Source organism: Crotalus tigris, unplaced genomic scaffold, assembly GCF_016545835.1.
Source record: "Crotalus tigris isolate CLP2741 ecotype Arizona unplaced genomic scaffold, ASM1654583v1 scf7180000018058.1502924, whole genome shotgun sequence".
Lineage (NCBI taxonomy): Eukaryota > Metazoa > Chordata > Lepidosauria > Squamata > Viperidae > Crotalus > Crotalus tigris.
The window spans coordinates 758,155-880,778 of record NW_024096801.1 but is presented as its reverse complement, the minus strand read 5'-3'; the positions used below and the strand labels follow the sequence as shown (position 1 = coordinate 880,778).

General features: G+C 41.9%; 2 protein-coding genes and 1 long non-coding RNA gene across 5 annotated transcripts; 1 reads left to right on the top strand and 2 right to left on the bottom strand.

Annotated features, from left to right (window-relative positions):
* Positions 1-28,653: 28,653 nt before the first annotated feature.
* LOC120309774 (olfactory receptor 10A7-like) lies at positions 28,654-32,957 on the top strand. Its single transcript, XM_039347320.1, has 2 exons — positions 28,654-28,934; positions 30,690-32,957. The coding sequence occupies exon 2, from the start codon at positions 30,690-30,692 to the stop codon at positions 31,623-31,625; it is 936 nt and encodes a 311-aa protein (XP_039203254.1). The 5' UTR covers positions 28,654-28,934; the 3' UTR covers positions 31,626-32,957.
* Positions 32,958-49,920: 16,963 nt separating this feature from the next.
* On the bottom strand, positions 49,921-86,118 carry LOC120309772 (serine protease 27-like). Of its 3 annotated transcripts, none has more exons than XM_039347318.1 (6): positions 86,065-86,118; positions 59,062-59,088; positions 54,428-54,593; positions 52,947-53,224; positions 52,160-52,350; positions 49,921-50,412 (listed from the first exon to the last, which is right to left on the bottom strand). In XM_039347318.1, the coding sequence occupies exons 1-6, from the start codon at positions 86,072-86,074 to the stop codon at positions 50,149-50,151; spliced, it is 936 nt and encodes a 311-aa protein (XP_039203252.1). In that variant the 5' UTR covers positions 86,075-86,118; the 3' UTR covers positions 49,921-50,148. The 3 variants fall into 3 exon arrangements, with proteins under 3 accessions (XP_039203252.1, XP_039203250.1, XP_039203251.1); XM_039347316.1 differs by lacking the exon at positions 86,065-86,118 and adding an exon at positions 68,782-68,928; XM_039347317.1 differs by lacking the exon at positions 86,065-86,118 and adding an exon at positions 60,797-61,986.
* A 7,017-nt stretch (positions 86,119-93,135) lies between these two features.
* Positions 93,136-122,134, bottom strand: LOC120309773. Its single transcript, XR_005557176.1, has 3 exons — positions 122,098-122,134; positions 95,860-95,981; positions 93,136-95,383 (listed from the first exon to the last, which is right to left on the bottom strand). It is a non-coding gene; the product is annotated as an uncharacterized LOC120309773 (long non-coding RNA).
* Between the last annotated feature and the right edge of the window lie 490 nt (positions 122,135-122,624).

Genomic DNA, 122,624 nt, shown 5'->3' with positions numbered 1-122,624 from the left:
TGTTATACAATAACTAGTATATACTCCTGAACCAAGAGGGGAGGAGTGTTATGTACTGAGCTTAATTGAGAGCAGGTGCATGGAGCTGCACCAGAACAATCAGCAGACCACGTGGTCTGTCCGGGGAGACTTGCTGTCTGGAGGGAATAATTAAAGCAGGCAATTTGAGCAGGAAAAGCGGTTGCAATGATTGGCTGGCGATGCCCCAGGGAAATTGTATAAAAGGGGGTAGAGCCATTTTGTTGTTGTTCTGTTTTACTCAAATAAAGACTTATCTGTTAATACCCTCTTACTATTCAATGCCTACCATGCAAAGAACAGAACACCATCCATTGCTTCTTGTCCTGCCTTCAGGTGCTTTGGAGAATAGTTTGATTCCCTTTTCTTTGTGGCATCCCCTGAGATATTGGAACACTGCTATCATGTCACCCCTCGTATTTCTCTTTATTAGACTAGACATACCCAATTCCAGCAACCGTTCCTTATATGTTTTAGCCTCCAGTCCCCTAATCATCTTTGATGCTCTTCTCTGTACTCTTTCTAGAGTCTCAACATCTTTTTTACATCATGGTGACCAAAACTGGATGCAGTATTCCAAGTGTGGCCTTACCAAGGCATTGTAAAGTGATATTAACACTTTACGTTATCTTGATTCTATCCCTCTATTAATAAATCCTAGCACTGTGTTGGCTTTTTATGGCAGATGCAGCACACTGCTGGTACATAGTTATGACTCCAAGATCTCTCTCACAGTTGCTACTATTGAGCAAGATACCACATATATTGTACCTGTGCATTTGTTTTTTCTTGCCTAAATATAGAACCTTATTTTTTTTCACCATTGAATTTCATTTTGTTAGATAGCGCCCAATGTTCAAGTCTGTCAAGATCCTTCCTGGAGTGTTGGCTATTCCTGGCAGCTTGGTGTCGTCTGAAAATTTGATGTGTTCCCCACCTTTCCCCTCATCCAAATCATTGATGAAAATGTTGAAGAGCACTGGGCCCAGAACAGAGCCCTGGGGCATCCCACTACATACTTCCCTCCATGTAGATGCAGTTCCATTGAGGACCACATGCTGAGTACAGCTGGTCAGCCAGCTACGAATCCATTTGATGGTGATGCTGTCTAACCCAAGTTTTTCTAACGTATCAAGTAGTAGGTTGTGGTCTACTTTATCAAATGCCTTACTGAAGTCCAAGTAAATTATATCCATAGCATTCCTCTGGTCCACTGATTTTGTCACCTGGTCAAAGAATGCAATAAGATTTGTCTGGCATGATTTGTTTTTGACAAACCCATGTTAGCTTTTGGTAATGACTTTGTTTCCCTCTAGGTGTTCGCTGATTCGTTGTTTGATTATCTTTTCCAAGATCTTTCCAGGTATTGAGGTCAGGCTGATAGGTCTGTAGTTTCCTGGATCCATTTTTTTTTTCCTTTTTTGAAGATGGGAACTACTTCAGCTCTTTTCCAGTCCTCTGGTAATTCCCCAGCGCTCGAGGAACTTTGAAAAATATAGTTCAGTGGTTCTGAGATCACATCTGCCAGTTCCTTCAGAACCTTGGGGTGTAGTCCACCTGGTCCTGATGATTTGAAGTCATCTAGAGTAGACTGGTGCTCACTTACCATTTTCTTGCCTATCTTAACTTGTGTTTCTAATCTGTTTTTTACGGTAGTGTTTTTGATAGGTTGGACTGTTTTTTCCTTTTGTGTAAATATGGTTGCAAAATAATGAGTTGAGGAGTTCTCTTTCTCCCTGTTGCTTGTCACCTTCTTGCCACTTTCTCCCACTAATGGACCAATCATTTCCTTAACTTTTTTCTTGTTTTTTACATATTGAAAGAAGCTTTTTTGTTATTTTTGACTTTTGTTGCAAGCTTTAGTTCATTTTGAGCCTTAGTTTTCCTCATTTTGTCTTTGCAGACTCAGGCTATTTGTTGATATTCTGCCTTAGTTACGTGCCCCTCTTTCCACTTTTTATACTTGTCCTTTTTGTTGGTTTCTTTTTGCTGGTTTCTTTTGAGAGCTGTTATTTTTCTTCTTCATTGGTATTGTGCTAGACTAGGCTTTTATAATCTCACTTTTTAAAATTTCCCAAGCTTCTTGAGTTGTTTTTCCCTTGAAGATTCTCATCCATAGAATCCTTCCCAAGGTCTCTCTAAGTTTGTTGAAATTATCTCTCTTAAAGTCCAAGACTCTAGTTTAACTGTATTCTATTGCTTGTACTTCCATAATGTTGAATTCCAATACTGCACTGGTTGGCGCCGGCTTCATTTGCATGCGTGAGGCGCGGAGCGCACCTAATTGTTGCCATTCTGCCCGGGGATGTTGTTAAAAGGAGTCTGAGAGGCCTGCGAGCCTCAGAGCTGTGACAGAGTGGAAAAGACTTCAGATAAACAGCTGTTGGAACTACAAGATGTTCTGTGTTCATTCGCCATTAATCCGAGGACGCAACACTGGCGACAAAGGTGGGATAGCTTACAACAAATAAGAGAAGAATTGTAAGCTTACCCAGGAGTCCTGAAGAGAGGAATATGGCATTAAACTCAGCACCTGACCTGCCAGTACAGCGTCGCTGGAGGTAAGCTGGCTGATAGACCCATTCCTTACAAAGAAGACAAAAATGGCAAAGATAGGGAGACTGTCTGAATTCGATGTCACGCACCCAGAAAGATGGGAGTCTTATGTTGCCAAGGTAGAAAATTATTTTAGAGTAAATCAGGTAAGAGAAGATGGCTTAAAGGCCACTACTTTGCTGTATGTCTGTGGTCAGGATGCATTTGAAATTGCTGAAAATTTAGCAGCCCCTTCTCCTCTTGACTCTGTCACTTACACAGATTTAAAAAAATTATTGAAGGAACATTTTCAGCCCAAGTTGTCTGTTATTGCGTGGAGACACACTTTTGAACAGAGGGATCAGAGCTGGTGAATCAGCTAAAGAATACGTTGCAGCCTTGAGAAGAGCAGCTAAGCCTTGTGATTTTAAAGATCTAGAAGAAAGGTTGAGAGACCGATTTGTATGTGGGCTTAGGAACAGAGACTTGCAACAGAGACTCTTTGCAAAGGAGGATATTTCATTCCAAGATGCCTTGAGAGAGGTCACTGCAGAAGAGGCAGCAAGTGGGGCAGTCAAGAATATGAGGCCTATCAGGAACAACCCAGAAGCCGTCTCCGTGCACCATGAGGGAGTCCAGGAGAGCTCGGAAGAAGATCCTGAAGATGAGGTGGATCATCTCTACCCAGCCAAAGAAAGGAAGTAGAAGGAAGGCAAAGAAAAGTCTTCAGCAGTACCCAAGAGCTTCGGGTGTGGAGGTCGCCACAAGATGACCGACTGCAGGTTCCGTTCTGCAATCTGTAGAGCATGTGGAAAGCAAGGCCACATAGCAGCTGTGCATCTGGGCCGTCAGAAGGTACAACCCAAAAAGAATTGCGTCTGAAAGGTACCAGGGTCCCCAGCCAAAATAGGGTGGGTTTCTGTGCATCACGTAGGAGCATTTATAGGATATGCACACACAGGCCACTTAAAAAGAAACTGTCACTTAAGGTGAAGTTGCAAGGAGTTCCATTGGTTATGGAACTGGACACTGGGTCTGCCCTTTCAATCATTTCTATTCACACTTTCAGAAAAATTTGCTCTAGCAGTGGGTTCCAGGCCAAGCTTAGGCCATCCAATATAGTCTTAACAGACTTCCAAAATTCCAAGGTGTGTGTTAAGGGGGAGGCCACCCTTAAAGTACAATACAAGGATTTTGAAGGTCCATTAGATGTATTGGTAGTTGGGGGGTGAACGAATGAGTCTCATTGGACTCGATTGGTTTGAGGCCTTGGGAATACAAGTTACAGGGCTACATAATTTGCAAACATTAGGTCTACAAGAAGTCTGCAAAGAATTTGCAGATGTCTTCAGCCCCCAGCTGGGAGCATACAAAGGCCCCCCAGTTTCCTTGAAACTGGACCCCACTGTCACTCCCATTAGGATGAAAACAAGGAGAGTACCCTTTGCTTTGAAAGGAAAAATTGATGCTGAATTGGACAAATTGATTCAGCAAGGTGTTTTAGAACCTGTTGACTCAAGTCCATGGGAAACTCCCATAGTCATGCCTCTCAAGGTTAATGGGGACATTCGCATCTGTGCAGATTACAAATGCACACTAAATAAGGCATTGCAACAGCATGCATATCCTGTACCTGTAGTCAGTCATATTTTGGCCTCCCTCAAGGGGGGGCGGGTTTTTGCAAAGTTGGATTTAGCACAGGCTTATCAACAGTTACCTGTTGATGAAGCTGCTGCTGAAGCACAAACTATTGTAACTCATAGGGGGGCATTCAAAGTCAAAAGACTACAATTTGGAGTAAATGTGGCTCCTAGAATTTTCCAAAGCGTAATGGAAAACACCTATTTTGATGATGTCTTAATAGCAGGAGAATCCACTCAAAATTTAGCTGAGAGGTTGAGGGCTGTTCTGCTGCATTTCAGGAAAACAGGCCTCAAGCTTTAAAAAGACAAATGTAAAATTGGAGTGTCTTCTACAGATTTCCTGGGATTCAGAATAGATGCCAAGGGCATTCATCCTGCTGAGTCTAAATTAAAGGCTATTCTGCAAGCCCCTAGGCCTAAGTCTAAAGCTGAATTACAAGCTTTTCTGGGCCGCTTGAACTTCTACAATGCATTCATACCTAACAAAGTTAATGTAGCTGAGCCACTTCATCAGCTCTTGGACAAACAGGCAGTGTGGCAGTGGTCACAAGCACATGAAGCAAGCTTCAATGAGTTAAGGCCTTATTTACATCCAATGATGTGCTTGCACATTTTAATGAAACTCTTCCTGTGTGCATCGCTTGTGATGCTTCCCCTTATGGGATGGGAGCAGTACTTAGCCATCTAAGACCTGATGGAACTCAGGTTCCTGTTGCATATTACTCCAGAACCTTGTCTTCTGCTGAGAGAAACTACGCTCAGATAGACAGAGAAGCCTTGGCCATTGTTGCTGGAATTAAAAAAATTCCATGATTTTCTATATGGCAGACATTTCATGGTCTACACTGACCATAAGCCTCTGTTGGGGTTGTTTACTACAAACAAACAAACCCCCCCCCCATATCATCTCCCCCAGAATGCTGAGATGGTCCATCTTTCTGTCAGCCTATGACTTTTCTTTGGTTCACAAACCTGGCAAGGAAATGGGCCATGTTGATGGCCTTAGCAAATTACCTTTATAAATGGTAGAGGCTGATCCTGCCCCTTCTATCAACATCCTTTCCATTCAGGCATTGCCTGAGTCGCCTTTAAAAGCCAGGGATGTGGCTGCTGAATCAGCCACGGACCTCACACTCACTCGTGTATTGTCCTGGGTTTTATCTGGATGGCCCGAGAGTTGTCCAGGTACTGAGTTTCAGAGTTTCTGGCCTAAGAAACATGAGTTATCCACTTTTCAGGCTTGTCTGCTGTGGGACAGCAGAGTTGTTATTCCTACCTCAATGAGGCCTAGGGTCTTGGCTTCCCTTCATGAGGGCCATCCTGGCATTGTCAGAATGAAGGTGCTTGCGCGCAGCCATTTGTGGTGGCCAGGGTTAGACAGGGAAATAGAGGCTCAGATGCACGGATGCCACTTGTGTCAGCGCTCACGCACAGAAATGCCCCAGGCTCCTGTACATAGATGGGAGGAAACACAGTCACCTTGGTCTAGGGTGCACATTGATTACGCTGGGCCCTTTCAGGGTCAATTCTTCTTGGTCCTTGTTGACAGCAATTCAAAGTGGCTTGAGGTTGTACCTGTCTGTTCAACCACTGCTGCCAAGACCATTCAAGTACTGAGGGAGATTTTTGCTGCACATGGGCTTCCTGATGTTCTGGTATCTGACAATGGCCCTCAATTCACTTCTTTTGAGTTTCAAGCTTTCTTACAGGTCAACATGATTCGTCATGCCACCTCTCCACCCTTCCACCAATGGTATGGCTGAATGGATGGTCCGCATCACCAAGGATGCTTTAAAGAAACTGACCTACGGGGACTGGCACCACAGGTTGGCAGACTTTCTTCTTGCTTACCGCACTACACCTTCAACTTCCACTGGGATGAACTCCGTTGGGGGCGCAATCTGATCACCAAACTTGACAGGTTGCACCTGGACAGACTGCCTCCTAAGGTCATTCAACCCAGGGCATTGCGGTATCTGCAAGTGGGTGCTCCGTTATGGACCCAGAACTACGGGCCTGGTCACTTGTGGGTTCCTGCTGTAGTATGCAAGGTTACTGGCCCTTTGTCATACGAGGTCTCTTTAGATGACGGTCGTGTCCTTCGGCAGCATATCGATCAGCTGCATACGAGACTGGACTTACCCCCTGGAACTCCTGGGCTTTCTCCAGGGGGGTAGGGGGACCATTATGGGCGAAGGGAAGGGTGTTGGCAGCAGCCAGGGCCAAACGGAGAGGCCACAGACAGCCTGTTCCAAGGTTCCGCAAGTGTTCCAAACAGGAATTCAAGGGAACAAGAAATCACACAGGCACCAGTGCCTACTCCAGCCAGGGAGTCACCCAGGGGGCATACTCATCATTCACAACTACCTATATAGTTAATAAGTCTCATCTGAGGGGGAAGGGGTGTTGTGTCCTGAGCCTGCAAAGGCAGGCTCGGGACATTGTAATGGTCCTGGGCAGTTGCAAGCTGCCCGGGACCAGACTGGCTGACGCCAGCTTCTCACGCATGCGCGAGGTGCGGAGCGCGCCTAATTGTTGCCATTCTGCCTGGGGACGTTATTAAAAGGAGTCTGAGAGGCCTGCGAGCCTCAGAGCTGTGATGGAGTGGAAAAGACTTCAAATAAAGAGCTGTTGGAACCACAAGATGTTCTGTGTTCATTCACCATTAATCCGAGGACTCAACACCTCTAGCTGTGTGTTCCATTTGTGGGTTTCAGCCCACAAATTTGTAATACAATCCACCCCAACAAATGTTCTCCCAACAAATATAAAGTGTGATCCTCAGCTATCAAAAGATTGTCCTCCATTATGACCAACTTAAAAAAAAATACCTTTTGTTTAATGCACTATGTGAGCTTTTCAGGGCTTAAGACTAGTTATCTTTCCCAGTTTGAGTTGAGGCCCTCAAACATAAAGGGTGTTGTTGTTTTTTCCCATATTTGGAGCATTTTGCTAAGAATTTTAAAAATAAATAAATTCAAATACTCACTTGGGATTCCAGGAACAGAGTTTTATTGAGATTTAAAACTTTTGCAAAAGTTAGTGGTCTTAGTCTCTCGCAGGAGATCAAGCCACATCAATAATTGTTAAAATCACATATTTATACTATTTTCGCAACGCTGATTTCCCCCCACCCCTATCGCATTCAAGCCCACCTGCTTCCCCTCCAATAAGCTAATCCGAAATGCCTAAACGTAATAAATTTTGTTCATACCCTCTCAGGAAAAAGGCCCCTTGCACCTGTTGTACCTGCATTGTTTAACCGTTTAACCATGACCTTTAGTTTAGCATAAGCTCTATCTTTATTTTTGTGTTTCCTCTGCTTGCGGTTATGTTCTATTAACCTACTTATATAAACCACAACAGCTTATCTTGCATGTGCCAAAGCCCCTAAAGTTAAAAGCCTAAATTACCCCATTTTATAAACTCACTCCTTAAATTTTAGTTAAGATTATTAAGATTAAATGTCATTAAGCAATTTCTAATTTATATATTTGTATATATATTTTTACCTCTTACACCAGAAATCTTAGCTCTTGGTTAAGTTGGATGGGATCTAACTTCAGCCATATCTTTTATTAGGTGGGTAGAGACCCCTTCACCAATTCCAAAAGAAAAATGCCTAATGGGAATAATAAAAAAGAAATACTTATTTTAGCCCACATAATAACGGTGTGAAATATATCTTCTACTGATCTTCATGAACTATTATCATGGTTATTATACATCAAAATCTGAAAAACCAGTATTTCCAATATCTAAGGGGCTGCCATAAAGAAAAGGGGATCAACCTGTTCTCCAAAACACCTGAAGGCAGGACAAGAAATAATGGATGGAAACTAATCAAGGAGAAGAGCAACCTTGAACTAAGGAGAAATTTCCTGAGTGTTAGAACAACTTGCCTCTAGAAGTTGTGGGAGCTCCAACACTGGAGGTTTTTATGAAGAGACTGGAGAATCATTTGTCTGAAATACAATAGGGTTTCCTGCTTGAGCAGTGGGTTGGACTAGAAGATATCCAATGTCTTTTCCAGCTCTGTTATTCTGTTATTCAGTCAATTCTAAATTTAGCTTAGACCTACCCTTATATATCCTGCTTTCACTGAGAGGAGGGTGAGAATGACTCAGGATCTCAGGATTCAGGGACAATATGATATACTCACAAAAAAGACAAAGGGAGTGGACACCTCCGTGAATTAATATTTTACACCTTCTTGCAAATGAACTCTGGGGAAGTGAGATGCTGGTGATGTCACAGCATCTCATTTGAATCAACAGCGGCACCCACAAGGGTGGTGCAGCTGCACTTCTTCCTTCCCCCCTCCTCCCCCCATTCTCTGGGAGTCTTTTCTGCTTGGGGCATCTGGCTTCTCTGCTTTCCTGAACAACACTTCAAGCCTAATGCAACATGACACAAAACGTGAAAAAACAGAAGTTGGATATAAAAGGCGTTTGAGGCTGGATGGGGAAAAGAGACAGAACAGACAAAGAGCCCCATTAAAGTTCTGCTCCTTGCAAAAGAATAGATTTCAGGGGGGGAAATGAGCTAGCAATTGAAAGGATTTCGTTTTTAAAAAATCCCTCCTTTATCCGGTCATTAAGAAAAGCTCTTGGCTGGGAGCAAGATATTGCTGTAGTAAGAACACACATACTCCAATCCTTTTTTGTATGCCCCCCCTCAAAATCACAAGAATAAAACTCAGGAAAAGATATACAGAAGCAATGTTTCACTCATGAAATCCCTAGCTATTGCAAAAAGCAGAAACATTGTAATCAGACCTATTGATTCATGAAGAGAGCTTAACGGAGGTAATAGATAGACTAAAAATAAGGGGATAAAATTAATTACATTTGTTTGACAGGATTAGGACCAAGGAAGTAAGAATTTGCAAATCTAATAACAAAAAGTATACAAAGCAATTTATGAAATGCTGTAAAACTGTATTAAAATCCTTGTACTCATCAAATCAATGGTCAGCTGTCCCAGAACCACATACTGCTGTTGGTTCTATTTTTCAATAAACTGAACTTTTTTCCTAAGCAGTCTCCATTTTTTATTCCCAGCTTGGAACAGGACCAGATTTTTCCTTTTAACACTGCTAATATACCAGGAGTATGTCTGACAAAGGCTGAATTGCACTCTAACAAATTGCAAATAATAATATATGTAGTCATTTAATTTGTAAACCATGGTCCAAAAATCTCGAGACTGAGTTCACCCCACAACAAACAAACTCGCTATATTATGATTCAGCATGGTGAACTAATGTAAACTGTATATCTCCAGAACTATTTAGGCACAAATATTGCCTTTTGAAGAAGGAAAAAATGTATAATTTTTCTCTCACTACAGTAGTCTTATACTATTTCAGTAAACTATATAGAACCATGGTGGCGAATCTATGGCACATGTGCCATAGGCAGCATGCAGAGCCCTCTCTGTGGGCACATGTGCCATCTCCCCAGTCCTAGGCCTTCAGTCCCGCCCATGATCAACCTGCATCAAAATCTCCCCAGGCAAGTGGCTTTTTAAGCTGGGTTTTATAAAACCATTTTGCTTTAGGCCTCTGTCATCGTGTGCAAAAAAAAAAAAAAGTTCAATCAATCAATCAATTTCAACTTCTCATGGGGGAAAAAAGATCTCGCAAAGTTGGAATTGATTGATTGAACTTTACTTTTATTCCCACACAGTGGCGGAGGAAGTGACACATTGGAGCTGGAAAGAATGTGCTGCATGGGGGTGGGGGAACAGCGGTAGCAGGGCGATCTATGCAAGGGGTGAGTCAGGGCCTTTGCATAGGGTGGAGAAGCAACGTGGCGGCACTAGCATGGTGGTAGGCCAGTTGCTTCCCTCCCCCTGCCAGACATCTGCCAAAGTTGCGCAGGATAAGATTGCCATGCCCGCCTCCGCCCAGATGCCCTCGCCTCCCCCAAGCATTTTTTTACTAACCTGCCTTCCAGCTGCATTCTGTTTCTCTGTTTGCTTTTCAGTCTTCACCGCATGTTTGTGGGACTATTGGTAGAAAAAAAAGTTTCATCAGACTTTCTAATTTCTCACAAGATCTCAAGAAGTTAGAAAATCTGATGGATTCAAGTAAGGAAAGAAAGGCAATTTTGGGGGGGCATGGATTTCTTTCCTTACCTGCCCCATTTGTTCTGAGGCCACTTTCTGCTCAACCACATTGCTCAATGGCCCGACCACCTACTTCAGCACCCTCCCTTTCCAAGCCTCCAGCATTCCACCTGCTGTTTTGATGACTCTGTAGAGAAGAGAACTTTGCAACTCTGCCTACAGAGCCACCAAATCTGTAGCTGAATGGGCAGGTGAGGGGGGAACCTGCCCCACTTGTTCCATGGCCGCTTTCAGCCGAACCTCATTGCAGCAGTATTGGGTGCAATATGCGAGGTGGCAAACAGCCGCATCACACCAAAACTGGCCGTTTGCTGCCTCCTGCCCAATGCCACTGCCATGAGGCTGTAGAACAATCAGGGCTGTGGTAAGAAACAGCCTCATGGCAGTGACACTGGGTGTGATGCGTGAGGTGGCAAATGGCCATGTTGTACCAAAACCATCCATTTGCCACCTCGTGCATTGTGCCCAATGCCACTGCCATGAGGCCATGGAACAAGCTGGCAGAGGTAAAAAATAGTATACCGGATTCCCCCCTCCCCTACTTCGCCTGCTGCTGGGAGACTGGCCCAATATTTGCAGCAGGCTGTGGAGTCCCAGACTGTGCTGGTCAAGGGCTCAGATCCAGTTGGCTCCCATGCGCTCGTTGTGTGCAGGGGGCCAATGGTGTCAGGTAGCAGCTGCCCTGGCCCTGCCTCGCCTTGCCTCGCCCCACAGGACGAGCCTCCTGCTCACTATCCCACCTGCCAGAGACCCCCTGGATCTCCCCCAACCCTGCCTGAGCCCCACAGATGTCCCTCCCCCAAGGAACATCAATGCCCACACCAGCCATGTTCACCCAGTCTGCCATGACCATTGCAGACATGCCTACCCAGTGGCCATGCCCACCCACTGGGCCATGCCTACCTGGCACCCAACAATAAATAAGTGGGGTTTGGGTTGCAGTTTGAGCATTCAATCTCTAAAAAGTTCACCATCACTGATATAGAACAACAGAATACCAGAATACTTAGAGGTCTTCTAGTCCAGAGATCTCCAACCTTTCCAGAGGGAAGGAGAACAGCTTCCAAATTGGTGCATGTGCACACACACACAAATGGAACCATGCTCATCAGTGCAACACTAGCTCATGTGCAAATGGGCTGCGCATACCCACCTGGTGCTAGGGGCCCTGTTCACACATGCACAAATGGGCCACTAGCACACCCACCCAGTGCTAACAGCTCCATTCACACACATACGCATGTGCAAACAGGGCCACAGGGGTGCATGCACATGCACGTGCGCTTTGGCCAGCCATTTCCATGGCCTGCTGGCCAAGAGGCCAAGAGGCCATGGCCATGGCCTGGTAGTGGCCCATAGGTTGGGAACCCCTGTTCTAGTCCAACCCCCTGCTGGTATCTGTCTTACAGTGTTTGCAACCAAATAAAACATTCAAAGCTATGTTCTGCTTCTCTTGATCAAACTTATTTCTGAATGATATAGATAGGTAAAAAGAGGAATAAATAAAGTGGGTTTTTTATTTGTTGAAGAAGACAACTGTTTCCTAAAAGATATTTTATACAATCACAAAGACAGTGGAAGTTCAAAGTAGAAACATCCGAACTATAATTCTGCAATCAAGACAGAGCAGTTAATCAGTAGTGTAAGAGAAGAACAAAACAAAATAAAACTGATTTTTAAAAGATGTTAACATAGCTGAATTTATAAGGATTTTTACATTTAACAAATAAAATTTAGGTTGATTCTCTGGTATTTGAGTTTTTTCCCAGTTTTCTTACTGAATGAATATTTTTCCTGGTTCATAACTTTTTCATCAGTCTAACAACATTAGCCATCTGAAAATGAGTGTATTCTTTCTATAGCAAATGTGCTATCATAAATATAGTTTTCATTTGTATGATAAATTTATTCATTTCCTGTCTACAGTTGTTCATGAAAATTCACATCTCTTTCTGAAACATCTTTTAATTGTCAGGAAAATACATGTCATTTTATTACTCAGCTGAATATAGAACAAAGCTAAGTAATCACATTTATGTAGAATTTGCAAATTGCCTATAGATTAAATTCAATAGGAAAACTTCAGATTTCCATCTAAAGAATCATTTTTAGCAGGTTTCCTTCACTGAAAAAATAAGATTACACAAATAGAAAATTCTAGAAAGGAAATTAACAAGTACAGGTAGTTCTTTCTTTACAACCATTCATTTAGAGACCATTTGAAATTACACTGGCACTGAAAAAAGTGACTAATGACTGGTCCACATACAAGCATCACAATCTCCCCACAGTCACATGACCAAAAATTGGGCACTTGGCAACTGGCATCAGCAGTGTCCCAAGATCATGGGATAACCATTTGGGATCTTCCCAGCCAGCTTCCAACAAGCAAAGTCAATGGGGGAAGCTGGATTTACTTAATACAATTTGATTTACTCAACAACTACAGCAATTCACTTAACAACCAAGACAAAAAGATAGTAAAATCAGGCATGATTCACTCAATAACCACCTTGTTTAGCAACAGAAATTCTGATCTCAGTTGTGGTTGTAAGCTAAGTAGTACCAATATCACAATGTATTTTTCTATCATTTTTATCATTCTGCAGAGCTTCAAACCAGGTTGCTTCATTCTATACCAGTAGATTCAAAAAGGAGTAAAAGAACCAGTGGTGGGATTCAGCCAGTTCACACCACTTCGGCAGAACCGGTAGCTAATTTTTTTGTTCCCCAGGCCCAGAATGGACTTCTAGAAACAGCATCCACACAGAGAAAGGGGCGTTGTCTTACCTGAACGCCTTTTCTCAGCATGATGATGGAGAATCCACTGATGGGTTGTCTTAATCTATCTGCTCCAATTAGACTAAGTCTGAAATTTAGTACCGCCCCCTCTGTGCCAACTGCACCCCAGTTTTAGGCTAAGGCGATACCCAGACTTTAGTCCGACGCGTCTGAACAAATGGGGACCAGGCCAACTGACCTAATGGGAGGGAGTGGATTCTCCATCATCATGCTGAGAAAAGGCGTTCAGGTAAGACAACGCCCCTTTCTCCAGCATGATTGGATGGAGAACCCACGGATGGGACATACCAAAGCCCTGTGTCCCTAGGGTGGGGAATTAGATTGGGCCTGGTTCCCACCCAATATTAATGCGTGTTCTAGGACCTTGCGGCCAAATGAAGCCGTAGAAGATGCATATATATCCATCTTGTAGTGACGGACAAAGGAGGAGGGCAATGCCCATGTTGCTGCCCTACAAACTTCCTCTATGGATGCCTGGGTAGACCAGGCTGCTGTAGTGGCTGCGCCCCTGGTAGAATGGGCCGTGATATGGCTGGGAGCTTGTAGTGACTGAGTCTGGTATGCTAGAGAAATACAAGCTCTAATCCTCCTGCCTATAGTGGGTGAGGAAAACTTCTGTCCTAACGACGAAGGGTGAAATGACACAAACAGAGCCTCAGTCTTGCGGAAGGATGAGGTTCTCTGTATATAGCAATATAAGGCCCTGCGAACATCCAATCTGTTCCACTGAGCCTCTATGTCATTAGATGGGTTCGGACAGAAATCCAGCAAAACTATGTCCTGTGATCTATGATACAAGGAGTTGACCTTGGGCACGAAAGAGGGATCTAACCTGAGAGTAACCCTGTCCCTATGGAAGATACACAGGTCCTTTCTCACTGACAGGGCAGCCAGCTCAGAGATTCTTCTGGCTGAAGTTACAGCAACCAAAAATGCCACCTTCATTGATAATAGTTTGAGCAAACAAGTGTCAATTGGCTCAAAGGGTGGTGAGACAAGAGCCTGTAAAACCTGATGAAGGTTCCAGGAGGGATATCTATGTACTGCTGGTGGTCTGGCATTGTTAGCTCCTTTTAGGAAGGAGCATATCATAGGGTGCTGTGTTAAGGGTTCCTTGCCACAGGAAATAACCGTGGTGAGTGCTGCTACCTGCCTACGGATGGTGCTTGTGGAAAGCCCTTTGTCCAAACCGTCCATCAGGAACTCCAAGATAACTGGCACTGCAGCCTGTAAGGGTTCAATTTTGTGAGCTAAACACCAATTACAGAAGCTCTTCCACGTGGCATCGTATATTCTATTCGTCGAGGGTCGCCTGGATTGCTGGATCATGGCTATGACCCTTGACGAATATGAGTCTAGGCCTAAGGCCTGCCTCTCAAGTGCCAGATGGTTAACTGGAGCCATTGAGGGTCCGGATGATGTAACTCCCCCTGAATGAGGGAGATCCGATTGGCTGGAATCCTCCATGGAGGGGATGCGGAGAGCTCCATCAGGTCGGCGAACCAAGATCGTCTCGGCCAATGCGGGGCGACCAGGAGGACCTCTGCTTGTTCGCGAAGGATCTTCCTGATCGTGGCAGGTAGAAGGGGCAGGGGAGGAAAGGCATAGAGCAGTTCCCTGGGCCAGGGGCTGCGGAGTGCATCTGTTCCTTCTGCTGATGGAGACGGGAACCTGGAAAGGAATCTGGGAAGCTGTGAGTTGGCTGGGGAGGCAAACAGATCTAGGGTTGGGGAACCAAACCTGTCCACGATCTCTCTGAAGATCTTCGGATCCAGCTGCCATTCGGAATGGTCCACGGTGGCTCTGCTCAATGAGTCCGCCTGCTGGTTGGCCACTCCTGATATGTGCTCCGCCCTGATGGAGGCAAGATTCAGTTCCGCCCAAGACCCCAGCAATCTGGCCTCTCGCATGAGAGGCTTGGACCTTGTTCCCCCCTGTCTGTTGATATGGGCCTTGGCTGTGATGTTGTCGGTTAAGACCAGGACGTGCTGGCCCTGTACTAAGCTGCTGAATCTCTTTAGGGACATGTGTATGGCTCTTAGTTCCAGCCAGTTTATATTGTTCTTTAGATCTTGCCTGGACCACTGACCTTGGGCCCAGTGTGTGTGGAGGTGTGCCCCCCACCCAAATAGGCTTGCGTCTGTGGTGATGGTGATCCTGTCTGGCTCTTTGAATTCTGCTCCCCGTGACAGTGCAGGAGAGTCCCACCAACGAAGGGAGTTCAACACCGACCGTGGAATTCGGACCTTCTGGTAGGATGTGCTGGTATAAAGTCTCTGAAATGGAAGGAGAAGCCACTGTAATTCTCTGGCATGGAGATGTGCCCATGGCACAATTTGCACGCAGGACACCATCTTCCCTAGTAGTTGTGAAAGGGATGCCAATGTGACTACTCTGTCGCTTCGGATTCGACGTACAAGAGTCTGGATAGAGTTCCGTCGGTCCTGAGATAGGTAGACCGTGCAGTTGCCTGTGTCTATAACTGCGCCCAAATGGAGGAGCCGAGTTGTTGGTACAGTATGACTTTTCTGGAAATTCACAGAAAAACCGTGCTCCTGCAAAACCTTGATGGCTAGGGCGAGGTCTGCTTGGGCACCTTGCCATGATGATGACTGAATTAGAATGTCATCTAGATAGCATTGAACTCTGATGGGAATTTGTCTAAGGTGGGCTGCAATCACTGCCAGTACCTTTGTAAATACTCTCGGTGCAGATGAGAGGCCAAATGGAAGGGCTCTGTACTGGTAGTAGCGTCGGGCATAACTGAATCTGAGGAATTTGCGGTGTCCAGGAAAAATTGGGATGTGCAAATATGCCTCAGTCAGGTCTATGGAGGTAAGAAAGCCACCTTGCCTGACGCCAGCCAGGATTGATTGAAGTGATTGCATCTTAAATTTTTTATATCTCAAGTAGAGGTTTAGACCTTTTAAGTCCAAGATCGTCCTCCAGCCCCCTGAAGTCTTGGAAATGACGAAAAGGTTTGATTAAAACCTTCGTCCTTCTTGGTCTTGTGGTGCTGGTTCAATTGCTTGTATTTGCAATAAATGAGCTATTGCTTCTGACCTGAGTTCAGCTCTGGTCCTGTTCGTTGAAATAGGACAAGAGCGGAATCTGTCAGGTGAATGGGAACAAAATTCTAGTCTCAGACCTTGGGAGACGGTGTCTAACACCCATGCGTCCGTAGTAGTGGCCGTCCAAATGCTGGAATAGAGGGCCAGCTGGCCTCCTATGGGAGGTGAGGCTGCAGGTTCACTTGCCTCGCTTAAAGGAGCGGCTCCCTGCGCCTCGAAAGGACTGCTTGGTCTGTAACTGTGATCTGCCTCTGTATGCTGAACGATCTTGTTGTCGTTCCTGTCTCTGAAAGGAGGGGTGAGGAGCCTGGGCCCAGTCCCAGGCTGGCGCTGGCTGAAAGGGCTGCCTTCTGTAGTTACTCTGCGACAAGTTCCCCCAGCGTCTATCTCCCCTCCTTGATGTATTAACCAAGGTCTTGCGTTTATCCTTACCTTCGGTTAGGTATGGCTCTAGCGCCTTACCAAAGAGTTGTCCACCTGTATAAGGTTTAGAGGCCAGACGCCACTTGGCCTTGGTGTCTGCTCGCCAGTTTCTGAGCCAAAGGAGCCTTCGTGCTGAAATGTCTGCCGCGATGGTCCGGGCAGTGTATCTGATCGTGTGTAAGGAGGCATCGGCTAGATACTGGGACGTGGCCACCAACTTACCCAGATTCTGGTGGGCTCTGAGCTGGTCCGGAGGGATCATGTCCTGGAGCTCCCGTAGCCACAGGACCGAAGCCCTGGCAAAGAAGGCCATGGAGGTTGCCGCCCTCGTTGCCCAGGCTGATGCCTGGTGAGACCTGCGTAGGGCGGACTCAATCTTCTTGTCCTCTGCCCTTAGTGCCTCATTTATGTCCCCAGGGATGTTGGACTTGGGAAACAATGAGTTCAAGGGCTCATCAATCTCAGGAATCTCCAAAAGGGAGGTCAGGGAAGGAGCAACATTGAACAATGTTCTCTCTACCGCACCAGGGCTTAAGGGGGATCCTAGTTTTTCCCATTGTTTCTGGACTATATTTAGAAAAAGGGGAGGGCAGGGAATATGATTCTGTGAGACAGAGGGCTCAGTGTATATGGCATGGGGACCCTGGGATGTTGGTGGGTTCTCCTGTTCTTGGGCGAGGTTTGCAGTGGTGCAGGCCTTGAGAAGCAGGGAATTGAAGAAGGAATGGTCAAAGAGACCGACAGGAGGGGTGGGTTCAGATGGGGCGATGCCCTCGTCCTTGTTCAGCTCCTGTAGATTCCAAATCCGATGCGGGATCATCCATCCAATCCGGAGATTGTGAATGATGTGTGGCCTGTGGGGGTGGCTGTGGGGTGTTGGAGGCCATAAATTGAGCCACAGCCTGGGCTATCATGGACTGGAGGAGGTTCGGGTTCAGGGCCTGGTTCTCAGGAGGGCGAAGTCCTGCTGCAGTGGGAGTGAATGTGGCCTGGGGCCCTGAGGTGTCCTGACCGGTTATACCCCTCCCTGAAGCCACTGTTAGGTTTGAATCTGACTCAGGAATTCCCCTGGGGGGAGACCAGGCCCCTGGGGCTGAGGCACTGTGCGAAGAAAGGGGCTCAAATATAGACCTTCCCATCGTGCCTGTCAGATCTGGGGAGGCCGCTCTCAGTCTTTGGCACCCATCCTCCCTCCGTGGCTCCCTGCTTGGCCGGGCTCGCTTGGTGGTGCTCTTACCACTTGCCTCTGATTGGCGACTCCTCTTGGCCGGCTCGCTGCCTTTCTCTGCCATGATGAGTTGCTCTGGTCTCAACCTTGGCAAAACGCCCCCCCTCGGCGCTGTACTTCACCAAGGGAGTCTACAGAGATACTTCAGCCCAAAAGGGGGTGGGCGGGGAGTTAATGGGCACCCCGATCACTTAGGATCGATCAGGCCCTCCCCGGTTGAACCTGCTCTCTCGACGATCCTGCCACCGATGATGTACTACTGCCTTCAGAAGAAAGTTCCAGGCAATCTGGGCCTCAGCCACACACAAAATGGCCACCAAGGGCTTTTGCCACGCACAAAAGGGCCTCCGAGGGCTTCAGTCACACATAAAATGGCCGCCGATGACTTCAGGCACACTCAAAATGGCCACCGAGGCTTCAGCCCCACACAAAATGGCCACCGGTGACTTCAGCCACCCACAAAATGGCCGCCAGTGACTTCAGGCACACTCAAAAGGCCGCCAAGGCTTCAGCCCCACACAAAATGGCCGCTGGTGACTTCAGCCACCCACAAAATGGCCGCCAGTGACTTCCGCCACTCACAAAATGGCCACCGAGGGCCTCAACCACATACAAAATGGCCTCCGGGGGCTTTAGCCACACCCAAAATGGCCACCGGGAGGCAATTCAAAATGGCGGCCGCCAATTTCGCACCCTAAAAAACGGCCGTTGGAAGAAGGCCTTGAGGCCTAGGGTCTAAGCTGCAACGAGCCCTCGTTCGGGTGAATCGCCTGGGCTCCTAAAGCAGCTGGTGGCATGTGATTAGGCTGGCTGGAAAAGCTGTCGTCCAAGACCTGACAGGCCCTCCCGGCTCCGAAAATTGGGCCGCGCCCAAATTCTCACCTGCTGCTCTCTGCTGGGGCCGAGGGACCTGGGAAGGCTCCCTCCAGGCTTGATGAGGCTCTGAAAACGACCTAAATCAAAGGTTTGATCTTGCTGTCCCTAACTGAGGGAAAACAAAGAAGGGAAAAGTTTCCCCCCCCCCCCCAGAGGGAGAGGATTGTGAGTCTGTCAGCCTGAATAGGCTTCAGACTGGGATAATTGATCTTTCTTCTAGATATAATCGATTCTGAATCAATAATAAAATAACAAATAATAATAATAGCCTGAGCTAAGTAATTAAATAGAATTAAACAGTCTTCTGCTCCAGGAGCGAAGACAAAACGCGTCTTGGGGCAAAGAGACTAAGTCTAAAACTGGGGTGCAGTTGGCACAGAGGGGGCGGTACTAAATTTCAGACTTAGTCTAATTGGAGCAGATAGATTAAGACAACCCATCCGTGGGTTCTTCATCCAATCATGCTAGAGAAGCAGTTGTTCACATATTTGAATCCCACCACTGAAAAGAACTACTACTTTCTTTAAAGCAGATGACACCATTTCATCATGGAAGGACACACTCACTACTCTCTTGATCTTAGCACTTAGACTTATATACCACTTCACTGTGCTTTACAGCCCTCTCTAAGCAGTTTACAGAGTCAGCATATTGCCCTCAATAATCTGGGTCCTCATTTTATCAACCTCAGATGGAAGGCTGTCAACCTTGAGCCAGTGTGAATCGAACTGCCGAACTACTGGCAATCAGCAGTCAGCAGAATTAGATTGCAATACTGTATTCTAACCCGTATGCCACCATGGCTGTACTTGGTCAACCACTATTATAAATAAGCTAAACCAGACTATGATCAAAAAAGCTTATATAAAAGCTTATATAAAAATCTTATATACTTCCTCAGGCTTCAGAAAATTAAAGTGTGGCACTTTGTATGATATGTACAGATTCTTGTGATAGGATGTGCTTCTTTTGTTTTACATAGGTTAAAAATCATGCATTTTATTTGTTGCAGTCAGAGATCAATTTATTATACATGATAGACCTCAATTTTGACATGTTTCTGTCACAACAAATGATTATTTCTCTACATATTTCTTGCTCCAAAATTAGGAGAGAGAAAGGATCTTCCTAACACAATCACCCAGATGTTCAGAGACCATTAATGCTGTCCTTTGCATTACATAAAGGACCTTTAAATGCCTCTTGAACTGGCCAGCTGCACAGAAAAGCCACAGTCATGTGTTGGGTGACAACTTCTTTCCATCAATATTCAGTCAGTTAATATGACTTTTAAAAATAATGAAAATAATTGTCTATAAGCATGTAGAAAGTTGGCAGAGAAAACAGATAAAGTGAGTTTTTACTCATGGCTGTATAATATGTATTTTCCATAAGAGAACCATCCTTGCATGAAGAGGGAGAGAAGATGGGGTGGGAACAGATAACAAAAATTAGGCTGGGGGGGAGCATTAAATTATTGTGGAAAGGGAAAACTCTTACATATAGTTGTGTTTTATGAGTCTTGTTTATTAATATCAAATAATGCATGTTGCTTTAGGACATTATCTGCATTTAAAGAAACGAAATATCCAATGCCCTCATCCTATCAGAGGCTAAGAGAATCAAAAGAAAAAATGCTAAGTCAAAAAATGTTAATTATATATTTATTATTGTATATTGAAACGGCAACTCAGAACTCTTTCCTAACTTAACGAATGGCCTTTGTTGTGACCTTGTTTACCTGAATGTTACTCTCACCATTTAATGCCAGGTCCCAAAGTGGCTTCTCCCGATAGCACATTCCAAGCCAAGATCCTGCAATTAGCTATAATTGAGAGGCGGATGCAACCAGGTACTCAATTATGTCTTGAATCAGACTTACAAAGTAAGTTTGGATTGAACTTTGACAAGGAGTTGATTAGTAGCCCAGAGACCAATTCTCAAATCCCTTGTCCACAGCTGTTCCATCTCTTGCTTTGCTGTTTAATGAAAGTAATAAGTAAATGTCACAGCTGCTGTCAAACAAGACACAGAAGTGTTGTTCTGCACAGAATTATTATGTACAAAGGTAAAGCATAGTTCACTTTAACTTATACGCACACACACACCTGCCAACACAATGCAGCCAGTGTGATCAGTTCTGCATTGCACACTTATGTGTTCTGATCAATCTAGGCATAAGGCAAACATCAGATTTTAGTGGAACTTAATTTTATGAAAAAGTGTATTTTTTAATCAGTAATGTTCCTTGACAATACCCATAAAGCAGAGGAATTTTCCTCTCAGAATACATTTCTTTAGATGTCAAAGACCTCAAAAGCTTTTTTCTAGTGTTGGTCAACTTCTGTTTCTTTTGTATTATGTCTACATATAAAGACACAGTACTATACACTGCATACACTGTACTATAATGAATACTAAGCAAGAACCCATTTTCTTAGGGATGTTTCTCAACATTATCTTAACATTTATTCTTCCAGTTCCTGATTTTAAGCTACACTGCCCCACTGGTTAGGCCCTATTCTGCCTCAGTGATGACACCACCTTTACAGTTTTAATATGGGAGAACTCAAGGGCAGCAATTAGTGAATTCTTCCACTGCAATTCCCCTTCAGCCCAATGATACTTGCTAGCAGAAAAAAACCAACTAGTTTAAAAAGTATAGTGGGCCATATTGAGTGGTTATGTGTGGGACAGGTACCTAGGAGAGAGGTTTAGCTATCTTAAGTAATAGTTCATCCTATATATGTACATAATATACTCATATGAACAAGTGCATTCTGGAAATGCATTAAATTTGTGCCAAAAAATATTAGCCTAGCTGATAGGTTGCATACCCAGCAGAAAGGATGCAGACTGAAGAATGAGGGAGTTCTCTCTCAGGTTCTTTCCCATTTCATTGAGTACCCTTTCATTTATGGACATGTCCTAGCTGTTTTTTGTTAACACAATTTTAGCACTCTTCCAGACAAGCACTATATATGTGTCAGAAGTAGCTCAACTAATAGATTACAGGGGAAATATTTGCTGCATACAATGCAGGAAGTGTGGGCCTAAACAGAAAAGAACAATTAGCAAATATTGCCAAGGAATAGATGTGCTGGCAATAAGTGGCCTTGGCCAAAGCACCCAATTCATCTCATGACCTTTGGCTGCACCTGTCATTTGTCACTTGGATTACAAAGAGGAAAGTGCATTGCTTTGTCCTTCCACTTTCCATCTATCCCAAACTGATAGGTACTGAAGGAAAACGGCAATGAGTGGTCACAACTGGCAGCATCTGGCAGCAACCCATAGAGAATTCAAAATTATATTGAAGCAAGCAAAATGGCATACATATACGTCCTCCAAAATAATAGAATCCTCCCCCCAAAAAAATACTACCATGTGAAACTTTTGCTGGCAAAAGCAGTAGAAAATCTGTATATAAAACACTGCATATAACACAAGACAGAACTAAACAATTCTTAACTAAAGCATCCAATCCAGTCCTCTTTTTTAAAAAAGAAAAGTCTAATGCTCCCTTAAATAAATGCTAAATATATATTTAAAAATAGCTTTTTAAAATTTTCTTTTGTTTATTAAATTTATATGCTACCCATCTCGCAGTTTAAGGTAACTCCAGATGGTACACTGTCAGAATACATATCAGCTCCATTTACATAAGGATCTTATGTAATGCCTGTCAGGCATTTCATGGACAAATGCATCCACTAGAGCCAGTTTGGTTTCTTCAGTTACCTATGCCAAAATGGTCATGGAGCACAATGAACAAGGAGCATGCCTGCAGCATCTAAAATGGGCAATATCATTTGGGCATATCCAATCCCTGAACACATAATCCATGCTGGCTGAAGAATTCTGGGACATGAAATCCACATATCTTAGAGTTGCCACTGACATAAGCATTAATATTGCCAGGGAGATGTTATGAAACAGTTTGCAGAGCAAGGCTTGGTATCAGAAGAAAGGGAAAATTGGAATAGTTAGGAAATTTAACTGGAACAACTAAATACAGCCCTAGGTTCCCTCTGTGGTAGGTTCAGGATGAATTGAAGATAAGATAAGCACAACATATACCCACTCTGGTTAGCAATATACAAGTTGAACCCAAGGAGACTTCAACTTTTTCTTGTTAGCCTGGAGTCTTCCTATCCTACCAATTTTAAATTTTAGATTTCTGGCAGACCATTTCTCTACATGATTCCTATATCTGCAGATTTTTGACCATGTGCTTCCTTTTTTTTCTGCTTCTTGCAAAATTTTCTCATTCCTCCCCTTTCATGTTGTAAAATTTTGATATTGCATTTTAAGCTGTAACCACTCAACAGTCATGATGATTTGTGAATATCTGTTATTTTGACACTTCCTAGCATTTGTCCTACATCATTTCAAGGTCTTCTTTTTGCACTACTCATAGTGTGAAGGATGAAACTTTGGCAGTTTCAACTTGCCTTTAGATTAAGGGGAGGAGGTGTTATTTTTCAAGTGGGTTAGATGGAGATATAAAATGTCTACAATTCAGCTGAAGACCATGACAGCCTGAAACCTTTTCAAGGACATCAGACCATGTGTGGATTTGAAGCAGATGGCTCCCTTAACAAAGTGAACTTCTTTATATGGGCTATATAAGACGTTGGGGATTTGGCTGGGAAAATTATTGTTTAAGTCCATGAATTGGAGTTGGAACCTCAGAGCTAGCTTTGCTTCAACATACCCATGCAGTGTATTCAATAAACAGTAAGATTTTCGGAGACAGAATAAACCTGGAGTTTTATTTGGTTTCTCAAGCTGGATGTTGACACATAGTCACTCATGTCTTAGGTACCTCCAAATTGGACTGTTGCAATGCACTTTACATGAGGCTGTTCTTATAGAGTATCCAGAAACTTCAACTGATTCAGGATGCAGTGATGCGGACAGTTATATATGCTCTCTGAAGAGCACATATTACACCTCTACTTTGTGAGTAGAATAGAGTAGAGTAGAGTAGAGTAGAGTAGAGTAGAGTAGAGTAGAGTAGAGTAGAGTAGAGTAGAACAGAACCTTGGAAGTCTTCTAGTCCAGCCCCCTGCTCAAGCAGGAGAACCTATACCATTTCAGACAAGTGACTGTCTAGTTTCTTCTTGCTGCTGCCAACTTGCTTCTGGATTCAATTCAAGGTGCTGATTTTACTCTTTAAAGCCCTTCATGACATCCATTAGCTTCCCAATTACATTTGCCCATCCCATTAGATCTGGCTGGGAACCCATATTGCTGGTACTCTCTTCCAGGAGCATATATTTGGTGGGTCCCATAAGACAGGAATTATTTGCGATGGATTATTTCCCCTCCCCAAAATAAGCTTAGCCCCAGCCCTGCAATCATGCTGGAAATTCCTCAAGAATTTGCTATAGCAAGCGGCCTGGGAGTCCCAGGGAACCGGAGACATTCTTCAGTGGGGGTTTTATATTTTAAATTTGTTAGTTTTTTTTGTTTTGTTTTTAATGACTTTTATAATTTTACATTCATTTGTTTTAAATTTGTTTTATTTATTTATTGTTTTATTGATCGTTATACACTACCCAGAATCACCTCTTGTGAGATGGCTGGCTATATAAATTTGATATATTACTATATTATATTATATTATATTATATTATATTATATTATATTATATTAATATTAGTACATGATGCATTAGAATTAGTAGCATTATTTGATGCACCATTTCTGTATATTATGAGCAATTTGCAGTATTAATCTAATAAGATTCACAATAATCAGTTAATGGAGTTATTGTATAATCAATCAATCTGATGTGTCATATTTAAGAATAGCATGCTCCTCCCACTCATCCCCAAACAGGGATGTAGGAGAGGGAGGGAGGGAGGGAGGGAGGGAGGGAGAGAAGGAAGGAAGGAAGGAAGGAAGGAAGGAAGGAAGGAAGGAAGGAAGGAAGGAAGGAAGGAAGGAAGGAAGAGTTGTAGCTGATTTCTTTGCAGGAAACATATATTATCAAGAATCAAAAATAGACAGTTATTGTAATTATTCCAAATAAAACCTACTCTGAAAGCCTTTTCTAAAAAAAATACACTTTAAAAAAATAGGCCTTTACATTATGCTTAAAAAACCAAAATAAGTATTACCATTGAAGGTCCCCAGGTTATGGTTAAAAGGCTTCATTTCCCCTAAAGCAATCTAATTTATTTTCCTCTGGGATTCTTTTCATTGTTTGTACTAAAATCAGATTGTGTGTACCTGCACCGGGAAGGAAGCTCCAGACAAAACTACTTCTCAATTTACTAGATTACAATTATCACAAATCTCCTTTATTCTTGTCCTATTTCCTCTACTACTGACAAAATGCTGAGCAGCCCAGCTCAGCCACTGTCACAAAAGATGTTTCAATCAACTGCTTCCAGGTATTTGAATATAGTTTTCAAAACACTGGAGTACAGCTTTAGTCTTTCTTCTCTAATATTAATCTCATGTAAGTTTACAATGACCTTATAAAGATTAAAAATATATATGTATTCTAAATCAAATGGTGTATTTTCCCTTCTCTTGTGTAGTGTAGAATCAATAGTACAGTGGTTCTCAACCTTTTTAATGCCGCAACCCCCAACCGGTCATAAGTCAAGGACTACCCAACCGGTCATAAGTCAAGGACTACCCAACCGGTCGTAAGTTGAGGACTACCCAACCAGTCGTAAGTTGAGGACTTTCCCTGCCCGGGAGTGCCGCGGATGCGTGGTGCCGCCCCCTGCGCCGGCCGAGGCATAGCTGGCAAGCGGCAGAGACGGCACAGGCTGACCACTGGCTGGGCCACCAGCTGGCCTAGCCCAAGGGAGGTAAGGCACCCACCAGGCCCCACGCGCTCCAGCAACCCTCCCTGCTCCCGCTGGCCTCCCATCCCTGGCCCTCTTTTACTTACTTTTAGTAGTTGCTCAGCAGGGAGGGGTGGAAACTTCCAGACAGCTCGCCTTTGCTGCAGACAACTTGCAGCACTGTTTGCAGAATGGGACTTTTGGCAGGCTCAGCAGGGCAGAGACAGCCTGGACAATTCCTGTTGGCTTTTGAAAGCCAATAGAATTAGACTCTATTCAAGAGAGTCTATTCTATTGGCTTTCGAAAGCCAATAGAATAAAAAGGAGTAGCACAGCTAAGGAAAAGGGGGAAAAAAAGGCGGACTGTGTTGTTTGGCGACCCCCGTGAAATGGTCGTTCGACCCCAAATGGGGTCCCGACCCACAGGTTGAGAACCACTGCAATAGTAGGACAATGTGCTCTATATTACAAAAATCCGAATGACTAGAAGGTATAGGAAACTCTCTTTGCTACAATTCAGTGATTATCACATTTTTTGAAGCATAATTCTGGTAGCCCCAATAAATAGGTGGTTTAAGTTAAGAAGATGTTTTAAACAAAGTTTACTTGTACACTAACTGAAAAAAAGTGGTTTACATCTTTATTATCTTATATTTTTAATAATCCTTCCAGGTTCAATATAGCAAGTTTTTGAGAACAGTTGGCTTTGTCATGCTATGTTTTATTTATTCATTATATATAAGGGAGGGGACCTGGTCCAGGCATGGCAATACAAGTGTTAATACCTTTTTTCATCCACAGTTGCCATTCCAATTGTTTCCTGAAAACACATATCCAGAAATCTAAAAGGGATCTGCCTGTTGCTCCATTCAACCCGCCTTTCATCTCTTGCACTGTGAAAAGCAGATAATCTAACTAGAGATCCAGTTTTGTCTAGTAGTTGGCACTAGGCAAGAAATCAGGAGACTGTGAGTTCTAGGTTCACTTGAGGAATGAAAACCTGGCTGGGAGGAAGAAGGAGTATAAAGTAGGTCCATTGTCTTGAGTTATTTATAAAAATAATAAAGCCGGGATAAAAAGGCAGGCATTCACATTCAAAAGTATGATTTTCACAGTGCAAGAAATGAAAGGTACTTAGAATAAAGTAACAGGCAGAACCTAATCTAAATTAGGCTAGATAAATTTAGATTGTAGATTTAAATTGCCTATAATCTAAATTATATTAGTTACATAGAGTTAGATTAAATTAAATTAGGCTAGATAAAACAGATGAATATTCTTCTAATGTACTAGCCACCCTGGTATCCATTTAGCTGCGTCTCCAGATATCTTGATCTGAACTCCAGGTGATATTGGAATTTTCTCACCATATGGGGTATTAAGCTTCCCATAATTTTTCTCGGAGAAAATAATGACATTCCTGTACAGTAATAACTCAGTCTAATTCAATTAAACCTGTCATGTGAAACATCTGCCATTTATTAAAGCAAATGAAAGCGCTTCTCCTAAACTTTGGGTGTAGTTCCAGAGAATTTTCCAAAATTCTCACTGAATTGCAATTTCTATTTAATAGAAAGGAGAAAAGGAAAATATTAAATGCATAGGAATAACATTATGCCTATATTTAACTAAATTTTATTTAAAATTACAGTTAATTTTGTTCTGATTACTTGTTGAACAGCACCGAGATATTGGGAAAATAGAGCACCTCTATCTCTATTGAGATAGGCAAGAAAACATTGGGACACTAAGATCTCCTCTGAGCTATTCATATTCTTGATCACATTTGAGAAGATTAACTACTTATTCAGCTACATTCAAAAAGGCTGATAAACCAGAATTCCTCAGAAATCTGGATTATTGTGATCAAACCTCAATATCTTGTTAGCAATTTGTTTATTTAAGCTAGGTTTATTTAAGTTTATTAACTTAAATCTATTTTATTCATATAGCAGTAACCACTGTAAACTTAAACCATTCACACACACACACACACACACACACACACACACACACACACACACATACAAAGATCCCCCCGGAACAGGGTCTAGGACAACTTGCTGCAGGCAACTCACCGTGGCCAATTCACTGTGGGACAACTCGCTGCAGGACAAAAGTTACACTAATATTGAAGAAATGGTGGAATAGAATCATTAAAGAAAGGATGCAAAACAAGAGACAAAATGAAATGTGAACAACAAAATTTAAAAAAAATAATTTAAATAATTAAATTGAACTGTTGAATTGTCTCATGGCAAGTTGGCCGTGGCAAGTTGTCCCATTCCACCCAGAACATGGGCTGGGAGCTGTGGCAGCCAAAAAGAACTGGTGCATTTATTCCTCCTGCTGCTCATATGAACAACCTTGTTTCTTACACAGAATTATCCTTCCCCCCCGCCCCATATATAAGCTTTAGTAGTATCTTAACACAAATATTGTACATAGATGAAACTTTAAATGGCTAAAGATTTTGAAGCTTTTTCTCTCTGTATTATGAACATGGCTGGTATTTGGCTACTATGGGGATAAGTCATACCTTTATACAAGGGGGGGGGACATGGGGGGACATGATAGCAGTATTCCAATATCTCAGGGGCTGCCATAAAGAAGAGGGAATCAAACTATTTTCCAAAACACCTGAAGGCAGGACAAGAAGCAACAGGTGGAAACTAATCAAGGAGAGAAGCAACCTAGAACTAAGGAGAAACTTCCTGACAGTGAGAACAATTAATCAGTGGAACAGCCTGCCTCCAGAAGCAGTAAATGCTCCAACACTGGAAGTTTTTAAGAAGAGACTGGACAGCCATTTGTCCGAAATGGTGTAGGGTTTCCTGCCTGAGCAGGGAGTTGTACTAGATGACCTCCAAGGTCCCTTCCAACTTTACTACTATTACTATTACAAACATGCTCTCAAATGGAAAAAGCTGAGAACTTTTAAAGGTGTTTTTTCATCTCTTATCTTAGTCTCTTGTTCCCAAGGGCTATCAATTCCTATGGAACATCGTTAGACAGTTTTTCTATGATGAACACCTATACAGACTTTAGATATCTACTGATCTCTGTAAAGAGGTGAATTTGCTAATGAGGACCATCAGGACAAAATGCACCTAGAGCAGAAAATAGAAAAATGTCAGCTATAAAAATAATAAATATTCCTCATTCTCTTTGGTACTTTAGTAAGAATTTTTAAGAGAAATGACTCCAAGTCTATTTTTCCCATACAATTTATTCATCCATTACTTTGATTTCCTTTGTTTATATGAATGCCAATCAAAGCAATCAGTCTCTCATTTCTTCCTTTTGAATGTAGCATAATTCAAAGTACAGAAAAACAGAGATATACAGAAAAATCACAGTCAAGTTTGTTTAGCCCTTAAGGGTGGCAACATCAGAGGTAAGTGATTTCATTCTACTTTCTTGGCTGGTATTTGAATATCCAATAAAAAGAACTGGACTTTTTCTTTTTTTAAGGATATGTAACGATAGAATGATATCATTTAAAATAAATAGACAGAAGATAGTGATTTGTAACAATTTGTGGCACTTTCCTCTATGGCATATGATTTCATTCAATCTTACATAATTCTAGATACTAGAGGCTCCAAGTTCTGAGACAAAATGTGATTCCAATTCCTAGCATTGTGCATACAGGCTAATTACCTTTCTTCAAAGTGTTTTAAGAGTAGGAAAGAAAAGAGAGAGAGAAAACACAAAATAATTGCAATTGGAAAGTGAAGCTGATTGTAAAAACCTTAAAGTCCCTGAACAAGGAAGGTAAATAAGTTAAATAATTAAAGATTTGTTTGGACATACTTGAGAAGTTAACCCTACTACCCACTCCTGAAAATCAGGGTACACTTTCATAGCTCATCAATAAGAAGGGAAATGAATTTTGTCCACTTCCAGAGACTAATTTACTGCCATGATTTACAGCATAGTATAATTCTAAAAGTAACACTGATGATACTAGTGGGGAAGAAATGAAATATATGTGGACTTTAGATGTTGTGCACACTAGATGTGCTAGAAATGATTAATTCTGCTATATAAACTTGATAACTCTGTAAAAATGCACAGCTAAAATACATAGAGTACAATATTATTATTAAATGATTAATGTACCAGACTAGAAAGTGGGAGACCATGAGTTCAAGTGCCGCCTTAGCCATGAAAGACAGCTGAGTGAGTTTGGGCCAGTCACTCTCTCTCAGCCCAGCCCAGCCCACCTCACAGGGTTGTTGTGGGGAAAATAGGAGGATGAAGATGTGTTTGTAAAAATAATAAAGGTAGGATACAAATAACATAACATAACATAACATAACAATAAATAAATACTGAATTTTTCCTATATTATAAGATGGATATATATTTTTTCAATTTAAAAAGGATACTCTAAAGTTAAAGGCACAGGAAAGACTTCCCTGCTCAAATTAATGTTATCCCGTTTTCTTAACATCCTGTGGTGAAAATTTCAGAAAATGCTAAGAGGGGATTCAGGAAACATAAACGTATTGCCCTGATCACACTTACATGAACACATTACTGAAATTAACAAGAGTTATTATCAATATTATTGATAATTTAAGAAACAATGAAGTTTATTAAAAGATCCAATGATCTTTACACCAAAAGATGCACAGCATTTTATTTGATCCTAGATACAATTATCTATAACAAAATTGTATAATATTACACATTTTTCAGTATCAAAGTGAGGTGGGCACAAAAGCTGATGATTAGGAACTTGAAATTATTGAAATGACTTCTGCATTTTGTTATTTTCTGACCCAAGTTTGCTTCTTGCTTTTCTTCCTGAGGATTTATTCAGGCTAGATTTTATTTGATTTACCCTATAAAAGTGATTTGGAATTAGATGTGCTGATGAATAAATTTTGTAGGCAACTTCAGTTTCCTATGAAAATATCTTGGAGAAGTAAAGGATCAAGAACAATATTTCACAACTTGCTGGACTAAAACTCCAAGAATGTCTTAATTCCACAGTGGTGAGATAAATGTTGAGAGTTTCAGTCTGACACATCTGAAAATACTAGGTTTTGGAAGAGTAGTTTAAGAGTTTTGATTTTGTAATTAGATAAGTATTCACACATTCTGAAGTCCTTCTTTTTCACTTCTCTTTGGTCTTTTTTAGATGAATGTTGAACTGGCCAGACAATGGGAGAACAAAAGTGTTGTGAATGAGTTTGTCTTACTGGGATTTCGTAAGCACCCCATGCTCTTCTTCGCTGCCTTTCTTGCTATCTATCTGACTGCTATTCTAGGCAATGGCCTTGTTGTGATTGTGACAACAAGAGATCCTGCCCTCCATACCCCTATGTACTTTTTTCTAAGAAGTTTATCAGGACTTGAGGTATGTTACACTTCAGTCACTCTTCCCAAAATGATAGTCAGCCTGGCCACAGGAGACCATTCCATTTCTTTGGAAGCCTGTGCCTCCCAAATGTTCTTCATGCTTTTCCTGGGTGGTACTGAGTGTTTCTTACTAACTGCCATGGCCTACGATCGCTATCTTGCTATTTGTCTGCCTCTGCACTATATGACCATAATGAATCAAAGGATGCTCATAGGACTGGTGTCTGGTTCTTTCGTTCTCAGTTTTCCAATGCAGTTGGTACAAATTGGACTCATCTTCTCCCTCCCCTTCTGTGGCCCCAATGAAATGGACCACTTCTTCTGTGACATGCCGGCAGTCCTCAGTCTGGCGTGTGCTGATGTCTCCACCAATGAGTTGATGGTATATATGGAGAATGTTATATTTGCTCTAGTTCCTCTAGTTATCATCTTAACCTCCTACTTCTATATCACCAGGACAATATTGCACATGCCATCAACCATGGGGCGCCAGAAGGCTTTTTCCACTTGTTCATCTCATGTGATTGTGGTCAGTCTTTTCTATGGCTCAGGAATGTTGGTATACCTACATCCCCAAACAACAGATTCTGTTAAGATTGACAAGCTACTTTCCCTGCTCTATACAGTCATCATTCCCCTTTGCAACCCCCTTATCTACACTTTGAGGAATAAGGACGTAAAGGCTGCCCTGAAAAGGCTCTTTAGTAATAAATAGTCTTTTGATGTAGGCAAGGATAGTGTTGAAGACATCACCTGAACACTTCTCTTGCTTTTAGAATCTTCAAAGCCAGCAAGATACTGTACATCTTCTGAAAAAAGAAGGCAGATTCCAGAGTGTGCTTATTTGGCCATAGATCCTATTTCAGTTCTAAAAATTTAATCAACCCCGTAATTCTACATTACTACTAAATTCAATTTGCCCTATAGCTTTAGTGTCAACCAAACATTCTTGTGAAATTAGTTCAGGCTACAGCTGATAGGGTTAGCACTGAAAATGTGCAATTACATGGAATGATAGAAGCACAGAAAACTCACTTGTAGAACCATCAGATTGGCCCAGTAATTTTAGTGGCATTTTAACATCTGGAATTCTTCTCCTGCTCACTAGTGATTTTTAGGCCAGGATTTAAAATAAAATCTGTTCCATTCAGGCTTCACATATTAGTTGATGTCATTAGAGTTAATTAACTGGAGTTTTATCTGTTTTGTTTTTAAATGTTTTCTTGATCAAGGGTAATAAGAAGCAATTGTTTTAAATATGACTGGGTTCATATGACATATTAAGCCAACCCAAATACACTTCATCGTGGCTTAAAGTGATGGGTGAAATCAGATCACAGGAACCCAAGGACAAGTTTCCATCATCTGAACTGGTATGGCAGAAAATATTGAATGGCCTGATTTCAGTATAAGATTCCTTTCAAAGGATAAAAGTGGTCAGGTCATCAATCATCTGCTTTTGGGGTTTTTTTTTAACAAAGCAATTTGTTATATTGTAATAGCATTTATGACTTTTGTGGATGTTCCCTGAGATTCTTCATTCAGTATTTTCTCTGGGTAGGCTCTCCAAGTGGGTTGCTATAACAATGTGTCTAAGATATTTCAAGAATGTTAACATCTGGTAATACTGAGATGGTGTGTTCCAAAGGATATAGACTAGGATTTCTCAGCCTTGGCAACTTGAAGATGGATGGACTTCAACTCCCACAATTCCCCAGTCAGCAGCTGGGAATTCTGGATGTTGAGGTACACACATATTCAAGTTGCCAAGTTTGAGAAACACTGGCATAAATGATGAGCAGGGACGGATGAATTTTATCTCCCCCTCCAGTTCAGGAGGTAGCAAGGCAGTTCTGTGTGGAAGTCAGAAATCAAAGATCAACCTAGTAAGAATGAGAAGACATTGGCTGAGTTCATATCTCTTCTTTTCAACCAATCCTGATAATGCTCTGTTGTATATCTATGAACCCCATTCCAATTTGTTAATAATGTATTTTCTTCTGGAGTTTTTTGCTTTTAAGTCACAACTAAAATGGCATTTAGTCAACTGAAAGCTTTACTATTCTATAGATTTCTTTATCATCCTGGACACTGAACAACAAACTTGAAACAAGGGGGCAGTAATGGGAATAGCAAAATTAATGTTGGGATTTTTTTCCCTCAAAGTCTGTAATTAATAACAAGGGTTAGGGTTTCACATCCTTCTTTAATCTTCCATTTATGTCAGGACAAGATTGTCTTGACAACCTCGGGGTCCCTTGATCACATGAAAGTGGCCTGATTCTTTTTCTCCTACTCTATATATCAAGTCTCATTCCTTTTCTTCTTCCTAAAAATAATGCTTTTTCACACCTAAGCTGATTCTACTAAATTAATAATGTGCAAAAAATATTTAGTGCTGTTCCATCACATTTCAGGGTGGTCAATTGACATGATACAAACTGTAACCCTGTGTCTTGACCAAGTGGGGGATCATCTTACCTTCTTTTGGGTCACTTAGTTCTGGATATACAAGTCATGCTGCTGAATAGACATCAACTAATCAGTAAACTGGAAATATTGGCATATAAGCAATAAAGGAATGAAAATGAAAAGAACTCTTTGGATCTTGCTCGAGCGATCCTTTGGTTTTAACTCAGCAGTGTAAACGTACAGAAATGAGCAAGAATGCAGTTGTGATTTTCCAAATATTGAATGAACTTGAGTGTATATCTCTGTTTAGAGATATTTGTTTATTTGGGGTTTCCTTCATTTCCTATTTTCTGAAGAGGTTGGTACAGAAAGCCCTGAGTTGGCGGTCCTCCTTTTTGGTATATGCTGAATCACTTATAGTTAAACCAGAACCTCTTTGCAATTTTTCCCATTGTGGATTTTTTTTTTTTTTTTTTTTTTTTTTTTTTTTTCTGAGTAAATATTAAAGCTTGTCAGCAGAGGGCACTATAGAACATTTTAAAAAGTACTGTATTACAATTAACATCAGTAAAGGAAAGTTATTGCTCAAATAAAGTAGCAGTTATCTGTCAGTTAAAGTGCTCGGTTTTTTGTGTTGTTTTTTTGTTTGTTTGTTTGTTTGTTTTGTTTTTTGCTCCTGAACCATGACTGTAATTTTTATATCTCTGACTAAGTATACTGACAAAAGCCTCTTTCCAGCTCATTGAACTATTGTCAATCATCTTACAGGTAAGTTTATTTTAAAGAAAAAAAATAAATATATTGGTATTTTACATTTGTACCTCCCTCTTTCCCCCCCCTCAGAAGCTCAGAATAGTATCCCAAAAAAGTTCCCAGAGTCAAGCTGGGATCTTGCTAAATGAAACATTAACACTTTAACACAAATACCCCCTATATATTGAGTCCATGTTATTTAATGCCAAAATTACAACGAATTAGGATCAATCTCAGGAAATGCGTAGCCTAGTCATGCTTCAAGAAGATTCAAAGTACAGCTATAAGGTAAGTGTTTCCTAAAGCTGAACTTTACTAAACATCCCTTTTCCAGTGTCCCTGCGAAGCATCTCTTTTTTAATAAATATTTTTATTAAAAGAAGATTTTATGTAAGATTAAAAACTATTGATACATAAAAGGAAAAGTAGAAAAAAGGAGCTATAAAAGAAAAAAGAGAGAAAAAATTATCCGAATGACTTCCAGGCTTCTTTTCAATAGTTACAGACACAGTAACTTCCACCTCCATCCTCTTAATATATATTGTAATTCTCTTCTTTCCATAACAAACCTTTTTAATCAATAAATTCCAACATCACCTATTCTTTTTTATCCATTTATCCATTTACAATAAAAAGTCTATAAAGGGTTTCCATTCTTTTATATTGTTGTTCTGTCTTTAATCAAAAAAAGGTTAATTTAGCCATTTCTGCAAGCTCTACCATCTTCGCAATCCATTCTTACATTAGGGGTATACTTAGTGCCAGAGGATGTGGATCTCCAAAAATGGCAGCATGCAATCTTAAAATTAATTATAATATTTTATTTGAATTAAAGCATCATTCATCTTCCATAGAGCCAGTTGTGCAATCTGTAGTTGAAGGCAAACTCTTTTTCTCAACCTTTTTTTAATTATTAGTGCTGTATCCAAGATGTAAGTTCTATGTCCTTTCACCAGTCATTGAGAAATTAAAAATGCATGGTGGTTCTCTCTAAGAATCAAAATTTCCTGTATACTGACTTAAAGCCTAAATATTTGTGATTTATAGCCTTTACTCGAGGTGTATAGCTCATTCCACCAGGACAATGTCAATTCAGCAGCTCTTTTAACAAAGCACCATTTTCAGAAATTTGTACAGCGATGACCTGGTTGTCCTTTTTCCACATTTGTCAATAATTATATAATTGATGCATATGCATCTATCCTAACTCCTTTTGCAAAATGAGTTTTACAACATATGGTTTCACCTTATTAAAATAGGTTTGCCTCAAAAAGGAAGTATAATTAAAAAATTACCTTAGCAATCATTGACTCTGGTTCTAACATGTGTGTGGTTGTCTCTCTTAAAACAAACAGAGAAAAGAACATTAAATACTTAGATTAAAATTTATTTCCAGTTTGCTGTGAAGGAAACATATGCCTCCATCTTGGAAGTGTCTGGTGAGGGAAACTCCCCTTGTTCTATTGTTATTTTATTATGGGGATTTTTGTTCATTTATCTTCTTGTTTTGTCATCTCAATTGCAAATATCTTCATAGTTGTGTTTGCCACAGAAGGGGCTGGAAAGAATGAGGAAACAGACTAAAAATATAAGCCGAGTACCCTGCTTTCCTGAGCAATAAGAGATTAACTAATTCCATTCACGCTTCCTATATCAAACAGGAAGTAGCCTTCATCATAAATATCCAATGTTCCATCTGTAGCTGTGTTAAATATATTTACCAGTCTATTGATCTGCACTTAGGACTTTACATAACTTTGTAAATAAATTGCTGTTCTTTAGAAGAACAGTAAAGGGAGGAGAAAAGTACACAGGTCCATGAAATCAAATAGGAATTTCTGATGATTACCTAAAAGTTATTCTCATGTAATGATAGCTTTTTTGGTGACCTTTCAAACTTATTACTGATCCTCAAAATTCCAATCATTGCAGCATCCTTGTGGTCACATCACAGTATTCCAAGGGCAAGTGGTATGGCGGAATCTCCAGGTAGACTAGGGGAATGAGTGAACAGGCTGGTGAGCTTGTAGAGAACAAACTGACAAAGGCCAGCCCCCTTCTACCACTCCCTCCCAAATTCCTGAAGCCGTTATCTGACTGTTCCCAAGAGAATGTAGTCAGTCTAGTGAGATTCTTGTAAATAGGTAAGCAACAATAAAAAACAACTCTGATCAGCTTGCAGTGTTGTTCTGATTTCTTGTTCCTGTCACTATTTACAAGCTTCTTTACAGTCCCAACTGCCATCTTCTACCTAGGGATGAAAATTGTGAGGACCATTATAGATCCTGCTCAAGAGTTTCTCTCTCTTTAACTCTGTGGTGAGATTACAAAAATGAGAAAGAGGCCAGTTGCAACTTTCCTTGTATTTTATACACATGGAGAGATCTATATTTAGTTCCACAACATTATTAGGGAAGGCGCGTTGGTTTATCTGAACGCCTCTTCTCAGCATGATGATGAAGAATCCACCAATGGGTTATTTCAGTCCTCCTGCCCAATCAGACTAAGTTGTCAAAGTTGTCATGCCCGTCCTTGCCTGGTACTTCCCAGTTTCAACAACGGCGGAGCCAATGACAATAGTCCGATGTGATGACTCCCAAGAGAAGGAAAAAGAAGCAACCCTCTGACACGTGGCCTAACTGACCTCTAGAGGGGTGGGCGTGGATTCTTCATCATCATGCTGAGAAGAGGCATTCAGGTAAGCCAACGCTCCTTCTCCAGCATGATGGATGAAGAATCCACCAATGGGACTTACCAAAGCCCCCACTGTCCCTATGGGAGGGAGCCAGTTGGGACCTGTGTCCCTGGTCCTGGCACTACCTGTTGCAGTATTCGCCAACCGAAGGAAGCCTCAGCAGATGCAAATTTGTCCAGTCGGTAATGCCTAATAAAAGGGGAAGGTGAAGACCATGTCGCCGCCCTACAAATATCCTCTATAGATGCTTGTGTTGTCCATGCCACAGATGTGGCAGCACTTCGAGTGGAATGTGCCATCACATGACTTGGAACTGGCAGGGAAAGCGACACATACACCCCTGCTATGCACACCCTGATCCACCTGCCTATGGTAGAGGCATATACCTTCTGCCCCATGGAAGAAGGTTGAAAGGAGACAAAAAATCAGGGCTTCTGATTTATGAAAGGCTGCCGTGCGCTTGATGTAACAGCACAAGGCCCTGCGTATGTCCAATGTGTGCCATTGCCGTTCCAGGTCATGTGACAGACGGGGGCAAAAGTTTGGGAGAATAACCTCCTGTGCCCTATGAAACACTGTGTTTATCTTAGGGATAAAGGAAGGATCCAACCAGAGAACCACCCTGTCCTTGTGAAACGTGCACAGGTCTTTCCTGATAGACAAAGCGGCCAGCTCCGAGATGCATCTGGCGGAGGTAATGGCAATCAGGAAAGTGACCTTGAGTGACAAGGATCGCAAAGAACAGATTCTAATGGGTTCAAAGGGTGAGGCAGTTAGGGCCTGCAGAACCCGGGATAGCTCCCAGGAGGGATACCTATGGACCACGGGCAGTCTGCTATTCGTAACTCCTTTGAGAAAGGAGCAGACCATGGGGTGCTGAGACAAGGATTCTGATCTGTCCCAGGAGAGCACCATGAAAAGAGTCGCTACCTGAGCGCAAGCTAGTAGATATGACCCCAAATTTAACTGATCTATTGGAGGTGCCTAAAGTGGATGAATCCCTAGCCCCACTATTCTCAACCGCCAAGCTACCAGCAGATGTCTCTGATGCCCTTAGGGTGGAGGATGTATGTGACTGTCAGGAACCTGCCATGGAGAAGTTGTGGAAAGGCTCACTAGATCTGCGAACCATGATCGTCTCAGCCAGTGAGGTGTAATCAATATTAGCTCTGCCTGTTCCTCTAGGATCTTCCTGACAACTGCTGGAAGCAAAGGGAGAGGAGGAAAGGCATACAATAGGCCCTGTAGCCATGGGCTGCGTAGTATGCCCATTCCCTCCAACCCCCGAGAGGGGAAGGAGAAAAGAATCTGAGAAGTTGAGCATTCTCCAGCGAGGCAAACACGTCTACAATCAGATGGCCAAACCTGTCTGTGATCTCCATGAAGAGATCCGGGTGTAGCTGCCATTCCGAATGGTCCACTATTGGCCTGCTGAGGAAGTCCACCTGCCGGTTCGCCTCTCCCGAAATGTGTTCAGCCCTGATGGAAAGCAGGTTGTTTCTGCCCAGGAGCCCAACGCCCGAGCCTCCATCATGAGGGACCTGGAATGAGTGCCCCCTTGCCAGTTCACGTGAGCCTTTGCAGCTACATTGTCCGTGAGGACCAACACATGTTGCCCCCCAATCTCAATGCAGAAGTGTTGGAGAGCCAGATGGATCGCCCTGAGCTCTAACCAACTGATGTTGTGCTTCAGGTCCAACCGCGACCATTGATCCTGAGCCATCTGAGATTGGAGGTGCGCACCCCAGCCAAAGAGACTTGTGTCCATGGTCAGAAGAATTCAGTGAGGCTCTTTGAAGAGAGTCCCCTTGCGCATGGCTGAGAATGTCCACCAGTCAAGGGAGTGAAGGACCTGATGGGGAACCCTTACCAGTTGGTGGGATGAATGGGAGCAGGAACCATTGGAGGGCTTGGGCATGTAATCTGGCCCAAGGCACTATCGCTATGCAAGATATTAATTTCCCCAATAGCTGGGAAAGCAGAGCTAGTGTCACTACCTGTTCCCTGCAGACCCTGCGGACCCTGAGGACCAGATCTCAGATGCTGTTTCGATGTTCTTCTGACAAGAACACGTGACAAGAGTCTGTGTCTATTACCACGCCCAGGTGTAAGAGGTGTGTTGAGGGAACCGTCTGGCTTTTCTGAAAATTTATCGAGAACCCATGGTTCTGAAGAGTTCTGATTGTAAGGATCCGACTGGGTGGTCAGGATGGAGGTTGATTGGATCAGGATGTCATCCATGTAACACTGGATGCGTACTGGGGCCAATCTTAAGTGTGCTGCCAGAACTGCCAGGATCTTGGTGAAGACCCTGGGGGCAGAGGAGAGACCGAATGGTAGGGCCCTGTATTGGAAGTGGCGGTTGAGATGATAGAACCGCAGAAATTGGCGATGATCTGGGAGGATGGGGATGTGTAGATAGGCCTCTGTGAGATTGATTGAGGTCATGAAATCCCGCTGCCTGACACTGCCCAAGATGGAATGGAGCGTCTGCATCTTGAACTTCCGATACTGGAGATGGTAGTTCAAGCCCTTGAGGTCGAGGATTGCCCTCCATCCCCCTGAGGATTTTGGGATTACAAACAGGATAGAGTAATATCCCTTTCCTACCTGGTCCACTGGGACCTCCTCTATGGCCCTGATGCTTAATAAATGTCGAATGGCATCTGTCATGAGACCCCTTTTTATTGGGTTTCTCAAGGTTGGACAAGAGATGAAATGATCTATGGGTCTGGTTATGAACTCCAGGGACAGACCCTCCTTTATGGTCTGTAGTACCCAGGAGTTGGTGGTTGTGTTTTCACATTGGCAGATGAAGAGGGCGAGTCTGCTGCCAATGGGAGGGGTCCCCCCTAAGTCACTTCGAGCAACAGAAGGGATGACCCCCTCTGCCTTGAAAGGAATATTTGTTTTGGGTCTGGTGTCAGGGCCGGTCCCTATAGTTTGTCCTGTCAAATGGACAGTCTGCCATGAGAGTAGAGGGATGGTATGTTTGTACAGCCTCTGCTGTTGCACCGGTCCGAAAGGACTGACGGCAGCCCTAGGGAAAGAACTGCCTGTTTGCTCTCTTAGCCAAATGAGAGATAACCTTCTGTTTCTGTTTGTTCTCCACCAGATAGGGTGTTAATGCCTCCCCAAATAGCTGGCCTCCCTTAAATGGAGCCGTGGCCACATGCCATTTGTGTTTACTCTCAGCCCTCCAGTTCTTAAGCCAAAGCAGTCTTCATGCGATGACGCTGGAAGCCATTGCTCAGGCCGAGTGCCTGGCAACGTATAAGGACACATCTGCCATGTACTCAGAAGTCGCTATCAGTTTGGTCAGGTCCTGGTGGACTCTAATCTCCTCTAGGGGGTTCCTCTCCTGAAGCTGTCTAAGCCAAATGAGGGAAATTCTGGCAGAAAATGAAGTGGAGGTTGCCGCCTTTGCTGCCCACGTAGACGCCTGGTGAGCTTTGCGAAATGCTAGCTCGGATTTCTTATCCTCCGCCCTAAGGGCATCAGAGACATCTACTGGTAGCCTGGCGGTTGAGAATAGTGGGGCTAGGGATTCATCCACTTTAGGCACCTCCAATAGATCAGTTAAATTTGGGGTCATATCTACTAGCTTGCGCTCATCTCCCTCCTGGGAAGGTTGCATGGCCGGGGATTTCCATTGTCTCTGAACATTTTTAAGGAATAAAGGGGGACAGAGAATTTGCTGACACTGAATTACCGGTTCTGAGAATAGTGGACGTTAAGCCATTCTGCTTGAGCTCCAATGAAAGCCAAAAACCAGGAACATTAAACAACCAACAGCTTTATTTGCTATATGGAAACAAAGTTAGCACTGGGAGTGGCTTGCTCCCAGTGCCTTATATACAACAAGCACTCCCTGCCCACACCAGACCCCACCCTTACCTGGCCCAGTCCTGACTCAACAAGCCATAATTAGGGTGGTGTTATAAGGAAGTGCCCATCGAGTCCCCAGCCCCTCCCCTGCCGACCACCGCACCCTTGTGCCTCCTCCCCCTCTGCTGATACGCCCTCAGCCGTGCAAGTCTGTGTGCCAGTAGCTCAGGTAATAACAGTCCTTTCCCCTTGCCGCCTGGCCTCGCAGTCCGCCAAAATGCTGTTGGACCCAGCGAAGCTAGGATGCCCACAGTCCAAGAGGAGCAAAGCCTGAAGAGCAGCAAATGCAGCTGGGCACCCCAATGACATCAGCAGCGTCTCCCGATGATGTCAGTGCCACAGGATGGCAGTCAGCCACAATGGCGCTGGGAGACATAGGACGGCAGCATGGACAATGGGGCTTCACCAGAGCAGTAAGCAGGCAGCGACTCCACCCATCTGGTTGGCGAGGCCTCGCAGGGTCTGACTTTAGGCTCCCCCTACCATAGGTCCCCCTGGAAGGAAGCACAACGAGGTTAGCAGTCACGTACCCGTGTGGCAGGGTCAGCTGACACCCTCCCTGACTTGTGGGGAAACTTCCTATGGTATCTATTGATCAGTTTGGGGGTGAACACATCCCTGTCCCGTATCCAGGATGCTTCGGATAGGGGATACCCCTTCCAGAGGATCAAGTAATGGAGTTCATACCTCCTCAGCCGTGAATCTAGGATTTCCTGGACTTCGTACTGGTCTGGGACAACAGGACCTGGAGGCTGCCCCGGGGACACTTCCCCCACTGGTTTCAATAGGCTGACGTGAAACACCGGGTGCACCTTACCAAGGAATTTTGGCAAGTGTAACCACATCGCTACTAGGTTGATGATCTGGGCTATCCAAAAAGGTCTGATGTACTTTGGGGCCAGCTTTTTACATGGGACTTGGATTTTATATATTTAGTTGACAAATAAACTAAATCACCCACCTGGAATGGGTTCTGTAGTCTACGTTTTTTGTTTGCTGGTGTTTGGCTACCTGCCCTGCTTTTATCAGGGCCTTCTTCACCGTACCCCATACCCCATCCACCCGAGAGAACCACTCATTGGCCCGACAGGGTTGGGATCCTTGAGGCCCACACTCCGGTATAGGAATGAAATCTTGACCATATACCACCTGAAAGGGGGTGAGTCCAGTGCTACTATGCACGGCGTTATTGTATGCCACCTCTGCAAATGTTACTAGCTCCAACCAGTCCATCTGTTGGTAAGATACATAGCTCCTTAGGTATCTCTCCATTGTGGTGTTGGCCCATTCCGCCGCCCCATTAGTGCTGAGATAGTATGCTGAACTGAGGCCTTGGGCAGAACCAAGGAACCGGACAAATTGACGCCAAAACTGGGCTGTAAACTACACCCCTTGGTCCAAGATAATCTGACGTGATGCTTCATGCAATCGATAAATATGTGCCAGAAACATTTTAGCTAGCCTTTTCACCGATGGCAACCCCTTGCAGGTATAAAATGGGCCTGTTTAGAGAACAGGTTGACTACTGTCCATATCACAGTATAACCCCGAACCTCCGGTAATTCCACAATAAAGTCCATTGCAATGTCTTGCCATGGCTGATCTGGGTCAGCCACGGACTGGAGCAACCCCATCGGTTTCCTGGGGTAGGGTTTTGATTGTGCGCAGATATGACAGTTTTTCACATGTGTTTCAATATCAAGTCTCATCCGGGGCCACCAAAACTGATGCCTGGCCAGATGCAATGTCTTTAGGAATCCAAAATGACTGGCCTGTTTGGAATCGTGGCATCGGTGACACACTTAGCTCCACATCTTCTGGGGGACATACAGTTTGTTGCCATACCAAGCTAATCCATCCCGTTGTGTCAGTAACCCAGGATTGTTCAATAACTACGCGTCCTGCATAAGGGCTGCTCTTATATCATCCTCAAACGATACTGTCCTTGAACATGAATCCAGTTTTGCGTCTTCTTTGCTATAAGGGGGCATGATTGCCTGCACTACCTTCTCCCTTTTGCTATCATATTGTGGTAACCTGGATAGAGCATCCACAAGGAAATTCCTCCCTGGGACATATTTAAGCTGAAATTGGAAGTGCTGGAAGTATTGTGCCCAGCGTACATGCTTAGGGGATAAGCGTCTGAGCATTTGTAGGACTGCCAAGTTCTTACGATCTGTCCATACCCTGAACGGGTGTTTCGCCCCCTCCAGTATATGACACCAGGTGGACAGGGCCCACCTTACTACAAAGGCCTCTTTTTCCCAAATGGCCCACCTTCTCTCAGTGTCCGTTAATTTCCTAGAGGTGTAAGCACACGGTTGCAATTTTCCCTGGGCATTTTGTTGGAGCAACACTGCCCTCACAGAAACATCACCGTTGTACGATGAATGGACGTTCTGGATCAGAATGCAGTAACACAGGCTCCCGTGCAAACAAAGCCTTCAATGACTCAAATGCCCACTGACAATCAGCTGTCCAAGCCAAGGATTGTCCGGGCCGGGGCTTTGTTGTAGAGGACTGGGTTCGTAACAGGTGTGTTAGGGGGCAATGCCACAGTCGCAAAAGAGGGGATAAATTGTCTGTAAAAATTGGCGAAGCCCAAGAAACGTTGTAACTGGCGACGGGTTCTCAGTGCCTGCCATTCCAAAACACTTCTCACCTTGTTCGGGTCCATTTCTACACCTGCTACTGAGATCTGGTAACCCAAGTAATCAAGGCGGGCTTGGTGAAATTCACACTTAAACAACTTAACAAATATTGGGCTTGCAGCAGCTTAGCCAACACATCACGTACCAATTGGATGTGCCCTTCCAAAGTTTGAAAGTAAATGAGAATGTCATCTAGATACACTAGCACCTCACGGTACAAATGCTCATGCAAAACCCCGTTAATGAGTTGCATGAAAACTGCGGGGGCTCCTTGTAGACCAAAGGGCATCACCCTAAACTGATAACTGCCCAATGGACAGTTGAAAGCTGTCTTGCACTCATCACCTTGCTTTATTCTGACCCTATAATAAGTCTTACGGAGATCTAATTTTGTGAAAATCCTCTCTTTAGCCAAATGAGCAAGAAGGTCTTTCATACAATCATACAATGGTTAATTGTATTTAATTGTATTTTGTATGAATAAATGGAAAATAAAAACTTTTTTAATAAAAAAAAGGTCTTTCATAGGCGGTAGGGGGTACAAATGCTCCATGCACAATGCGTTAATTCCGAGGAAGTCTATGCAGAGCCGAAGGTCCCCATCCTTCTTCTCCTGGAACAGAACTGGTGCTGCTATCCGGGAGCGAGCCAGCTGTATAAAATCCCGTGCTAAATTTTTATCGATGTACAACCTCAACTCTTGTAGCTCTAGCAGCATCATAGGATACATTCTGGGTTTTGGTAACTTAGCCCCCGAAAGTATCTCAATCGCACAATCAGTTGGGCGATGGGGTGACAGGCTATCACACTCCCATTCACTGAATACAGCAGCTGGAAAGCCAGGACCACCCTCCTCCTATGCTGCCTTGAATCCTTCTGTTTCCTTCTCCACACCATCCGCCCCTGGTTGGGGTGGTTGCGGACCCACTCCAATCCGTAAATGATGACACTCTTCAGCCCGCCACATAGTCAGAGTCCATTTGTCCAACCAAGCCAAGCCCAGGATCACTGCCTCAGTCATAGATGGGACTACTATGAACCGGAGGGTCTCCCAATGTTTACCCATTTCCATCGTCACCAGTTCCATCACGAGCATGGTGGGGGGGCCCCCAAAAGGAACCCATCCACCTGCTCGAACTGGATGGGAGATGCCAGCCGGGTTACTCTAATGCCAACCTTCTATACCACCTCTTTACTGACTAAACAGCGAGTGCATCCTGTATCAATTTGGGCACGGTACTCACCAGAATGCCCCGTGATTGGAATGGCAAAAGGAGCTATGGGTTGACTCACCATGGGGTCCTCTGCTGGATCTCCATTGTCACACTCCTCCAGAACAGGTGTGTCTGTTCACCTGGGGACTGTTGGGGGATCCACCCTCCGCTTGGCAGGCAGCCCTTGACCTTTCCATGGCCTTCCTCAGTGTAGACCCTGGCTTACCGGTGGCAGTTGGAGTGCTGGGCATTGCTGGAACCGGACATTCAGCTACTTGATGACCCAGCCGGTTACACCAGAAACATCAGAACACAGCCCTGGGGGTAGAACTAGGAGTCGGGGTTTGTCTGCTGATGTCCTTTGGCTGCTCAACAGCCCGACGGGGGTTTGGCTGTTTGTCAGGTGTTCGCTAGAACCCCCACAAGCCCACATCCAACTCCATCACTACTTGGAACCATCTGGGAGCTGGCCTGGGATTCCCCTCACCATGCGTGTGTGGCGCAGTTCTTTATCTAAGCCAGCCCGGAAGTGGTGGACCAAAAGGCACTCCGGCCAGGAGTGAAGCCTCCCGTTGGAATTCACATACATATTCCCTTGCCAGCTTGACTTGTTGCCGTAACTCCAGCACCTCCGCCTCTGCTCATTGCACCCGAGAGGGATCTTCAAACCCTTTTTAGGGCATCCAGAAACAGGCCGATATCCGCCAGCTCCCGGGCATGGTCGCTATATAAATCTTCAGCCCAGGCCGCTGCCTCCCCCTGTAAGCTTGCTGTCACAGCCACCACCATCGCCCAATTGGATGGGTACAGAGCCATGAAGCGGTCCAGATGGCTAAAGACACGGCTCATGAAAATAGCCAGGCAGCCTGGGTCACCATCAAATGATACCGTGATAGGAGGTGGGTTCCACAGCACTGCCTGAGGCCAAGGGGCTATTGCTTGTGCTCCATACTGAGCGCCATCCGGGGCTACAGAGTGATGGCCATCGGGTCCTGTTCCCCATTGCCCTGAAGAATCTGGCAACCTCCCCCCCCCGTCTGGAGGGAACTACAACCGGGGCCCCAACCTGTCGGCCCTCCCAGTGGTACTGAGACTGCTTAGTCGAATCATGTCCTACTGGAGGGCCCATCAGGGAAGGATGGCTTCTTGGTGTCAGTCTAAGCTTTGGGCTAGCCAGGTGGAACCTAGAAGACTCAGATGGCAACTCCAGCCCTGAAGCAACTCGGGGCCATGATGGTGGCAGTGCAAGGTAGCCCGTTTCCCCGAACTGGTCCCTGAGAATGTCCAAAATATATTGTCCTGGAGCGGTTAAATAGCTCCATTCCTTGTCCTCGTCTCCTGTCACTTGTCTCTCTTGCCAACCACTCAGGGTGGGCCCTGCACCCGCCACTTGCTGTCTGCCTCCCTCAGGGTGGTGCAAAGCAGGGTTTAGCCACCACTCCCCAGACAAAGTTGTAGATCCCGGTTGCTGGGCCCCAGTTCCTGCTTCCACGGGCTGCTGTGCCTTTTCCTTTGGGCACACCACTGGCTGGGCCTTCCTTGCCTCCACCACAGCTGGGGCCTCCAACTGACCTGTTGGTTCCAGTGGCTCTTCCACTGGTGCAGCTCCTTGCTTCCCCTCCTCCATTCCTTCTCACTATCCGGAACCAAGGATGGCCTAATACAATTGATGAAGATTAGGTTTTGAGTGCTAACTTACTGTTAAGCCATCCTGCTTGAGCTCCAATGAAAGCCAAAAACCAGGAACATTAAACAACCAACAGCTTTATTTGCTATATGGAAACAAAGTTAGCACTGGGAGTGGCTTGCTCCCAGTGCCTTATATACAACAAGCATACCAGACCCCACCCTTACCTGGCCCACACCAGACCCCACCCACACCCACACCAGACCCCACCCTTACCTGGCCCAGCCCTGACTCAACAAGCCATGATTAGGGTGGTGTTATAAGGAAGCGCCCGTCGAGTGCCTAGCCCCTCCCCTGCCTACCACCGTACCCTTGTGCCTCCTCCCCCTCTGCCGATATGCCCTTGGCCATGCAAGACCGTGTGCCAGTAGCTCAGGTAATAACAGTCCTTTCCCCTTGCCGCCTGGCCTTGCAGTCCACCGAAATGCTGTTGACCCGGCAAGGCTAGGATGCCCACACTCCAAGAGGAGCAAAGCCCAAAGAGCAGCAAATGGAGCTGGGCATCCCCTGACGACATCAGCGGCGCCTCCTGATGACATCAGCACTACAGGGCGGCAGTTGACCACAATGGCGCTGGGAGATGTAGGGCGGCAGCACGGACAATGGGGCTTCACCGGAGCAGTAAGCAGGCAGTGACTTCACCTGTCCGGTTGGCGAGGCCTCGCAGGGTCTGACAGTGGATTTGTGTCCTGGGTAGCTGAAGTTTCTGGGTGGGAATAGGGTCAGAAGTGATCTTACCCGCTGCACATGCCCTGCGAAGTAAAGATGGAAAAAGCGAAGCATTAAAGAGCTCTGCCGTGGGATGAGAATCTTGTGGAGACTCCTCACAATCTGACCACTGGTCTGTACTGCAATCATAATCAGAGGAGCTGGAAGAGTCAGATCCTGGTGAATGGTGGGGCAAGATAGCACTAGGGTGGTCGAGCAGTGTGGGTTGTGTTGAGACGGTTGGCACTGATGAAGATCTTGGCAGGGATGAAGGTTGTTGATGACCCGATGAGGCCATCATTTTAAGGACTGCCTGTGATATCATGGCCTGCAGCTGATCAGCAAAGGAGGGATCCTGTGAAGAACTGCAGTCGGGGTGAAGGTCACTGTAGGTTCTGTAGAGGGATCCAGTGGCTCGAGTCCCTCCCCAAAGAGGGGTGAGCCTCCCTGACCAAAGGTCTGTACTGAGACCTGCTGAAGCTCTCGCTCTGGAGACCATGCCCGTGTTGAAGTAAGTGATCGCGAGTCCATTGCGGGAGCTGTAAGTGGGGGAAGTGGTGACTTGCGCCCTTCCCCACTGACAATCGTTGAGCCTGAGAGAATTGCTTCTCCAGAGCCCGTTGTGAGCGATCAGCCTGCATGTCAGCTGACTTGCTTGAGCTCTTGCCAGATTTAGACTTAGCTTTGGCCTTTACCTTAGCCGCATCTTCCTGACCAGGAGATTTGCAACTGGGTTGCTTGATAGCAGCAGAAGCCTGTGGCTCAGTGTTGTCTGCCATGGTTAATCGAGAAGGGTTTCTGATGCGGCACTGGAACGATCTCGCTCTGCAAGAGACGTCAGTTACCCACTGTGATGGGACTGACTTGCACGTGGATCAGCGTGGTCCGGCCCACTGGCCAAGCAGGACTCACGCTGGGAGCGTCAAGGCGCTTGCCACCAGGGGAAGAGGCAAAGTTAATGTGTCCGTAATGTATAGTCCTGTGGCCCATGTGCTGACGAGATCTCATGTGTCTTACTTTAGTGGTGATGGTTAGGTCCTAGTGAGCAACCACTAGATGCAGACTGGCAGAAGGCTAAGGTGAAGGAGTGCTAAGTGGCAAAGGCCTACGCAAAATTGTCTGTGCAGTGGAGAATTGGTGCTGAGATAGTTGCCAAATATAGTTCAAGCAGGGAGTAGAAAAAGATCCTCTCAATTTAGGTTGAAATAAATTCTGAGTGAAATTGGAAGCTATCAACTATACATTGGTCTTATTTGTAAAGAGTGAGGCCCAGCTGCTGTGTGAGGTGAGCCACCACGAGCGGGAAGGGAGCAGTTGGTGAGGGAATCCAAAATAGAGCTTGCTGCTGCAAAGTGAGGAGAACTAGCTCTGACTGACCAATATGGCTAGTGACCGTTTGATGTGCTCTACAAGTCACGGACTAATCCTCCTCCAAGGTTCAAGCCTCAGGGGTAAGGATTGTCAATACAAGCAAAAGGGTCACCTCACGGTGCACCAAAATGGTGGCCACATAGCCAAGAATGGGAAAGGGGCAAACCTTGAAGCATTGGGGCTTGAGATGGCCAATCGCTGCTCCAAAAACTCTAGGAGACGCGCAGAGAACAGTCTCGCTCTCCTCCTAATTTAAATAGGTTGTACAGGAGAATTTAGCAATCCGCGCCAAACAGCTGAGGCGCAGCGGCCGCTATGCCTCCCGGCAGCTGCAGCAAGTCCGGAACCAAAAGTCACTGAAAACATCAATTCAGGTGAATGCTGGGGAGATTTTAACCCTTACGCTGAAACTAGGTTGTCTAGCTGTGGCCAAATGCTGTTAATGGTCCCTGAAGCAACTGATAGATTAACGGCCACCAAAATGACGGCCGCATCTCAAACCTACGGAGCTGACAGCTAAGGGAGGCTTCAGGGAACAGAAGCACCTGGAGGAGAGCCGAAGCTAAATAGCTTCTGGCTGTCCTGTCAAAAAGCAATCCCTAATGGATTCCTAAGACCCTGAAAAGTGTGGCAGAAGAACGTTCCCAGAATGGAAGCTGCAGCCCACTGTGGAGCTGACCATTAAAGGGGGGGGCTCAGGTAGCAGAAACTTAAGGATTTTAAGAGGAAAGTTGAACAGAAGCTGTGTGGCTTCTGTTTCTTTCCCCTAAAAGAAGAATCCACTAATGGGTTAGAACAGTGGTTCTCAACCTTTTTAATGCCGCAACCCCCAACTGGTCGTAAGTCAAGGACTACTCAACTGGTGCAGCACCGTTTGCAGAATGGGACTTTTGGCGGGCTCAGCAGGGCAGAGACAGCCTGGACAATTCCTACTGGCTTTTGAAAGCCAATAGAATTAGACTCTATTCAAGAGAGTCTATTCTATTGGCTTTCAAAAGCCAATAGAATAAAAGGGAGTAGCACAGCTAAAGAAAAAGGAAAAAATGGCGGACTGCATTGTTTGGAGACCTCCGTGAAATGGTCGTTTTACCTCAAATGGGGTCCCAACCCACGGGTTGAGAACCACTGGGTTAGAAGATAAAATATTTCCCTTGAATTAAACCTGTCAGAAGTCAGAATTTTTGGGAGTCAAACTTGTCACATCCTCATGGGCGAATAGACTAAGTTGAAACTGGGAGATACCAGACAAGGACAGGCATGACAACTTTGACAACTTAGTCTGATTGGGCAGGAGGACTGAAATAACCCATTGGTGGATTCTTCATCCATCATGCTGGAGAATATCTTATTTTTCTCTTTTCTGAAACTGTTCCACACAAATAGAAATCAATGGTGGATGAGAGAACTGTAAAAGAAATCAACCTAATCCATAATCACACATTCACAGCAAACCAAGGTAGAGGTTACTATGTTGTTTCCATGTTGTCTAAACATGTCCATTATTGGGTAGATGGCAGAAGAGACTCTAAGAATGAGATTTGTGGGAAAAGAACATTTTACTCAGAAAGTCTTTATCTCATGGCACACAGTACTTCTTTTTTGCCCGTTATGATTCAAAGAAACCATCTGAGTTTTTTTTATAATTTATTTATTATCAAATGTATACCTAAGTCATAATTCTGAGAATGATTAATAAGAAGAAGGTAACAAGAGGTTAATGTAGTCAGATCTCCAGGAAATTTTCCATTCTGCACAATGGGGGTTATATTTTTCCCTTTGAAACTAGGTATTTTTACATTGTAGTTGAAAGGTAATATTATATTAAGTGATACTTGTGTTACAATTACATTTCCAACAGATTATAAGTGAACAGCACTTACATGGAAAGTGCTCAGGAGAAAGATTAATAATGAGAAGACAACAGAAGTCTCACTGGGATGAGGGACACCACCACTGGAAGCTGAGTTCTTTTCTATAGTGTGTTGAATCCAGTCCATATAAGAAGTTACTCTGGTATAGATTCCGGGTCGGTTGGGTTCAGAACAACCTACTCCAAAGCTCACAATCCCAGCTAGAAACCACGTACCATTCACCTTGCAAGCCAGGGGTCCCCCAGAATCACCCTAAAAAAGAAAGAAAGGGATTAAATAGGAGCACTCTTCCAGTAAGTAATCTAAGGAAATAATGTGCATTTTGAGTTTAAATTTAAGCAGATGAGATGAATGCAGCCATTCACCAGTTCCTCTTAATGTTATTTAGCCAAGCCCTTTCCATTACTAAAAAGCGGGAAATAATAATGGTGATTTAAAAGTAAATGTGGAAACAATCTTGTGGGGAATCAATGTTATATCTTAAATGTCTTTGATATGGGTTTGAAGGCTAGCTAAGGATTTTGTCAACATGCTTAGAAGCCTTTGCCGCTCTGCTTTCAATAATTTATGACATCACTGGAGACATACTGGAGAAAATTTCCTTGCTGCTTTGTGGCACCATCTGCCTCAGAAGGACTATGCAAAACCAAAACTTTGGATAAATTTTTTTATGGGAGGAAATATGCTGCCATTAAGAATGTACTGCAAGAACAGTACATTCTTTAGACTAAGAAGCTATAGTTTGAAGTTAAGCTTCATCACATAACTTATCAAATTACTTTAGGGTATCATTATTCTAAGACATGTTATAAATATCAACAGGAAACAAAATGAAACAATTCTGCCATTATCTACTTAGAGGAAGAATGAAGTAAGGAAAAATGTTTTAAGGTGATAGTTTATTGTTAAAAAAAACTTTTGGAGGAAGAACTAGATTAGTCTCATTTTAAATGGGTAGCTACAAGAATATATGTGCAAAAATGTGTTATTGTCATTAAAATCCCCATAGTTTAGGAACTGAATAAATAAACAAAATTATTAAAAAAATATTGGGGGGAGGAGCAAGTAAAGACTTAATGACCTGCAAGCATGCTCACTGATCACACAACAATATAGACAAGAGAAAAAATGGACTGGTGGAATAGATCTAAACAAAAGCACATCTACAGCAATTTACTGCACTAATGTAGTGTTTCTTGTAAATACAGAAAATCTTTTGCTTCTTAATTATAATAAATTGCTATTTTCATGCTAACTTTTAACCAACTAAGGATCAACAATTAGCCAGTGTAAGCAGCCATTTTTTGATCAGAGGCTGTATTCAAGAAATAGCTCATTTCTGGGGCCTCACTGTAAGAAATAGGAGGCTTGGCAAAAAAAAAAATGGACAGTTCAGACTGAAATCAGTACCAGTTTTTTGGTTGTATTAAGTTGCTTGTTTCTATTTTCATGCCCAGCATTGCTGTTACTTAACAATCATTGCCAATTTTCAATCATAGTTACTCATATTACTGGTAAACCCTGACTTACAAACTGAAGACCTGTTTTCATTATGATCGCTATGATTTACGGTCAATATTAAGATTCCAGTGTTTTCTTTTTCCATCGTATATACATTGCTTGGAGAACTAGTTTGGTATAATGATCAAGCCAGAAATTGGGAGACCATGAGTTCTAGTTCTGCCTTGCGCAAAAAGCCAGGTGGGTAACCATGGGCCAGTCACTTAGCCCTAGGAAGGAGGTAATCGCAAGCCACTTTTGAAGAACCTTGCCAAGTAAACTTCAGGGACTAATAGGCAGTCTCCAAGAATTGGGCATTATTGAATGGAAGAAAATTAAAATTTGCTGGATTCAAACATTTCGGTCAGCATGGTTATATAATAAATTACAATGGCCTAGTTCCCAGAAAAAGCTATAACTCATGATAAACAAGCAAATTCTATATGTAATATCTGCTACAAGTCATAATTGGTCCATGGCTCTTATCCCCTATTTTTACCTGGCAAGAATCTTTCTTTCCTTCTGGATATCCAGCACAGATCATGTCATCATAGATTAGTCTATAGTCTTTTGGCAGAACTTCAGTATCTGTGTCAGAGCTGCTGGAGTCATTATGGTACATTTCATCACACTTATCAACATCTAGGATTGGCATTTCCAATTTCTGCAAAATCCGAGTGATGAAAGAGGCTGGTGCAAAAAAAAAAGGGGGGGGAGAGATTCTGACACTGAACATTGGCTCCTAAACGCTTAAGGGTGGAGTCTTCCTCCATGTATTTTTAAAGATCAAAGGGGTAAGTGGAAGTATCTGTGTGTTTTAATCTATGAGCCTCATTTTAAATCTCTCCCAACTCCTCCAGTCCATCTACCAAATGTTTGGGCTCCACACCCTTTGCAATAATGTCTTTGCACCAACAACTACATTCTTGATGCCAAGTGGCTGATTAAAAAACAAACAAATATTGCAACTGCAAAAACTATGGGTGTAATTAGCTCTGTTATGAGGACTGTAAGTCATGGGTTACATGTGCCACACAACTCATTTATTTCAGAGCCAGCCAAATCATGGCACCACAATTCACTGTCAAATCACTACTGCAAAAATAATATTTTACAGCAATAAGCAATAATATAAATTTGTTAACTCTCCATAAAGTTTCACGCAGCTTAATGCCTTCAAAACATTGGGGGGGGGAAATCCTCCACCCCCAATGGAGATCACATTCCTTATGCCTTGCAGAAGTCTAACATGAACTTGATTTAAGAAGACCCCACCTCTTTCTTACCATCTGGATAAAGGTCCCCCCAGCCAGTGACCCAGCATTTCATCCCTGCAGGGAAAGGTTCAGGATCTGCAACAGTGGATAAGCAGACAGGCAAGATGGTTCGGGAGAAATGGACAGGCTCCTCTAGTTTCACCAACGCAATATCAGCACTCAGCCCAACTCCAGCATAATATGGATGTACTACAATCAGGCTTATAGCAGATGAGACCATGGTGGGTGCTGGTTTGGGGAGTTCGTACTCCCCCAGATTCACTCGATACTTAGATGGAACTAGTGGCCTATGGGAACCAAGGGGGGGAAAAATCAGTCTTCTATAATCCTTGCTCAGCTTTGAAACTCAACAGGAAATCTGGGGCTCTCAAATGAAGGTGCTTCAGGCAATGTGTTTACCATGTAGTTGCTCTCTCTCGTTCATGGAGCATTATGGAGGGCATCATTTATATATTTATGCCATCAAATCAAATCTTTATTATGATTAATGAACATAAGGAGAGAGGGTTACAGTCTAAGTCAAAATTCAGATTTCTAAGATTGGCTCTTCAAGTCTCAAAATGTATCTCTAATGCCATCCTGAGACTAGAGATAGGCCTCATGAAAGTGGAGACTAGATGTGAGCAAATCTCATCCCTGGGCTTCTCCTCAGTCTTCTACTCAGTGTGGGATATAATCAGGCCAAAGCGCTCATTAAACAATGTGTGACAGAAACAGAGCAACAACTGGATTTAGCCCGGTCTCCAACCTTTTATAGTCAATGAATCCAACAGGCCTTCCCTATCGCATATTCAACTACCTCAAAGAGCCTAACTACCAGAGGCCATTACTTTGTCATGCGCTTCTCTCAGCTGTCTTTTGAGGCCGATATAGGAAGATTCCCTACTCAGAGAGACAATGCCCCTGTGACTCTGGACACACAGAAACAACAGAACATATATTTTAATATAGAGAGGAGAGAGGGAGGGAGGGAGGGAGGGAGGGAGGGAGGGAGGGAGGGAGAGAGAGATATATTTATACTGGCCTCATCTTACTGTTACAGGTAGTTCTTGATTTATCACTATAATGGAGCTTGCCCAGTCACATGACTGATCCAATTTTACAATCTTGTTGTGGTGTCATTAAGCAAATCACCATGATCCTTAAATGAATCTGCATTCATCAAACAAACGCCACAGTCATTAAGTCAATTTTTATGCTTTTTAATTGGCTATATGCCTCTCTCCTGGTTTTTGATCCTAATAAGTATTTGATTATATTCTTTTTATCTTCATATAGCTGCCCAATCCGCTACATAGCAGGGGAGGATCTAATGCTAATGCTGTCTTCATAAGGGCAAGATAAAGTTGGTCCACTGCCAAATTTTTGAACTTAATTGAATTGCTATTGTTCCCTAGTGCTATACAGTAACTCCGTCTTCAATTACTGATTCCCTTAAAGAAGAGAAACTGGCTGAGATACAATCTCTTTAATGCAAATCTGCTATTTACCCGTCAAAGCAATGAGCAGCTGTCACCACCCATTGGGAGGAAATGAGACTTCCACCACAGATGTGAAGTCTGTTTTCTCGTATGCTGGCCTGCCATGGCCATTCTCCATCTTCAGCATTCTTCCCACCAACAATTCGAGGGGAATGTATTTTGGGGCGCCCACAGACTATAAAAGAAAAAAGAGAGAAATGTGAGAAATAGATGAGAGCTGTAGGAAACTTTTGAGATCATATTATGCGTGATTCTACTGCTTTTCTATAACCAATACAGCCAACCTTGTGATAATTCAGCAAACATGTTGTTGTTGTTGTTGTTGTTGTTAATCATCGCACAGTCAGCCAGATGTTTAGACTAGATTTGGCATTTTTGTTTATTTATCAAGTCCTTACCAAAGACCTGGGATAGGCAGATCTGGATGGTGTTACAGATATCGCAGCAGGATGGAAGCTGTTCCTAGTAAGGTCACCTTTTGCAATTGACTGATAGCGAATTTTTCAAGGCCAAGGTATTCAAGTGGTGCTCCAGTTGTTTTGGGATTGCACCCAAGATGCCTATTACTATTGGTACTACCCTTGCTTGTCTTTGCCACAGTCATTCTATTTCTGTTTGTAGGTCTTTGCATTCTGATATCTTCTCCATTTCTTTCTCTTCTCTTCTGCTGTCTCCAGGCACTGCCATGTCCACTATCCAGATATTTTTGTCTTTTTTATCAACAATTGTTAAGTTTGGGGTGTTATGTAGCAGGTGCTTGTCTGTATTGTTGTTGTTGTTGTTGTTATGTGAAGCCACAAGCTATTTGGGTGAGTGAAAATAACATATTATAAGTTTCCTTCAAATTCTTAATTTTTTATCCATGATTGATAAATAGATGATATTTTTTCACTTTCTGTTTCAAAATATAGCTGGAACAGAAGATCTAATATTTAGATGCTAAGTGTTTTCACTTCAGTTCAATCCTAAAGCATATTCTAGGTAAAGTTGACTGACTGGCCTTATTCCTGATCATTTCACAGGCACATCCGGACAGTTTTCAGGGGTAAAAATATGCAAATGGATCACAACTGTCTTTTTGCTTTTTTTTCATCTTCCCAGTTCCTGACAGTTTTCCATCCAAATAATAAGCTGGTCCTATTCCACTTAGGTGGACACCCTACATATAGTAGTGAATTTGTAACCAGATGGTGGAAGCATGAAATGATTAGAATGAATCAACAAAATTGAAGGGTTGTGTTTAGTTAGATCATGTGATGGGGTAGTGTCAAGCACCAGGAAAAGCAGGAGATCCAAGCATTTCAAATGGGTGTAAAAATTTATTATGAGCTTGAGCTCTCTACAGGAATCTGAACTACTAAAGGTCAAGGGAAATTAGCGGGAGATAAGAGTAGAAGGAATTCAAGGTGGGGTGGACTTTGATCTCTTGTGGACACGAAGGGACTTATGATACATTTGACTCCTCCCTTGGGTTCAGCCTGGTTATCTCTTACAGATAGCAAGAGCGAAGGATACTTGTTAGGATGAAGAAAGATATCCCAGATATATAAATAAGAAAAATCATTACTAGGAAGGCATATGAGAATAGCAGTAGATTAATAAGCACATACAGTAATAAAAATATATTAAATATGTACCTGAATATGTTATCATTTATTGATAATCAGGAAAACCTTTGCTTGTAGGTACATAAGAAAAATAGGAGCTCTCCAAGTAATTTTATAATGATAGAATATCTGGGGCCTACACACAGCTAAAGCATATAAGGAACGGCTGCTGGAATTGGGTATGTCTAGTTTAATGAAGAGAAGGACAAGGGGAAACATGATATCAGTGTTCCAATATCTCAGGGGCTGCCACAAAGAAGAGGGAGTCAAGCTATTTTCCAAAGCACCAGAAGGCAGGACAAGAAGCAATGGGTGGAAACTAATCAAGGAGAGAAGCAACCTAGAACTAAAGAGAAACTTCCTGACAGTTAAAACAATTAACCAGTGGAACAACCTGCCTCCTGAAGCAATGAATGCTCTAACACTGGAAGTTTTTAAGAAGAGACTGGACAGCCATTTGTCCAAAATGGTATAGGGTTTCCTGCCTGAGCAGGAGGTTGGACTAGATGACCTCAAGGTCCCTTCCAACTTACTACTACTACTACTACTACTACTACTACTACTACTACTACTACTACTATTATTATTATTATTATTATTATTATTATTATTATTATCTTTTAAAAAATGGTTAGACCCCAATAGACAAACTAGTATCTCCTCCAGATACTTTAGACAACTCTTTTAATCACTTGCCATTCCATTAGTTGGGAATGAGTGAAAATATATTTAAAGGGTACCAAATTATCTATTGATGGTTAAAAACATTTTGTTTGCCTAGCCAGGTGTCATATATTTTCTACTTTAGATGTTGTTGACAACTGCCATATGTTTACAGAATAGAATGAGTCATAACTAATTACATTGAAACAAATTATATCTAATGCTAGATAGAAAGAAAGAAAGAATTGTAGAAAGAATGTGGGTAAATGGGTGTTCATCAAGCAACAATAAATAGATGGAGGCAGTAACTAAATTTTGCTAATTACAGTTCCTAATATTCCTAATTATCATAGCCAATTATAAGGGATGCTTGAATTTCTGTTGAAATTTCTACTGGAATTCAGCTATATTCATAGGTTCTATGCCATGCATAATTTACAAAAATGTAAACAATGGAATTAAATGAAGAGTAGTATTTATACAAGAGAGAAAGGGAAAAGATGTGTGTATATGTGTGTGTTACCTGCCTAGCTCTCAGGTATGTTTATTAATATGTACAAAAGTCCCATAAAATATACAGCATCCATGCACAACCTGCTTACAGAGGGTTTTTTCTCATCCATGTACAACTGATGTGCCCACATGGAAGTCTCCAGGCCCCACGCTACACTGCATTTGCAAGTATGTACATTTTTAATCTCTCTCTTTGTATATGTATACATGTTCTTCTGTCTCATGACTATCTCTGCACTATATTGAAGCATATGCATTCTATAAATGCTCATCTTGAAAATGAATAAGTTTTTGCACCAAGTGGGTCATCAAAGATGGTTGGAAAAAGGAGGCTCAAATATGTATGGATTTCCTACTAAACTAAAGAAAACTTTATAAACTTCCACACTCTTTCTAAAACTTATGATAAGAAGGAAATATTTTAAAAAGTGTAAATAGAGAAGTGTCCACATTCAAATTTATATATGTAAGGGTTTATTTATAAGTCTAAAAATTATTCCTTACGTTACATATTATGTTATTTGCTATGAATACATTACAAAGATAGATAGATAGATAGATAGATAGATAGATAGATAGATAGATAGATAGATAGATAGATAGATAGATAACCTTTATTGTCATTTTTTACTGTGGGCACAATGGCACACATTAAAAATGAAGTTTAGCTGCTTGCTCTCAAAGTGTACACATACATAACATACATTTAAACATACTATATACAAGATATGTATAGACCTACACCCTTACATATAAGCAGTGGTGAGATTCAAATATGTGAACATATTCTCTGTGTAGATGCTGCTTCTGGAAGTCCATTCTAGGCCTGGCAACAAAAAATTAGCTACCAATTCTGCCGAAGTAATGCAAACTGGCTGAATCCCACCACTGCATATAAGTAACATATAAATATTAATCACTGTCCATCTTGAATACATAATGGAAAGAGGAAGCTTTAGATATTAAATAGGATGCATAATGTATAATATATTAAAATAAATCATGGGTATAGTGGGTCTATAGTGCAACCATATCTAGCCTTTTCCTGAACCCACTGGGAAACTCACATTGCTGGAAGATCCTGGGTGTGTGTATGAGTGAATTATTGCTGATGAATACCAAGTAGAATATTAGTGACTGTAAAGAATGCAATGGATTGCATTTTTCATGGTGTCATGGAACAGGGAGTAAGAATGTGAAGTTACTGACAAGACCAGGGCAAGATGTACCATACATATGGATTCATAGTATAAAACCTGGGTATAAAGAAAAGACTGGAATGAACCCAGACTCCCAAAGTATGAGATGACTCTTGTTGGAGCAGGGCACATCCTGTTTCCCAGACCACTCTAACACAGCCTGATCACCTGTGTTGAGAGTGTATGTGAGTATTGTGTGAATGTGTAGCCTACTTGGGCAATAATACTTAACAGCAACTTGAGTAGTCTTGTTGGGCATAGTTAACCAAATAGCCTTGTTAGGCATAGTTCTTTGAATAGCCTTGTTGGGCATAGTTAACTGAATAGCCTTGTTGGGCATAGTTATTTGTATATAGCCTTGTTGGACACAATAACCTGAATAGCCTTGTTGGGCATAGTTCTTTGAATAGCCTTGTTGGGCATAGCTTATTCTAGTAAGATAACTTTGAAATTAGACAAATATATGTACAAATATATAGGAAATAATTAAGTTTAGTTACAGACTTGCTTTGCTTTTTGTCTGAATAACACAAGAATAAAACAACTATTGGAAAACTCTATTTTGAGAGGCTTGAACTCAATTTTATGACATTATCCCTTCTCTAGGCTTTCCCTTCCCCATTATTAGGGTTGACTATCCTTTGCTCAGGTGTGTTCTTACCTTTTTGAGCATCAGTGTTTTCCACACCTAAAAACACAATGAATAAAGTCAAAGTGATGAAATAAAAAACTATTACTATTAGAAGATAGAGATCAGGAGTTAGATTAGCAAAAAACACTGGGTCAATATTTTTACTTCCCAGAACACACTATCGACAACAGCAAGGTTGCTATTCTTGTGGGGGGGGGGAGAATTATAATCACTTTTATTATAAAACAGCTGAATAATAATTCTTTAGGACAGTGGTTCTCAACTTTTTCTTCATCACGGACCCCCCCTTAAATACCTTTTGTGGCCACAGACTATGGTCACAGGACCTTAAGACTTAACTCAAGATTTAAATCATAACATTTCTCCAAGCCTTCAGACCCCCTGTGACATTGTGGACCTTCAGAGGTTCGCAGACCACAAGTTGAGAACCACTGCTTTAGGAGCTATGGCAACCTGTCTAATAGTTAAACAGGACCATATGTGAAATGTTTAACTGGGTCAGTTAAAGGCCTAGTAGTCATAATTATACAACAAGATAAGCTTAGCTAGTGCTAACATTTGTTTGTTTTTTAGTGGCTTTGAGTTATGAAAACCCACATTTGGTTAGCTTGTTATGCAAAGCCAGAAAAGATGTTAAATCCATAAACAGATTAACCATCTTCTACGAGAGCTCTCTGCATGTGTAACCAGCTCATTTGTGACATATCACTATGTTGAGCTTTTCTTTTTTGTCAATGAACTCAATTTTTGATTAATTTACATTGTCACTTCTCCTCTTACCATTTCCTTTCTCAACAATATCTGTAGGTATTTCTAATCCATGCTACAAACCTTTTAGTTATTTTTGATCCAAAAGACTAACATGAAAGGAGATCAGATGGCATGGGTTTACATTGTTCTAACTCACCAAACAAGTTCTATCAAAAGCCTGCAAAGATTTTTCCCAAACCCAATTCCTAGGGATATGTAACTAAGTCTAGGCCTGAAATATGGCACATAAGGCCAATCTGGTAAAAGAGATGCTACTAAGAAAATTCCTTGGTCAGTAACTGCAATAGATCTTTCTCTGAAGACTGATAAGAAGCAAATCTGATCTCTCTAACGTATTGTTATAGAAATGGGAAGAGAACAATAACCCAAACCTCCTATGAACCCACATACACACAATCTATTACAGTCTAGCAATTGGTCAATTGCAAAATACATCAAAGTGATTAATTGTTATGTAATGGCTACAGGGAGACAAAATAAAACCCATCTGCATTCCAAGTGTAGATATCTAGATACATACACACATTCCTTACAAAGCTGGATTACTACCTGTATCTGACAATTAAAATATAGCAATTTTTTTTCCTTAACATATTTTTTAATCAGAAGGAAAGCAATACTTGCTAGATGTTTCAGCTTCTATGCTCCAGATTTCCCTGTTTTAATGCATTGCAAGAATCCAGGTTTCCCATTTTTCCCAGAAAGCAATGCTTCAAATGTCTCAAGTTTTAAAACTCATCCCACATCCCTTGCTATACCTCACCATTTTTTCAGATTTCTCCCAAATATTGTCATCTTTCTCTCCACCTGTTCAGAGAACCTACTGGTTTAGCATCTTTACTTTTCAATAGAGGATTTGGTGGCTCAAATGGAGCAGAGACTGTGTCTGCATTCCCCAACACTAATCTATACTAGTTTACACCCTCTCACACATTTACAGAGAGAGTGAGCACTTTCTGTCCTGGCTACCCACCTTTCAGCAACAGAAATAGAAGCACAATCTGGGAGCAACAGAGACACAGCATTGTCCAGGACTAGCAGCTTTCAGTCATCCAGCCTTTGTGCAGATCAGGTATAGAGGAACAGCACACTGGACTGTGATGCTCAAGTCAAGCACCTTTGCAGACTTTTGCAGAGGACCAAAGGAACAATCTCTTGAACGTTGCTCAATATCAAGCAGACTGCCAAAGAGACCTGAGCAGCTGAGTGTTGTCCTTCTCTCACTCCACCCCCAGCTCTTCAGTGGGGCAAGTTGAGCAACCTACTCACAGGCCGGAAATTAAGCTATCTTAACTACTCTATCTCCACCTCTGGGTGGGGTGAAATGGTATAAGTAATTTGAAGTAATATGAACAATTATAGCAGCCTGCTATTGAAGGTAAGATAAAAAGCTGTATCTCTTACAATTTCTACTTCAAGAATTAGTGTTATACTATTTTCAGGCACTATGGAGGATGCTGATAACAAAATTTTTAATTCCTGGAAGATGTAGTCTAGGTGTGCGTGGAACTTGCAAACTCAAAGATGAACAGGATCCAATCTGGATCAGTCACTGGGACCAGAGGTTTAATCTTCCGAGCTTTTAGACTCATGTTAGAGCCCATCCTCAGGGGACTTCTATCTCACCAGAAGGTGTGATACACGTGGGACACATATATTTGCCTTAATTTGTTAAAGATGAACAATCTATTCCTAGAAAACCTATCCCTTTTTAAGTTCAAGTCATAATGAGGCATGGTAACATGGCACTAACACCTAATTCAGATATCATACTAAGCAATAATTAGTTGGGACTGTATAATAAATAAGCTATCATTTATAGACCACAAAAACTGAGTTCACACAACCAAGTCAAAGTTCCATGAAATATTAAGCTTCTGGTATGTGTTACATGTGTTCCATGAAATATTAAGTTGCTGGTATATGGGCTAAGCTGGGCTAAAAGAAAATAACTTGTCTGAATTTACTTAGTTTTCTATGTTTTTCAGCCCTGTGAGGTAGGCCAGACCTGGAAATAAACACTACAAAAGCAGCTAAAGAGTATAACAGTGGTAGCGAACCTATGGCATGCATGCCAGAGGCAGCACTCAAAGCCCTCTCTGTGGACATGTGCACCATGCCCCGGAGACGGCAACCATCCCTTTTCAAGCAGACACTCGCTAACTCACTGAGATCCCACATGACCAGATGCATCCCAGCACAGCTGGTTTCCCTCCCCCCCATCCCGTCCCTCCTGGCCTTGCATGCTCTCCTTTTCCCAGGCACGACCCACTGCATTGCCTCCTCAGCTGTCAGCTGGCTGTCAAGCTCAGAGGCAGCTTCTCTGAACTGCTGGCACCAGGCTGTGAAGCTCCAGCGTGCGCCAGTCAAGGGGTCGGCTGCTGATGGACACCATCGGCCCCCATGTGCTCGCTGGCCTCTGTATGCAGGGGTCAATGGTGTCAGGCAGCAGTCACCCTGGCCCCTGCCTCGCCTTGCCCATAGCAATGGCACCCCCGCCCTGCCTCACCTCCCCTCACCTCAAGGACGAGCCTCCTGCCCATCATTCCACCCACCAGTGATCTCCTGGATCTCCCCCAACTCTGCCCGGACCTCACAGGAGTCCCTGCCCACGAGCAATATCAAGGTGACCATGCCCACCTTGGCCACACCCACCCATTCTGCCATAACCACCACAGCCATGCCCACCCAGTGGGTCATGCCCACTTGGCACCCGGTAATAAATAAGTGAGTTTGGGGTTGCAGTTTGGGCACTTGGTCTCTAAAAGTTTCGCCATCACTGGGGTATAACAAACAAATTTGCAAGCTTGACAAGAGATTCTGTCTCCCCTCTCTTACACCAATGAAACTCAAGACAAAACAAATCTTGAATTTCCTTCTTAACTCTTCCTCCTTTTCAGTTGATGTTATATAATGAATACCTTCTTTAATGCTATCGCTCAATATTACCATGCCAGAGGGTAGTTTTGAATTTCGGTCTCTTCAGTCTATTACCTGCACAAATGTTTTTCCAATTTGGCAACTTTGTGTGGATTTCAATCCCAGTATTCCCCAACCTATCTGTTATAGCAGTGGTTCTCAATCTTTTTAGACCGGTGACCCCGGTCATGAGCAGGTGGCGCGCATGTGCGGCGCCACCCCCTGCACAGCACGCATGCACGGCGCCGGCCCTGCACGCCACCCCCATGTGCCACCCCCTGCATGGCGCACATGCGCAGCGGCACCCCCTGCACGGCGCGCATGCGCAGCGGCATCCCCCTGCACCGGCTGAGAAAAAAAATGACGGATCACGTTGTTTGGCGACCCCCGTGAAATGGTCATTCAACCCCAAATGGGGTCGCGACCCACAGGTTGAGAACCGCTATGTTATAGGAATGTAGCTGAAGGTATCTTTGACCATGAATAGTTGTGTCCTCTTCTTCGTTAAATGTAGGGTAGCAGCTGGCTTGCATATCACAAATTATCCATAGCTTAAATCTCTCTGTAACTACCAACTCAGTAATGACCTTTACTAACCATTATTTTCTCAGCCTCAATTATTTCACTTCAACCTTTTTGTAATATAATATCCTATATGCCAGTGGTGGCGAACCTATGACATGGGTGCCAGAGACGGCACTCAGAGCCCTCTCTGTGGGCTCATGTGCCATCACCCCAGTCCTAGGCCTTCAGCTGGGTTTTATAAAACCTTTTCGCTTTAGGCCTCCATTGCCGTGTGCAAAAAAAAAAGGTTCAATCAGTCAATTTCAACTTCTCACGGGAAAAAAATGATCTTGCAAAGTTGGAATTGATTGATTGAACTTTTTAGTCCCACCCAGTCTGCCGTTACCACCACAGCCTCCCCCACCCAATGAGCCACGCCCAGCCAATGGGCCACACCCACCCGGCACTTGACGATGCATAAGTGGGTTTTGGGTTGCAGTTTGGGCACTCAGTCTCTAAAAGGTTCACCATCACTACTATATAGGCTTTGCTGTAAAAAAATTGGATAACCTATTGGAATGAGTCCTTATATTCTTTAAAATCAATTATTAGACTTATTATACTCTAGAACAGAAAACAGAAGTAAACTGAATTCAAGTTTACTGAATAGATTTCTCTTTATTACATACTTTATTAAAATATTACAGAAACATAAAATATGAATTAGGTAAGCAAACACAACTAAGAATCAAGGAACACACTCAAATGATCCTTTGAGTATCTTTTTATCCAGGAATGAGTTTTTGTTTTTGTTTTGAGAACTGAATTCATGGTCTTTTTCTAATGTAGAGATCATTTAGTTTTTCTCATAAACCCTCTTCAATTGCCAATTATTATTATTGTTGTTGTTGTTGTAAAAATCAATAAACCTCTGCTCAGAACTTGACCTGCAAACTACCTAGAATTTGAACCTTGGCTGCTAGTTTACAGTATTGTGGATAAAGCCAGATCAACCAATAAGCAGACTCCTTGCTATTACATTTTCAGGTTAATGAGTTGTCTCTAACTAAGGCAGTGTTTCTCAATCTTGACCATTTTAAGGCATGTGGACTTCAACTCCCAGAATTCCACAGCCAGCATTGCCTTAAAATGGTCAAGGTTGAGAAACACTGAACTAAGATCTGAAGGTAATTAGCTGGCTCCCAGTATTCTGGCTCTATAGCCCAGAAAATCTAACAATACCTGGTAAAGCAAAACTTTTATTTTCTTCCTTCAAGAAAATAAGAACTTCTACCTTAGGAGAAGGTAAATAAATATGCCCACAAATGGCATATTTATATATACTGCTCAAAAACATAAAGGGAACACAAACGTATAGGATCCTATACGTTTGTGTTCCCTTTATTTTTTTGAGCAGTATATATTATATGTTATCTAATAACATATATGTCAATCTTCACAGTTCACACCATAATCCATACCAGAAAACAATGGGTTTTTTTCTATACTATAATCCATAAAAAATAGTAACCTATTAACTACATACTATCTGCCCCTTTCTTCTTCTTACTTCCTCTGACTCTCAGTTATATTTCTAGACCTTGCTTAAATGACGACTTGAAGCTCAAGAGTTCACCAACAGTTCAATCAATTCAGGCCATTCATAACCACTATCTAATTATTATATATGTGGACATTTCCACCCATCCTTTACCAAAATTGTTTTTCTGTTTCTTTCACTTAAATCAACAGCACAGAGTTACTATGCATCATTACCTAAAAACTATGTTGAAATCACTGTTCCTCCAATGCAATGTAAATAAAAATTCAATTTCCATTCTGTTCCCTTCCTATCCTAGCTGACCTCCCAGGAGAACAACCAAAATCCAAAGCACTGGAAGAACAGGTTTCCCATGAATTGTGCTGCTAATTTGGAACATTAGCACCATGCCGACAGTGCATATTGAAAAGTCTGTGAGTCATATCAGCACACAGCCAAAAACTGTCAGCATACATTTTACAGAAAGACATTAACATCTGAGTTGGTTTATGTTCTTGAAACTATATCATTTTTGCAACACATGTAATATACTGTTTACATACATTTTCCGAAGTTGAAACTCAAATACTTTGGCCACCTAATGAGAAGGAAGGACTCACTGAGAAGGGCCTAATGTTGGGAAAGATTGAGGGCAATAGAAGAAGGGGACGACAGAGAATGAGATGGCTGGATGGAGTCACTGAAGCAGTAGGTGTGAACTTAAATGGACTCCAGAAGATGGTAGAGGACAGGAAGACCTGGAGGAACGTTGTCCATGGGGTCGCGATGGGTCAGACACGACTTCTCAATTAACAACAACAACAATACATTTTCTGTTCAATTTTATTTCAAGGAGTGATCTACTCATTTAGGAACATACAAACCCAGTGAGGTTGTAGTAAATGTTTAAGACTTGGCTCTGCCAGCATCATTGCTACTCTGTGTTGTATCACTAGCCATAGGCACAGAAGCTCAGTTCAGCTCTTCTACTGACTCACAAAATTCCAGAAAACTTAACAAATTTAACTCATAATCTGATGCAAACTGACACTGCACCCTCAACAATCTGCATTCTGCAATATCAAAAATCACTGGGCCCTGGCAGAATGGCCCATAAAACTATAAGAAGAGCCCTGCTGGATAAAACCATTAGTTCATCCAGCCTGTGTAAACACTTAGTAACCACTAATCCGGGCCTTGTAGAGATCTGTCTACTGCCATTTTAAAACCATTCAAATCAGCTGTCATTGCCACAATTATGACTAGCAAACTCCACAGTTTAATTACAGTACTGTAAGTGCTGTGTGAAAAAAATATTTTCTTTGTTCAGAAAGCATTTGATTTCAGCTAGATGACCCGTGACCCTCTGTGTCATCCTTTCAGGGATACTTCCTTACCTAAACAGAGAAACTGAATGAACACTGGGCAGGCAAAAAAGCAGTGGGGATAGGAGCAACTTTTGACTTCCTGCAGGTTTCCCCATTGACTTTGTTTATTGGAAGCTGGCAAGAACATCAGAAATCATGATCCCTTGAACTGTGGATCACCACAGTGATACTGCAGTAGCCACAACTTTGTGAATACAACTGAAATTTCAATTATATGGGAATGAGACCTGGATTTTGTACACATTTAAATTATAGGATATGAGATATCTTGATTCAGAAAATGTTTAAACTACAATTCACTGTTTGAGCTCAAAAGACAGGAGAGTTTTGATAGCAGATAGATTTCAGTTTGAAATTCCCAAAAAAATGTTAATCTTAATCTTGTGAGTTTTATTCTTTACTGGTACATAGTTGCCTTCTGAAACCAATGCTTCAATATCAAAAAGAGCTGATGTACTTTCTCATATGTGTACATTTTAAGTTCACAATCGTACCATGTTTTTATAATAGGGCTGAGAAGAAATTCTGCAGGGACTATACATATTCATGGGGTTATGATAAACCAGGGCTAGCCCAAAATGTTGTCACCTTAAAGACAAAATAGCATCTTCTTCCATTACAGATACAGAGCCTGATAAACTACTAGCTGAATCCTATTTTAGTGCTGGAGAAAGAGGATGCCCAAAACTCAAAAGAAAAGGATATATTCTAATTCAGCTATATTACAATTTTAAAAAGAAGAAAAGAGAAGAGGATGATCAGCAGCAAGATGGATGCACTTGATTAGAATGTCATTGGAAGATGTCAAGGTCCAAACTGGGAACAGATCATCCTGGAAAAGGTGTATGAGGCTACTAAAAATCAATACCATCTTGAAGTCAATAGTTTAAAAAACAAGGTAGTCGTAGGCAAGGCAAACCTGGGAATCCAGAAGATTCTCTTTATTTTTTTTAAACCATATTATATGTATATTAGATTACTCAGGACTTTTGTATCTGTTACCTCAACAGGCCAATAGCATGCAGTGGCAATTTTCAACTAACCGTTCTACAAAACAAAGATCAAAGTTCACAGGCAAATCAGATCTGAAATGTCAGGCTGTCCACCCCATCTTTGCATAGTATACTGGTTTCGTTTAAGTGCAATAAACTATGGTTTGATTAACCATATTTTCTGAAACAAAACAGGTTGAATTTGCACAATCATTAACCTACATATGGTTTCTTTGATTATGGCTTAAGATGTTCTATGAGCTATTTTCCAACTGAACTTGCTTACAATGCCGAACTAAAATTAAATCCATTTTATTGACTTTCCTTATTTTGATGACTATGTATGAAGCCTGATTCTATCACACATCTTACAAATTCTCAGGAATATTTGATTATGGGAGGCTATCTTTCATCTAGCATTCTGACATAATGGTGTAGGTCTTTAGCATCATTAAGGATTCCAAAGGTGTCTACGTACCATTCTCTATTCTCTCCATGGACCAAGACGCTGACATGACATGACAACTTTCATCACTCATGTCCATCTTATCTCCAGCCCATGAGTTAATGAAGTTCAAATCAGATTTAGTTAAAGTAGCATTTTTGTATCAATGTGCAAGATTTTGTATTCAAAGAGGAAAAGATGTCAGCAAAATTATTTTATGCTTAAAAATTTAAAGGTTAGACATTTCACACAATGGAGGAATAGTTGATGAAGATGATGGAACTTGCAGAGATGGCTAAATTAACTTTTTTGATTAGGGAAAAGACAATTCCTGTATTTATGGCTGACTGGAAACCCCTAATAGACTTCTTGCATGAAACAGGGAAAAATGCAGTTATGATTTGATGAATTAAAATTGGATAACAGAAAAATAGGTAATCATACTTGTATTTGTTGCAAAGGAAATCGGAAACTTCTTGTTTCTTTTTCTTCTTTATCCTTTCTGCACTTTTTTCTTTCTCTCCTTGTTCTGCTTATCCTGTATTCCTTTCTATTCATTTTTATGTTCTTTTTAAAAAGAGTTAATAAAATTTATATTAAAAAAGACGAAAAGATGCTTCAAAACACATGGGACAGCATCTGTCAGCAACTCCATAAAACCAAAAGTGCCTTTTTCCTGGGATTGTACTGCCACGAAAAATCATGCCATTCTATAAATGAGGACACTGCTTTAACAAGTTGCTGACAGACACAACTGAGTGTCCCTGTCTACTCCCTCTCCCTTTAAATCCAGTGTTGCACAATCCTAGTATTTTTTCCCCTTATTCTGTCACAGTCCAGGTGCATTCTCAAAGTGGGCAAATGTGCTTACTTAAGAAATAAAAAAGGTAACTGCAGTAACTTTATTTATTTATTCAATTTCTATAGCTGCCCATCTCAGTCAATGATTCTGGGTGGTTTAAAATTCAAAAAATATAAAGGTAAAGGCCAAGCTTTCCCTTGTCCAGTTGTGCCTGACTCTAAGGGACAGCACTCATCTCCATTTCTTAGCTGAGAGAGGCAATGTTGCCCAAAGACATTTCCATGGACATGTAGCCAGAATGATTATACACTGAAGAACACAGGATGCTGTTACCTTCCCACCAAAGTGGTACCTATTTATCTACTCACATTTGCCTGCTTTCAAACTGCTAAGTGGGCAGGAGCTGGGGCAAGGACAGGAGTTCAAACCATCGCACAACATTCAGGTCTCAATCCCATGCCGTCAGCTTTCCAGCTGATAAGCTCAGCATCTTTAACCGCTAAGCCATCTCACACCTTTCAAAAAATATATTACAATCAAAATATTAAAAACATTTTAAAATAATAAAAACAATAGAAACATCCAAATAAATATACAAGATACTTGGCAAGTTAACAGTACAGCCAGGAAACTGGGCCCTTATCATTTTTAGCATCCCAGGTATGGGAACATAGTCAGATTTTTAGGCTTACAAAAGACTAACAGGGTTCAGGCCATTCTAATCTCTGAAGTAAGGATGTTCCATAGACACTGTGGAAAAAGCCCATCTGCGTCCCTGCCAGTCTACACTCTTTGGCTGACAGGATCTGCAGCATGTCCATCCTGCTAGATCTGTTCAGATGGCTAGGCTCTTCAAGAAAGGAGATCCTTCAGATTGCAATTTGAAACAGTTGCAGTCAAGGGAAGACTGAGACTGATTACTGGACACCAATTGTCATGCTGACTCAGAAATGGTGGAGGTTATGGCCTGCCATATAAAAATAAAAGATTGTAGAAGCAGGAGGGAGGAAGAAAGAGGATGTGGAATTCTAAGCCGCCCAGGGTCATTGATTGAAATGGGTGGCTACAAAAATGGAATAAACAAACATATATATATATATATATATATATATATATATATATATATGTGTGTGTGTGTGTGTTTTTCTCCCACTAATTATTCCTGTCTTCATTAAAGATCTGTACAGGCAGAAATCAGGGCATAGTTATTTAAGTACCCAAATTTCATTTTAAAAGATAAACTCACCTGGGCATTGTGCCTGCTGAAAGATTGAGTTTACCCAGATCTTTGAACTATCCACTTGCTCTTATAGGATACCCAATTTTGGGCCAATTTTAACATATGGATGATGTCTGTTCTAACAATAGGTCTGTTGGGGACCTATGGCTGGAACAGATTATCCAACCCCAGGCATCATTTCAAACACTGTATGCAGCATCAGTAGTTGGTTTAGGCAAGCTGAATATATTATACACAGACATGCACACCCAAAAAGAACTATACAAGTCAAACTGCACCTTCAGTGGATTATTATTATGTGAAAAATCCAGTTCATGCAAGCGGTAGGTGGGGAGAGAGGGATTAATCTTCCTTCCCCCTTCAGCAAAATTCCTCGCTGAACAAAACTGAAGTTACAAGATCCACTGGTTGAGGAAGACTGAATCTCCGTTACGCTGTGGGTAAATAACGTGGTAGATTTTGGGCTTCACCTGCTCCCAAATCCTGACAGGAAAGCCTGTGAATGATTATGGGAGCTTCATCCAGACATCTTTATAGCAGGGCCGAGGATCATCAGATATGGGAATTGCAGGATATTGGTTGCACATCTTCCTTACTAAAGCGAGAGGGGGAAAGAGAATAAGACGCCTCTAGGGAGTTTGCAAAGCCCCTGGAGAAAAAAAAATGGCACAACAGGAACAAATCCAAAAGACTGGAGGCAGCGACACAACCAAAACGTCTTCCCCGCTGCTCCATTGGTTCCCGTCACACATAACTCTTGGACTGAGCAAGATTAGGATCACGCTGATTGGAGCTTGCTTGGTCGAAGAATCTATGGCAGTGGTGGCGAACCTATGGCACGCATGCCAGAGGCAGCACTCAGAACCCTCTCTGTGGGCACGCGTGCTACCATTGCCAGCAGCTTGCGCAGGTCCATTAGGCTGCCGCCACCTGGAGCAGCAGCCCCACCCAGCATAAAGGAGGCAAAGCAGCCAGCTAGCAAGCTCGAGTAGAGGTGGTAGAGCACACCCACACCCAGCAAGCCAAAGGCCACCCCGAGCAGAAAAAGCCAGATCCCTATCAACGCCATGGCCCCCCAGTCCCAGCTAGGATTGTGTGCCTCCCCCCATCTATGCTGGGCCTCCTGCCCACCGCCCCACCTGCCAGAGACCCCCCAATCCTGCCCGGCCCCCCCATGAGCAACATCAAAGTGGTCATGCCCACCCCAGCCATGCCCAGTCTGCCGTGACAACTGGAGCCATGCCCACCCAGTGGGCCATGCCCCCATGCCCCATGAGGAGACAATGCTGATGCGGCCCTGGTACTTTGTGATAAATAAGTGGGTTTGGGGTTGTGGTTTGGGCATTTGGTCTCTAAAAGTTTCGACATCATTGCTCTATGGAGTTCTCTAATGAGAGGGGGCAATAACGGGGAATTCCCCAGAAAGTTTTACTTTTGCTTTTGCTTCAGGGAAGAGGGACGTGCAGCTTCCCATCTTTGAAGGCAGGTAGGCTAAGCTCCCTTGGAGAAGAAAGTTTCCTTTCCCTTTTCTGACATACCTTTTATTTCTTCACTTCAACTCCCAGAATTCTTTGGCTGGCTCAGGAATTCTGGGAGGAAGTCCACAAGTCATAAAAGAGCCAAGGTTGCGTACCCCTGGCTTATACCAAAGGTTACTTTTTGTCCTGTTGCTTTTGCATTTTGAATCTTTAGAGAACCAAAAGCACATTTGCTTCTCCATCTGTTTGAGGTTTTTTTTTTTTTTATTACGCTGTTGCACTTCTCTGCTTAGATCAATGGTGTCCTGTCTCCCAAATCAGAGCTGACAGTTTTCTTCTCCTACTTTAGGTCCCTTCAATGAACGGCAAAAAATTAGGCTCTATGCTCCATGTTCTTTTCTCCCTACCTGGGAAGATGTATTTAGACTCCATATTTCCAGAGAGTGTTGATGGAGATGGTAAAAAAATGTTCTATAGTCCAACATTCTTGAATCCAGGCTAATTGGAAACTGTATCAATGGCATTGTTACAAATCTTTTAAGGATTTTTGACATAGTGACCCCCACATAGATATCAGAGGTCCTACCAAATAAGCCAAGAGCCCCATTCATAAAAATAAAAGTGATTGCAGAGCTCTCAGATTTATCCCACTAAGCTTCAGGAGAAAACTACCTGAGCTTGAATAATATATAAAATAATTTTTGATATGTTTTGATTCATTCATTGATCATTGATTCATCTGCCTTCATGTATTTTAATTCTTACAATAGACCTGAAATGAGAAAAACCAAATGCTAACTTTTCCTTTCAAATTATGGTGAGGGGTATATTTTGGTATCTATTATTTTTACTCAAGGACCATAAGAAAGGCTGAGCACAAAAGAATTGAGGCCTTTGAACTATGGTGCTGGAGAAGACTCCTGCAAGTACCCTACACTGCAAGGCGATCAAACCTGTCAGTCCTAGAGGTGATCAACCCTGACTGCTCTTTAGAAGGCCAGATCCTGAAGTTGAAACTCAATTACTTTGGCCACCTAATGAGAAGGAATGACTCACTGGAGAAGAGCCTAATGCTGGGAAAGATTGAGGACAATAGAAGAAGGGGACGACAAAGAATGAGGTGGCTGGATGGAGTCACTGAAGCAGTAGGCATGAGCTTAAATGGATTCCAGAAGATGGTAGAGAACAGGAAGGCCTGGAGGAACGTTGTCCATGGGGTCGCAATGGGTCAGACATGACTTCGCAACTAACAACAACAACAAATCTTTACTCAGCCAAGTTAATGTATCACCATGAATATGTTTAATTGGAATATAAAATAGGTAAGAAAAAATAATGTTCATTATTTGCAAATCACTGTTGCGGCCTGATCAATAAAGGATAGTGGTGGATCTCTCATTCTGTTTTCTGGTGGTAAGGAAGGCAGGGAGAAGAAGGGGGTAGAGAAGCCATTTATCCCCCACCCCTTCCTTTGCCAGTCTGGGGAGAAATGTTCTACTGACGGGCAACTTGTACAGTGGAATGAAACCAGATTAATTAGAAAGCCTCCTACATCCACTCTACTGTGGAAGCTGCCTGATCCACTGGGATAAAATGATGGAAGCTACTTAGTGAAACGTTATCTTGTCAATCTGAAGAGAAATGTAAATCAAACAATAGTGTGATAATGACTGAAACAGGAGGAAGTTCTTCCTGTGCATGTCAGATGAGATACTTTTTTACACAGGCCTGGCACTTTTATGGGAGACCAAGGACCATTTTAAAAAATGCCTTGGTTTGCATTAAGCCTTAGGCAGGAGAGACTCTCTCCCAATGTGCGGTGCCCAGCACTTTACAAAGTAACCACCTGACATTACATGGGCAACTGCCTGACGGCTGATCTCTGCTCAGATCAAAATCCATAATGGAAAATCAGCAATGACCAGAGATGAGGGGACATGCCAGCAACAAATGAAAATGGTAAATGGGCAGTAATCCATGAAGTGGGCAGATCCTAGCATCCGTAGCATCATCATCAGAGTTGCTACCAAAGTACCAGAAATTTGCATGTCAGGACAAGAGAAAAACAATTCTGAATCGGAAATGAAAAAATAACATTAGGTTGCCTCAGCTATGGGCTGGAGATGAGATAGACTGCATTATGCAACATATCCTTAAAGAACAAGCAAGGCATCTTCAAACCATACTTGCAGAGACATGTGAATGGCTGCTATCTCTGTTTAACAAACATTGTACCAAAACAGATAGGCTTTATATCTCTTCTGCAGTGGTTCAGTGATATTATAGTTACTTACTCTTTTTTTTCTTTAAAATCCTTCAAAAGATCTAGCCTGTTTTTTACTTTAGTTTCATATCAAGAAATTTATACAGCCACCCATCCCCCAGTGAGCTCTGGCAATGAACAAGAATAAAAACACAATACTTTCTTTAAAAAAAGATTTTAAGAAAAAACAAGTCGCAACAATACAATTTTGATTTATCATGATATATATACAGGGTCCTCCTTCATGGATTACCGCCTTGTCGTGGCGAAGGGGCTTGCATAACTCAATGAAGTATGAGCTATGCCATGCAGGGCCACCCAAGTCGGACAGGTCGTAGTAGAGAGTTCTGACATAATGTAATCCACTGGAGAAGGAAATGGTAACCCACTCCAGTATCTTTGCCGTGAAAACCCCATGACAGTACCAAAAGGCAAAAAGATATGATGCTGGAAGATGTGCCCCTCAGGTCGGAAGGTGTCCAATATGCTACTGAGGAAGAGCAGAGGGCTAGTACTAGTAGTGCCAGAAAGAGTGAAGCAACTGGGCCAAAGCTGAAAGGATGCTCAGCTGTGGATGCATCTGGTGGTGAAAGGAAAGTGTGATGCTGTAAAGATCTACTCTCCATAGGAACCTGGAATGTAAGATCCATGAATCAAGGCAAGCTAGATGTGGTCAAACAAGAGATGACAAGACTGAACATCCACATTTTAGGAATCAGTGAACTAAAATGGACAGGAATGGGGGAATTTAATTCAAAGGACCATCAGGTATACTACTGCAGGCAAGAATTCATCAGAAGAAATAGAGTAGCCTTCATAGTCAATAAAAGTGTAGGAAAAGCAATACTGGGATACAATCCCCCAAATGAGAGAATGATCTCAGTGCAAATCCAAGGCAAACCATTCAATATCACAGTGGTCAAGGTCTATGCCCCAACCACTGGTGCTGAAGAGGATGAAATTGACCGGTTCTATGAAGCCCTACAGCACCTTATAGAATCAACATCAAAAAATATTGTCCTTATCATCATGGGGGATTGGAATGGTAAAGTAGGAAGCCAAAAGATAACTGGAATAACAGGCAAGTTTGGCCTTAGAATACAAAATGAAGCAGGGTACAGGCTGATAGAGTTTTGTCAAGAGAATATGATGGTCATAGCAAACACTCTTTTCCAACAACCAAGAGACGGCTCTATACACGGACATCACCAGACGGTCAACAGAAATCAGATTGACTATGTGTTCTGCAGCCAAAGATGGGGAGGCTCTATACAGTCAGTAAAAACAAGACCAGGAGCTGACTGTGGCTCAGATCATGAGCTTCTTGTTGCAAAATTTAGGCTTAAATTGAAGAAAGTAGGGAAAAACACTAGGCCACTCAGGTATGAGGGAAAAACACTAGGCTACTCAGTATGAACTAAATCATATCCCTGATGAATATACAGTAGAGGTGACAAATAGATTTAAGGAATTAGATCTCATAGACAGAGTGCCTGAAGAAATATGGACGGAGGTTCACAACATTGTACAAGAGGTAGCAACTAAAACCATCCCAAAGAAAAAGAAATGCAAGAAAGCAAAATGGCTGTCTGAGGAAGCTTTGCAAATAGCTGAGGAAAGAAGGGAAGCGAAAGGCAAAGGAGAAAAAGAAAGATACACCCAATTGAATGCAGAATTCCAGAGAATAGCTAGAAGTTATAAGAATGCCCTCTTAAATGAACAGAGCAAAGTAATAGAAGAAAACAATAAAATAGGGAGAACCAGAGATCTCTTCAAGAAAATTGGAGATATGAAGGGAACGCTTCATGCAAAGATGGGCATGATAAAGGACCAAAATGGCAGGGACCCAACAGAGGCAGAAGAGATTAAGAGGTGGCAAAATTACACAGAAGAACTATACAAAAACAAACTTAGCGTCCCTGATAACCATGATGGGGTGGTCACTGATTTCGAGCCAGACATACTAGAATGTGAAGTGAAATGGGCCTTAGGAAAGCTGAGAACAACAGAGCTAATGGAGGTGACAATATTCCAGCTGAGCTATTCAAAATCTTAAAAGATGATGCAGTAAAAGAGCTACACTCAATTTGCCAGCAAATTTGGAAAACTCAATAGTGGCCACAGGATTGGAAAAGGTCAGTTTACATTCCAATTCCAAAGAAAGGCAATGCCAAAGAATGTTCAAATTATCACACCATTGCATTCATTTCACATGCAAGTAAAGTTTGTTTAAAATCCTACAAGCTAGACTCCAGCAGTATGCGGATCGAGAACTTCCAGAAGTACAGGCAGGATTTCAAAGAGACAGAGGAACTAGAGATCAAATTGCCAACATATGTTGGATCATGGAGAAAGCTAGGGAGTTCCAGAAAAACATCTACTATACTTCTGCTTCATTGACTATGCTAAAGCCTTTGATTATGTGGATCACAACAAATTGTGGCAAGTTCTTAAAGAGATGGGAGTACCAGACCATCTTATTTGTCTCTTGAGAAACCTATATGCAGGTCAAGAAGCAACAGTGAGAACTGGACACGGAACCACTGATTGGTTCAAAATTGGGAAAGGAGTCCAGCAAGGCTGTATTCTGTCACCTGCCTATTTAACTTATATGCAGAGCATATCATGAGAAAAGTAGGGCTAGATAAATCAAAAATTGGAATTAAGATTGCCGGGAGAAATATCAACAACCTAAGATATGCAGATAATAGCACTCTAATGGCAGAAAGTGAAGAGGAACTAAAGAGCCTCTTGATGCGGGTGAAGAAGGAGAGTGCAAAAGTTGGCTTGAAACTCAACATTAAGAAAACCAAGATCATGGCATCTGGCCCTCTCAATTCCTGGCAAATAGACAGGGAAGAAATGGAGGTAGTCTTTGTCTTCCCTTTGGATGATGAAGCTGCAGTCTATGCCTTGGAGGGTCTGATCGGTGGGACATGGTTTGAGGCCCAGGTCTGAGAGAAGAAACAGGTACAAAGTAATAAAACATTTAGGTATTTAGAGGTCATTTTTGTGGAGCCAACAGAGATTTCATCTATGCACCCAAATTATGTGTCTAGAATTCTACATGTTGCTTCTTAGAATCAGCTGGTCTAAATTTTTATGTTTACAGATTCTTTCGTTAGTGGGTCTTAGTATGTTTTCTTAATTTTTACAATGGTTAGCAGTTTTTAAGAGGTGAATATATTTTTTTCAATTTGGAAAGAAGGCTGCCAATTGCTAAACAGTGTTTCATTTTCCAAGAACTATGCTCTTAGTCTGGTCTTAGGTGGCCTGTGAATGCTACTGTTCTCATTTTTCCTTGCTTAATTTATTTTCCATTTCTTCCTGGCTGCTTATATTACAGTATTTATTCATGGTCATCTTAGGTTTTAGAAAGTAATACATCCGTATTTTGCTTTCATTTTTTTTAATCCTTGCATTTCCCTCCCTCCTTTTCCATTATCATTGTTAGATATCTTCAACATTACTGGGTCATTCCTCCAGCAACATCATTTAAAAAATATTTAAGAGATTAAGTCTTTCTGAGAGAACGCAACATTTACCTTTACTTGACTAGTGAAATGCATTGTTTGGATGTATCCTTATTTATACTTTTCAATATTTGTTAATGATATATAACTCGATAAAGACTTTGAATGATTGTGTCTGTTCTAAACTGAGATTAATATCTCATGGATGAAGGAGAATATTCTGTTTCCTGATTATTAAAACCCACTAAGATGATCTTCTATGTTGTTTCTGTTAATTTTTTCTCTTTTATTTACAGTTTCCTATTGTTTTTAAGGCTTACCTATATACAAAAATGCTGTAAAGGATTGAGTGGATGTATCAAAGCAAGATAGATCTGTTGCACTTCTTCTAGTTCCAGAATTTTAAAATCAAAGTGTCTTTGTCTTGCCTGAATGTGTTGCTAATTTTCTTAATATAGAAAACCAATGAAATTACCAAAAAAAAGTTGCTAGGAGTTGGGCAAAGTGTTGTTATTATTATTACCTATGGTCTTGTCCTGTTCCTGCCTGTTTCTCCTCTTCTCCAATACAGGCAGTGCAAGAATACGAAGATGCCTTAAGCAAAGGCTGCCAGGCTTTTTTTCTTGAGAGAGAAAAAAATACCAGTGAAATTTTCGCATGCAACCTGGGCAATCTTCCTCCTGGTGGGGAGGCCACACTGAAATTACACTACGTTCAAGCACTAGCTGTGGAACCAGATGGTGCCGTCCGTTTTGTCCTGCCAGTTGTCCTGAACCTCCCACTCTGTTCCTGAAGGTAACCAACTATATTCCCAAGTCCAGCATGGACTCTTGAAATAAGAAGCTTGAGGAGGAGGCATGCTGCCATTGATCCTTTCCATTTAATTTTACCATTTTATTTTTATTAATGGATAGAGCTCAAAATGGTGTGCAGTTACTAGACCAGACTTTTGCAAGATGGTGCCCGCCAAATGAGTATAAGAAGGTGCAAAGAATTCAGAGACCTTCAGTTATCACTTCCCATTATTTTCCTTTCCAAATTAAAAAGAAATACTGATATAAAGTGTTTTTCTTCCCTTCCTCTTCTCACACCATCTTCACGAAGTAGGCTGGGTTTGCAGGCTGAGAGACTAGGACAAGATAACACATTCAATAATTTGAGTAGGATTCTTGTGACTTTATGGACACTTCCTTTTCTTAGCAGGAATGATTTCCCATTGGTTTCTTCCACAATAGCCAAGTAGTAAGCATATCCCTCCCTGTTTAGCTTTAGTCCAAGTAAAGCATCTGCTGGGATCCAAAATCAGAGTGAGAATTGTGGCCATATAGGGCTCTGAACCTGTCTTGGTCCAGCTCAATAATCCCAGCCTCACAGTGCCACTTTCTTGTTTCAGGTGGTATCCTGATGCCCCCAGATTCAGGCACCTATCCCCAGGAATCCCTTATCTCTTATCAGGCTCAGAAAGGGGCACCATTACCCAGCAGATACGAGTGTCTATAGAAGCTCTGCCCTACACCCTCAGCCTCAGCGCCAAGGTGGAGTCCCCCTGTAGCATCAATCGGGTGAATTCAAAATGCAATCTTATACAAAATATGTCGGAGGATTGCACTGCTGCCCAGGTAAGGCTGCTGTTATGGTTCCGGCTAATGAAACACTTCAAAGAACTTCCAGGCATTGATTTTCCTAAAAGTCTTTTATTGTTACAAAATGTCAGCACAGGCATAACGGAGGAATGCCAAGATCTAAATTCTCTTCCCCTGAGCAATTAAATTATCAGCATGTTCCCTCCCCAAATTAGCTGTCATATATCATGTTATCCAATTAGTATGAAGGTCAAAGTTTTCCTTCCTCTCTTTTTCCCTTTACCCTCTTCTGCTCTGCATTAACTCTAAAAATACCAGACAGTTCTACATATTGTCAAAGCAAGAGTATACAGTATTTGCAGCATTGACATCTGCCTAGGACCTAAAGATTTGGATGGGGAGAAACTGGATAAAAAAGTATTTTTCCAGCACCTGCACGCTTCATACACCACATCAATACAGGTAGCCCTCAACTTATGATCACAACTGAGCCCAAAATTTATGATGCTAAGTGAGAAATCTGTTAAGTAAGTTTTGTCCAATTTTACGACTTTTTTGCCACATTTGTTAAGTGAATCACTGCAGTTGTTCAATTAGTAAGTAACTAATTAATAAATGTTCAATTAGTAAGTGTTAAGTGATTCTGGTCTCCCCATTAACTTTGCTTGTCAGAAAATTGCAAAAGGTGATCATATGACCCCCAGGACACTGCAACCCATCATAAACATGAGTTGTCAAGCATCTAAATGTAAATCACGTGATCCTGGAGAAGCTGCAACAATCATAAGTGTGAAAAATGGCCATAAGTCACTTTTTCAGTGCCATTGTAACTTCGAACAGTCATTAAGCGAACTATGATAAGTCAAGGTCTACCCGTAACCTGTATGACCCTAACAGCCAAATGAAATACAGATTATTCACATCATTTGAACTGACTTTTAGAAGAAAAAAAAACAGAAATAGGATGTGGGATTAAGACTGATGCTGAAAAGCAATGGTGCTGCTGCCCCAATAGAGGGCTCTAAATGCATGGGAGCTGCCAGATACAGTTACTTTTAGAACTGATGAAAAAAATTGGTCTGCTGAAAAATAGAGCTACAGATAATCCTCAACTTAATAACTCTTCATTTAATGATGGTTTAGAATTTTCAGCCATAAAGCATCTCTGGCCATTACAAAATCCCAGCAGTCATGTGATCACTGTCTGGGTGCTTGGCAATCTATTCATACTTACAACCAGTTGCCAAGCAAGGGAAATATGCATAAATAAATGTTAGGCCAATTAACAGCTAAAACCATAATTCTAATCTTTTAATAACTGCCATTATGGAGTACAGTATAAGCAGTGGTGGTGAACCTATGGCACGGGTGCCAGAGGCGGCACTCAGAGCCCTCTCTGTGGGCACATGTACCGTTGCCCCAGCCTCGCCTCCCGCATGACCCCCTCCTCTCCAGCAGCCCCCCTGAAGGAGAGTCGTCCCTGAGCGTGGCCCACCTGGAGCAGCGCAGCCAAGGACATGGCAGCCAGGCAGCATAGACAAGACTCTGCCCTCACACCCCATCATGCACAGTTGATGCTACAGGGCACAGGCAGAGGGCATGACCACCATAGCACTGCTGGGCTGCCTGGGTGATCTGCAGTGAGCCCTGCGGGCAGGGGTGGCAGGGGTGGGGGCGAGGGCGGGAACGGTGCAGCAGGTGGAGCAGGGGCAGGGCCAGTTTTTGGGCACTCAATCTCTAAAAGGTTCGCCATCACTGGTTTATAGGCTGTATTCCTCCTGAATTGTTTAGTTATGAAGTTAATAGACTTTTGAATCATTAACTATCAAATCTATGGACTCCCAAGCTGAAGTTTATGCCAAGAAGAGAAGTTTCAGCTTGGATTTAGGAAAATACAATTTCTGCTACTATTACAAATAATGCTGTGTGTCAAACACTGAAGCAAACAAAAGTAGGTGGATCTTAGGCTTTTTTGCACACTTTAGCACACTTTCATAGAATAATTTCCAATCAAAAAGATATGGACTCAGGGTAAACTATCCAATCTAAAAATCAAGAATGAAATTATAGTTGTTTCTAGTTCAATAGCCAGAAAAGTAGACCTGAGTTTATATTGTAAATGACATAATTCATGTACTTTCCATCTGAAGCGTGACCACTCAAACTTATTGAATTATTGAAAGAATTAACTAATAAAGCTTCTGGAAATGGGATGTGACAAGCTTTACATAGTTTTGTTTTTGTTTGATATTTATGAATTGCTATGAAGGTATTATTTATATTGCCTTTGCAAAACAGGCTGAAAATGGTTATATCAGAATAAAAGAGACCTAGAGATTAGACAATTATTGCACAGATATACTAATACTTGAAAATTATTCCTGTCTTATGTTATCAAATCTGCTAGTGAGAAACAGGATAGTCAATGCCAAGCATTAAAATGTTGATTTAATAAGCATTTTTTTAAAAAAAAAAACTATAGGTTGTACAGATATATTGATAATCCAGTGTTATTTATCCAATTATTAAATTTTGGCAAAAAAAAATAATGTAAGATTCTGGCAAACAATTTCAAGTTATTCAGGGAACAAAGAAAGAAGCACTCTCTTCCATATTTGAAGCAGAAAAAGACAAAAATGTTTATCTAAATCAGCAGCTGAATAGGATTCTAGGTGTATTCCTAATCTTAGTTCAGATCCGTGGACCAAGAGCTCCTGTCACTCTAGAGTATATAAATTGTTTGCAGAATTGAAACTTGGCAAAACTGTAAGGGACTGTAGACCTCTGGAATAGATTAAAAATTACTAATTTTAGGCACATATCTGCTTACCTCTCTGGACAACAGTAAGGCATTTGATAAAGTAGATCACAACCTACTACTTGACAAGATAGAAAAATGTGGGGTAGACAGAACCACCACCAGATGGATCCGTAGCTGGCTGACCGACCGTACTCAGCGAGTGGTCCTCAATGGAACTGCATCTATATGGAGGGAAGTGTGTAGTGGGGTGCCCCAGGGCTCTGTTCTGGGCCCAGTACTCTTCAACATCTTCATCAACTATTTGGATGAAGGGATAGATGGGGAACTCATCAAATTTGCAGATGACACCAAGCTGGCAGGAATAGCCAACACTCCAGAAGACAGGCTCCAGATACAGAAGGATCTGGACAGACTTGAACACTGGGCACTAACTAACAAAATGAAATTCAATGGTGAAAAAAGCAAGGTTCTACATTTAGGCAAGAAAAACCAAATGCACAAGTACAGCATAGGTGGCACCATGCTCAATAGTAGTAACTGTGAGAGGGACCTCGGAGTCCTAGTAGACAATCACTTAAATATGAGCCAGCAGTGTGCTGCAGCTGCCAAAAAGGCCAACACAGTGCTAGGCTGCATTAACAGAGGGATAGAATCAAGATCACGTGAAGTATTAATACCACTCTTCAATGCCTTGGTAAGGCCACACTTGGAATACTGCATCCAGTTTTGGTCACCACGATGTAAAAAAGATGTTGAGACTCTAGAAAGAGTACAGAGAAGAGCAACAAAGATGATTAGGGGACTGGAGGCTAAAACATATAAGGAACGGTTGCGAGAATTGGGTATGTCTAGTTTAACGAAGAGAAGGACAAGGGGGGACATGATAGCAGTATTCCAATATCTCAGGGGCTGCCATAAAGAAGAGGGAATTAAGCTATTTTCCAAAGCACCTGAAGGCAGGACAAGAAGCAACGGGTGGAAACTAATCAAGGAGAGAAGCAACCTAGAACTAAGGAGAAACTTCCTGACAGTGAGAACAATTAATCAGTGGAACAGCTTGCCTCCAGAAGCAGTAAATGCTCCAACACTGGAAGTTTTTAAGAAGAGACTGGACAGCCATTTGTCCGAAATGGTGTAGGGTTTCCTGCCCGAGCAGGGGGTTGGACTAGATGACCTCCAAGGTCCCTTCCAACTTTACTACTATTACTATTTGAGAAGACTGAGGACCACTATTTTTTAAAAAAAAAAATATTGATTTTCTATCATTACATTTATATCTTTGAAAAACATGGTGGCTGAGTTACTATAATTCAATTACATACAAATATTCTTAATACAAATCTCAAACTATTATAATAGGTATTTCCTCTCTTTTCCTCTTAATATGTACTGTCTCATATTTGAATTAATACACTTCTTATTCTATCAGTCAAATAAAAAATAACTTTTTATATTTATCTATAGTTTTTAGTTTATATATATCTTGATTGTTTTAATGTTCAATCTTTGAGACAATCAATGTCCTACTGACTTTTTCTCAATCTTAATTTTCCATTAATATTTAAAATTAAAGTTTAATATTTATCATTTCCAAGTTATTAAATGTTCCCAATTCCCTTCATCACAATTCCTCACACAATCTGGTATTCAGGATACACATTTTATCTATTTAAATTCTTACCATATTAATATTCATACTTCTATGTTTTAGATAATCAAAGTTTTCTTTATCTCCATTCATAATAATATCTTATATTCAAAATACACATCTATTTATTTAAATTCTCACCATCTACATCAACAAATTAATAATACAATAAAATACTCTTATTTTCTAATAGTTTCCAAATATCTTAAATTTAATAACCAAAATTTCTTTTGTTTCAACATTTAATATTCCCTCTTTTCCTCTTTGTATCTATTCTCTCATATTTAAAGCTAATAATTTTCATTCTTACCACTGCATCAAGACAAATTTGTTACCTTCATCAATAAGTTTTTGACTTATATATATCTTAATCACATTTACATGACCTTCATAAACAAATCAATATTCAATTTTAGCTGTTGATATTTATTCTTCTAAATTTTAAGTGACCCAAGTTTTCTTTATCTCCATGCATGATAATATCCTATATTCAAAATATACATCTTATTTATTTGGATATATTCTATTTTAATTCTCATAGGTAAGTCAAGACCCCATTCTTCCTCAGTCTTATTCTCGCTTTCTTTCTTTGCCAAATCATCTTCCATGTCCGTGCTTTGGAGTCATCAAACAACTCTCTTTATATTGTTATATATATTATATATATTATTTGCTGTTGTGAAAACCATCCGGTCGCCATTTTTTTAAAAGGGTTAGCAAGTTTAACAGGTCTAGCAGGTCTAGCAGATCTCTTTATTTTTCCATCTTGACGTAATTGTCTTGAAGTATTTATCTTCTCTTCCATCTGTTCTTCTTTTTGATCTTCAAGTTCCTTCTGATTTGTATAAGAAATCTTTTCCTTTTTCCATGTTGTTAATTTCTTTTCTGGATTTTCCATTATCTGTCTTTGTTGAGCAGTTAAATCTTCTGTCGTGATATTTAATTGTTCCATTTTTTCTGTTGCATTCTGTATAGTTGATTTTGTACTTGTAGTCAGAGTTTGTGTTTGCACATCTGGGCTGTTTTCTTGTTTTTTTCCTGTAGGCTCTTATTTCCTCACTAGTTGTAAGGAGGGTTTGGTGAAATGCTTTTAACACAAAAAAAAATTTGTTCATCCATAGGAATAGTCTGTTCCTGATCTTCTTCCATAATGATATATTAAACTAAAAGCTTTGCAGTCAGGGATTCCAAAAAGAGAATCTTTCCCCCATACACACACTGAGTAAAGAAAAACACAGCTGAACTTCTCACACCTGGTTTTTCAAGGTTACATGAATCTTATCTCTTTTTTTCTGGTCTGTCAGCCAAATACTTTTAGACAATAACAAGTTGAATTATCAGGTTTAGCCACAAGATGTCGCGCCAATGTTATTTAATCTTTTCAGTTTTAAGGAAAAACCCAGATCTTCAGTAAAAATAAAAGTAAAAAATAGAAAATAGAAAATCTTTTAATCCACAAGCTTTAGGATAGGGATGTCAAACTGCCAGCCCACGGGCCAGATGCATCACGTGGAAGCCGCACCCACTCCATTGCTGGCAATGGCAAAACCAGCCCAATACATTGCATGATGTCACGTGACGTCGCGAGTTTGACACACCTGCTTTAGGAAATAAAATTCCTATTGGGATCCAGTTTTTTTTTTAATATTTTAAATTCCCCTGGGTAATCGGTTGCCGCTGTTTCTAGAGGGAGGCTAAAATTCCCCTTCCTTCTCCATGGGGGGGGGGGAAATACTTTAGCAGCTTACGTAGGTAAAAGAAGATAGATAGGATTTAAGAGAGGTAGATCTCACCCAGTCTCTTCCACACTGCTTTAATGTTGCCTGGTGGTAAGTGTGACTTCAGCTGTCTACAGCCTAGTGACGGGCCATATTGCTATGGCCGGTCTTTCATTCGCTGGTTTGGAGGGTAAAGTCGGCTCTAGCAGAAGAGCTACTGCTCTCCCACACTCCAGCAAGTGCCCCTCCTTTCTGGTCACCTCTATGGGGTGACTTTTCAACCCTTTTAGGGCCCTCCCCCCCAGCGATGCGAAACTGGACAAGGAAGACGGAGCTCATCTTCCAGGTGTCCATGTCGACTACGTCAGCAAACTGGAAGTCGACTGAGGACCACTATTATAGCCACCATTTAAAAGGGGTGATGAGTGTGATCCAATTAATTATTACCCAATCAGTCTGCCTGGCATAATCAGAAAATTATATGCTAGACATTTGTAGTGGAAACTACTGGACTGAATGAAAAATAAGCATATCTTGCCAAGGAATTTGTAGAAAAGCTACTGAACACTGTTTTGTACAGTAAACCAGGTGGGAAAATATACTACAAAAACTAGGGGAGTGTTATGCATGACCTTTGTTGACTTAAAAATCAGTATTTGGTATCATAACTAGAAATAGATTATAAAACAAACTTTGGCCATCTATAGCTATACCAGAGGGTACTAAGGGAAATGGACAGGAAATAATCCATAATCACACACATTCTTCTGAAAATTAAAGTGACATTTAAATGCTACAGGCAAATATATATAATATACAGTGTTCTTGGTTTAACAGTCTAATACAAATTGATGTATTGAGTTTCTTACAGTTCCTTAAGTTCTTCATTCACTTTCTCCTTTAGCCACATAATTGATAAAGCTAATCAATCCTACTTAATAACAACTTTTCTTCAGAATTTTTCAGGCCTCCATGAGGAGAACATGATATGATGGGTTCAGATAGTGGTGGTGATCAGAAGATGAAACAGATCCTTTCAATAAGGTTAGGTTCAGGGTTAATTTATCAAGGAGGACTATCTACACTTCTTTAAAATATGTGCCTAAGGAAAGTATAGTTAAGGCAGTCATCATCAATTCTATTTTTCTTAAATCAGAATATGGAGCAATAGTCTCCCAAAAGTTGCCCCAAGAGCAATTCTCTGACCTTGCAAGATTTTGTCAACAATAAGGCCTTCTTTAAGGAGATGGGGAGTTTAGAAATGTGAAATATAAATAAATAAAAACAATATATTTTATTTCAGACAAGTGTGCAAGTTCTACTACATCTCTTGAAATCCCTCTTTAGAAAAATTGTGCAGTACACTCAAAATACATGGGGAACAGCTTATTTCATTATTTATTAAATTTATTGGCTGTCCAATAAATACCACAGGGAAAAGAAGAAATGTGATCATCAAGAATGAATTCAAGTATTCTTTGACTTACAACAGTTCATTTAGTGACCATTCGAAGTTACAGTGGCACTGAAAAAATTGACGTCTGACAGTTTTTCACACAATCGTTGCAGCATCCCCATGGTCACATGATCAAAATTCAGACGCTTGGCAACTGACTCGTATTTATGATGGCTGCAGTGTCCTGAGGTCATGTGATCGTCCTGTCAAGCAAAGTCAATGGGGAAGCCAGATTCACTTAACAACCATGTCATTAACTGAACAGCTACAGTAATTCACTTAACAACTGTGGCAAGAAAGGTCATAAAATGAGGCAAAATTCACTTAATAAATGTCTCACTTAGCATCAGAAATGTTGGGCTCAAGTGTGGTCATAAGTCGAGGACTACCTGTAGTGAACACTGAATTTGACTTCGGAAAATATTTTTAAAAGAACTTTAAATAAAGGGCTTTAAAGGAACCATAAAGAGAAGCTTTAAGTGGAAAAAAAAAGAGTATAAGAGGATTGTTGCTTCTCTCATGGAATATAGCCAGTTGAACATGGAAAGCTTGAGATAATTTTTTTGGAAACTGTTAAACCCAATCTCATATGGTTTTGTTGCAGGAGACCTGGTTTCTGTAACTTATTAATTTGAAGGCTTTTACTGTTTATTCAGTCTCAGCCAAGTTTAGCGATAAGACAGACAGATCATAAAATGATTCAAGCATATGAGTGGCTGCTGAATTGGATTCTGTCATCACCCACATAGCAAACTGTGAGTTATTATCCATGGTCATAATTCAGTCTCAAAGTCATTCCATTTCCCATTGCAGAATCTTCAAATCTTTGTGGGATTTGGCAAAAGTTGGAAAACCCAGCTTTTCATTTCATTGGAATGGAAATCTGCAAATATTAGAAAGTTCTTTCCAGTCACCCCAGCAAGGTGGCAGTTTTGTTAAATGGCAAATGGTATGTGAGAATGTAAAAACAACCTCTCTCCTTCTTATATACTTGTGTGCAGCATTGTGTCACATGTACAAAAGAAGCAGGTTTACATCACAATATTGCTGTGCATGCTTCATAATTTGTCTTTCCTTTATATCTATGACATTCTTTGTTCCATTTTTCAGAATAACCAGTGATCCCCCAATCCATCTCTGCAGGAAAAGAAGCAAAGTGGGCAGACAGAAGGGCAAGACTATTTAGGAGAAAGGGATTGGCTTCTCCAACTTCACCGTTGCAGTATCAGCACCAAACAAAAACTAGCAGTGACACGATAGCAGCATTTCAATGCCACAGAGAAGAGGGGGGGTCAGCCTATTTTCCAAGAAGCAATGGATGGAAACTAATCAAGGATAAAAGCAACCTACAACTAAGGAGAAATTTCCTGACAGTGAGAAAAATTAACCAGTGGAATGGCTTGTCTTCAGAAGTTGTGGGCGCTCTGTCACTGGAGGTTTTTAAGAAGAGACTGGACAGCCATTTGTCCAGAATGGTATAGGGTTTTCTGCTTGTGCAGGGAATTGGACAAGAAGATCTCCAAAATCCCTTCCAACTTTGTTATTCTATTAAATCCAGAATAATAAGGGTGTGTTATGATCTGGCTGATGCTAGAAGATCCCATGGTGCTTACAGGTTGGGAGAGATCATATATCCCCCAGGTGAACTCAGTACTTGAGTGGATTCAGCAGACAGCAAGGAATCTGACTGTTCCCCACATACTAAGTCAAACAACCAATCACATTATTGTAAAAAGCAACTATGACTCTGTCACTCTGACTTGGAAACTTAGCATATTCTGTGAAACCAAGCAAATTTTGGATTATTTTTATTAAATTTGTTGGTTATTATTAAAGAGTCATGGTGGTACAGTAGTTAGAATGCAGTATTGCAGGCTAATTCTGCTGACTGCCAGGACTTTGTTTCTCATCAGCTCAAGGTGGACTCAGCCTTCCATCCTTCGAAGATCAATAAAATGAGGACCCAGTTTGTTGAGGGCAATATGCTGACTCTGTAAACTGCTTAGAGAGGGCTGTAAAGCACCATGAAGCAGTATATAAGTCTAAGTACTATTGCTATTATTTGGAATATAATTCTTTATTGGCCAAGTATGGTTGGACACACAAAGAATTTGTTTCAGTGTACATACAAGCAACAGTGATAAATCATGATCATAATCAACATAAAAATCAACACAATCAATATAAAAATTAGACACTGATTTGTAAAAAACTGGAAGGCCTGTTTTGAAACCCTTATCCAGCAATATCATTTCTTGGGATGATGGCTGCTTCCAAATGAAGACTTTTGTCCTCTCTTGTTTACGGAATTTTGGAAGGGCCTGCACAGTGTGGTCTTCTGCTGGCAGTACTCTTGGGTTTTCCAACTACTGTTCCTATCTTTTATTTTCACTGGGAGCAGCCACAGCCTCTTTTCTTCTTATCCATATCAGGGTTCTTATGAGGCTCAGATGGATTAATAAAAGGCAAGCAATTGTACCCATTATATTGACTTGATACGAAATAAACAGGGAAATTCAGTCTATTTATAAGCTCTTTTCAGCACTCTTTCCCCCTCATCCCTTCAAACTAATGAACCGCTGACAGCATACTACTGGGGGAGAAGAAAGAAAAAAAAACTTCCATGACAAACATGTATCCTGTTTTCTGTATGTTGGCTTGCTAGGGTGCATCCCTTCCTCCACTTTCTGCCATCAGTAATCCAGATGGAAGGTATTTCAGGACATCCATAGACAAAAGAACACAGGGGAAACAAAGAGGGGGAGGAATAAGACACCACCTATCTTCAGTTTACAATGCAGCACTTGCAGCACTCCCAAGAAGGTTCGACACCCATTTGCACTCTGATTCAGGTGACCTTGAGGGCACAGATAAACATCCAAGTGATCTCAACAGCTCTCAGAGAGAGAGCGCTAACAGCCAGATGACTTCAAAGAAATACAAACCTTCCATTCCCCCCCCACACACACATCCTATCAGTACCTATCCTTCTATCCCCCCCACACTTCATCAGAAGTAATGAAGCTTCTTGCATGAGAAGTGAAACGCTTTCTTCTTCCTCAAAGAAAAAACTGTCCAGTTGCCTTTTGAAGAAAAAAAAAAGCACCTTTGAGCAACAAACGAGCAGAAATTATTTCATTGCCATGCTGTAACAAACTCAATACATTCACTATGGTGCAGCTATTAGGAAAATCTCTAAGATTTGTGGTGATGGTGAGGATGATGATGATGGTGATATCAGATTACAAAAGTATATTAAATGGGGTGGGTAAGAGTAAAAATTATAAAATTACAACAGAATTCTTAGCCTGTTTTAGGATAATTTATGGACTCACATTCTGTTTCCAGATTTACTCCAAATGACAAATCTAATATTCCATACTAATCAGATTTTCTTTAGAAAAAAAATCTGGGTTACAAAGGCATTTCACCAATAATGGCATGTACCACAACAACTAGGAGAAAATAGACTAGTGGAAAATATTGGAAGAAATGGATGCAAGAAAGCTATTAGAACAGTGAGAAGCGGCTAGGGAGACATGATTAAAGTACATTAAAGAAATTAATGTAAGAGACAAATAGGTTGCTGAACATTTAGACAGATAAATTGGTAGAAACTGTTGTGTAGTGGGAACAGCAAGGCATTGAAGACACAGGTTTGAAATAACAGCTCTTTTATTAGTTCTCACAGAAGCAGCTCTAGCAACTGCTTGACTCATATTTATACGGACCACCACTAGGCGGTGTCCAATGATTTTAAAGTATTCCTTCCCGCCTAAAACAAAGGCTTAAAGTATATACAGATAGTCATTCAAGGATGCAAACTGGACAATCAGTTAACCGTTTTTATAACAGACCTTATGCATTTGGTTTAATACATAACACCCCTTCCCCCTAGATCAATTACATATCCATAAAATGTACATAGTCTTTTAGGTAGGCAGGCGGCTTTCATGATTGTTCTGATCACTGTATTTCTGCCAGAGGTTCCCAGTCTACCCTTGGCTGGCTGGATAGACCAGGACTCCACTACCCACTAGCAATGGGTAGACCAGAGTCTATCTGACTGCTCAGGCCAGGTAGACCAGTCTCTCTTTGACTTCTCTGGCCAGGTAGACCAATCTCTTTTTGGTTGGTCTGTCCAGGTAAACCAGTACACAAGTCTGCAAGCAGAGCAGATCCGGAAAGGCTGGGAAATAAGTCCTCCAGCAAATTCTGATCTGAGGGCACTGTTTCTTCGGTCAGTATCAGCTCAACCACGGTTGAGTCATCCAGCATTTCTCTCTGAGTCTTGCTGGACCCTGGAGACTCAAGATGCACCACAGCTGTCAGGCAGCTCTTGGCTCTCCTCTTGGTCAGCGGCCAGGATTAGCTTAGCCTGCCGCTGACGCAGCTGATCGATGTGGCGGCCCAAAACGTGCCCATCTTCCAGGACCACTTCGTATGACAGTGGTGCTGACACCTGAAATAGCTACCACCTACAGTGTCCCATGACCGTATTCCTTGCCCAAACTCAGTCACCGACTTGCAAGTTCCTTGGGGGCTTGGGCTGCACTGTCTCTGTTGCAACTCGGTCTGGATGGAGATAGTCCAGTTTCATAGTCAGCTGATGTCCCCATCTCAGCTCCACTGGGCTACGACCCATTGAAGTGCATGGAGTTGTGTGTTGGCAGAGCAAAAGGTTTGCCAATCTATGATGCCAATTGCCCTTTGTTATTCTTTTCAGAGCTTCCTTGGTCGTCCTGACCATCCTTTCCGCTTGATTTTTAGAGGCCAGGTGAAATGAGGCAGAGGTAATATATCTAATCATATTAGACCTTAGAAATTATTGAAATTCAGCAGCAGTAAATTGTGCCCCATTATCTGATACGATTACATCAGGTAAGCCATGTGTGGCAAAGATTCTGAGCAGTTCCTGGATAGTCCTGGCAGTAGTCATAGATGGGACAGTGCTACCTCAAGCCACTTTGTGTGACTGCCACTACAATGAGGAACACTGTCCTTGGAAGGGTCCTGCATAGTCTATGTGAATCCTAGACCAGGGAGTTTGCGTAGCTTCCCAGCGATGTACTGGAGCTTGAGGCATTTCAGGTCTGGTCTGTTGGCAAACCTGGCATCCTTTAACTTGAGCCTCAATATCCTTATCCAACCCTGGCCACCACAGGTAGCTTCTTGTGAGTGCCTTCATCCTTACTATTCCAGGGTGTCCCTCATGCAAAGATTCTAAGACTCTTTCCCTTAATGTGGGACTATAACCCTACTCCCACATAGAATGCATCCTTTGTATGCAGACAGCTCATCTTGTCTTCTAATGAAACTCTGTTCCAGAACTGGTTCCTGGCCACCCCCTCAGCACCCAGTTCAAAACATGGCTGAAATGTTTTGTCAGTGGCAGTCTCAGCAGCCACATCCTTGCATGAAGGGGAGATTCTGGCAAATCCTGAATTGATAGGATGCGTGCAGCAGGTGCAGGGTCTGGTTCTAAATTAGGTAGGGACAACCTACTAAGTGCGTCAGCATGACCCATTTCCTTGCCAGGCTTATGGACTAGCCTATAATTGTAGGCTGCCATAAAGATTGATCACCTCAGCATCCTTGGAGAAAGGATCTAAGGGGTTTTTCTTGTTTGCAGTAAACAGACCTAGAAGGGGCTTGTGGTCTGTAAAGACTGTAAATGGGCAACCATAAATGAAATTGTGGAATTTATTCCTGCAACTATGGAGAAAGTCTCATTTATTTGCGTGTAATTTCTTTCTGCAGGGGAAAGTGTCCTTGAGTAATAAGCTATGAGTGCTTGCTGCCCATTTGCCATTATATCGCTCAGAATTGCTCCTATCCTGTATGATGAAGCCTCACATGCAATACTGATAGGCAGTATTGCAGCATAAGAGTCTGAAGATAGCAGTAATTTGACTGCTTTGAAACTATTTTTGTGGGCGGTAGTCCACTGCCACGGTGCCCTTTTATCTAGGAGCCTGTGTAAAGGCTCTGCTAATGCACCCTTGTGAGGAAGAAAGGCATGGTAAAAATTAAGTAACCCCAGAAATGCCTGCAGCTCCCCCTTTGACTTAGGACGGGTAGCCGGCAAAATAGCCTTAAGCTTTGAATCAGCCGGGTGTATTCCAGCAGCATCGATCCGGAAACCAAGGAATTCTGTGGAGTTCACTCCTATTTGACATTTTTCTCTTTTGAGCTTCAGCCCCGCTTCACGGAAGCACTGAAGAACAGCCCTTAAATGTTCTGCAAGTATTTCTGCTGATTCTCCAGCAATTAGAACATCGTCACAACAAGGACACACACCTGGAATGTTTTTTAATGTGCATTCCATAATGCTCTGAAAAAGCCCTGGGGCTATACTGACTCCAAACTGCAGGCGATGAACCCTGAATGCCCCTCGATGGATAACTATTGTTTGAGCCTCAGTAGAGGCATCATCCACAGGCAGTTGCTGATATGCCTGTGCCAGGTCCAGCTTTTCAAATAAGCGACCTTGTTATAAGGATGCCAGGATGTGGCTAACTACAGGTACCGGATACGCATGCTGCTGCAGTGCCTTATTAATAGTGCACTTATAATCAGCACAGATGTGCACCTCTCCATTAGGCTTGACTGGTGTTGACACACACTGCTGTCAACAGGTTGCAAGACTCCCTGTTGAACAAGCTTGTCTAACTCTGCATCAATCTTGGACTTAAGGGCAAAAGGCACTCTACGAGGCTTTACTCTGATTGGGGCTACGGTTGGATCAAGGTGGAGAGCAATTGATTCTCCTTTGTATTTTCCTAAGCTAGGGCTGAATACGTCAGCAAACTCCTGGCAGACAGCTGCCAAATCCACTGTTTGGGTTTTGTTGATGCCAGTCACGTGGATGCCCAGGGCATCAAACCAATCTAGGCCAATCAGGCTTGTTTGCTGGCTTTCCACCACCACAATGTTGAGGGGACCCTCAAACTCTTTGAACTTTACTTTTAACGTGGCTTTGCCTTTAACCGCTACACAGGAATTTTGAAAATCTGTCAAAATTAAATCTGACAGCTTGAGTCTGACTCGTTTCCCACTGTGTCTGCAGATGTAGTTAAAAGTCCTGTAAGACATTATAGACATGGCTGACCCAGTGTCCAGTTCCATGGAGCATGGAACTCCTTGTAGCTTGACTTTTAATCTAAGCTTTTCTTTCAGGGGGCGATGGGCTCCAGTTCTGAAAATGCTCCTCCTTCCAGAGCAATATCCTACTTTATTCTGCCCCGGGGCCCATTACCTCTCCAAGTCTTCACGTGGAGATTCCCTCTGGCAACCTTTATAGACAATAGCGATGTGGCCTTGTTTGCCACATGCTCAGCACACAGCTGCACAAAACCGGCATTCTGAGCACTGGTGTTGTCCTCCGCAGCCAGGACAGCTAGGGAAGAAAGCTGCCTTGTCAAGCAGCCGCTGCCTTCTTTCTGGGATCTTCTTCACCCAGTCCATCTCAATGTCTACATCTGGGTCTTCTGTTCTCTCTGACTCTTTGTGATGCACAGCCATCTGGCTGGGGAAATTCTTTGAGGGACGTAAAGTCTTGACGGCTCCACCTGTGGCCTCTTCTGCCATCACTTCTTTCAGTGCGTCCTGGAATGTCAGGGTCTCTTTAGCAAACAGCCTCTGCTGTAAGTCTCTGCTTCTCAGGCCACATACCAGTCGATCCCTGAGCCGATCCTCTAAATCCGGAAATTTGCAGACCCTGGACACCTGTCGCAGGGCAGCCACGAATTCAGCAGTAGACTCCCCCGGCTGCTGTTCTCTCTGCTCGAATGCGTGTCTCCATGCAATGATGGACAGTCTTGGTTCAAAGTGCTCCTTGAGTCTTCGTTTCAAGTCAGTGAAGGTAACTGACTCCAAGGCAGCAGGAGCGACTAGGTTCTCCACTATCTCAAAGGTGGCTTGGCCATACACGCACAATAAGGTTGCAGCTTTTAAATTATCTTCCCTGACCTGGTTCGGTCTAAGGTAGTTTTCTACCCTTGAGATGTATGAACTCCATCGTTCGGGATGCGTCATGTCAAACTCGGAAAGCTTGCCAACTTTGGCCATGGCTGGCTGTTACTGTGTCTCCAATGCCTTATGCTGCTAGGGCTTCTGTGAAATTCCCAGGGACAGGTCCCTTAGAAAGGTGATACCTCCAGCATTTGCATATGGTAGGCAGAAGGGGGGAACGCGGTTCTAACCAGGGCACTGATGCCTAGTCTTACCCCTTAGTGACTTAGCTCTTTTCTTCCTAGCAGCATAATCCCACCTTCATCGCCACTGTTGTGTAGTGGGAACAGTGAGGCACTGAAGACACCAGTTTGAAATAACAGCTCTTTTATTAGTTCTCACAGAAGCAGCTCTAGCTTGACTCATATTTATACAGACTGCCGCTAAACAGTGGCCAATGATTTTAAAGTATTCCTTCCCACCTAAAACAAAGGCTTAAAGTATATACAGACAATCAGTCAAGGATTCAAACTGGACAATCAGTTAACTGTTTTTATAACAGACCTTATGCATTTGGTTTAATACATAATACTAATCATTAAGGGGTAGAGGCACTGGTAAACTATAGCATTGGTTTTGGAAAACTGGTTGGAGACAGATCTCAAGGACCCACAGAAAAGCCATTCAGAAACAGAACACAGTTGTCGATCCATATGGTAGAAATAAAAATAACATCAAAACATTTTCATACAATAATTGTGATGGCCAGAAAGAAAGAGTTGTTTAGATGGGTACACCTCAAACTTCTATTTCTCCTCTCAGATATTTTCCTCTGTCTAATTATCAGGTCTGACTATCCTCTTCCAAATTTAATTCTTATTTTTTAAAGTGTTTCAGCACCCAAAAGTCCAGCAAATTATAAATGATGAAATATTAGGAACAACCAACAAGAAGTATAAAAAATAGTGGGAATTTCAATACCATAGCACATCCTGTCACTAACTCATAGTTGTTAATCAAGAGAAAAATAATTACAAAGATTAGTCTTATTGCAGAAAAGTTCAAGTAAAATGAATTAAGAAATTTAACAACCATTTCCAGTGAAACAAAGAATAAGCAGGATTTCTGATCATACAGTTCATATAACTTAACCTATGGCTTATTATATTCATGTTTTCTTGATTAATCTTAAGTTTCTTCTCCACAAACTCTTTCATTTCACTCCTTTCAGTAAACATCCTTTTCCATACTTTCTATAAGCTAACTGCACACACATATGGCACTCTGTAAAAGTAATCTTTGTTTAATGACCACCTCATGTAGTGATCATTCACAATTACAACAGTGATGAAGAAGAAACTTCTCAACTAGTCCTTGCATTTACAATTTTCACAGGTCTGTAAAGAAAAGGAAAGCTAAAGTAAGATTATAGGCACAGTCACTATTTTACTTAGCCGCTAGTATGCTTAATGACTGAATTGCCAGTCCCAATTGTGGTTAAAAAAAAAACCAAAAACTACTAACTATAATTATTTTCATTTTGTTCCATGCAGCTTTCACCTTTTAAAGTTCATTTTCCTTATTTTGTTGGGAGCTACAGAATACTCATTTTATTCTATTCCTGAGATTATAGCACTTTCAATCTAGGTTCTTTCACATATTACCCATGTCCATGCTTTCCCGAGATCCATTTTTGACATTATCAAATTATGGTCATCCTCACGTTTAGAATTTTTTATCCCTCTTGTATCCCTTCACTAAATCTCTTACTCTTTCAGAATAAGCAATCAAATAAATTACATCTTATGAAGCATTCCTTTTTCAGTTGTTCATCTCTAGAAACCTGTGCTTAACTCTTGTATTTGAAACAAACCTTTTCCAAGCAGATTCTCCCCAAGCAGTTGCCATTTGTATTCATTCTTGGATCTCCACCTGACACACTCACTTTTTCTGTAATTTTATCTTCCATCCATTCAGGTCATCTAACAAAATGTTCTGTTCCAGGATAAATAAATATCTTTATTCAGAATGTTGCATAACTTTTTCCCCAAAATTCCTCTGGTGCTTCAATTATTACCACTCACTGAAATATCACATGCAAGTATTCCTAAGCTATGGATTCTTACTTTTGTCATGCTTTTGGCTGACAAAAATTAACTCAAAGCAAGATTCTTATAGTTCTTATGAATTCTTATCAGGATTTATTGAAAGAAAAGGATTACAAGGATTTCAGCAATTGAATTACTTTCTCTTTAGACCAAATTGATGTCTCGGTACATTAGGGCATATTTTCAAATTGTTTCTAATGCTTTCAATAGCAATTAGGTGGTTCCTTTTCCAAATTACACAGCACTTCGCAAATGGCCATTTATGAACACTGAACAGATCATTATACTTTTATACAGTTCACAACAGGCTACATGACACTGATTTATAATCAGTGTCTGATGGTTCTGGCATGCATTTTGGCTCTTTCATTCATAATTAAACCTACACTTCCACGCTGCTGCGTGTCTAAAGTGGGTGATTATTTTGTTTAGGAGTGGAAATTCTATTGAAGTCTAATGCTATGCTTGTTCTCTCCATTTTCTGCACCAACTTATTTTAACAGGAAGAATTCAAAGTAAGGTCCTGGAATTGCTGCCCTAACTTCTTGGAAGTTAAACTAAGTTCTCCCAACATGAAGCACAGATAGAAAAATTTTGGGAATTGAACTCAAAGGCACAAGCACACACACCAAAACAACAACAACAATAACAGTTTTAAAAGGATTCATATATTTAAAAATATCACCAATCTTTTTTATTTTTTTTTCTCTTTTCTTAGTTTAAAAATTATACATAATGATTATTAAGTTGATAACGTACCCAAGAAACGGGAAAAATTACTGTAGGCAAACATTGCTGCTGTGAAATGTTCAGTACATGCCAGCAGGTGGCACTCTAACCCAGGGAATATAAGAATCCCAGCCATTTAATATAATTTGGAAATAAATAGGAATGCTATCCATATTCACTATCAAAACCAAAAGTAACTTTATCCAAATCACAGAGGCAACTAGATAGAAGGCTCAGTGGGATGTTTGGGGATTAAGCTTTCCTTCGCTTTCCTCTAAATTTATTCTAAAGAAATTTGCTGAATTTCTGTTTATATCTATTGGTTCACACAAACATCAGTGAACCCCACAGACCTGAAACTCTTAGACTTAGAAGATGCCAGCTGTGTGAATAATTCTTCCACTTAGCAAATAGGATGACAGGTTTACCAAAGAACACTACATTTGAGGAAACTAGGGAGTGCCCAGCCTAGAACAAAATTCATCCATCCTCTCGGCTGAAAAAGCAAAAGGGGTGATCTTCATGTGCCCTGTAACCACAACTTGAAGTTGATCTAGTAATTGTTTTGCCAGATCCTAAGAATCTTTTCCTCTCATAATTAGCTCACACTTAACATTTCTTTAACCATTTCAGTTTTATTTTCTCTCTTCTCTGCAGCAACTGACTCTTATAGCTTGCTTCATTGATGATGTAGTTGATGCCAGTCAAGGTTTGGCATCTGCCCAGCTGCAATTACATATTTTAAGCTGCAGCAGGCATGACCTCTCTTCTCTAATCACTGGGCCCTGCTCTCCCTTGGCCTGCAGATGAGATTGGGTGGCTGGCTTCCAGAGAAGTATCAGCCCAGATAATGCTTGCAGTGTTTGCCAGGCCTTATACAGGGTCCCTATAAACACAGATTGAGCGTTCTCTTGAGAGAAGGCCTAAGCCTGTAGTTAAAAACAGGGCTAGCATGTTCTTGAAAGAAGATTAAGCCAGAAAGGAAGCTGGTTCTGCCAGATGGGTGTTGCTGGTTCTCCACAGATGAGATAAAATTCAAAACTGAAAGTTGGGGCCTACTGGAAACTTATGCTGAACCATTTATCAGAGAGATTCTTTTCTCAACATGTTAAGGTATGTATTAACCTTGTTAAGGGACTAAGCTGAGGGTTGTCCTACATATAATAATCACCCAAAAAAGCTTCTTCTGAAGCTAAGGCCAGATACTCTAGCAATCTTTTGCTGGCCAGCACTAACCTGTTGGTATTGTCACTGCTGAATTTCTAAAACAAACAAGCTAACTAATCCATAAGGTCCTGATCCTTTCTCCCTTCAGCCTCTTTACTTTCAAAATAAGGCACTCTTATACATCCTACAGAGAGGAGGAGATGAAAAACAGAACTGAAAGAGGTAGCCAGATCTACAGGGAATGTCAAGTAGCTCAATATGGTATCAAGAGCCGTGGTGGCACAATGCTTAGAATGCAGTACTGCAGGCTACTTCTGGTGATTGCCAGCTGCCAGCAGTTCAATTCTCAGCTTTCCATCCTTCCGAGGTTGATAAAATGAGGACCCAAATTGTTAGGGGAAAATGCAGTAAACTGCTTAGAGAGAGCTGTAAAGCACTGTAAAGCAGTATATAAGTCTAAGTGCTAGTGATCGTCAACGTATGTACTATCAGAACCCCACCTCTTTTTTTGCATGTCACAAGATGTGAGGCTTGGTCTGCAGAGCTGCAGCTGCCATTTTTTATTTCCTTGCTGTGGATACCTATGATAACATCACAGAAGTCTTTGCTGTTTATCCTACACCCTCCTGTGCAAACGTAATTATTTGCCGCTTAACTATAAAAGAGCTAGTTTCAGACCAAGCCTATGATTAAGTCCCCAATTATACCTATCATGATTAAGCTAAGTGTTAAGTCCTGGAAGCGATGGCGAATGAAGAATACACATGTTTCTGGAACAGCTCTTTATTGTGCTTATTTCAAACTCCAACAACAACGAGCAACGAGCCTCCTTTTATACATCCCCATTCCCCGGACAAGATGGCAACATCACTAGGCACTTTTCGCGCCTTGCGCATGCGCACTCAGCCGGAGCCACTCAGTCTGGTCCCGGGCAGCTTTTGCAATTGCCCGGGAACCTTGCAATGTCCCCAGCCTGCATTTGCAGGCTCAGGACACAACACTCCTCCCTCCTTAGCTAGAATACACACAGTACTTGTTCTTACAATCCATACAAGAATATAAAATAATTTATTAAAAATATATATATTTTTCCATCCTACAGACACTCCATTCCACTACAACTTATTTGCCACTCTCTAATGTGTGCTTCGTGAGTTCTATTGCTACCCACATAGGTTCCAACTCCTCACCATAGACTTGTACTGTTCTTATGCTGACAAGAACCTTACATGCTCGTTTAGGTGTTTAGGAGGGGCCTTAACCCTCTGGGACCTTCGCAGGATGAGGGAGAGTGCCTGGCCTGACAGCTCCCCTGCTCGACTGGACAGACCAGGACTGGACCTTAAGGGCGCCTGGCCTACCGGCCCGTCTGATGGGCTCGCTAGACCAGGACTTTTATGCACAGGTTTTGCAGGTGACTCCTGATAGGGCGTACCGGCAGAAATGCCAGAGTTTCCCCCAGGCTCTGTGAGAACAGCTGCACTCCCCCATCCTTCTGAGTTGGCTGAGGATTCCAGAACTACTCTGGATGGTTCCTGAGAACCTATGTCCTCGAGCCAGCAACCTTTTTCGGACATGCCCTGTGAAACAGGTGTGTGTAAGGGGCCCCAGTATTCGGTGGACCCCAAGGTCATGCCTGAGGTGCCAGAGTCAGGAGAGGCCTCTCTGCTTGCCCCCCTTACATAGGACCTCCTTTTGGAAGCAGTTGCAGAATTGAACCTGCTTCCTAGCTGGGTTGCCAGTTCTTGCGTGTTCTGTGGATACCCCCGGTTATCCTCCCTGTCTGGAGTGTTACTGTTTCTGTATGGAATATGTGGATGCCCCCGAGGTGACTCCCTGGCTGGAGTGCATCTTGGTGTGTAGGGTAGTTCTCTGCCCCATGAATTCTTGTTTGGAGCACTTGAGGAATCTCGGGATGGAGGATCAACGATCTCCTCAGCTGCCAGCACTAACTGCTGACATTGATCCTCAGAATGTATTCTATAACCTTCCTCTCCCCCCCCCCCCAAAGCAGAGCCAGGAGCGGAAGGGTGAGTCTCCAGTCTCGCCCATAGCTGATCTACGTGCTGCCGAAGAATGCGGCCGTCTTCCAGGGGCACTTCATAGGACAGAGGCCCAGAGACATTGCAGATGACAGCAAGTAACCACGGGTGACCAGGCCCATAACTTCTGGTCCAAACAGGAGCACCCACATGCAGACTTCTTGGTGGCCATGGATGCGACCCTTGAGATACCACCCAGTCAGGGTGCAGTCTGTCCAGCTTAGTAATGAGCCGGCGACCCCAACAAAGTTCAGCAGGGCTCTTTCCAGTGGCAGTGCAAGGTGTAGTGTGATGTGCAAGAAGAAAATTTGCTAACCAGTGATGCCAGTCACCGTAAATCAGTCTCTTAAGGGCATCCTTGGTGGTGCGCACCATACGTTCAGCCATTCCGTTGGTGGATGGGTGGAAAGGAGAAGAAGTTGCATGGCGGATCATGTTGGCCTGGAGGAAAACCTGGAACTCAGAAGAGGTGAATTGAGGACCATTGTCTGAAACGAGAACATCTGGGAGGCCATGAGTTTCAAAAATACTTCTCAGCACCTGGATAGTCTTGGTAGCAGTAGTGGAGGACACAGGAACAACCTCTAGCCACTTAGAATGGCTATCAACAACAACCAAGAAGAATTGTCCCTGAAAGGGCCCAGTGTAATCTATATATACTCTGGACCATGGGGTGTGAGTTTCCTCCCATCTATGAACTGGGGCCTGAGGTATTTCAGGCCAGGACCGTTGGCACACATGGCACCCATGCACTTGAGCCTCAATGGCTTTATCGAGGCCAGGCCACCACAAATGAGTGCACGCAAGCGCCTTCATCCTGACTATGCCAGGGTGTCCCTCATGTAAAAAATGCAGCACTCTAGTCCTCAGTGAGGTAGGGATTACTACCCTATTTCCCCATAGCAACCCTTGAAAGTGGACAACTCATGTCTTCTTTGCCAGAAACTCTGAAACTCAGTATCAGGGCATCTGTCGGGCCATCCTGACAACACCCATGACAGAACGCGTGTGAAAGTGTGGTCAGTGGCAGTTTCTGCAGCCACATCCCTTGCATTGAGAGGAGACTCAGGCAGCTCTTGAATGGACAGAATATTAATGGCTGGAGCAGGATCAGGCTCCAGTGTTGGAAGGGGTAATCTACTCAGAGCATCAGCATGACCATTTCCTTTCCAGGCTTGTGAATTAAAGAGTAGTCATATACTGACAGGAAAATGGACCAACGCAGCATACGAGGAGAAAGAATATGTGGGGTCTGTTTGGTTGTGGTGAACAACCCTAGCAGAGGGTTGACCGTGAATTGGCGGCCGTATATGAAATCATGAAACTTCTTAATGCCAGCCACAATGGTCAGCGCCTCCCTGTCAATCTGAGCATAGTTCCGTTCAGCAGAAGACAAGGTTCTGGAGTAATACGCTGCGTCCCATCAGCCAACAGATGGCTAAGAACTGCTCCCACTCCATATGGAGAAGCATTGCAGGCAATGCAAACAGGCAACTGCTTATTGAAGTGAGCATTAGAAGTAAGCAAGGCCTTAACCTCATTGAAACTTTTTTCATGGACCTTAGTCCACTGCCAACAGGCTTGTTTGTCTAAGACAGTGGTTCTCAACCTTTTTAATGCCGTGACCCCCAACCAGTTGTAAGTCGAGGACTACTCAACCGGTCGTAAGTCGAGGACTGGTGCAGCACCGTTTGCAGAATGGGACTTTTGGCGGGCTCAGCAGGGCAGAGACAGTCTGGACAATTCCTATTGGCTTTTGAAAGCCAATAGAATTAGACTCTATTCAAGAGAGTCTATTCTATTGGCTTTCAAAAGCCAATAGAATAAAAGGGAGTGGCACAGCTAAGGAAAAGGGGAAAAAAATGGTGGACTGCATTGTTTGGCGACCCCCGTGAAATGGTCATTCGACCCCAAATGGGGTCCCGACCCACAGGTTGAGAACCACTGGTCTAAGAGCCTGTGCAATGGCTCAGCTATAGCAGCTTTGTTTGGCAGAAAGGCATGGTAAAATTTAGTAGCCCCAAAAAGGCTTGTAGTTCCCCTTTAGACTTAGGGATTGGGGCCTGTTGAATGGGTTTTAATTTAGCTTCAGAAGGGTGGATACCTTGAGCATCTATCCTGAATCCCAAAAAGTCAGTAGAATTGACTCCTATCTTACACTTGTCCTTTTTTAACTTGAGACCTGCTTCCCTAAAACGAAGCAAGACAGCCCTTAATCTCTCAGCCAAGTTTTGAGGTGATTCTCCTGCAATGAGGACATCATAAAAATATGGACAGACTCCTGGAATACCCTTCAGTGTGTTCTCCATAATACTCTGGAAAATGCCAGGGGCTACATTTACCCCAAATTGCAATCTCTTCACTTTAAAAGCTCCTCTATGAATCACAATCGTCTGAGCCTCAGCAGCTACCTCATCAACAGGCAACTGTTGATAGGCCTGTGCCAGGTCAAGCTTCGCAAAATCCACCCCCCCCTTTAGGGAAGCCAGAATGTGACTTACTACAGGTACTAGATAAGCGTGTTGCTGTAGTGCCTTGTTTAGGATGCACTTGTAGTCCGCACAAATACGAATGTCCCCATTAGCCTTTAAAGGCATTACTATGGGGATTTCCCAAGGACTAGAATCTACAGGCTCTAGAATGCCCTGCTGGAGTAATTTGTCCAGTTCAGCATCAATCTTGTTTTTAAGTGCAAACGGAACTCTCCTAGGCTTGACCCTAATGGGTGCTATGGATGGATCTAATCATAGTGCAATTGGAGGCCCCTTCTAGGTTCCAAGCTCAGAGCTAAACACATCTGCAAATTCCCTGCAGACTTCTGCAAGACTAGACGTTTGCAAATGTTGCAGCCCCGTGACCTGAATTCCCAGAGCCTCAAACCAATTGAGTCCAATAAGACTCGCACGTTCACCCCCAACAACCAACACATCTAAAGGACTCTCAAAATCCTTGTACTTTACCTTAAGGGTGGCCTCCCCCTTAACACACACCTTAGAATTCTGAAAGTTTGTAAGTATCACAGTGGATGGCCTGAGTTTCACTCGAAGACCACTGCTGCTGCAAATCTTCCTGAATATGTTGAGGGAAATTATGGAGAGAGCGGACCCAGTGTCCAATTCCATGGATAAGAGAACCCCTTGCAACTTTACTTTAAGGGACAACTTCTTTTTTAGGGGGTTATGTGTGCCTGGCCTCAGAATACTTCTGCGTGTTGTGCAGAAACCCAGCCTATTTTGGTTGGGGACCCTGGTACCTTTCAGATGCAATTCTTCTTTAGGTTGTACCTTCTGACAACTCAGACATACAGCTGCAATGTGGCCCTGCCTTCCACAGGCCCTACAAGTGGCGAACCGGAATTGGCAGTCTGCTCTTCTGTGGCGTCCTCCGCATCCAAAGCATTGTGGAGTTATTGAAGCCTTTTCTGTGCGATCTCTCTGTCTCCTTCCGGCTGCCTGGTAGAGCTTATTCATCTCATCTTCAGGAACCTCTTCCGAATCTTCTTGCATGTTCTCCTGGTGGACAGCAACAGTCTCTGGAAGGCTTCTGGTGGGCTGCACGTTTTTTATTGCTCCGCCTGCTGCTTCCTCTGCTGTAACTTCTCATAGAGAATCTTGGAATGAAATGTCTTCTTTTGCGAAGATCTTTTGCTGTAAGTCTCTATTTCTCAGAACACACACAAAACAATCACACAGTCTTTCCTCTAAATCTTTAAATTCACACAGTCTAGCTGCTCACCTCAATGCTGCAATAAAGTCCTTAGCAGATTCTCCTGCTCTCTGATCCCTTTGTTCAAACGTGTGCCTCCATGCAATGACGGACAGCTTGGGCTGAAAATGTTCTTTTAGAAGTTTCTTTAAGTCTGTGTACGTTACACCTTCCAGCGAAGCTGGAGCCACGAGGTTTTCAGCAATTTCAAAAGTTTTGGCCGCATACACACAACAACATGGCAGCCTTCAGCCCATCTTCACGAACTTGGTTAACCCTAAAATAGTTCTCTACTCTTGCAACGTATGATTCCCATTGTTCCGGGTGTGCGACATTGAATTCTGACAAGTGGCCGATTTTCGCCATTGTAGTTCATGCTGCACCACTCACTTCTGCAGGGACAGGGTCTCTCAGCCAAACTCACCCTCCAGCAACACTGTACTGGCAGGATAGCTGCTGAATTTAATTTAAAGTCCTTCCAGGACTTCTTTTGGATAAGTCTTAAAGCTTCCTTCTAGCTTTCCTTGTTAAGAATCCCACCTTCGTCACCTGGAAGCGATGGCGAATGAAGAATAACATGTTTCTGGAACAGCTCTTTATTATGCTCATTTCAAACTCCAACAACAATGAGCAAAGGCACTCAGGCCTCCTTTTATACGTCCCCATTCCCCGGACAAGATGGCAACATCACTAGGCACTTTTCACGCATGCGCGCTCGGCCGGAGCCACTCAGTCTGGTCCCGGGCAGCTTTTGCATTTGCCCGGGAACCTTGCAATGTCCCGAGCCTGCATTTGCAGGCTCAGGACACAACATCAAGCACATCTATAAGTCATGGTTATCGTTTGTGTTTACCTTCCCTGTTAACCTGGCAGATAAGGTTTCCTGCCTGCTACCTTCTGGTGGACAGATCTCCTTCAGTTTCATCTAGTTCTCAAAGAGGCTTAGCTTTGCTGTTTGTACTTTATTTGGAAAGCCAGATATAGGAAGGTCTACCTTTTTAACTGGCTTCCATGTCAACAATGTGGAACCTTGGGAGTTGCCCGTTTCAAGTGCTTAAAATAATAGGCTTCAATCGCTGCAACCTTCAATCGCTGCAATGTTTGATATTATCAATTCCATTTTTCAAACATCCTTATGACAGGCTATGTTGGCTGGACGATGCATGCTTATTTACTCAGACACAAGTCCCTCCGAGTTTAGTAACTAATTCTAAAGTAAGCGCATATAGCTTTGCAACCTAAATAGTTTCCGTCCTTCCTTCCTTTTGAAACTGAACTAGCGAGTTCTTCTCCTTCCATCCATAGCACTGATGAACAGCTGATCTCTTTTCTTTGTGATTTTCTTTAGAAAAATGATAGCATTTCCTCTCTTCTAATACAAAGAGGCACATTTGCTTATTTATGCAAATGGAAAAACTGTGTTGTCCACACAACAGATCTGCAATCTGTTGGCCTCCTAAACTACAGATGGACCTTTTATGCAAGGTGGACTATTAAGGACTTAAGTTTGAAAAAGGATTTGAAAGATTACAAGAGATGATTGGATTCTGCATTCAGCTGGATGGGTCACAAGACCAGAATATAACCATAAATGTACTAAAATTAAGGATACATATTCACATTTAGATCTTCCCAAGCCTGTTTTTATGAAGCAATTGATCAAGGTACCCAACTCATTGTAACAATAATTTTTCATCCTTCCTTCCCTTATAGGAATACTAAATAAGTCTTCTGCACAGAATATTCAGACCTGGGGAAAATGACGTACATCTGGTATTACTGACTATAAATTTGCAACCTATAATTTCTAGCACAATTGTTCTTGGCACATAATTCAGTCTTTTTTGGCATATGAAGCTACATAACCTGCTCTCAGATACTTGAAAACTGCCATCATATCTATGCTTAGCTTTACTTTCTGCTAAATTAAACATGCCTAATTCCTCTTTTAACCATTTTCTGTGCCTGAGTAGCTCATGCATTTAAAATCTCACATTATTAAATCCCTTTCCTTCCATATTGTTTATATGCTCTTTGAATAAAGCAATCAAAACTTGGCTTTTATTCCAGATGAGGTCTTGCCAATGCCAAGTAATTTATTTTTAAGGAAGATGCCATATTACATTTTGTTTTAAACCTACTGAACTTTTAAATTAGATCTATATCCAATAGTTGTTACTATACTCATCTTGAACACCTGCAAATTTCTATGAGGCAACTAGGCAGGGATGTTTATGTAAATATTAAAACAGTAAATTGGTTTTCTTTCCTTCCCTTTCAGGATATTAAATTTATATTACAAGAACAGGTGTGGCATTCATTATCTCTAGGTCTGGCCTAATTCAGCAGCTCTAGTCATTATATCATACTAGGTCTCATAACTCTGTAAGACACTGATATATAGCAGTGAAAGAAAACATTGAAAAATTGGAACTCTTCTCTATTTTTTTCAAGATTTACTGAATATAAGCTTAGCTTCTATTTGTTGTGTTCACTGCATGTACAAGCTTGTTGCAAGTTGCAAATTATATCCAGCAATATAAAAAAGATAATTTCACACACGTAGTCAGTTCTTTAGAGGTGTGTCTTAATCATGCATGGGTGTGTTTTCTTGCTGACCTAGTCACCTATTAAGCCACAGTTATCTTTTAGATTCACCCACATATTAAAAATGACATTTCATTTCATCATGTTGCTAACCAGACCCTGTTGCCTCAGCCTAGAACAAATGACTGAAATAAGGAAATGTCACAAATGAACAACTACAGAAAGCAAGAGCATGTTTTTTATTGTCAAATGTTTCCCAAGAAAGCAAAACCCCATGGTACTGTACATCAGCAAAAGCAGAAATCATTTCTGACAACAAGAAAGAAAGAAAGAAAGAAAGAAAGAAAGAAAGAAAGAAAGAAAGAAAGAAAGAAAGAAAGAAAGATTTTTTTCCTTTGGGAGGAAAAAAAGAACAGAGAAAAGGTAAAAGCTTTTCATCCTTTTTCTTGCATTCTTTTTTCTTGCATCCTACATTTTGAACACAAGATGCAGCTTTTATGGTGTTTTATAGCAATGGCAAGGACTCATATTTCATTACAATTTTTTATGAACCGTAAATCTTTGTTAGTGGAACTTTGGATTATTTATATTTTATTTAGGTAGAAACTGAAGCTGTAAAAATAAATGCTGCAAGGAATCTTCAGCTCTTAACAGGAATACCTGTTCAAAGATTTCTCTCTCATTGCTTCATCTCATCTTTGCTTTTTCATTTTTCTTTTCAAGGTGATACCCTTGCTTATTGTACCTTTTCATCCATATGCAGCTATGTTGAAAACTCTGGGGAAAGGTAATTGTAATTATTAAGATCTTGACATTTCCCTCAACAAATTGCTTCCTCCTTCTTTTTTTGGTCTCTAATCACCATGGGAATGACATCTTTCTTTTGGTCTTTCACCAATTTTACTAAGAGTACTATGCTATTGTTTAATGCACTTCAGCTTGACTTTTAATCCAGCCTTCTTTCGCAATTTCCCCAATTTTTTGTCAAATTACTTTGGTTCGATGCTCATGTTAAAGGACAACAAACTCCAAACCACTGAACTTCCTCCATGTGGCTTATTATTAGCTCCTGTTCTTTAGGCATGGCTTCACAACCAATTGGATTGTACTGTTGTATCTTTTAATTAGGACCACTTTTCTCTGACTGTTAAAACATCAAGTGGAGTCTAACAGTTTGTTTATGTCAAGATCTCTTCCCATCAAATTTGCACAGAAAGAATGAGTTAGACCAACATATTCTGGTTCACAATATCAAGATATTTCTGCACCAATGAGATGTTTATGTATTTACCAGCAATGTAGAGGTACCCAGTGCTTAATTAGAGTTGCCAATGTCTTTTATGACTCTAACACTATCAGGAAAAGATGGACCTGTTGAAATGTCAATATATCCTTAAAAAGACTGAAGTAATAGTGCCTCTATGCCAAAAACACATGAATTGTAAGTGTAGGACTTTTCCATTATTTGTCAACATTAACAAGAGATTTAACTGCCAGGAAGAAGAGGCAATCTGTTCTTCATGGCATTCTTCTCTTTTCCAAATCTTCAAATTAGGAAGGTCATTAACAGAAAATCACTCTTATGTTTTTAAATTTAAAACAAGTAATGCAAATATTCCTCTCAAAATGTTAGCAATTGTTATGAAAATACAGGTGAGAAATTCCTGGACAGTCACAGAAATTCAGATCCCAACAGTATTATTCACCCATTTTTCCAGCCTATAGTAGGAATATACTGTTGGGCAGAAGTAGAAAACCTGTGACCAGTTATTGGTGAAATCACAATGTCTTTCAGACCCATCCAGCATAGCTAAGTGATGAAGTATGTTGGAATTTTATTCAGCATATTTTGATTTATAGATTTTCTGATCTTGGATGGGTGTCTCTAGCTCTCCAAATGAGGTTGAACTATAACTCCCAATAATTTTTCCCATAGATAGCACTAGAGGGCCTTTGGGAATTGTAGTGCAACAGCATTGGGGGGGTGTTTCTATAATTTTGCTATTTATGTGAGCCTAAGTGCCATTGACCACATAAAGGGTATAAATAAATCATAAATCTTTGTTCATCCCTTATCTTTTCGCAATTAAATTGACCTGGATGAAAATAAGCCATATGACTATCTATTCAGCATGAAATTATTATGTGGTCTTTCCTTTTCCATCACAACTAGGTGTTTTCACAAGCAGCCCAAGTATAGGTCAAATGAAACTTATACTGATATGAACTGTGGATCTCAGAACCACAAATAAAGATAGTCCTTGACTTACACCCTTTCGTTTGATGAACATTCAAAGTTACAACCGCACTGAAAAAAGTGATTTATAACTGTTGTTCATGCTTTTGAGAGTTGCAGCATCTCCATAGTCAAAATTTGGATGCTTGGCAACCGGCATGTATTTATGACACTTGCAGCATCCCAGGGTCATGTGATCACTTTTTGCAATCTTATGACAAGCAAAGTCAATGGGGAAGCCAGATTCATTTAACAACCATGTTACTAATTTAGCAATTGCAGTGATTCACTTAACAACTGTGGCAAGAAAGGTCATAAAATGGGGCAAAACTCACTTACCAATTGCCTTGTTGAGCAACAGAAATTTTGGGCTCAATTGGGCTGTTAAGTTTGAGGACTACCTATATTGTAATAGCCTGAGAGATCATCCATCAGTTAATTTAGTATTCTTCTTCTTAGGGTATCCAATCTAAGGCTTATAGGAAACATCCATCTAAAAGCAAAAACAGTCCCCTACAAACCCCCCTTTTGGCCCAAGGGAATTGGTAATCAGGATATTGCATCTAATTATGGGGATCCCATAGAATTATTCTAGCCAAAGACCACAAGCAAACCATGCCTTTTGTGTGTGAACAGAACCTTCTCTGGATAACTACTTTGAAGGAAAATAATTGCATTCGAAGAGAATCGGGAATAGCTATGAGTTCTGAAATGGGAAAAGGCTGGGTGCTTGTGAAATTCACACAGCTGGCAAGCTGCGCTGGCTGAGTGATGAGTGATTTGATGACCTGTGACTGGACGGCTGCTACAGGACTTAATTCCTTGCTTGTGCACAACCGGATGTTGGAAGTGAGAGAGGATTTCATCCACCTCTGGCAACAGCTCTATCCAAGCTTAATGCCTGGCAGGCTTAGGAGGAAGCTAGTTAAGGAAACTAGGCCCATCCCATTCCCTGCCTTTTTTTCTCCTCCACCCTTTCTCCCCAAGTCAGAGCAACCAGCTGGTTCAGGGTGAAGAATTTGGGGGATTTCCCCTTCCACTTTGATCCTCTGGCAGCCTGAGGGTGGTGCAAGGGTAGAATAGATGGGTCTCTGACCAGCAGCTCCTGGCACCTTGCCTCTTGGGCCAACATATTTCCAGGCTCAAGGCCAGTTCCTTTTGGACTGCTGTTCCCTCTTCCCCAAATTGCCATGGAAACCTTCCCTACACTCAACTTCCCCTCTCAGCCACCTTGTCTTCTGAAAGGCTTTTCCTTCAAGAGGTCTTCCCTCCACAGGGCATCCCTTGACCCAAATCTCACTCAGGGGGAGTCCCAAGAGGGACCTGAACTGAAAAACAGTATAAGAGGGTGGCTGTTTATCAGCCTGCAAGTCCTACGTCTTGGCAGGCCAATGATGCTTCACAAAGGGGCATTGAGAAGTCCCCCCCCCCTCTCTCTCTCTCTCTCACACACACACACACACACATACACTTTCACAGCACCAGGCATTGGATCTTTTGTTCCTTTACTGGGAAAAGTTGCCTCACCCAAGGCACTGGCTGAGTAACCAGCCAAAGCCTCACATGGGTGGGAGGAAAGAAGGAACAGAGGGGGATTTGCAAGGGCAGCTGCCTCAGGTTGGCCTGGCACTTGCTTCCCTGAAGCCTTGACAGTTGTGTGTGAGGCAGAAATTCAATAGGCAAGACCTTTCTTACTACAGCATCTGTTGAATTTTTGGCTGTGATGCAGTTGTTAAAACACAAGGAGGATAGCCAATAATAGAAAGATCTGCTATGGATCACGTATCTAGTCAAACATGACTTGAAGAAACTAGATGTCCACCAAATGTCTGCATAGATTATTGGATTATTCTCTCCAAACTACATCACTGACACAAGTATCCTTGACTTATGACTATGCATTTAACAGCCATTTTGAAGTCAAAAGTTACAACGGACTTAAAAAAAAGCTACTTATGATTCTACCTCACAGTTTTGAATCCCTGCCCCAAAGAGATCAAATGATTGCATTTCAGGAGCTTGGCAAACAGCTCGCATTTATGACCAGCTGCAGCATTCCAGTCACATGACTACAATTTGTAACTTTCCCCCCCATTTCTAGCATTTTTTGCCAGTTTTTAGCAAAAAAAAGCCCATTTAGGAGAATGGATTCACTTAACAACTATGTGATTTGCTTAATGAGTATGGTGATTCACTTCATGTAAGGTGACCAACTGTCCTCCTTTAGGGAGGACAGTCCTCCTTTTGTAAGTTCTGTCCTCCCTCCAAAAGTGTCCTCCTTCATGTCCTCCTTTTCGATATTTGAAGACTAATCTGCAGGGCTTTTTTTTCCCTCAGAACGCTCAGAACGGCGTTCCGGCACCTTTTTTTGATGGTTTTTTTTTTCAGCTTTTGCATGAGCTGTGCTACTCCCACTATTGGCTTTCGAAAGCCAATAGGAATTGCTGCTGAGCGCGCCAAAACACCCGGCTGGCAAACTTTGCACATGCAAATTGTCTGTATTATTATTGCAATGAATAAAATGTTTCTTGTATTTACGATATTTTTTTCTTCAATTAATTTGTGTCCTCCTTTTCATTGTAAAAAAGTTGGTCACCTTACTTTATGACTACTGTAAAATGGTTTTAAAATCAAGTCCAGTCACATGGTGCCTCAACTTATGATCTCAATGAATTATTACCAAATTTCTGGGCTCAGTGTGGCCGTAAGTTGAGTATTTTTATCAGTTTTAAGCAACTTCACTCTGTTATCGATATGAATCTCAATAAGCCCCTGAGATGTCTTAACTTTTCAAATGGATGCTAAATATTTTGCAAGGAAGTCCATTTTTTTTTTCCTGGTACAGCAGAAAGAAAAGACGGGCTATTCATATAGCATCACATTCTAATTTTCTGACTTAGAATAACTGTGTTTCTAATATTACAAATCCAATCTCCCTACTGACAGCATCTATAATAAGGCCTATGCATCATAGGGTCATTGTGCAAATGACACAATGATGGAGTTCTGTTTTCATATTTGACACAAGTACAGAAGTCTGGTTATTTACATAACAGCACTGTGTTCCACATGTCATCACTTAGTCCTTCATGAACATCCACACTCCCATATTAGGAGCCCAAACATTGTTTTGCTTCAGAGTCTTATTCAAGATACACTGCTTTTTTTTTTTAACACAAAGGGAGGTCTTGCTCATAGTTACCAACGTCTTGGTCACTTCCCAGTGGATTACTGCAATGTGCTCTAGTCTACATGACTGCCTTTAAAGGTGGTCCAGAAACTAGAACTGAGCCATAAAACAGTGGCTAGTACAGTTTTAGGTGCCCCTTGGTTTGGCCATGTTACACTCCATGCTGCACAAGCTGCACTGTCTTCCAATTTCTTTCTAGATGCAGTTCAGTATTGTCATCTTTAAGCCCTGGATGGCATGGGGCCAGATTATTTGTGGGACCATCTTCCTTAAGAGTACCTACCCGTACCATAAGGTCCAATAGGTGGACACACCTTTCCCTTAAATGCTGTCATCCGGCAGAATATTGAAAGTGTGCCTTCTTAGTAGCTGTCCCTGCTCCCCTAAGATCCAGCATGTCCCCAGCCTTCCAGCCTTCCAAGGATTAAGGTGATTGTGATTGTATATGTATTGGAAAGGGTTATTTTAGGCCTGAGGTCCCCAGCCTCTGGTCTATGGACCGGCATTGGTCTGCAGCATGTCAAAAACCAGGCTATTGGTGTGAGCTGCCCAGAATTATGGCACATAAGATGTAATTGTCATTCATGAATGGACAAATTTTAAAAATATATTTTAAAAAACTGGGGCATACTATCATGTATGTGGGTCTTGAGAGAAATAGAGGGAATCGGGATGAAAGTTAAATTTACTAACAATATATTTAATTTAGTATAGTTCATATCTTTGCTCTTTGTGTATGCCAATTGTCTTCCTATTTGTTGCATTAAAGTGTACAATTCAAGATTAATTCTGGAAATCCTCTGGGGATCATAGTAACATTTTGCAGATATATGATGATGATTTTACTAATAGCAATAAACAGAGCTCTTAAGGCTGCAATCCTGAATCCATTTAGCTTGGAATACATCTCATTGTACCTAGTGGGATATTTCTGAGTACTATGGATTAAACCAAAGTACTATGGATGAAACCAAAGGAAAGACAAGAAGAGAAAGACCCGCAACAAAATGAATGGACTGTTATAATGGCAATGGGTGCCCTGTGGAAGACCTAAAGGGCCAAGTCAAGGACAGATCATCATAAAATCTAACTACATGACTGCTAAGACTTGATGGCACATAATTGATCAATGAATGAAACTCACTTTAAAAGAGGTTCAGCAATTTTCAATATATATACATATTTCATATTATCTTCTGCTGTAGCTATGGCTCCATGTTATTTCAAAGGAGACAAATATAAAAAAGAATGTGGGACAGCCTTGAAGCCTGTTTGGAAGCTTCAATCAGAACAAAATGTACTTTTCTGTTCGCTGACTGATCAGCTTGGATATATAGAAAAACACTGAAATTAAAAGACCTGAACCCGTTGTTAGTCTGCTTCTCAGTCTAATCTAGTATGATGGATATTCTTTACAAAGCCCTTTGCGACTCAGGTTCTTAGTACTTTCAGGTGCCTCTGAGCCAGGTAGAATCTATTATATCCTAGTCAAGAGGATATACAGAGAATTCACCTTCCTGTGATATTAGGGAAAGAGTGACCAGAAGCAAGTCTTCTCAGTAGCAGCCCAATTGCTCAAATAGTCTCCCCCCAGTGTTAGGATACCCCTTCTGACTAACATTTCAGAAGGTAGTGAAAGCTTCCAACAAGTCTTCAGGGCAGAAGGTGCCAGTTAATGAAGAAAACTGTCTGGGAAAGGAGGAGCATTGAGTCACATAATGTCCTGTAAAATTCATATTTGCTGGTGTTTTTTGAGGGGTGTTAACCATTTAATGTAAACCACCTGCAATCTGTACAGTAGACATATGAAAATTTAAATCCATATTCCTTGTATGTCCTTTATGATCCCTGAAAAATTCACTCACAATCAGACTCTGGAAACATGTTTTGCTTTGGTAATTAAAGGAGAGGAAATATCAATTCCAAGATCTGGATTCTCCTCCTTTCCAACAATCCCTGGCCTTGCCTTCTCCAAATTAGGGCCCTCAACATGGGCTGAGACAATATTTCAATGGCCATGCTGGCTAGAAATGTTTTGAGTGTTATCATTCCAATACATCTGAAACACATTGTTTGGGAATGGCTGTTCTAGACCCTTCATATTTTTCAGTTGAGCATGGCACCGAAGATTTTGAAGGCTCCAGATGTGCCCATTGTCATAATATTAGCAGAATTCAATAGCTGAATGGATTTATTTATATTTTGCCTGCATTATTTGTACAAATAACCTAAGATAGTAAATACTTAATACTCCTTCCTCTTCCTGTTTTCCCCTTAACAATAACCCTGTGAAGTAAGTTGGGCTGAGAGAGAGACTTGTCCAAAGCCACCCAGGTGGATTTCATGCTTAAGGTGGTACTAGAATTCAGTATCTCCTGGTTTCTAGCCTCAAAACTGGCTCAAAATTGCCTCCAAACTGCCTTTAGTATTAGCTCTGTCATAGTTTACATAAAAGTGCAGTAAATTTAATTGCAATGTCTGCACAGGCAAATTATGGAAAGCTTCACCCCACAATGACATTATGCACAAGTCCCTGCTTAACATATGCCTACTTTGCATTGCTGCTGCAACTGCTCTTGCTTATGCAGTAACATCATCTCACACTCACATGTGTCAAAAGCATGTTGTGTTTCTCTTGCTGACACAAAAAATGTTGGCCATTCCAGCCAGCTTGTTTTGTGCAAATTCCCAACCAAGAGTAGATTGGAGCAGCTACAGCTGCCATCCCTTTTTTTTTTTTCAGCCAAGAATAATCCAAGCTCCATTTTTAATTTTTTCACCATCCTCTGCTTGGATTAAAAAAAAACACCTTGGAATAAAATTATGTTAATTGATTTCATTGGCTACCATGGAAACACCCTGTCCTCCACTAGGCGTGCCACTGTATAAGCTTCTGTGCAATGTAGTAGTCCCTTGGCAGAAGCTACCCCCAATCCGATTTCCCTGCTCTTTTTTCTTACCATAATGTTGTTCTCTGCTTTTGAGATTGGTGGGAATGAACATGGTTGTGTACCAACCTTACAAAGCTTTTTAAGACAGTGGGAAGTGGAAATGGCAATAGTGTTGAAGGCCCTAGAACAAGCTTCTGTTCCATCCTGACTTTAACTGTTCTTAGCCATTGTTCTTAGCCAGAACTGCAAGATAATGGGAGTTGAGTTGAAATGCAACCATCTTCAAGAGATTAGGGAAAGCTGTGGTAAAACAATATATCCATGTTAATCTGTAGCACTACTTTCACTTGATTTTGAACAAGCCTATTTACTCATAACAGAGCAGAAGTGTTACAAGGAATGTCTCAAAGGACTGCAGAAGCCAGTATGTAAAGTTGAATCCATGTTAAAACGATTATTTTACATATAACTTCTCTTTCTCAAACTACCAAGTTTAAAACATAATTAAATTCAACATTACTCATAAAGCCTTTGTTAGAAATGTTCATCCTGGTTCATCCAAGCCAGGAATAAATAAGCAAGCATGGCGACTGCTTTGGGAAGAAGGTTACAGTTTATTGCAGAAAGATGGTTCTTCAGGAAAGTGCAGTGGAGAGAAGGGGTGAGCACATGGTGTAGTAGGTTTTTATACTCCCTCTAGCCTTTTGTTTGGAATAGTTTCCTGTTCCTGTGGCATGAACCTTGAGGCTGTTTCTGAGTGTTTGTCTAGGCCTTGATATCTGTGGTTTAATTCTATTATCATATCCTGCTTCCCAGGTGATGGGGCTGACTCCTAGAATTTGGGTGGGGTATGCAGATCTTCTCTTTTGTCTTCTTGATTGCTCTGGCTCCAACTTTCTGATGGTTTTACATCTGCATTTGTATGGGGCTAAAGTCTTGCTTGGGGCAGAGATAGATTGGGGGCCAGGTTTGGTTTTAAAAAGTCCTTTTGAGGAAAAATATATTTTCCTTTTTAATATTTCCTTCTGGGAGGGCTAACTTCCATCACCTTATCTTAACTCAATGGTTCAAGCTAATTTCTTCACAGAAAACCCAGTGAAATCACACGAAATCCAGTGAAATTCTATTTTCTCTATCCCACTACCACTTATTTTCTTCAAAATGTGAGAGGAGCTAAAGTATCCTTAGCTCTCCACCCCTCCCTCGAAAAGTAGGCACTGTTATCCTCTGGCAATTCTTGGTTCCATCCAAATGGAGAAACATTAAATGTGATGCTATGGTGTTAAGTATATTTGGATTTTATAAAAAGGGTTGGTATCTCCCATGCCCCATGTTTGTTCTGGTGTCTCTTTAAATCAGTCTTCTTTGGCCTCACATGCTCTGCCTAGTGTCCTATTTTTAGAGAAGCTCCTAGTGTCCAAGCTACCCCCCCCCCTTTCCTTATTTTGCAGTTTCCTTTGCCAGCCTTTCTGAGGCCTGGACCAAGTGAGGTAGGTAAGTAGCCCAATGCTATTCTGAAATTGTCTCTCAGTGGCCTCATGACCACATTGCACCCTTTATTTTCCCCATGAGGAAAGTTCTAGCAGTACGTCCAATTGCACACAAAATCACTTTGAAGACAGTCTCCAGCACACAATGATAAACAAGCGCTTTCCCCCACCTCTGGTGGTCATTAACTGTAGGCTCCTGCCTCCCTAAGCTAGTCCAAGCGACTCCCTCCCTCCCACACACGCTTCCTTTCAAAGAAGCCAAGGAAGAGAAACCATGCATTGTTGTATGCCCAGAGGCCTTCTGTTTTCTTCAGGGGCTTTCCTTTAGCGCTATAGAGCAAGAGACAGGAAAAAAAAGAGAGCCGGGGTTGGCACTTTGCAGTGCTCTAATGGGCCAGGAACAAAATGTTCCAGAAGTGAGTCCATGGCGTGCAGGAGGAATAGGGTTGAAGGAGAATAAGAGAGAGAGGAAAAAGAAAAGAACATAATTTATAAGCGATGGTCAAAGCCAGTCTGGTATTTGTGTGAAGAGACAACCAAGGCTAAGTTAGGCTTGGCTCCGACACCACAAAAGGGATACTGAGAGTCACGATTGTGGCTATTGGCTAATTAAGACAGGTTGTGAAACCTGTTCAAGAACAATGCATGGTCAATGCACTATTGGGCTACCACCTGGACTTTTAATTTCACATGCCAAAGATATCTTTGGGCAGGCTTGTACAGATAATTATCACCTTCTCTTTGGTGATGTCCTCTTAGCTCTTCTTTGACTAGGGAAAGAGAAGCACAGTTTGGCTCAAATAAAAATAAGACTAGGGTATCAGAAGACTATGGATTTCATTCACCATCTCTAATTCAAAATTTGTAATGGCTCAGGTATTCTTTGGTTTTCTACAGAAAATATAAAATACGCATTTTGGTAAGCACATATCAAATAAACTTCAAGATTCTATAACAATGAAAGAACATACTACAAGCACACTATATTATTCAGAATATAAAGTTGCTCAAATGATTATATGAAGATCTGTGCTTGAGGTAATAGGTAATCTCTGTTCGTAACAACTGAACAATGTTGCCTGTTTAATCCATGCAAATGGATTTTTATAAAATGTTCATTTGAATTTAATGGGAATTTTTTTTATCCTACATGCTCCACTTAAGCTCAGAGTGGTTTATAGCAAAAAAAAAAAAACAAAGCAAAACAAAACAAAACCCACCTCCCCCTTCCTTATAAAAAAAGTATATTCCAAAACAGAACCACAAAGTAACAATAAGCACAAAAATCTCTGTAAATTTGGGTGCTTGCAGATGTTTGGATTGTTATTCCTATCTTCCCTTACCAATGGCAATGCTGGCTGGGGCTGATGGGAGCTACAACCAAAACATCTGGAACCATAGCTTAGCAGCTAAAGCCCAGTCAATCCCACAAAGGCTTACAGGCTTATTGCAATAATTCCAGAACCATACGTCATGCCACAACTGTGCAGTTGGAAACTGACAGCCCAAGTATATTGACTCCAAATTATATCTCATTGAGAATTATTCCCAGGTAAGTGCACATATGATTACAGCTGCAATGATTAAAGCTTCCATAAGCCCAAAGCAACCATCAACAGAGTTGGCTGTTTACTTGATCTCTCTGATTCACTGCTCTCTTTTTGCCTCCTTTCCATCAGTCTCCTATAGACAAGATGGAAGACAAAACAGTAACATCTTCTCTGCATCTTGGAGCTGTATGAAAAATCATACAGTAATTCAACAAATATTGTAAGAGAAGTTGTATGTTGTACCTCAGCAATTCACACAGCATCACAGATGTTCTAAAGTGGTGGAGAGCTTGAGGTTTTCCAGGTATCAGTTGCCTGTGCTACCTGGGACCGATGAGATTAGAGTTCAGCAGCCTTTGGAGGTTTGAAAGATTTTTCTACAAACAAGCTTTCAGGTATAAGTATAAAAACATGGCATTACTTTTAATTCAGGAAGTAAACTATTTCTCCCAAGGCACAAGTAAGAAATGCAAGGTTGCCTGGAAAGTCCATCTGAAAGACAAAGTATAACTAGATTTCAGAATAAAAATAAAGAATAATTCTGCATCTCAACTGGAAATGAATTTCATAATTCTTATCTAGGGACTACTACCATTAAGGCCCACCTTCTGACATATTTAGCAAAAGCAATAGCACTTAGACATATACACTATTCCATGGTGCTTTACAGCACTCTCTGAGTGGTTTACAGAGTCAGCATATTACTACTCTGGACCCTCATTTTACCAACCTCAGAAGGATGAAAAGCTGAGTCAACCTTGAGCCGGTTAGGATCGAACTCCTGGCAGTGGGTAGAGTCAGCCTGCAACACTGCATTGTAACCACTGCACCACCACCACTATATAGTGAATGGCTTCTGCTAGTTGAGAGAGACTAATAACAGAGGGAGAGAATTATTCATTCAGAAAATTTCAAAACTTGTCCACTGTCACATATCTTATTTATGCACATGTATGTATGCATTTCTCCCAACTATTTCAATGCCCTCTCTCATTGTAAAAACACCCCAATCTAAATTCACAATTATGATCATTGGAAACTGTTGCAGTGCCCTTCTACAGTCATGCGATCACAATTCAGGCACTTGGCAACCTGCTCACATTTATAATAGGTTGCAGTGCCTGCAGTCATGTGATCACAATTTGTGATATTGTCTGCCAGTTTCTACCAAAAAATTGCCACTTGGGAACCTGGATTCACTTGTGACATGATTTACATAATGCCTGTAGTAATAAATTTATGACAGTTGTAAAAATGGTCATAAAATTGGGTCGTCATGTGACTCAAGTTACAACTGCAGTGAATTATGAAAAAAAATTCCAATTCCAATTGTGCTTGTAAATCGAGGACTACCTATTTTCACACTATACAACATGTCCAATCTCCTTGTCATCTCTACATATATGCAATTTCTAATATGAATCATGATGCCATCTGAAGCATATTATCCTTCAGTCCTAGTTGTAATTATTTACTGAATGAAAAGCATTCTTCACATGGTCAGAGATCAATAAAATTCTATCCATTTATATATATCAGGCTTATCCCAAAGTGCAAGGAACTGAGGAGAAACTAGATTTGATTTTAACTGACTTCTTGGAAACAGCACACAGTTTTTTTGTTCATAAATTGCAACAATGATGTATATTATAACTGCATATACTTCAATATATGGTGGGCCATTTAACTGTTTCCTCGCCTGCTACAGCCCACACAATACTTCTTGCACTTATATCTACATTTGGCTGTGGGATTCTCCGATGGAAATAGCCATTTCTAGAGAGGGGGTTTGTGTGGTAACATTAAGGAAAGAAAGTGTTAACTCAGTTGTTTGCTTCTTGTTTGATCCAGTTTGTTATCAGGTCTCTGCATCTGATACAAAGTGTAGTTTAAAAACCACAGAACTTTATTTTGGTTTTGGTTCACTCTCCAGCTCCTGACTGAAAGCAAGTTCTGGGCAGTTCGATTTATCTGTCGCCCTGCAAGAAGGTAGCAAATTTCAGGCCAAGAGATTTGAGAGGGAAGTCTTAGGAATGGTTTTGTGAATGTGGGACCTTTTATACCAAACAAAGAAGGTGTTTTGATAGAGTGGGAGAGTTTGAGTTTATCCCAAACAAAGAGATTTGCCCAAGTATACAGAGTATCAGAGGCCTTGTTAATTAACTAGAGAATGACAAGAGTGATGTGTCAAAGAGATCCTGCCCTGGAATTAGCCCAGACCAGGATGCAAACAGTGCAGGGCCTAACTGGTTTGACCAGATAGATGTGTCCAAGGAATGTGCCAGGCAAAACAGTCCCACCCAGTCCTGTCAGAAAAAGCAGCATTTAAGTGGATGGATTAGGAAAATATACAGTCACTGACAGCAAACTGAAAATAAAGTAGAAAGCTCAGAAAGAAAGGTTTTTCTGAGAATCAAAGGAGTTGTCTCCAAAGTACACGCTTCAGACACAACAATGCTTAGTTGGTTCTGGGTGCAGTTGCACACTGGTCTACTTCACATATTGTACAGTAATAAGCCAAGATTTGTAAGATGGGCTTACAAAGCCTGCTACGTCAAAGCATGGTTTAGAAGCTGAAAAAATTGGGTTCACAAAACATGCTAAGTCCAAATCAAATAAATGAGACTTTGATCCAAAACATGAAGAAGGTGGACTTTATCAGAGACCGCCATTTGACCCAGTACAAACTAAACACCCAGATAAGCATTGGCAGCCCACTGGGGTAGGGAGTTTGTTAATCCCCTTGCTTTTACTAACCTCCAGGGATTGGTAAAAAGATCATGGCCAGAGTAGGTGTTTCCGAGTTTACAATAGAATTGTTATAGTTTGTTACATAACACTCTTCTTCCTAAAAGTTTCAGACACAACCCCACTCCCTGCCTTTTAGCTGTACAATTGCCCTGTGAGGTAGGGGACTGAGCCAAGATCAGCCCTTGAGCTTTCTGGAAGAACAAAGATGGTCTTGGGGGAGGGGAGGCTGGTAGATTATACTGTAATGGCATTTTAATCAACTTCCCTAGGCAAAAGACGTTTGCAGAGAACTGGTGCTAGTAGAGACCAAAAGTAACAGCTAAACCTCTCCCTGGCAGTTACACAAGAGGGGACTCAAACATCCAGGAACTGCCGATGGGAGATAAAAGTTTAAATAAACACTCTTTCAATTGCAGTGGTTTAAAAAGAATGAATAAATAAATACTAGGCTTTAATTATAAGGAATTGTTAAAACTCTTGCCTAATCAAACAAAAATAGGGAGAGAGAAGAGTTTAATCTCCTTTAGGAAAGGATTTCATACTTTAAGCATCATAGTTGACCCATGGTTCTTAAATGTACATTTTCCTCAGTAGAATGAAAACCATCTATCCCTTTATAAGGAAAAAGTAATAATTTAGGATAGAAGCAAATATAGTCCCTATTTGCTCTTTTCTGATTACTCCCATTGGGATCTCTTTGCATTCTATTTTGGAAACCAATTCTTACTATACCAAGACATACATGGGCATATTTTAACCAGTTAATCTTTTAAAATAAATACAGTATGCTTCAGCCATGCAGTGTTTCAATTATCCAAAGTAGAATGCACTGAGCTGATTAATGAATGCTTGGCACTTATATATAACAGTGCATTTATGTTTTTATTGTTTCATTTGGAATTAAAATGTTCACCAGGATCTTTCTAGCTACTGGCCAATGCAAGCCTTTAGGTATATGGGGAAAATCTTAGGGAACTATACGGCTAGAATAATTCCTATTTATTTCCAATCAAAAAGTGTGGTTTTTTTTCTTTTTATTTTGGAAGGGGAAATAAAACGCTGATCTTTGTTTGGTTTTTTTCTCCAGGAAGCTCAGAATGGTATAGGTGATTTTCTTCCATTTTACACTGATAACAGTCTAATAAAGCTACATATTCAGTACAGATAGTTTTTGCCTTACAACCATTTGTTTACCAATTGTTTAAAATTACAATGGCACTGGGAAAAAAAGTGACTTACCATTGGCCCTTGCACTCAAAAGCGTCACGGCATATTCACTGTCATACAGTTAAATTCAGGTGCTTGGCAGCCAGTGTGTATTTACAACAGTTGCGAATTCCCAAGGACATGTGATTGCCATTTGCAATTTTCCCAGCTGGCCTCCAACAAACAAAGTTAATAGGGCAGTGGTTCTCAACCTTTTTAATGCCGCAACCCCCCAACCAGTCGTAAGTCAAGGACTACCCAACCAGTCGTAAGTCGAGGACTTTCCCTGTCCGGGAGCGCCGCGCATGCGTGGTGCCGCCCCCTGCGCCGGCCGAGGCGTAACAGGCAAGCGGCAGAGACGGCACAGGCCAACCACCGGCTGGGCCACCGGCTGGCCCAGCCCAAGGGAGGTAAGGCACCGCCGGGCCCCACCCGCACCAGCAACCCTCCCTGCACCTGCCAGCCTCCCACCTCCCACCCCTGGCCCTCTTTTACTTACATTTTTAGTAGTTGCTCAGCAGGGAGGAGTGGAAGCTTCCAGACAGCTCGCCTTCACTGCAGACAACTTGCAGCACCGTTTGCAGAATGGGACTTTTGGCGGGCTCAGCAAGGCAGAGACAGCCTGGACAATTCCTATTGGCTTTTGAAAGCCAATAGAATTAGACTCTATTCAAGAGAGTCTATTCTATTGGCTTTCAAAAGCCAATAGAATAAAAGGGAGTAGCACAGCTAAGGAAAAGAGGAAAAAATGGCGGACTGCGTTGTTTGGCGACCCCCGTGAAATGATCGTTCAACCCCAAATGGGGTTCCGACCCACAGGTTGAGAACCACTGTAATAGGGGAAGCTAGATTTGTTTAACAACTGCATGTTTCACTCAATAACTGCAGTGATCCACTTAACCATAGGAAAAAAGGTTGTAACATCAGGTGTGACTCAGTTAACATACACACACACTAAGGTGACCAACCGTCCTCCTTTTGGGAGGACAGTCCTCCTTTTGTGAGTTCCATCCTCCCTCGAAAATG

What these genes read in the sequence shown, in the direction of transcription:
- LOC120309772 (XM_039347316.1), bottom strand. Translation starts at nt 68,854, where the DNA reads ATGTTGTGCGATGGTTTGAACTCCTGTCCTTGCCCCAGCTCCTGCCCA. An exon ending in GCTGCTCATTGCTTTGACGG is followed by an intron (nt 53,225 to 54,427) that starts GTAAATAGCAGA and finishes TGGTTCCCATAG; the next exon opens with GCCACTAGTTCCATCTAAGT. An exon ending in GGGGGACCTTTATCCAGATG is followed by an intron (nt 52,351 to 52,946) that starts GTAAGAAAGAGG and finishes TTTTTGCACCAG; the next exon opens with CCTCTTTCATCACTCGGATT.
- LOC120309774 (XM_039347320.1), top strand. Translation starts at nt 30,690, where the DNA reads ATGAATGTTGAACTGGCCAGACAATGGGAGAACAAAAGTGTTGTGAAT.